This window comes from Cherax quadricarinatus, chromosome 62 (genome assembly GCF_038502225.1).
Source record: "Cherax quadricarinatus isolate ZL_2023a chromosome 62, ASM3850222v1, whole genome shotgun sequence".
NCBI lineage: Eukaryota > Metazoa > Arthropoda > Malacostraca > Decapoda > Parastacidae > Cherax > Cherax quadricarinatus.
Window position 1 is genome coordinate 6,209,528 of NC_091353.1, and position 127,438 is coordinate 6,336,965.

A 127,438-nucleotide genomic window follows, 5' to 3' on the forward strand; every position below is an offset into this window, starting at 1 on the left:
TTCTTTTTGTTTTTAAGAAAAAAAAGAAAGAAGAAAAGAAAATAAAAATAAAAAAAAGAATAAAAAAAGGGTGGACCGGGGAGGGATAGTTCCTAGGAGGGCCAGAAATCTCCCTCCGCGCCCAACAGGACCTCAGCACCGCAAGTAGCGCAGATGCAGCATGGAACCCGTGCCATACCCTACCCATTATGCCAGTAAACCGGCAATCCAGGATAGCAACCTCACATCTGCCGAGCTACCTCGGTGGACAAGAGAAAGGGCGGCCGGAAATCCACCACAAAGCATACCTCCTTCGGCCACCACCCCCGGAATCTGAAAGGTGGCTTCCAGAGATACACCTGTCGCCTGAGAGACACCCAAAGCCACCCTCCGGGATACCGGAGAGGGATCGGGACATCCCCAGGCAATCCAGATTCCACTGCAAACTACGCCACCACCAAGAACCTCAACGGAATGGGATGGACCCCGGTACCCTTTCCCCTACCTAGGAACTAGCATGCCTGTGGAGAAAAAAAAAAAAAAAAAAAAAAAAAAAAAACCAACGGCCAAAAAGGAAGGGCAAAAGGGAGGGGTGGGGAGGAGGAGGAGGAAAGGAAAAAGGGGAGGATGGGATAGGGAATGGGGGATTGGGGGGTAATTAGGTTTGGTCTGAGGAAGGAGTCCAGCAGGTCTAATTCCTCAGACCAAGAGCCTCTTCACCACACCAAGGAGCCCCCCTTGAAGAGGACAAAGACATTGAGAATCCTCTGTATTGTGATTATTATTATGTTATTACTGGGTATATTATTATTATACACAATACGAAAGGTCCCAAACGTGTTCGTAAGTTGAAGATTTCCAGTACATGTATTATGAACATAAACCATACCCCCGGCCGGGATTGAACCCGCGGTCATAGAGTCTCAAAACTCCAGCCCGTCGCGTTAGCCACTCATAGAGTCTCAAAACTCCAGCCCGTCGCGTCGCGACGGGCTGGAGTTTTGAGACTCTATGACCGCGGGTTCAATCCCGGCCGGGGGTATGGTTTATTTGCAATCGTGTCATTACGATTTCTCGAGTCATTATGAACATTATGTATGGTATAGGAGGTAGGTTACTAAAAGCAGTGAAGAGTTTTTACGAGGATAGTGAGGCTCAAGTTAGAGTAGGTAGGAAAGAGGGAGATTATTTCCCAGTAAAAGTAGGCCTTAGACAAGGATGTGTGATGTCACCAGGGCCGGATTACCACATAGGCAAACTAGGCATTTGCCTAGGGCCCCGCGCATCCAAGACTGCGCACATGGTGCAAGTGCAAAGGGGTCCCTACCTAAAAAGTTCAAGTGTTTGGAGAATAAAATTGATTTTTAAAAATTAATCAAAACAAAAATAATGAAATAAAATAAAATAAAAATAAATAAACCTAACCATAGATGGCAACACTCAACACGCCTTTGTTTACATCAGAACAGCTGTGTTTTCCCGCTAATGGGCGAGTATGGGAGATTCCTCTCCAATTTTCTGACAGCTACATACTTCGTCATTCTGGATTCACTGATTACAGAATTTGTGAAAAGAAAAGAAATCTACCAGAATCTCAATGACAAGTTTGGATTTCTGTTCAAAATTACTACTATGCCAGATGCAGAATTGAGAGAAGCTGTATTAAAGTTGCAACAACACCTTTCAGCAGATGTTCAGGACACATTTGTTGAAGAAATAGTTTATTTTTCTGGGTATATGAATCAGATTAAAGCTCCACCTGAAAAATGTGCGCCCTCAGCTGCTTTGAAACATTTAAGAAATGCAGGTATCTCAGAAACCTTCCCTAATGTTGACAGAGTGTATCGCCTTTACCTAACACTTCCAGCTACTAACTGTGAAGGAGAACGTCCATTTTCTGTTTTGAAAAGAGTGAAAAACCAGCTCCGTTCAACAATGAGCCAAGACAAATTGTGTAACCTAGCCTTGTTGACCATTGAGTCTGATCTAACAAGAAATATTGATTTTCAGAATATAATTGATGATTTTGCCAATATGAAATCCAGAAAAAAGTTTATTTAAGAAGTGCCTGTGAATATAAACAATTCTTTACTTTCTTGAGTTTATATGATTTGATAGTGTTATGCATGATGCAATGATAACAATAATGGTCAGTGATTTATAAAGGGAATAATAGTGCTGTAGTGGTTATGCTGAATATAATAGGTACATGATGTCACTACTTTAATAGCCTAATCTAGTAATACTATGCTGTCTTAAGTTTATTCTCTTTAAAATGCATGATTTAACAAGATAGTTATAATGGCTGTTGGTAAATGGTTTTGGTTGTCTTGATGTACTTTCCCTATTAAATTTAATCTAAATAGCCAGAATGTATTTAATTAGACCTTAAACAGGCTCACACCGACCCCCCCCCCCCCACCCCCAAGCTGGAAGGGGTCGCTTCACTTACCCGTAACTCAAAGGGGCCCCGCCAATCTGAATATCCTAGGGCCCGGAGACTTCTTAATCCGGCCCTGGATGTCATCATGGTTGTTCAATATATTTATAGATGGGGTTGTAAGAGAAGTAAATGCGAGGGTCTTGGCAAGAGGTGTGGAGTTAAAAGATAAAGAATCACACAAAGTGGGAGTTGTCACAGTTGCTCTTTGCTGATGACACTGTGCTCTTGGGTGATTCTGAAGTGAAGTTGCAGAGGTTGGTGGATGAATTTGGTAGGGTATGTAAAAGAAGAAAATTGAAAGTGAATACAGGAAAGAGTAAGGTTATGAGGATAACAAAAAGATTAGGTGATGAAAGATTGGATATCAGATTGGAGGGAGAGAGTATGGAGGAGGTAAATGTATTCAGATATTTGGGAGTGGACATGTCAGCGGATGGGTCTATGAAAGATGAGGTGAATCATAGAATTGATGAGGGGAAAAGGGTGAGCGGTGCACTTAGGAATCTGTGGAGACAAAGAACTTTGTCCTTGGAAGCAAAGAGGGGAATGTATGAGAGTATAGTTTTACCAACGCTCTTGTATGGGTGTGAAGCATGGGTGATGAATGTTGCAGCGAGGAGAAGGCTGGAGACAGTGGAGATGTCATGTCTGAGGGCAATGTGTGGTGTGAATATAATGCAGAAAATTCGTAGTTTGGAAGTTAGGAGGAGGTGCAGGATTGCCAAAACTGTTGTCCAGAGGGCTGAAGAGGGGTTGTTGAGGTGATTCGGACATGTAGAGAGAATGGAGCGAAACAGAATGACTCGAGAGTGTATCAGTCTGTAGTGGAAGGAAGGCGGGGTAGGGGTCGGCCTAGGAAAGGTTGGAGGGAGGGGGTAAAGGAGGTTTTGTGTGCAAGGGGCTTGGACTTCCAGCGGGCATGCATGAGCATGTTTGATAGGAGTGAATGGAGACAAGTGGTTTTTAATACTTGATGTGCTGTTGGAGTGTGAGCAAAGTAACATTTATGAAGGGATTCAGGGAAACTGGCAGGCCGGACTTGAATCCTAGAGATGCGAAGTACAGTGCCTGCACTCTGAAGGAGGGGTGTTAATGTTGCAGTTTAAAAACTGTAGTGTAAAGCACCCTTCTGGCAAGACAGTGATGAGTGAATGATGGTGAAAGTTTTTCTTTTTTGGGCCACCCTGCCTTGGTGGGAATCGGCCAGTGTGTTAATAAAAAATAATAATAACACAATTCAGGAGGTCTTCAATGTGTTTGTAAGTCAAGGATTTACTGAACACATATATATATATTATCCCATCGACGAGTGTCACAAGAGATGCCTCAGCGGGAGGAAGCCGGTGTGTTCAAAGAAAATCTTGTATGTTCTGCAGGTTTCCATCATTTTTTTGCAAATTCGTTATTATGCACTGCCCCATTTCTCTCAGCAATTCTCTATCTGCAATATACATTCACTATGTGATTGGTGCAGTTCACAAAGAGTACTGTAAAGTCTTATTATGTGGAATTAAGTGTTGATGTCTGGCTTAGTACAGCTGCCATGGTGTACAACACATGAACTGCAGAAAGTGAGAGACACCCGTACAAACGTAGATCTACGTTTATGTGCGTAGCGCTCCGACCTTTATTTTCTCCATTTGAAAGCACATAAAAAACTGTAGATCTACGTTCAGAGCGCTACGCATGTAAACGTAGATCTACGTTTGGACAGTTTAAGGGTTAATGAGAAAGTAGAAATTGCATGGTGCATAAGTACAGTGCCTGCACTCTGAAGGAGGACTAAAGGTGTAGGAAAACTCTCAAAACCAATCAAGAGTATATTAAAGGTATAAAAGAGGGGCAGGAAATGTTGCAGTTCAGGGGGATCATTTTAACTATGGTCTCATACTTAAAAATCAAGAACCATCAGAAAGAAGTTAATACGACACCATACACACCAATATCACTTTATAGAACTGCTAGTGACACAAGGGTACCACAAACATTCTCCTGTCCTGCCAAACACATCAATATACAGATGCTTCTTGCCATGTTGGCTGGCAAGACTTGCTGACAAATACATAAAAAACACTATATGGAGAGCAAAACTTTATTGGAAGGTGATTTTTCAATAAAGTTCAAATGTAAAACATCGTGTGAATAAAGGATCATTCTGCACATGCAACTGTGTTGCATTTCCAAAAGTTTGCAGCCAATGTAATTCCTTCCTCCTCATATAGTTACATTCTCAAAACGTGTGAAGTTTTAGTTCGTAAAACTTACTTTGTATCTATATATTAAAAACTATACGGTACCATGTCACTATTATGTTTATAAACTGATGCCATTTATAAGTATAATAAGTATAAGTATAGTATTAGCTATTAATAAAATCTGGTAACATTTGATACCATTGAACTGATGACCAAATTTATAATTCTTCTTCTTTCAACAAATCGGCTGTATCCCACTGAGGCAGGGTGGCCCAAAAAGAAAAACAGAAGTTTCTCTTTTTAAATTTAGTAATTTATACAGGAGAAGGGGTTTCTAGCCCCTTGCTCCTGGCATTTTAGTTGCCTCTTACAACACGCATGGCATACGGAGGAAAAATTCTGTTCCACTTCCCCATGGAGATAAAAGGAAAGAAACAAGAACAAGAAATAGAACTAGAAAGAAAATAGAAGAAAAACCAGAGGGGTGTGTATATATATGCTTGTACATGTATGTGTAGTGTGACCTAAGTGTAAGTAGAAGTAGCAAGACGTACCTGAAATCTTGCATGTTTATGAGACAGACAAAAGACACCAGCAATCCTACCACCATGTAAAACAATTACAGGCTTTCGTTTTACACTCATTTATAATTATGACTTAAATTATTCAGGTGAATCACTAAACCCATGTGGGTCATTCGAGACGTGACAGAGCCTTGATTCTCTGTCCGCCGAGTGCAAGACAGACACACTTCCTATGTGCACTTGCTGTGCTAAGATGTGACCAGGAAGTCCATCTCGCTGTGTAAGAAGTGACCAAGAAGTCCACCAGGTTACGAGTGCAGCTCACAAAGTCATGTCCATCTCCAGCTCCTCCATGATCTGGTCAGTAAAGTCAGTTGGGTTTTTCTTGTACTGGAAGGCAGCATCAATAGCATCCTTGAACAACTGTTGAAAACAAGGCTATCAGAATCAGTATATTCATACAAAAGAAAAAAAATAGCATAAGTGACAATAATTATAAAACCATGTACAGGAGGGCTCCACTTATACAGTAGATTAGGTTCCAGGCTACTGCTGTACAGGAGGGCCCCACTTATACAACAGGTTAAGTTCTGGGCTACTGTTATACAGGAGGGCCCCACTTATACAACAGGTTAAGTTCTGGGCTACTGTTATACAGGAGGGCCCCACTTATACAACAGGTTAAGTTCTGGGCTACTGTTATACAGGAGGGCCCCACTTATACAACAGGTTAAGTTCTGGGCTACTGCTGTACAGGAGGGCCCCACTTATACAACAGGTTAAGTTCTGGGCTACTACTGTACAGGAGAGCCCCACTTATACAACAGGTTAAGTTCTGGGCTACTACTGTACAGGAGAGCCCCACTTATACAACAGGTTAAGTTCTGGGCTACTACTGTACAGGAGAGCCCCACTTATACAACAGGTTAAGTTCTGGGCTACTACTGTACAGGAGAGCCCCACTTATACAACAGGTTAAGTTCTGGGCTACTACTGTACAGGAGAGCCCCACTTATACAACAGGTTAAGTTCTGGGCTACTACTGTACAGGAGAGCCCCACTTATACAACAGGTTAAGTTCTGGGCTACTACTGTACAGGAGAGCCCCACTTATACAACAGGTTAAGTTCTGGGCTACTACTGTACAGGAGAGCCCCACTTATACAACAGGTTAAGTTCTGGGCTACTACTGTACAGGAGAGCCCCACTTATACAACAGGTTAAGTTCTGGGCTACTACTGTACAGGAGAGCCCCACTTATACAACAGGTTAAGTTCTGGGCTACTACTGTACAGGAGGGCCCCACTTATACAACAGGTTAAGTTCTGGGCTACTGCTGTACAGGAGAGCCCCACTTATACAACAGGTTAAGTTCTGGGCTACTGCTGTACAGGAGAGCCCCACTTATACAACAGGTTAAGTTCTGGGCTACTGCTGTACAGGAGAGCCCCACTTATACAACAGGTTAAGTTCTGGGCTACTGTTGTACAGGAGAGCCCCACTTATACAACAGGTTAAGTTCTGGGCTACTGCTGTACAGGAGAGCCCCACTTATACAGCAAGTTAGGTTCCAAGCTACTACTGTAAGGCAAAAATTGCTGTAAAATGAAACATAGCCTTTTTTTTCACTTTCAAATGCATGTAAAAGCCTGATAACACACTTGCACTATCATGTATTAAGTGAGCAATAGAGCTAGGTCTAAAAACTATGTATACAGTACACACATTACTTGAAATATTTTCATCCATTAGCTTATGGTAAGTGGTGAATATATTTATTGTAGGAAGTCTGAATATATGAAGAATGGGTATAACTGAAAACCGCTGCATTAGTGAAATGCCATAAAGCAAAATGTTGTAAAGAGAGGCCCTCCTATATAGTGATTAGATAGCTAACCATAAGCTATAGATACATAAACTTGGAGATGGAAAGTACCGTGCCTGCACTCTAAAGGAGGGGTAGGGATACATGCAGTTTTGAACCACATATATCTCACTTTTTGGGTCACCCTATCTCGGTGGGAGATGGCCAATTTGTTAAAAAAAAAAAAAAAAAAAATGTATCATATTACTGATGCTACACAGCCTACTGGGCAGGCAAAATATTTTGGCAACACATACCCCTGAAGGGAGGTTCCTTAACGCTGGTGAGAGGCTCTTGATCTAGGGAACTGGATCCGTCCTCCAGTTCCCTGAATCGAGTGTAACTTCTATCCCCCCCTACATGCACTGTATAATCCTATGGGTTTAGTGCTCCCCCATGATTATAATAATGGCAACACATACCAAAGTATTACACATGTCTTATTCAACAAATCAAATACAGTACGCCCTCGACTTACAAACACACTGGGGGCTTCCTGAATTATGTATTATATAATATTACCTACGTAGTAGGTTGGTAGACAGCAACTGCACAGGGAGGTACTACCCTTCTGCCAATTGAGCGTAAAACGGAAACCTGTAATTGTTTTACATGATGGTAGGATTGCTGGTGTCTTTTTCTGTCTCATAAACATGCAAGATTTCACGTACGTCTTGCTACTTCTTACACTTAGGTCACACTACACATACATGTACAAGCGTATATATACATACCCCTCTGGGTTTTCTTCTATTTTCTTTCTAGTTCTTGTTCTTGTTTATTTCCTCTTATCTCCATGGGGAAGTGGAACAGAATTCTTCCTCCGTAGGCCATGCGTGTTGTAAGAGGCGACTAAAATGCCGGGAGCAAGGGGCTAGTAACCCCTTCTCCTGTATATATTACTAAATTTGAAAGGAGTAACTTTGGTTTTTTTCTTTTGGGCCACCCCGCCTCAGTGGGATACGGCCGGTGTGTTGAAAGAAAGAAAGAATATATATATATATACACACCTCTCTGGGTTTTCTTCTATTTTCTTACTAGTTCTTGTTCTTGTTTATTTCTTGTTATCTCCATGGGGAAGTGGATCAGAATTCTTCCTCCGTAAGCCACTAAAATGCTGGGAGCAAGGGGCTAGTAACCCCTTCTGTATATATTACTAAATGTAAAAGGAGAAACTTTCATTTTTTCTTTTGGGCCACCCCATCTCAGTGGGATACGGCCGATGTGTTGAAAGAAAGAATAATATTATACACAATACAGAAGATTCTGAACATGTTTATAAGTTAAGGACTTACTGTACATCCCTACATCACACACAAACACAGAGACCTGAACCCACCTTCACAACATTGGTGCCGTTGGATGCTGACACATAGTACATGGGGATGTTGTTCTTCTCTGGAAAAGCAAAGGCCTTCCCAGCAATATCTTCATTTTCTGAAATACAAGATCACTTGGGTTACTCTGAATACCTAACTACTGGAGGTATTTACTGCAAGATCCATAAGACCATTCTTATATGACTAAGAACTTAATTCTAATTCTGGAAATAGCCAAAACATTTTTGGCCATAAAATTAAAAATTAATGATCACCATTTGTCAACTTTCATTTCATTCTTTGATCAATAAATTTCAGTTATCCCTTTGATCAATAAATTTAGCATAGTAACAAATCAGTAAAGTCACATGAAAAGAAGTTTATTGGGTACTGCACATCAGTTAATAATGGCATACACCAATCACAAAAAAAGGTAAAAAAAAAAAAAAATCCCATGAGAGAAAGACTACTTAACAGTAACTTTAGTAAAGTTGTTATCATTCTAGATTAAGTCTTTTAATAATTAATACTATTATATAGGCTAGATTAAGTCTCTTAATAATTAAACACTATTGTACAGGTGCTCCACTTCGTACGATGGAGTTACGTTCTGTAGAAAAACCCATTGTAAGTTGAAAATACTCTAAGTCGAAAATGAATGTATGATAAATAAGTATATAAATAACTGTCACTGACTAGATAAATAAATAAATAATTACTGTAAGTAAATGCCAGTAGTGAAAATTAAATAAATGAATACAGGTTTATTCAGTCAATAAATGTGCAGTACTGTACTGTACAGCATCGCTATCGCACCATCGTAAAGTCCAAATATCGTAAATCAAACCAATGTAAAGCGAGGAGCATGTGTATAGGCTAGGTTAAGTCTTTTAATAATTAATATTATTTTTTTTAAAACATCGGCCATTTCCCATCAAGGCAGGGTGGCGCGAAAAAGAAAACCTTTCATAATCATTCACTCCATCACTGTCTTGCCAGAGGTGTGCTTACACTACAGTTATAAAACTGCAGCATTAGCACCCCTCCTTCAAAGTGCAGACACTGTACTTCCCATCTCCAGGAATCAAGTCCAGCCTGCCAGTTTCCCTGAATCCCTTCATAAATGTTACCTTGCTTACACTCCAACAGCATGTCAAGTCCTAAAAACCATCTGTCTTCATTTGCTCCTATCTAACATGCTCACGCACGCTTGCTGGAGGTTCAAGCCCCTCACACACAAAACCTCCTTTATCCCCTGCCTCCAACCTTTCCTAGGCCAACCTCTACCCCGTCTTCCCTTTGCTACAGATTTATACACTCTCGAAGTCATTCTATTTCATTCCATCATCTCTATAGGCTAGATTAAGTCTTAAAAATTAACAATACAGTGGACCCTCAACCAGCGATATTAATCCATTCCTGAGAGCTCATCGTTAATCGAAATAATCGTTAGTCAAGTTAATTTTCCCCATAAGAAATAATGGAAATCAAATTAATGGGTGCAAGACACCCCAAAGTATGAAAAAAAAATTTTACCACATGAAATATTAATTTTAATACACACAAACTGAATTAGACATGCACAGTTACATGACACTTACCTTTATTGAAGATCTGGTGATGATTGATGGGATGGGAGGAGGGGAGACCGTTGATCTTGTTAGTGTTTAGAAGGTAAATCCCCTTCCATTAGCACTTGAGGTAGCAAGTCTTTTTCTGGGGTTACTTCCCTTGTTCTTTTAATGCCACTAGGACCAGCTTCAGAGTCACTGGACTTCTGTCGCACAACATATCTGTCCATAGAGGCCTGTACCTCTCATTCCTTTATCCTAAAGTGTTTCACAACATTGTCAGTGTAATAGTCACCAGCACGGCTTGCAATAGCTGTGCGAGGCTCATTTTCATCAAAAAAGGTTTGCACTTTAAGCCACATTGCACACATTTCCTTAATCTTTGAAGTAGGCAACTTCTTCAATTTCTCTCTCCCCTCCTCCGAAGCAGTTTCCTCAGGTGTGGCCTCTTACTATTGAAGATGATCTAGCAGCTCATCAGTGGTTTGTTCTTCATTGTCCTCCTCTACCAACTCTTCCACATCCTCCCCACTAGCCTCACCAATATGAGCACTAGTTCCAGGCATTTTTTCCTGTTCACCTGGGTGTTAGTCAACTGTTGTGGGTCGCATCCTGGGGGACAAGATTAAGGACCCCCAATGGAAATAAGTTAGTCAGTCCTCGATGATGCACTGACTTTCTTGGGTTATCCTGGGTGGCTAACCCTCCGGGGTTAATTGTTTCTCGGTAATTGTTTCACGTTAAGCCACACCAACAACACTCTCTTCACATCTTCGAGTAATACAGCTGATGGTGGTGCAGCAACAACAGCAGCTGACTGTGGTGCAGCAGCAGCTGCACCTTTGGCAAGAACAGCTTCCTTGATTGCCGTTTTCTTACCCACAATAGTAGCAATGGTTGCTTGGGGTTTATTATACAACCTGACCAGCTCAGAGACACACACTCCACTTTCATACTTAGCAATGATCTCTTTCTTCATCTCCATAGTAATTCTCACCGTGGCTAACACGACGGGCTGGAGTTTTGAGACTCTCTGACCGCGGGTTCAATCCCGCCCAGGGTATGGTTTCTCACCCTTTTTGCTGTAGGGTTGGCACTAGAAGCTTTCTTGGGGCCCATGGTGACTTATTTTGCAGGTGCAATCACTACAAAGGCTGTGATAATATGAAATGTTCTAGTTGTATGTTTGGAAGCGACCACGGTGGCTGGCTAGCTTGTAAACACTGGCACCCACGGGACAAGTGAAGTGCGCTCAGGCCAAAGTGGACGCGTCTCGTATGGACCGAATAGTGCTGGTCGGGTTTTTAAGCGCTAGTTGAGGCAAAATTTTTGCGTTAAAATGTATCGCTAGTCAGATTTATCGTTAATCGATGCCATCGCTGGTTAAGGGTCCACTGTATTAATAATATTATACGTATTATTAGTTTCATATGTTCTTTTACCTATAATGTGCAGAATTGTTTGGTTTCTATTATTTTTTTTGTTCAGTGTGAATATGAGCTTTATTTAAAAAAAAAAAAAATTATTATTTTTCATTAAATTACAAACCTAAAATGGTTTAAGATGAAATTAGTAAATTATTAAAAGATTATTGATTATTAAAAGACTTAACCTAGCTTGATAGTAGTGTTAATCATTAAAAGACTTAACCAGGCCTATTTTTTTTTTTTTTTTTTATTATCACACTGGCCGATTCCCAACAAGGCAGGGTGGCCCAAAAAAAGAAAAACTTCCACCATCACTCACTCCATCACTGTCCTGCCAGAAGGGTGCTTTACACTACAGTTGCAGTTTAAAAACTGTAGTGTAAAGCACCCTTCTGGCAGGACAGTGATGGAGTGAGTGATGGTGGAAGCTTTTCTTTTTTGGGCCACCCTGCCTTGGTGGGAATTGGCCAGTGTGATGATAAAAAAAAAATAGGCCTGGTTAAGTTTTTTAATGATTAACACTACTATCAAGCTAGGTTAAGTCTTTTAATAATCAATAATCTTTTAATAATTTACTAATTTCATCTTAAACCATTTTAGGTTTGTAATTTAATGAAAAATCATTTTTTTTTTTAAATAAAGTTCGTATTCACACTGAACAAAAAAAAATAATAGAAACCAAACAATTCTGCACATTATAGGTAAAAGAACATATGAAACTAATGCGATAATTTATTGTGGCAATGTTTTACTTGACAAAACTCCTGGAGAGCAAAACATTGCCACAATAAAATGTTGCATAAGTCGCACTTGACCTTTTACCTAAAAGATTATCGTTAATGCTACCAACATTATTACAATTTCGTACATACCATCTATTTTATTGACGGCACAGAAGCAAGGGATCTCCGGTCTATTTTGCCGCAACTCCTTATACCAGTTCGGCAAGTTCTTATAGGTTACTTTGCGAGTACCGTCAAATACCAGGATGGCAGCGTGAGCCTGAAAAGTAAAAATCCCATTTACTCACAATAGCCAGGCAAGCCAACAAATAAAGAAGCATTCTTTACCTAATAGTAATAACAAATCTTTATTTCTACAAGAACATGATATAACTTATACTGTACAGACCAAAGCTGACATGAATGACATACTAGGTAGAAAGCTCCTTGTTATGCAGAGCATTTCAGGCAAATTGGGTTAATTTTGCCCCAGGATATGATCTATACCAGTCGGCTAACACCCAGGTACCTATTTACTGCTAAGTGAATAAGGATAGCAGGTTTCTTAAGGAAACACACTCCAATGTCTCAGCCCGTACCGGGGATCAAGCCACTGGCGTCAATGTATGAGCTGAGGGCGCTACATCAAACATTTCATTTATAAAAACAACTAAACTGCCGGGAGCAAGGGGCTAGTAGCCCTTTCTCCTATATAAATTACTACAGGTCACCCTGCCTCGGTGGGAGACGGCAGGTACATTAAAAAAAAAAATGCTTATAAATTGGATGACACTAGTCAGGAAATCAATGATGGAGATGACATTAACTCTGCAGAGGAAAGTACTACTTCACAAGTTTCAATGAACTTATAAGAAATTATTATATCCATATGGAAGTGGTAAATCTATAAATCAAGTTCCTGAATTAAATGTCATCTAGTGTACAAAATAATACCCATCATGTCAGCTAATATAAAAGATAGTACCTAAAAATTTACTAGACTATAACCCAACTAATTACTTTTTATAATCACATATAATATGTCCTTGTAGTATATCCCAGGTACGGGTGGAAACATTAGGGCGTGTTTCCTGAAGACACCTGCTGTCCCTGTTCACCTAGCAATAAGCAGGTACCTGGGTGTTAGCCGACTGGTGTGGGGTTGCATCCTGGGGACAAAATTAACCTAGTTTGCCCAAAATGCTTTGCATAACTATGGGATTTCATCATTTACTCAAGTGTCGCCCATTTGTGTACAGCCTCTCCTCACTTAGTGACATACTCGTTTACCCTCGACTCGGACTTACAATGGGCTCTGACCAGTATGCATACCTAAATAATATATATTAGAGTTAATTTCCTCTATTCTGTTTATTACAATATACAGTACACTGCTGTATAAACATTTAAAAATATACCATAAATGTTATAAATGGTGCAAAGGTGACATTAAAACAATATCAAAGATGGTTGACACAAACCCAGTACCATTATAGTATGCTTCTCTCTTAACGGTGAATTTGTTTACCGACATGGTCTTAGGAACAGAACTCCGCTGTTAAGTGAGGGGAGGCTGTATATGTAATGTATCATGCTGAGATAAACCTGTACAGTATTGTATACAGCACCTGGGGAATGGGAGGTAATCAGGATTAATTTGAGGAAGGGAAAGGTACTTCCAATTCCTCAGAGCAAAAGCCTTTTGCCAGCATCAAAGCACTTCTCTCGAGTGAAAAAAATACAGTGGACCCCCGGTTAACGAACTTTTTTCATTCCAGTAGTATGTTCAGGTGCCAGTACTGACCGAATTTTTTCCCATAAGGAATATTGTGAAGTAGATTAGTCCATTTCAGACCCCCAAACATACACGTACAAACGCACTTACATAAATACACTTACATAATTGGTCGCATTTGGAGGTGATCGTTAAGCGGGGGTCCACTGTAATATGTTTGCAGTAAAATCTTTTCACTACCTATCAGCTAAGACAGACAGTCCTTGATGAAACACTTGATTTTCTTGGGTTATCCTGGGTGACTAACCCTCTAGACTAGGGTCAAAAATCCCAAGAAACTCTTAACCCCATCATCCATCCACCTCTCTTGAAGGGTAAACCATAAGAAAATCTTTTATTTTCAGCAACAGTACATGTATTTATAAATATAAATTGTTATGCCTGAGTTTTTAGTTGAGAAAGAGGAAATACAGCCTGTCCTCACTATGCTCCTCACTTAGCAACAAATTCGTCGATAAATGACGAGCATACTATAATGGTACTGGGTTTGTGTTACCTATCTTTGATATTGTTTTAATGTCACCTTTGTACCATTTATAACATTTATGGTATATTTTTAAATGTTTATACAGTAGTGTACTGTATATGGTAATAAAAAGAATAAAGGAAATCAGCTCTAATATACATCATTTAGGTATGCATACTGGTCAGAGAGCCCGTCATAAGTCTGAGTCGTCGGTAAATGAGTATGTCGCTAAGTGAGGAGAGGCTGTAGTAATAATAGCAGAGCAAGTGAAGTTCATACATACCTGGTGATAGTATGATGGATGCATTGTCTGAAACCTCTCTTGTCCTGCTGTATCCCAAAAATCTGTAAGAATTATGTATATCATATTTATTGAAAAACTAGTATTGGCTACACATTAAAAGTTCCTAGGCAAGCTAGAGGCATCTGTAAAGACGACAGTGTGAATGATGGTGAAAGTGTTTTTTTGGGTTCACCCAGCCTCAGTGAGAGATGGCCATCGTGTTGAAAGAAAGACCAGTGTTTTAACTCAAGAACAAGTGGCTTAAACCCAGAACACTGATTCTGTAAGGTTCTAAGTTATGCCAAGTTTCAAAGACCAGAAAAACATTAAAGGCCAAAGTACATAATACACTGCCAGAGTACAGGTGCTCCTCAATTTAGGATATTTCAGCTTTATGATGATGCAAAAGCAATTACAGTGGACCCCCGAATTACGCTGTCGTCGGATTTCGTAATATTCGGAATAGGTAACGTTTTTTTCGTCAAAATATTGGTTCGGTGATCGTCACTGAACTCGGCATTAGTCATTTGTCCCGAATGTGTCCGCGTGGTCTGAACGGCCCGACACACCATTTACAGACAGTGTGCCATTGGTTATCAGCCAGTGAGGATGATCCCATGTGTTCATACGATACATTTTGTACTATTCCATTCTTTTTAGTGCTTGTAACTGCTAAATAAGCCATCATGGGCCCAAAGAAAGCTTCTAGTGCCAGCCCTTTGGTAAAGAGGATGAGAAACACTATGGAATTCAAGTAAGACATTATTGCAAAATACGAAAGTGGAGTGCGCGTCGCCAAGCTGGCCAGGTTGTATAACAAACTCCATACAACCATCGCAGTCAAGAGAAAGAAAGCTGGTCAGGTCAAGGAAGCTGTTGTTGTGAAAGGTGCAAATATATTTACAAAACAGAGATCACAAATTCTGGAAGATGTGGAGACTTTGTTGTTGGTGTGGATCAATGAGAAACAATTATTAGAAGATAGTGTTATGCAGTCAATAATTTGTGAAAAGGCAAGGCATTTGCATGATGATTTCATAAAGAAAATGCCTGGAACTAGTACAGTGGACCCCCGGTTTACGATATTATTTCATTCCAGAAGTATGTTCACGTGCCATTACTGAACGAATTTGTTCCCATAAGAAATATTGTGAATTATAGATTAGTCCATTTCAGATCCCCAAACATACACGTACAAATGCACTTACATAAATACACTTACATAATTGGTCGCATTGGGAGCCGATCGTAAACCGGGGGTCCACTGTACTGATATTGGCGAGTTAAAGGCCAGCGAAGGCTGGTTTGAGAGATTTAAGAAGTGTAGTGACATACACAGTGTGATAAGGCATAGTGAGGCTGCCAGTTCTGGCAAAAAAGTGGCTGAAAAATATGTTCAGGAATTGAAGGGGTACATAGAGGCTGAAAAATTCAAACCCCAACAAGTGTTCAATTGTGACAAAACAGGCTTCTTTTGGAAGAAAATGCCAAAGAGGACTTACATTACTCAGGAGGAAAAGGCACTCCCAGGACACAAGCCTATGAAAGACAGGCTAACACTCATGTTTTGTAGTAATGCCAGTGGGGATTTCAAAGTGAAGCCTTTACTGGTGTATCACTCTGAAAATCCCAGTGTGTTCAAGAAAAACAGTGTTGCCAAAAAATAGTACACCTCCATCCTCTCCCCTCCTCCAGTCTCATCACTCATCAATAAGTCTTCAATAAAGGTAAGTGTCATTTCAGTATTGTTTTATTCTGCATGTCTCACTTTTTTCTGTGTAGGGAAATGTATGTTTCATGTAAAAAAAATTATTTTTTTTAATACTTTTGGGCGTCTGGAACGGATTAATTGGATTTCCATTATTTCTTATGGGGAAAATTAATTCTTAAATCGTCAGATTCGGGTTTAGTCACTCTCTCTGGAACAGATTAATTACGAAAACCGGGGGTCCACTGTACTTTGGAGGTGAAACTTAAGATAATTTCCCAGCATGAAGGCAGCAAGTCTGTAACTTGGATTCATTTATTTACTTTTCAATGCTGGTACAGTGGTACCCTGAGTTTCATACACCTCCCAACTCAAACAATTATGTAAGTGTAGTATTGTAAGTGCTTTTGTAAGCGTATTTTAGGGGGTCTGAAGCAGACTAATCTAATTTACATTATTCCTTATGGGAAAAAATTCAATCAGTAACAGCACTCGATCAGTCTTCTGGAACGAATTATGGCCGAAACTCGGGATACCACTGTACGTATTTAGTTTATGATGGGTTCGTCAGAACATAACTGTCATAAGACGAGGGCCATGTGTATTGTAAAAAGGGCAAAAAATTTTAAGACCTCTTATATCATGAGGGCCTAAGACACAGCTTAATTATCTTGTTTGTATATCCGGCCCAGTTTCTAACCCAAAACTTATAAACTTGTAGAAAATGAAGCACACACACATCATAGGTGTGGTTCATTATAACTTGAAAGTTCATAAGTCAGGGTCCTACTGTATGCCTAATGTGTAGTCTTTTATAACAATATTTTCACTGTGGTATTCTTTATATATCTGCAATCATACGATTACTGTGATTTCTTCTATAAAGTCTTATGCAATAAACTAAAAATAAAGCATATTGTATATAAATGCCAAATTTTAATGGTACTAAGGGGTGAGGTAATTACCCCCACAACCCTGTCACTGATCTGTCCCAACCTTTAACAGAATTTATAAAAAGACTCATATTAAGACTGGAAAGCCTCTAGTCTAATACATTATTCCACAAATTTTACCAACCTACTAATACATCCGTGTCATCCACCTTGGTGCGATATCTGTACAGCGTCAGTGCGAACGTTGACAGCTGCTGGTGCTGGTAGCCATCCATCAAGAAACGCTCCACAAGCCTATAATTATAATGATAAAATATAATGCATTACTGTATTTTTCTTACACTACTGTACACTATGGCATTTTTATTATTTTGGTGCAATACAGTATTTGTATAGAAACTGTGCAAACATTGATGAGAGCTGCTGATTCTGGTAGCCATCCACCAAAAATGCTCCCGCTTCACACGCTGAGGGTAGGAGCTTGATTTCCAGCAGGGGTGGAAACACTGGACGCGTTTCTTTACACTTGTTGTCCTGTTCACCCAGCAAGTAGGTACCTGGGTGTTAGTGGACTGGTGTGGGTGGCATCCTGGGGGACAAGATTGACGACCTAATGGAAATAAGACAGACAGTCCCTCAATGACGCACTGCCTTCTTGAGTTATCCTGGGTGGCTAACCCTCTGGGGTTAAAAATCCAATCAAAATCTTATCTTAATAATATAATACACTACCATACTTTTTTTAAAATTAATTTGCATGGTTGTGTAAGTGAATAAGTTAAAACATCTGGAGTTTTCCATAGCTCATATAACTTGACAATTCTATTAATTTTAAAAATCTTAAATTTTAGAGAATGTGTGGGATGAGAAACATTTACACTGTATATAAAAAGCCTTATAGGTAGTAGGTTGGTAGACAGCAACCACCCAGGGAGGTACTACCGTCCTGCCAAGTGAGTGTAAAACGAAGCCTGTGATTGTTTTACATGATGGTAGGATTGCTGATGTCTTTTGTCTGTCTCATAAATATGCAAGATTACAGGCATGTCTTGCTACTTCTACTTACACTTAGGTCACACTACACATACATGTACACATTTATTTATACACACTCATCTGAGTTTTCTTTGATTTTATCTTAATAGTTCTTGGTCTTATTAATTTTCCTTTTATATCCATGGGGAAGTGGAATAAGAATCTTTCCTCCGTAAGCCATGCGTGTTGTAAAAGTCAACTAAAATGCCGGGAACAATGGGCTAGTAACCCCTTTTCCTGTAAAGATTACTAAAAAGAATAAGAAGAAGAAAATTGTCAAAGTGGGAAGTCTGAATGTGCGTGGATGTTGTGCAGATGATAAGAAAGAGATGATTGTGGATGTTATGAATGAGAAGAAGCTGGATGTCCTGGCTTTAAGTGAAACAAAGCTGAAGGGGGTGGGAGAGTTTCAGCGGAGAGGAATAAATGGGATTAGGTCAGGGGTTTCAAATAGAGTTAGAGCTAAAGAAGGAGTAGCAATAATGTTGAAGGATAAGCTATGGCAGGAAAAGAGGGACTATAAATGTATTAATTCAAGGATTATGTGGAGTAAAATAAAGATTGGATGTGAAAAGTGGGTTATAATAAGCGTGTATGCACCTGGAGAAGAGAGAAGTGTAGAGGAGAGAGAGAGATTTTGGGAAATGTTGAGTGAATGCGTGGGGAGTTTTGAATCAAGTGTGAGAGTAATGGTGGTTGGGGATTTAAATGCTAAAGTGGGTAAAAATGTTATGGAAGGAGTAGTAGGTAAATTTGGGGTGCCAGGGGTAAATGTAAATGGGGAGCCTTTAATTGAGCTATGTGTAGAAAGAAATTTGGTAATAAGTAATACATATTTTATGAAAAAGAGGATAAATAAATATACAAGGTATGATGTAGCACGTAATGAAAGTAGTTTATTAGATTATGTATTGGTGGATAAAAGGTTGATGGGTAGGCTCCAGGATGTACATGTTTATAGAGGGGCAACTGATATATCGGATCATTATTTAGTTGTAGCTACAGTTAGAGTAAGAGGTAGATGGGAAAAGAGGAAAGTGGCAACAACAAGTAAGAGGGAGGTGAAAGTGTATAAACTAAGGGAGGAGGAAGTTCGGGTGAGATATAAGCGACTATTGGCAGAAAGGTGGGCTAGTGCAAAGATGAGTAGTGGGGGGGTTGAAGAGGGTTGGAATAGTTTTAAAAATGCAGTATTAGAATGTGGGGCAGAAGTTTGTGGTTATAGGAGGGTGGGGGCAGGAGGAAAGAGGAGTGATTGGTGGAATGATGAAGTAAAGGGTGTGATAAAAGAGAAAAAGGTAGCTTATGAGAGGTTTTTACAAAGCAGAAGTGTTATAAGAAGAGCAGAGTATATGGAGAGTAAAAGAAAGGTAAAGAGAGTGGTGAGAGAGTGCAAAAGGAGAGCAGATGATAGAGTGGGAGAGGCACTGTCAAGAAATTTTAATGAAAATAAGAAAAAATTTTGGAGTGAGTTAAACAAGTTAAGAAAGCCTAGGGAAAATATGGATTTGTCAGTTAAAAACAGAGTAGGGGAGTTAGTAGATGGGGAGATGGAGGTATTGGGTAGATGGCGAGAATATTTTGAGGAACTTTTAAATGTTAAGGAAGAAACAGAGGCAGTAATTTCATGCACTGGTCAGGGAGGTATACCATCTTTTAGGAGTGAAGAAGAGCAGAATGTAAGTGTGGGGGAGGTACGTGAGGCATTACGTAAAATGAAAGGGGGTAAAGCAGCTGGAACTGATGGGATCATGACAGAAATGTTAAAAGCAGGGGGGGATATAGTGTTGGAGTGGTTGGTACTTTTGTTTAATAAATGTATGAAAGAGGGGAAGGTACCTAGGGATTGGCAGAGAGCATGTATAGTCCCTTTATATAAAGGGAAAGGGGACAAAAGAGACTGTAAAAATTATAGAGGAATAAGCTTACTGAGTATACCAGGAAAAGTGTACGGTAGGGTTATAATTGAAAGAATTAGATGTAAGACAGAATGTAGGATTGCGGATGAACAAGGAGGTTTTAGAGTGGGTAGGGGATGTGTAGATCAGGTGTTTACATTGAAGCATATATGTGAACAGTATTTAGATAAAGATAGGGAAGTTTTTATTGCATTTATGGATTTAGAAAAGGCATATGATAGAGTGGATAGAGGAGCAATGTGGCAGATGTTGCAAGTATATGGGATAGGTGGTAAGTTATTAAATGCTGTAAAGAGTTTTTATGAGGATAGTGAGGCTCAGGTTAGGGTGTGTAGAAGAGAGGGAGACTACTTCCCGGTAAAAGTAGGTCTTAGACAGGGATGTGTAATGTCACCATGGTTGTTTAATATATTTATAGATGGGGTTGTAAAGGAAGTAAATGCTAGGGTGTTTGGGAGAGGGGTGGGATTAAATTATGGGGAATCAAATTCAAAATGGGAATTGACACAGTTACTTTTTGCTGATGATACTGTGCTTATGGGAGATTCTAAAGAAAAATTGCAAAGGTTAGTGGATGAGTTTGGGAATGTGTGTAAAGGTAGAAAGTTGAAAGTGAACATAGAAAAGAGTAAGGTGATGAGGGTGTCAAATGATTTAGATAAAGAAAAATTGGATATCAAATTGGGGAGGAGGAATATGGAAGAAGTGAATGTTTTCAGATACTTGGGAGTTGACGTGTCGGCGGATGGATTTATGAAGGATGAGGTTAATCATAGAATTGATGAGGGAAAAAAGGTGAGTGGTGCGTTGAGGTATATGTGGAGTCAAAAAACGTTATCTATGGAGGCAAAGAAGGGAATGTATGAAAGTATAGTAGTACCAACACTCTTATATGGGTGTGAAGCTTGGGTGGTAAATGCAGCAGCGAGGAGATGGTTGGAGGCAGTGGAGATGTCCTGTTTAAGGGCAATGTGTGGTGTAAATATTATGCAGAAAATTCAGAGTGTGGAAATTAGGAGAAGGTGTGGAATTAATAAAAGTATTAGTCAGAGGGCAGAAGAGGGGTTGTTGAGGTGGTTTGGTCATTTAGAGAGAATGGATCAAAGTAGAATGACATGGAAAGCATATAAATCTATAGGGGAAGGAAGGCGGGGTAGGGGTCGTCCTCAAAAGGGTTGGAGAGAGGGGGTAAAGGAGGTTTTGTGGGTAAGGGGCTTGGACTTCCAGCAAGCGTGCGTGAGCGTGTTAGATAGGAGTGAATGGAGACGAATGGTACTTGGGACCTGATGATCTGTTGGAGTGTGAGCAGGGTAATATTTAGTGAAGGGATTCAGGGAAACCGGTTATTTTCATATAGTCGGACTTGAGTCCTGGAAATGGGAAGTACAATGCCTGCACTTTAAAGGAGGGGTTTGGGATATTGGCAGTTTGGAGGGATATGTTGTGTATCTTTATATGTGTATGCTTCTAGACTGTTGTATTCTGAGCACCTCTGCAAAAACAGTGATAATGTGCGAGTGTGGTGAAAGTGTTGAATGATGATGAAAGTATTTTCTTTTTGGGGATTTTCTTTCTTTTTTGGGTCACCCTGCCTCGGTGGGAGACGGCCGACTTGTTGAAAAAAAAATAAATAAATAAAAAGCCTTACAAAATGTATGTCTAGAAATAAACTCAAAATACAACCAACCTATGTGATACATAACGTATGTAGATCTCATCTTAGTTAGCGATTTTAAGGGGCACGTAAGTTCCCCCGCCTTCTAATAACACGTTCGTTTTTCCACAATAATCTACGAACGAAGGTAGATTATAGTGGAAAAACAAAGGTAGATTATAGTGGAAAAACAAAGGTAGATTATAGTGGAAAAAAGAGCGAAGGTAGATTATAGTGGAAAAAAGAGCGAAGGGAGATTATAGTGGAAAAAAGAGCAAAGGGAGATTATAGTGGAAAAAAGAGCAAAGGGAGATTATAGTGGAAAAAAGAGCAAAGGGAGATTATAGTGGAAAAAAGAGCAAAGGGAGATTATAGTGGAAAAAAGAGCAAAGGGAGATTATAGTGGAAAAAAGAGCAAAGGGAGATTATAGTGGAAAAAAGAGCAAAGGGAGATTATAGTGGAAAAAAGAGCAAAGGGAGATTATAGTGGAAAAAAGAGCAAAGGGAGATTATAGTGGAAAAAAGAGCAAAGGGAGATTATAGTGGAAAAAAGAGCAAAGGGAGATTATAGTGGAAAAAAGAGCAAAGGGAGATTATAGTGGAAAAAAGAGCAAAGGGAGATTATAGTGGAAAAAAGAGCAAAGGGAGATTATAGTGGAAAAACAAAGGTAGATTATAGTGGAAAAACAAAGGTAGATTATAGTGGAAAAACAAAGGTAGATTATAGTGGAAAAAAGAGCGAAGGTAGATTATAGTGGAAAAAAGAGCAAAGGGAGATTATAGTGGAAAAAAGAGCAAAGGGAGATTATAGTGGAAAAAAGAGCAAAGGGAGATTATAGTGGAAAAAAGAGCAAAGGGAGATTATAGTGGAAAAAAGAGCAAAGGGAGATTATAGTGGAAAAAAGAGCAAAGGGAGATTATAGTGGAAAAAAGAGCAAAGGGAGATTATAGTGGAAAAAAGAGCAAAGGGAGATTATAGTGGAAAAAAGAGCAAAGGGAGATTATAGTGGAAAAAAGAGCAAAGGGAGATTATAGTGGAAAAAAGAGCAAAGGGAGATTATAGTGGAAAAAAGAGCAAAGGTAGATTATAGTGGAAAAAAGAGCAAAGGGAGATTATAGTGGAAAAAAGAGTGAAGGTAGATTATAGTGGAAAAAAGTGAAGGTAGATTATAGTGGAAAAAAGAGCAAAGGTAGATTATAGTGGAAAAAAGAACGTGTTATTAGAAGACGGGGAAACTTAGGTGCCTCTTAATTATGGTACGAAATATATTATAAAAAATATTTTGTAACAAAGTACTACATAAATATTTAAATATATTATAATTACATTATTATTAACATTATAGAGAATTATCCTAGGTTAAGTCATCATACATTACCAGTGCATAACATTGATTTTTTAATACATATGGGTGGAGTGTTAAACCCACATGGGCATTATCATTACTACAACCATCAGAACCGGGCACTAAACCCACAGGGGCATTATCATTACTACAACCATCAGAACCGGGCACTAAACCCACAGGGGCCCCACACATAAAAGCTGTGACTCGACCCCTGCAACCACAACCAGGCGAGCACACACTCTGGGGGAGGGGGGTTACATCACAGCGACCAGGGCTCTAAACCCACAAGGAACCCCCAAACTTCATTAAAAAAAACAAATCCAAAAAGGTTTACTAACTTAGACTTGCCAACAGCACTGTCCCCCAGACATATAACTTTAACAGCTAATTCTCCCTTGGTGGTCGTCTTATCGTAGTCTATCTTGGTGTCTTCACCCTGGGCGTCCTTCCCGCCCTCCTCCTCAGACATATTTACCTCACTTATAACGCTAAAATGGAGGAAAAATGGTGGTAAAAGTGAGTGTTTGGGGATGTGTGTGTGAGAGGTGGTGACGGCTGTAAGGTCGTTGTTGCTGTGTTATTGTATAGCAACGTCGACCTTACTGACCACGCTCACACATACCAGGGAATACTACGCTATTCTTTAATAATTTATTAAGTAATAATGATAATTATGATGGTAATAATAATAACAACAATAATAACAATATTAATAATAATAAAAAGAAGAATTATAATAACTATAATAATAAGAAAAAGAATTATAATAATAATAATAATAATAATAATAATAATAATAATAATAATAATAATAATAATAATAATAATAATAATAATAATAATAATAATAATAATAATGATAATAATTCAAGTATTATTGGTGTAAGATTATGCTGCCTTAACACTACATATTTATTAATAAAACATAAAAATAATATTTTACTTACCCCCAAAAAGTTGACAAAAGTCAAAACTTAATTAAAAAAGTTCACACAATATACAATACGCCATTTTTTGTCCACTTGTATATTTATACACAAACACAAAAGCATATACGGTTTTTATTTTCTTTAGATCCTGGTCTAAGCTGGTTGATGATTTCTGCTTTAAAATATTTAATATTAGGCAGGTTGTGCGAGTGAACCTTACTCCACCAGGGTTAGATGTGGGAATGGCGTTTTTGTTTACGTCGAGTTCTAGCTCCAGTCCCTGCCTATCAACTTGACACTTCCCAAATTCATTCCTAACCTCGGGGGCCTTATTTTATTTTTTTTTATTATTTGTATTTCTACCTGTTCTTAAAACTATGTATGAAGTCTGCCTCCACCACTTCTTCAAGATCATTCCGTTTCCTGACTACCCTGAGACTGAAGAAATACTTCCTAACATCAAGCCTGGTCACAGACCGGGCCGCGGGGGCATTGACCCCTCCCCCCCGAAACCCTCTCCAGGTATCCCTGTGGATCATCTGTGTGTCTTTAACTACCAGCTGTGCCCCTTAGTACCTGTTTCCCGCCTCTCAAACATCCTATACCTCTTTACCTATCAATTCATCTGAGTATATTGTATATTTTTATATTGTATAATATAGTTGTCCTGTCCTAAAACGTCATTAGTCATACCCCTTAATTCCGGGAGGGCTGAGTCCCTTAAGTCCCTCAGAGGGCTGAAGGGGGCTGGAGAATTTTCTCCTTAACTTTGGACCTAGTCTTGTTGCATACGTCTGCACTTTCTCCACTTTTTTAACATATTTTTTTCAGGTGATGGATGCAAGATGGTCCTGACATACGGGGTTGAACTCAAGCAGCATCTTATTTCGCCCATCTTGCTGCAGTCTCCCCGGATCCATTTGCAATCTTTTCCCCAGTCCTCGTCTCCTCTTATTTTCCTCTTTATCTGGACATCACCGACAAACAAGAACACATATGACTCGGTCCCTTCCAGTATGTTATTCACATAATTATTGTAATAGATGATTTTTAACTCCACAATGGAAATAAGTCACTTTGTCTGACTTTTTTTGGGGGGGATTATCCTGGTGGGTAATTTACACTATGTATGATAACTATACTCATGTGTACTTCCGCCTAAATAAACTTGCTTAAAACGTCGCATTAATTGCACATGTAACACTGTACCTAACAAACCAGAAAGAGTAATGATTGCAAAACTGATCCCTGAGGAACGCCGCCTCTTAGTCTTCCTCCCAAAATCTCTTCTGGACAGTCCCTTTTTTCATCTGTGTATCTGTAAGTTTGACACTATTTCCCGCTATTGAGGTGGGATAGAATTTGGTTCATTTAGTTTTGAATACACACATCAACATGCTACACAAACAGGATAGAAGGAAAAGTTTCGGTGTTACCTAGTAGGCTGGAATGAGAGTGGGAAATCCCCATCTGAGGGATCGCTACACATGGACACACCTCAGGTCACTGTGGTCCCTAGATACATTACATCACGTTGACACAGGTCTTTGTGGTCCCAAGATACATTACATCACGTTGACACAGGTCTTTGTGGTCCCAAGATACATTACATCACGTTGACACAGGTCACTGTGGTCCCAAGATACATTACATCACGTTGACACAGGTCACTGTGGTCCCAAGATACATTACATCACGTTGACACAGGTCACTGTGGTCCCAAGATACATTACATCACGTTGACACAGGTCACTGTGGTCCCAAGATACATTACATCACGTTGACACAGGTCACTATGGTCCCAAGATACATTACATCACGTTGACACAGGTCACTGTGGTCCCAAGATACATTACATCACGTTGACACAGGTCACTATGGTCCTTGTGGAAAATTACATTTATCTGAATGTAACTAATTATGTACATAACAGTAAATGATAACAAAGATAATTATTATTTATCAATCCATACCCCCGGCCGCGATTGAACCCGCGGTCATAGAGTCTCAAAACTCCAGCCCGTCGCGGGTTCAATCCCGGCCGGGGGTATGGTTTGTTTGCAATCGTGTCATTACGATTTCTTAAGTCATTATTTATCAATGTTACATAGACAAGTAGGAATTTGGGACACCTAGGTCGCAAAAAAGTCCCCCTTCGATACCTACCACTGTCATTGTGGAAAATTGCATTTATCTGTATGTAACTCATTATGTACATAACAGTAAATAACAAAGATAATTATTATTTATCAATGTTAATAGACAAGTAGGAATTTGGGACACCTAGGTCGCAAAAAATGTCCCCCTTCGATACCTACCAATGTCATATCCACAAGTTGCTCTGGACCTATTAATTATTAATTAAATATACATACACCAAGAATGCTGGTAAATATATAAATTTGTGGACTGGTCACAGACCGGGCCGCGGGGGCGTTGACCCCCGAAACTCTCTCCAGGTAAACTCTCTCCAGGTATACACACATTTATATAACAGAAGGAGAATATATCTTAATCATAACACCCCAATTTGACTGGAGATTAATGTGTATCATATTCAGAAAACCTCACTGTCTATCTATGAAAATAACACTGGCCAGGTTACAACATAAGACTTATCTGAGGTTCCTGGAGTTGTCCTGTCCTGTCGCCTGATATCTCAAGTTATGCAGGAATGCATATCCACCAATTTCGCCTCCTATTTGAGAGGTGCCAATACAATTTTAACCTCTAGAGCACGAAAAATTCTTCCCCATTACACTAACGTTGTATACAATTCAAAACCAAGATGGCGAGTCCCCTTCTATGCAGACTCAGGCTTTCCGTTTTCTATGACATAAATATTATTAAATACAGTATGGCCATCTATTTACATATAAATACTGAATTTCTGGAAAATATATACATTATTTTCCACTGTCATAACCACAAGTTGCTCTGGACCTATTAATTAAATGAAATATAGATACACCAGGAATACTGGTAAATATATAAATTTGTGGACTGTATATTAAAAATAATAAATGGTTATATATATATAGACAATTACATAACAGAAGGAAAATATATCTTAATATCACTCACCAATTTGACTGGAGATTAATGTGTATCATATTCAGAAAACCTCACTCTAACTAAATCTATGAAAATAATGCTGGCCAGAATTACATACAAATCTAGAGAGCTTATCTGAGGTTCCTGGAGAGGTCCTGTCCTGTCGCCTGATATCTCAAGTTATGCAGGAATGCACATCCAACAATTTTGCCTCCTATTTGAGAGGTGTCAGCACAATTTTAACCTCTAGAGCACGAAAAATTCTTCCCATTACACCAACGTTTCTAATACAAATTAAAAAAAATGGCGACTCACCCCCCCCCATCAGCCGCAGGTTTCCCATTTTCGATAACATACTTCTTTTAAAAATACAATATAGGGCATCTATTTACCCATAAATTACAGTATTTCCGGAAAATATATACAGTATTTTCCACAGTCCTAAGTTACATTACATCACGTTGACACAGGTCACTGTGGTCCTGAGATACATTACATCACGTTGACACAGGTCACTGTGGTCCTGAGATACATTACATCACGTTGACAGGTCACTGTGGTCCTGAGATACATTACATCACGTTGACACAGGTCACTGTGGTCCTGAGATACATTACATCACGTTGACACAGGTCACTGTGGTCCTGAGATACTTTACATCACGTTGACACAGGTCACTGTGACTCTGAGACACATTACATCACACTGACACAGGTCACTGTGGCCCTGAGACATATTACATCACATTGACACAGGTCACTGTGGCTCTGAGACACATTACATCACATTGACACAGGTCACTGTGGCCCTGAGACATATTACATCACACTGACACAGGTCACTGTGGCCCTGAGACATATTACATCACACTGACACAGGTCAATGTGGCCCAGAGATACGTTACATCATATTGACATAGGTCACTGTGGTTCTGAGACACATTACATCACATTGGCATAGGTCACTGTGGTCCTGAGACACATTAAATAACACTGACACAGGTCACTGTGGCCCTGAGACACGTACCTTAATGCTCAATAATTACCAACATGGAGACAGAAGGGGGTCGAACTATACAAATCAAAATGAATCTCCTATCCAAATCCCTAATACATCGACTGATAACTTACTCTCCTCTAGCTCTCTCTCTTGCAGCTAAAACAAACTTAAACTGTAGCGTGTCCAGAACAAGGCGCTGCGCTGGGTGCTTGATGTCAGATGGGATGACTTCGCCACAAGCGAGTCTCTCAATGCCCAATTAGACATCCCTGCGCTGAATCTGTACTGGAAGAAGCTAAGTGACAGACAGACAGACAAACTTGAGACACGACATGACTACTGGACCTCTCTCATTGACGAAGACATTCGCAGACCCACAAACCAACACAATCTTTTCTACTCCTTGTATGATCCTGCTCCTAACCCTATTTACAAATAACCTTGGATTCTCTGACAGGTACCATTCTCTGACCCACGTTCGCCTTAGCTTTTGGGTTAAGACATGGTTCAATTCTACACTCCTCTCTAGCGCTAATCTTTGCCTGTCCCGTCCTCCCCGCTCACCCCACCGGAGTCCCAACAGAAGTGCCTGAATTTCTGTTCTCAGTGTCTGCCCCACGATCGCCTTCGCTGCTGGGTTAAGCCCTGGCTCTATTTCTTCGACTAAGAACACTCCTATCCAGCACTATTCTTCGTCTGTCCCGTCTTCCCCGCTCATCCCATTTGGAATCTTACCTGAACCTGTTCGTTCGTTCGTTCATCTCCTATGTGTCCGTCTCCACAAGGGTCATTACTGAGCACTGACACTTAGTTACTCAGTGCCAACAGTAACAGCCTGGTTGATCAGGCCCTGTTCCACCACGAGGCCTGGCCATGGACCGGGCCGCCGGGGCGTTGACCCCCAAAAACACCCTCCAGGTACACTACACTGTTACGTCAGAAAGACAAGAGCCCCAGTGAAGATGTCACTGACTTTTCTGAATTATCCTACGTAATTTACACTATGTATGATTCGTCCCTGATGGGCAAAACGACTTCCCAGTAAATACCCTAAACTGCATATCGTGTCCCATTCACATACTTGTCTTAAGAGCAGTGACATCACACCTCAGCTGTGTCCCTGAGTGCCGCTTCATACACAACCCACCACACCTTTCCTGGTGTACCTGTGTCTTCCTCTTCCGTGTACACACACGGTACCTACTCTCTCTTTCCTGCTTCCTGGTCATTTCCGCTAAATCTGTGTGATAGGCTATCCAGAAAGATAATTCCATTGCAAAAATTAGGGTAACTCTGGGTTTGTTGCAAGGAATATTGCAACAAATAACTGTTTTAATTTTTAAGGCTAAGTCATGACTGTTTTCTACTGTAACTTAGATCTATGCTTGAAATATTAATATACTACAAGGACCCTCAATGGAAATCTTAATTTGCCTGACCTTTCCATGATGTATCCTGGCGTCCCGTGGCCTGGTAGACAACACTCTCGCCTCACACCCTGAGTGTCCGTGGTTCGATCCCCGGCAAGGGTGGAAATATTCAGCGTGTTTCCTTACACCTGATGTCCCCGTTCACCTAGCAAGTAGGTACCTGGGTGTTAGTGGACTGGTGTGGGTGGCATCCTGGAGGATAAGACAGAGTCCTGGATGGCTAACCCTCCAGGGTTAAAAATCCCTACAAAATCTTATCTCTTATAATTACACTTTACAATTAATGTCTTGACAGGAACCCTGTGTAGTGTACCTGGAGGGTGTTCCGGGGGTCAACGCCCCCGCGGCCCGGTCCATGACTAGGCTTCTTGGTGGATCAGGACCTGATCAGCCAAGCTGTTGATGTTGGCCGCAAATAGTGGAGTGTGTCAAGGAAAGCATCCTACTGTACTTAATTATACCCTCTCATACTCCATCACAGGATGATTTTATATATATATATATATATATATATATATATATATATATATATATATATATATATATATATATATATATATATATATATACAAAAAAAAGTTCCAGTTGATGATTTATTAAGTTTCTTATCTGAAGAACTTGTTACTCACAATTTACCATTGCCAGTTCCTACTATTATTAAACTTACTAAACTTGGCATTGCTGATGCAAAATTTATATTTAATGATAAGATTTTATGTACTCAGAAGTTTGGTATGACAATGGGAAATCCTCTTTCACCTGTTCTAAGTAACCTATACATGGAATTTTTTTTTTAACAGGAGGTCTGGTCACAGACCGGGCCGCGGGGGCGTTGACCCCCGGAACTCTCTCCAGGTAAACTCCAGGTTGCTTAACACAATCCTCCCTAACAGAGCTAAATGGTTCAGATATGTTGATGATATTTTGTGTCTTATGCCCAAGAATGTAGATATACACCATTTCCTTGGAAAATTAAATAGCTTAGCCCATTCTATAAACTTTACTGTTGAGTTTGAGGAAAATAACTCATTGCCTTTTCCATGTGTTTTAATTATTAAGGGTAACAATGACTTCAAATTTAAAATTTACAGAAAACCCACAAATAACTGTTCCTATGTCCACTATTATTCTTCCCATTAAGATAGAGTCAAACTGTCTGTTTTCTCATCAATGTTTTCGAGAGTTTTACGAATTTGTAGTCCAGAGTTCATAGATGAAGAAATATCCAAAATTTATGAAATAGCTAATGATTTAAAATACTCAAGAAACGTAATTGATAAATCTTTTAAAGTTGCCAGAAATACTTTTCACAATCCAAAAAGGGACAACCAGCCTTATTCAACTAAAAATATGTTGGTTCTCCCTTACCATGAAAACTTGGTTGATATGCCTTCTCTTCTTAAGACTTTTAATATTAAAGTTGTATTCAAAAATCTTGATACAGTAAAAAAAACTTTTGATAAAGAATTCCCCCCAAAATGCTGATGGATGTGTCTATAAGATTCCTTGTAAAATTTGCGATAAAGTTTATTACGGTCAAACTGGTAAAAATCTCGAACTAAGATTAAAACAACATAAATATAGCATTAGAACTGGACAAGATTCCAATGCTCTATTTATTCATGTAAGAGATTTTAACCATCCAATTGATTTTCAAAAAGTTGAGAAAGTAGTATTAAGTAAGTCCATGGTCGACAGGAATATAATTGAATCTTGTTTCATAAAAAGCAGTTTTACCTGGAGTTTACCTGGAGAGAGTTCCGGGGGTCAACGCCCCCGCGGCCCGGTCTGTGACCAGGCCTCCTGGTGGATCAGAGCCTGATCAACCAGACAATAATATGAATATTTCCTTTGGTTTATATAAGTTAGATCCATTTATAATTAATAGAATTTGGGAAGAATTTAATATAATACATTAGACAAATAGTAAATCTTAATTCTTGGGTGGAGTACTTGGGTTGGACAAATATATTGTTAGTGGGATGTCGTGAAGGACCTGTCTAGCTGGGGCCAGCGGGCCTTACCTGGAGTTTACCTGGAGAGAGTTCCGGGGGTCAACGCCCCCGCGGCCCGGTCTGAGACCAGGCCTCCTGGTGGATCAGAGCCTGATCAACCAGGCTGTTGCTGCTGGCTGCACGCAAACCAACATATGAGCTACAGCCCGGCTGATCGGGAACTGACTTTAGGTGCTTGTCCAGTGCCAGCTTGAAGACTGCCAGGGGTCTGTTGGTAATCCCCCTTATGTGTGCTGGGAGGCAGTTGAACAGTCTCGGGCCCCTGACACTTATTGTATGGTCTCTTAACGTGCTAGTGACACCCCTGCTTTTCATTGGGGGGATGGTGCATCGTCTGCCAAGTCTTTTGCTTTCGTAGTGAGTGATTTTCGTGTGCAAGTTCGGTACTAGTCCTTCTAGGATTTTCCAGGTGTATATAATCATGTATCTCTCCCTCCTGCGTTCCAGGGAATACAGGTTTAGGAACCTCAAGCGCTCCCAATAATTGAGGTGTTTTATCTCCGTTATGCGCGCCGTGAAAGTTCTCTGTACATTTTCTAGGTCGGCAATTTCACCTGCCTTGAAAGGTGCTGTTAGTGTGCAGCAATATTCCAGCCTAGATAGAACAAGTGACCTGAAGAGTGTCATCATGGGCTTGGCCTCCCTAGTTTTGAAGGTTCTCATTATCCATCCTGTCATTTTTCTAGCAGATGCGATTGATACAATGTTATGGTCCTTGAAGGTGAGATCCTCCGACATGATCACTCCCAGGTCTTTGACGTTGGTGTTTCGCTCTATTTTGTGGCCAGAATTTGTTTTGTACTCTGATGAAGATTTAATTTCCTCATGTTTACCATATCTGAGTAATTGAAATTTCTCATCGTTGAACTTCATATTGTTTTCTGCAGCCCACTGAAAGATTTGGTTGATGTCTGCCTGGAGCTTTGCAGTGTCTGCAATGGAAGACACTGTCATGCAGATTCGGGTGTCATCTGCAAAGGAAGACACGGTGCTGTGGCTGACATCCTTGTCTATGTCGGATATAAGGATGAGGAACAAGATGGGAGCGAGTACTGTGCCTTGTGGAACAGAGCTTTTCACCGTAGCTGCCTCGGACTTTACTCTGTTGACGACTACTCTCTGTGTTCTGTTAGTGAGGAAATTATAGATCCATCGACCGACTTTTCCTGTTATTCCTTTAGCACGCATTTTGTGCGCTATTACGCCATGGTCACACTTGTCGAAGGCTTTTGCAAAGTCTGTATATATTACATCTGCATTCTTTTTGTCTTCTAGTGCATTTAGGACCTTGTCGTAGTGGTTCAATAGTTGAGACAGACAGGAGCGACCTGTTCTAAACCCATGTTGCCCTGGGTTGTGTAACTGATGGGTTTCTAGATGCGTGGTGATCTTGCTTCTTAGGACCCTTTCAAAGATTTTTATGATATGGGATGTTAGTGCTATTGGTCTGTAGTTCTTTGCTGTTGCTTTACTGCCCCCTTTGTGGAGTGGGGCTATGTCTGTTGTTTTTAGTAACTGTGGGACGACCCCCGTGTCCATGCTCCCTCTCCATAGGATGGAAAAGGCTCGTGATAGGGGCTTCTTGCAGTTCTTGATGAACACAGAGTTCCATGAGTCTGGCCCTGGGGCAGAGTGCATGGGCATGTCATTTATCGCCTGTTCGAAGTCATTTGGCGTTAGGATAACATCGGATAGGCTTGTGTTAATCAAATTTTGTGGCTCTCTCATAAAAAATTCATTTTGATCTTCGACTCTCAGTCTGGTTAGCGGCTTGCTAAAAACTGAGTCATATTGGGACTTGAGTAGCTCACTCATTTCCTTGCTGTCATCTGTGTAGGACCCATCTTGTTTAAGTAGGGGCCCAATACTGGACGTTGTTCTCGATTTTGATTTGGCATAGGAGAAGAAATACTTTGGGTTTCTTTCGATTTCATTTATGGCTTTTAGTTCTTCCCGCGATTCCTGACTCCTAAAGGATTCTTTTAGCTTAAGTTCGATGCTTGCTATTTCTCTGACCAGTGTCTCCCTACGCATTTCAGATATATTGACCTCTTTTAGCCGCTCTGTTATTCTTTTCCGTCGCCTGTAAAGGGAGCGCCTGTCTCTTTCTGTTTTACATCTACTCCTCCTTTTTCTTAGAGGAATAAGCCTTGTGCATACATCGAGTGCCACCGAGTTAATCTGTTCTAGGCATAAGTTGGGGTCTGTGTTGCTTAGTATATCTTCCTAGCTTATATCGGTTAGGACTTGGTTTACTTGGTCCCACTTTATGTTTTTGTTATTGAAGTTGAAATTGGTGAATGCTCCCTCGTGACTAATCTCATTATGTCGGTCTGGGGCTCTGCGCATACATGACTGAACCTCAATTATGTTGTGATCTGAGTATATTGTTTTTGATATGGTGATATTTCTTATCAGATCATCATTGTTAGTGAAGATGAGGTCTAGTGTATTCTCCAGTCTAGTAGGCTCTATTATTTGCTGGTTTAAATTGAATTTTGTGCAGAGATTTAAAAGCTCGCGTGAGTGTGAGTTTTCATCAGAGCTGCCTCCTGGTGTTATTACTGCAACAATATTATTTGCTATATTCCTCCATTTTAGGTGCCTTAAGTTGAAATCCCCCAGGAGCAAGATGTTGGGTGCAGGAGCTGGAAGGTTTTCCAGACAGTGGTCAATTTTTAACAGCTGTTCCTGGAATTGCTGGGATGTTGCATCCGGAGGCTTGTAGACTATCACAATGACTAGGTTTTGGTTCTCGACCTTTACTGCTAAAACTTCCACTACATCATTTGAGGCATTTAGCAGTTCTGTGCAAACAAGTGACTCTGCAATGTACAGGCCAACCCCCCCCTTTTGCCTGTTCACTCTGTCACATCTGTATAGGTTGTAACCTGGGATCCATATTTCGTTGTCCAAGTGATCCTTTATGTGGGTCTCAGTGAAAGCCGCGAACATTGCCTTTGCCTCTGCAAGCAGTCCACGGATGAAAGGTATTTTGTTGTTTGTTGCTGGCTTTAGACCCTGTATATTTGCAAAGAAGAATGTTATCGGACTGGTGGTATTGTTGGTACTGGGGGGGGATTTTTTTTCCGGCATTAGTATCTGCTGCAGTGTTCCTCCTTTCTTATGAGTCGTGTGTCGTCGCGCGTCAGGTGTTGCTTTGTTGTGGGATGTGATGGTGAGGCGTGATCTTGACCCTTTATATGCCTTCCTATGATGCATTGTCTTTATAGTTCCTTGATAATGTGAGAAGTCACGAAAGCAATTAGAATTTCACTGTTCTTTCACAGTGGTTGTTTTTCATATTTTGATATCACCTGTTTACTGTGATCTTATTGCATATATATATATATATATATATATATATATATATATATATATATATATATATATATATATATATATATATATATATATATATATATATATATATATACATAGAGAGAAAATAGATATATACATATATAGATACATAGGTAGATAGATATATATTGATAGATACGTACATAAGTACATATATAGGTACAGAAAATTTAAATATAATCACGTGGCTGCCCAGCGCGCCAAGCCTTTGTGTCGTCTGCTGGAGTATTATAATCTTGCCATACACACAGACACATGCACATTATTTCTCCAGTGTCATGACCCTGGTGAGGACACACCAGAGAGACACATAATTAGGTCAGAGAGAGAGAGACACATATAACCTGGCTGGCCTGTGTCCACTAACATTCACTGATGACGCAACCATTTCCAACCACAATACGAACTGCCGCCCTTGATTATATCCAATTTAGTCCCTTTTCCACTCGTTTTTCCCAGCCTGTGGATTAGATGCTACAGCGAAAAGGGTCATTGGTGGTGCTCAGGGATACATTTGTTGTTTTTTTGGGGTGTAAGTGGGTTAATAATGGTAAAATAGAGTGTGGCCTTGTCTTCAACCTTGGGAATGTCGTCATTGATTACACCACCCGATACGATAATTACTATCAGAGTTAACGTTTTTTCCATATAATTACTTATTTCACCGAAGTAATCGATGCCTAAATCGCTTCACAGTTATCTTACATATATAACTATATAGTTTTCACTTATTAAAATGAGTCCACTATACAAATATACCAGATTTTCAGATAGCAAATATGGCATTGTTATATGCTTAATGTATACATTTAAACTAGTTAGTTATATACAGGAGAGGGAGGATTGCATGTATGGTGTATGCGGTAATTATTTAAAATGAATGTTTATGGGTAAAATTGGTAGAAAATGGTTGAAATAGGTGTAAACGAGGGCAATGAGGGAGGTGTACGAGGGTTGTGGCGGCCATGTCGTGGATCTCAGGATCAGTCGAGCCAGAGAACACGATGCGTATGGTTTTGCAGCTACAGTACCTTTCATTCTTCTCCCAGGCGATATATTGGTGTTGTTTTAGAAATCCCAAGACTCTGCCTTCGTGAAGTGGTGTTGAGTGGAGTGAAGTAGCGTGTGTGTGCGCCCAGGAAGATGCCCAGAGAGAAGAAGGTGTCGAGGAAGGCAGCAGCGGCAGCAGCAGCAGCAGCAGCTGCTGTGGTACCTACTGCTGCTGTCCATGGTCAGCACTAACCTAATCTACCTACATAATAACCTAATATACATGTTAAACATCAGGACTAAGTGTCCTCAACACCCGCTAGCCTCGGGGACTGATAACCTCGACTGTCCTCCATACTCGTATCGGTCTTTATATTTACCACAGATTGACAAGCTACAGTCCTGCCTTTTTATAACATTTCTCTTTCCCATGAATACAGGTAAAATAATGAATGAGGCTTAATTTGATAACCTCGTGGGTTCCTACCCCATATCTGGGGTAATATGCACCCCAGAGGTGCATGTCTGGGGTAATATGTACCCCAGAGGTGCATGTCTAGGGGCAATTTGTACCCCAGAGGTGCTTGTCTGGGGTAATATGTACCCCAGAGGTGCATGTCTAGGGGCAATTTGTACCTCAGAGGTGCTTGTCTGGGGTAATATGCACCCCAGAGGTGCATGTCTGGGGTAATATGTACCCCAGAGGTGCTTGTCTGGGGTAATATGTACCCCAGAGGTGCATGTCTAGGGGCAATTTGTACCTCAGAGGTGCTTGTCTGGGGTAATATGCACCCCAGAGGTGCATGTCTGGGGTAATATGTACCCCAGAGGTGCATGTCTGGGGTAATATGTACCCCAGAGGTGCATGTCTAGGGGCAATATGTACCCCAGAGGTGCTTGTCTGGGGTAATATGTACCCCAGAGGTGAATGTCTAGGGGCAATTTGTACCCCATAGGTGCTTGTCTGGGGTAATATGTACCCCAGAGGTGCATGTCTGGGGCAATATGTACCCCAGAGGTGCATGTCTGGGGGCAATATGTACCCCAGAGGTGCATGTCTGGGGGCAATATGTACCCCAGAGGTGCATGTCTGGGGGCAATATGTACCCCAGAGGTGCATGTCTGGGGGCAATATGTACCCCAGAGGTGCATGTCTGGGGTAATATGTACCCTAGAGGTGCATGTCTGGGGCAATATGCACCCCAGAGGTGCATGTCTGGGGTAATATGTACCCCAGAGGTGCATGTCTGGGGTAATATGTACCCCAGAGGTGCATGTCTGGGGTAATATGTACCCTAGAGGTGCATGTCTGGGGCAATATGCACCCCAGAGGTGCATGTCTGGGGGCAATATGTACCCCAGAGGTGCATGTCTGGGGTAATATGTACCCTAGAGGTGCATGTCTGGGGTAATATGTACCCCAGAGGTGCATGTCTAGGGGCAATATGTACCCCAGAGGTGCATGTCTGGGGGCAATGTACCCCAGAGGTGCATGTCTGGGGGTAATGTACCCCAGAGGTGCATGTCTGGGGGCAATATGTACCCCAGAGGTGCATGCCTGGGGGCAATATGTACCCCAGAGGTGCATGTCTGGGGGCAATATGTACCCCAGAGGTGCATGTCTGGGGGCAATATGTACCCCAGAGGTGCATGTCTGGGGGCAATATGTACCCCAGAGGTGCATGTCTGGGGGCAATATGTACCCCAGAGGTGCATGTCTGGGGGCAATATGTACCCCAGAGGTGCATGTCTGGGGCAATATGTACCCCAGAGGTGCATGTCTGGGGCAATATGTACCCCAGAGGTGCATGTCTTGGGGCAATATGTACCCCAGAGGTGCATGTCTAGGGGCAATATGTACCCCAGAGGTGCATGTCTGGGGTAATATGTACCCCAGAGGTGCATGTCTGGGGGCAATATGTACCCCAGAGGTGCATGTCTGGGGTAATATGCACCCCAAAGGTGCATGTCTGGGGGCAATATGTACCCCAGAGGTGCATGTCTGGGGCAATATGTACCCCAGAGGTGCATGTCTGGGGTAATATGTACCCCAGAGGTGCATGTCTGGTGTAATATGTACCCCAGAGGTGCATGTCTGGTGTAATGTGTACCCCAGAGGTGCATGTCTGGTGTAATGTGTACCCCAGAGGTGCATGTCTGGGGTAATATGCACCCCAGAGGTGCATGTCTGGGGCAATATGTACCCCAGAGGTGCATGTCTGGGGTAATATGTACCCCAGAGGTGCATGTCTGGGGTAATATGTACCCCAGAGGTGCATGTCTGGGGCAATATGTACCCCAGAGGTGCATGTCTGGTGTAATATGTACCCCAGAGGTGCATGTCTGGTGTAATATGTACCCCAGAGGTGCATGTCTGGGGAATGTGTATCCCAGGGGTGCATGTCTGGGGAATGTGTATCCCAGGGGTGCATGTCTGGGGCAATGTGTATCCCAGGGGTGCATGTCTGGGGCAATGTGTACCCCAGGGGTGCATGTCTATGGCAATGTGTACCCCAGGGGTGCATGTCTGGGGCAATGTGTACCCCAGGGGTGCATGTCTGGGGCAATGTGTACCCCAGGGGTGCATGTCTGGGGCAATGTGTACCCCAGGGGTGCATGTCTGGGGCAATGTGTACCCCAGGGGTGCATGTCTGGGGCAATGTGTACCCCAGGGGTGCATGTCTGGGGCAATGTGTACCCCAGGGGTGCATGTCTGGGGCAATGTGTACCCCAGGGGTGCATGTCTGGGGCAATGTGTACCCCAGGGGTGCATGTCTGGGGCAATGTGTACCCCAGGGGTGCATGTCTGGGGCAATGTGTACCCCAGAGGTGTATGTCTGGGGCAATATGTACCCCAGAGGTTCATGTCTGGGGCAATATGTACCCCAGAGGTTCATGTCTGGGGCAATATGTACCCGAGAGGTGCATCTCTGGGGCAATATGTACCCGAGAGGTGCATCTCTGGGGCAATATGTACCCGAGAGGTGCATCTCTGGGGCAATATGTACCCGAGAGGTGCATGTTTGGGGCAATATGTACCCCAGAGGTGCATGTCTGGGGCAATATGTACCCCAGAGGGGGTTGAAGTTAGACAAATTTAGGTTTAGCAAGGGTATGGGAAACCACTGGTATAACAATACAGTACAGTAGCATCATTGAAGCAAGACCTTGGGTAGCTTTAAAAATAGGTTGATCATGTATACGAGAGGATGTGCGAGAGTTAAACCTGCTCAATATGGGTTAGTAGTCTTGCTGCAGGGCTCCTTTCTTATGTTCGTATGTTCATGTAATGATCAGTCCATGCAGGTTCAGCTCGTTATATTATTGTATAATGAAGATTACTTGAATAAAGTTTATGTACTGTCAGCCTTGGCCTTAGCTTAAAAGGCTCCAGTAGACCCTCTATTTAAGAGTTGGGATGTAAGGGGCAAAATTTGCCGGGTCACGACTGCAAACAAACGATACCATGGGCGGGGATAGAACCAGCAATCAGTCATAAAACTCCATAATGGTCTGGAGTTTTATGACTGATCGCTGGTTCTATCCCCGCCTGTGGCATGGTTTGCTGGGTCAGTCGATTCCCAAACCAGACAGTCCATTGATTATAGAATTCAGTTATTGTTGCATTTGTGGGGGAAAAAATCTCTCCAGCATAATCTACATTACCAGTTAACTGCAATCCCTCCCTTATTAATTTGCTAAATGCAGTGTTTACTGTATAGTGCTGTGTATCCAGGAAGGATCTCTGCCTGTTCTTCATTGATGCCATGTTTGTCTGTATGCTAATATAACATCAATTTCCAATCAAGATGGAATAGATGGGACTTCTGCGCCATCCTTCGTCGGGTGTGAACGTCTCTCTCGCCTGTGTATCAGTGACAAATTTCCCTCGTTCTCACTGGGACACTTGTCCTCATCTATTTTGCTCACTGGGCACTACAGGAGGGGCACCTGGTCATCAGCTTACTTTTAGCCAGCTCCATTTTTTCCGCACTGCGGATAATTCTTTATCGGTCTTTGGTGGGAAGCCGGTTACTGAACTCGGGTGGGAGTGTAGGCTTCCCTCTCTGATGGGGCTTGGCAAGGGGGTTCACCGGATCTAATTGGAATCTTCAAGTTTCTATCTCTGTTTACAAAGGAACTTTTGTTCCTTTTCTCTCATCACCCAGCCTTGGGCAACAATTTTTCCTTGTACCATCGAGAAGCCGGGCTTGATACTTGTGCTGTCAGTGGCCCTGATAAACCCAACAAAGAAAGATGGAATAGATTTGTGCCTGGGGATCAACAACTAACTACCAAGCTGATTACTGCATCACAAGAAAAGTTAACAGTTAGAACGAACGATGAACAAACAACTGACTTACAGCAACACACCACCACTCGTAATATTATACTGTAAAAATAATTTATTCATATCTCTTCCATTATAATTGTTTACATACAGGGGTCTGCAATTTACTTGCTATGGACAACAATAATAATGGTATAAAATAATAACTCTGTCATCAACGTGTCTTTCATTCATGATTTTTTACATTGTATAACCACGAGTTGCCAAACAAAATAATTTAGGTTAGGGTATGCTATTGTTCTATTAAGTTAATGCTTACTGATAGTTTTGCTATATTTATATACAGTATGCAAGGACTTTTCACTAGTAGGAAAATATTGTAGGTTTCTGACCAATTGATGATTTAAGAGCATTGGTGAGATTGCTTGTACATACAGCCTCTCCTTACTTAGCGATGTACTTCTTTACCGATGACTCGGACTTATGACAGGCTCTCTGACTAGTATGCATTTCTAAATGTATAATAGAGCTGATTTCCTATACATATTCTGTTTATTACAGTATGCAGTACACTAATGTACAGTGGACTCCCGGTATTCGATATTAATCTGTTCCTGAGAGCTCATCAAATACCGAAAATATCGAAAAGCGAATCAATTTTCCCCATAAGAAATAATGGAAATCAAATTAATCCATGCAAGACACCCAAAAGTATGAAAAAAAAATTTTTACCACATGAAATATTAAGTTTAATGCAATAGAATAATTACAATAACAACAATAACAATAGAATAATAACAATAGAATAATTGACACTTACCTTTAATGAAGATCTGGCGGTGATTGATGGGATGGGAGGAGGGGAGAGTGTCGAAGTTGTTACTGTTTAGAAGGGGAATCCCCTTCCGTTAGGACTTGAGGTAGCAAGTCCTTTTCCGGGGTTACTTCCCTTCTTTTAATGCCACTAGGACCAGCTTGAGTCGCTGGACTTCTGTCGCACAACATATCTGTCCATAGAGGCCTGTACCTCTCGTTCCTTTATGACTTTCCTAAAGTGGTTCACAACATTGTCAGTGTACAGGTTGCCAACACAGCTTGCAGTAGCTGTGTGAGGGTGATTTTCATCAAAAAAGGTTTGCACTTCAAGCCACTTTGCACACACTTCCTTAATCTTTGAAGTAGGGAACTTCTTCAATTTCTCTATCCCCTCCTCCGAAGCAGTTTCCTCAGGTCTGGCCTCTTGCTGATGAAGATGATCTAGCAGCTCATCAGTGGTTAGTTCGTCATTGTCCTCCTCCACCAACTCTTCCACATCCTCCCCACTAACCTCCAACCCCAAGGACTTCCCCAATGCCACAATGGATTCCTCAACTGGCATAAGATTCCCCGGGTTAGCCTCAAACCCTTCAAAATCCCTTTTGTCTACACATTCTGGCCACAGTTTTTTCTAAGCAGAGTTCAAGGTCCTCTTAGTCACTCCCTCCCAAGCCATACCTATAAGGTTTATACAATTGAGGATATTGAAGTGATCCTTCCAAAACTCTTTTAGAGTCAGTTGAGTTTCTGTGGTCACTACAAAGCACATTTGAAACATAGCTTTTGTGTACAGTTTCTTGAAGTTGGAAATGACCTGCTGGTCCATGGGCTGCAGGAGAGGAGTGGTATTAGGAGGCAAAAACTTGACCTTAATGAAGCTCGTGTCCCCAGAAAGTTGCTCTGCCAAGTCTGAAGGATGACCAGGGGCATTGTCTAATACCAGGAGGCACTTAAGGTCTAATTTCTTTTCAATTAGGTAATTTTTCACAATGGGGGCAAATGCATGGTGTAACCAGTCATAGAAAAAGTCCATAGTGACCCATGCCTTACTGTTTGCCCTCCACAGCACACACAAATTAGCCTTGAGGACATTGTTTTTCCTGAACACTCTGGGAGTTTTAGTGTGATACACCAATAAAGGCTTCACTTTGCAATCACCACTAGCATTAGCACACATCAACAGAGTAAGCCTGTCTTTCATAGGCTTATGTCCTGGGAGTGCCTTTTCCTCCTGAGTAATGTAGGTCCTGCTTGGTATTTTCTTCCAAAACAGGCCTGTTTCGTCACAATTAAACACTTGCTCAGGTTTAAATTCTTCACTGTCTATGTAATCCTTGAATTCCTTCACATGTTTTCAGCTGCTTTTTGGTCCAAACTGGCAGCCTCACCATGCCTAATCACACTATGTATGCCGCTACGATTCTTAAATCTTTCAAACCAGCCTTTGCTGGCCTTAAATTCACTCGCATCAGCACTTGTTGCAGGCAATTTCTTTACCAAATCGTCATGCAACTGCCTAGCCTTTTCACAAATGATCGCTTGAGAGATGCTATCTCCTGCTATCTGTTTTTCATTTATCCACACCAATAAGTCTCTCAACATCTTCTAAGACTTGCGGTCGCTGTTTCGTAATCACAGTTGCACCTTTTGAAAGAACAGCCGTTTTCCTGGTCACTATAGTAGAGATGATTGATTGGGGTTTACTATACAACCTGGCCAGCTCCGATACACGCACTCCACTTTCGTACTTTGCAATTATCTCTTTCTTCATTTCAATAGTCATTAGCACCTTTTTTCTCGAAGGGTTGGCACTAGAAGCTTTCTTGGGGCCCATGGTGACTTATTTTGCAGAAACAAGCACCAAAAAGTGATAATATGGAATGTACCGAATGTATCCTTAGATGCGTGCACACTGCCTGGCTTGTAAACACTGGCACACACGGGGCAGTTCAGGCCACACGTGGACACGTCTCGTATGAATCGCATTGAATACCGATGCGAAATTTTTGTGTTAAAATGCATCGAATACCGGATTTATCGGATACCGATGCCATTGAATACCGGGGGTCCACTGTATAAACATTTAAAAATACTATACCAGAAATGTTATAAATAGTGCAAAGGTGACATTCAAACAATATCAGAGATGGTTGACATAAACCCACTACCATTATAGTATGCTCCTCACTTAGTGATGAATTCATTTACCATTGTGGTTTTAGGAACACAACTCCGTCATTAAGTGAGGAGAGGCTGTATTCATGTGATTTGATAAGTTTGAGCACACTAATAAATTATCTATTAATGATTTTTGGTAACTACCTAGCCAGAATTGATCCTTAGGGGTTGGAAAGTATAATGGTATGTGAATATTTACGTTTGTTGGGTCAACATTGGACTGTGTTGTGTAAGACCTGGGAAAGAATCTGGAGAGAAAATGAAACTGAATGCTTTTTTTTTTTGGGTATTTTTTTTTTTTTGTGCCTTGGTAGAAAACTGCTGATGAACCAAGAATATTTATTTATATTCTAGTCAATACAGTACAAATGGTAGTCATTAGTAGTAAAGGTCATTTTTTTTTTCTAAAGTACGGTATCTCTTATCATATCACCTGATGCTCGTGACAGTTATTTCTCAGCCTTGTCACTTGGTTGATGTTTTTTCCTTCTTAATTGAGAAGCTGCTGGGCATGAAATATGAAGAGAGGCTCTTTAATTTACAGTATAGTAGCTTCATAGCTGCCACTTTTAAAACATAGTGTTCTACATTTTTTTTTAATTATATTCCTTGAAACCCTTAATTAATGATTTAAGTGAGCAGATGGCCCTGCCTTTGACTTACGACCACTTTTTTATTTTGTCAGCAACTGCTTTACTATCCGAACTTTGACACACAGCCCCTAGCGTCCCTTCCAGCCCTTTTCTCCCTTCGTCTCTGATCCCCTCTCTACCTAGCTGTTTATAGCCCTGGTTTAGTGCTTTATTTGATTATTAAAATAATTGAAGTGAAATATGAACATAGAATTACACCCACATAAAAATTTAAGTGGTTGAAATTGAGTTATTAGAAAATAGATAGATAGAAATGCAGATGTATACGTACATGGATTTTCTGAAAGCTTGACAGGAGTGATTGTTCATGACATGAAGTCCAGAATTGAAGTATATTGTAGCTGAATTTGGTCTCGCAGGCAAGGTCTGGGCAAGCTCCTGCTCTTGACTCGAGCAGAGGCGTGGATAGTGATTATATTCATTGGGAAGTATTAAAACTTATAAGGTTTAGGAACTAGAGCTTAGTAGAGCTACATTTATGCTCAAAGCAGAAGAGAAGCCTTTGCCAGTCTGGCAAGCAGAGAGTTCTGTTTATTTGGTGACCTGAAGCGATTTTATGTCCAGAAGAGAGATTTCCTTTGAAAAAGTTTATGGTCTGTTTTTTGTAATACATTTACTTTTGTAACTGTTGCTCCCTCAGTGCTGGCCAAGTAAATTCTTTAAGTAAACTTCCAGTCAGGAAGTGTTGTAATTTTCCCAATAAGCTTTGTACCTTTTAAAGTGAACTTTTTCATTAGTATGTTCAGTGCAGCTTTTATCTCGCTACCTGTTCTTTCCTTTGTCCCTTGTCTCGTCTTGCTCTCTTACTTTTTTTTTTTTTTTTTGGTCACAGTATAATGCAGTGATGTATATCTGTGATACGTCTAGGTGAATACAAGTAGGAAATGCGTCTTGCATACTCAGCAGACTGAGGATCAAGCCTACACCATGCCTTGTGCTGAAAGACTGTGCTTTTTGATGTATGGTTTTATAGTGAGAGGAAATTTTTAATACAAAGTGCCATGTTGATGTCTTTTAAATGAATAATGCACTTTAAAAAGTTAACATTAGGTGTGACATAAGGGAGGTGGCAATGCTCAAAGTGAAGAAAGTGTCATAAGTAGTTTTATTTTTTTAAGGCACAGATACACAGAAGTACAGTTATCATGCCTAGTGTAAATTACCCCACCAGGATAACCCAAAAAAGTCAGTGACCTATTTCCATTAAGATGTCATGAAGGCATCAGTCTCTTCATCTAGGATGGAGGCTGTGAGCACTTATTACAATAACACATGGTTCACTCTGATGCATAGTGAATGATGAGCTTCTGCTGCTGCACCTAAGTGTGAGGGGTACCTGAGGCTTTCACTCTGCATGATGGTATTTGCATTGTCTTTACCCTCCACCACTACTACCATTGCTATATGCAGTACTAGTCATTGTTTAAATATGCACTACAGGTAGTCTTTCCTTTGCAAAGTACTTTTTTAAGACTAGAAAACTGGTATAAATTACCAAAGATGTAGGTGCAACAGCTACAATATTGTATATGTTGGGCATGCAGTGTATTGTCACTTTGTAGCATCATTTGCACTGGCTGGTGCAAATGAACAGCTAGAATGAACAATGTGTACATGAATGTGATGGTATTAGGTACAAGCCATGTCAAAAGAATTTGTAATTACTGTACTACCATTTTAATTGTGGGGTCGCCGCATGGAAAAGATCCGGCCCAGGACCCATGCTGGTGAATCTACCTGTGCCACTTTAATGCTACTTCCCAGCCTAATGAGCATTTTTATCAGAGGTGAAGTTACTCAAATATCAGAAGAGACAAGTGCAGGATCACACTTGCAAATGTAATACTGTACAGATACATATTAAATTTATAGGCCCTAGTCAGAGCCAGCAATGATCCTAGTGTCGGTTGCATCCCTACCTCTGGGGCCACTAGTTGCTACTACAAGAAACATGGTTAATTGTGTTGCTGGTAGTGGTTGTGGTTCTGCTGGCAGGGATGCTGCTGCTATTTTAAGACATAATAAGATTGTGATAGCACTGAGGGAGGGTAAGATTACTGTGGGCTCAAAGATCATCATTGTGCAGTTTCAACTTCGATGGCTGCTGACCTTTATTATGCCAGGTGGAAGGCCATGGGATGCTGAGGATCAGGCAGAAGATTTCACTGTGGCCATTGTGTGTGTGCAAATCAAACACCATGAAAAATAGTGAAAATCTAAGCGCTTTCATGATTTCTCAAATTAGCCAGGACATTGATAATATGAGAAATCACGAAAGTGCTTGGAATTTCACTGTTTTTTCACAGTGGTTTTTTGCATATTGTGATACCGCCTGTCTACTCTGATCTTATTGCACTATTGTGTATGTAAAAAAGGCCCTGAAGACATGGTACTGTTGCCAAGGACAAAAAGCTAGGTGAACGCCAGTAACCAGTTCACACAGCTGCTAGTACAGGTTGACCATCACTAATCTGGCAGTCATTTATTCGGTTCCACCAGTAATCCGGCACTAATTTCATTTAGCATTATTTCAAATTTCATCATTATACTCCTCTTCAAGGGGGGCTCCTTGGCGTGGTGAAGAGGCTCTTGGTCTGAGGAATTAGACCTATCGGTCTTCTTCCTCAGACCGAACCTAATTACCCCCCAATCTCCCCTCCCCTATCCCATCCTCCCCATCCTCCCCTTTTTCCTTTCCTCCTCCTCCTCCCCACTCCTCCCTTTTGCCCTTCCTCTTTTTGTCCTTTGGGATTGCTCCCACAGGCGCGCTAGTTCCTAGGTAGGGGAAAGGACACCGGGGTCCATCCCATTCCGTTGAGGTTTCTTGGCGGTGGCGTAGTTTGCCGTGGAATCTGGATTGCCTAGGGATGTCCCGATCCCTCTCCGGTATCCCGGAGTAGCTTTGGGTGTCTTTTGGGCGACGGGTGTATCTCTGGAAGCCACCTTTCGGATTCCGGGGGTGGTGGCTGAAGGAGGTATGCTTTGTGGCGGATTTCCGGCCGCCCTCTCTTTTGTCCACCGAGGTAGCTCGGCAGATGTGAGGTTGCTATCCCAGATTGCTGGTTTACTGGCATGAAGGGTAAGGTATGGCACGGGTTCCATGCTGCATCTGCGCTACTAGCGGTGTCGAGTCCTCTTGGGCGCGGAGGGAGATTTCTGGCCCTTTCATTCCTCCTAGGAACTATCCCTCCCCGGTCCCCCCTTTTTTTTTCTTTTTTTTATTTTTATTTTCTTTTCTTCTTTCTTTTTTTTTCTTAAAAACAAAAAGAAAGAAGTAACCTAACCATGGCAGCCCTAGTCCATGAACCTGGTACCCCCGGGCCCCTTCTTGATACCGCACCCCGTTCTGACCCCGCCTCGTCTTTGGACCACTCTTCAGACATTCCTCATGCCTCTGTACCTATTGCCGGTGCTGTTTCCTCACCCGCTTCAGGTACTGAGGCCTCGACTGACTCCTTCGATTTATCAGACCTTCGCTCTCCTCTGACTATGCTTCCGGCCTCTCCCTCTACGGTGCGGCAATTTTCAAATCGCCGACCCGTTCCACGTCGGACCAACTCTGGTCCCACGCCTAAACGTCAACGACAATTACCTGCTGATGATACTTCTCCACCTTCACCTTCTCGTTCTTCTCAGAAACGATCGACACGTCCTTCACTACCTTTCCACGCTCAGTTTCAGACTGAACAGTGGACTAAATTCTTCACTTTACGACCAACTTCCTCTACTGCCTATCTTTCTGACCATAGTATTGGCAAGGCACTCCTACGCCATGTTGGTAAAGATATTTCTTTTCATGCTCTTAAGAGCGGTACGCGCATCATTACCGTACAGAATGCTACCCAGGCTCGTGAGCTCTCTCGTCTTTCCCATATAGATTCTGTTCCTGTCACCCTTGAAAAACATCATTCCCTCAATTCTTGTAGTGGTACCGTTATTCTGCCCCATACCATAGTTCAACAAAATTTCCAGACATGTGGCACCGACATTCTAGAACAGCTGGAACTCCAAGATCTCCCAATCCTCAAGGTAGACACTTACGTTCTTCCTGCCCGTGGGCGGAGACGATACCCTAGCAATGTGGCTCGTTTAACTTTTGACAGCCGAGAACTCCCATCCTCCGTTTATATAGCAGGACATCGGTTACAAGTTCGAAAGGTGATCCCTACACCACAACAGTGTAGAAATTGCTGGCGATTTGGCCATCCAGCGAAATATTGCAGATCTATCACCGAATGCCCAGTCTGTGGTGCCGATGACCATTCTAACACGTCTTGCAATCGATCTCCCTCTTGCCTTAACTGTCATGAGGCTCACCCTTCGTACTCTCGCCGTTGTCAGGTCTATTTAAACGAGCGGGAAATCCGTTACCTCAAAGAGACAGAAGGTCTCCCTTATGCCATGGCAGTTTCTCATCTCCGCCTCCAAGGGAGACTCCCACGTGTTTCTTATTCCCGTGTTTCAAAACGTCCCCCCACTTCTGGTATCCCATCTTCTACACCCACCTCTGTGGTTACCTCTCCCATAATCACTCCTGTATCTAATCCTTTTGCTGTCCTCGGCTCAGACGTCCCTACTTCAACGCCTCAGTCTAATCTCACTTCTTCGACTTCTCTCTTACAAGCCTCAGTATCGACGAGACCTCGTACGACACCTCTTCCCAATCGTCCCTCTACTTCTCAAAAGTCAAAAAAAGGTCCGGTAACACCTCCTACCCATCTTCCACCTCCTCATTTTACCCTCCCTGTCTCTGTCCCTAGTTCTTCCCCTCTCACTGGCTCAGTTACAAGTGCAGAGGTTCACCCTCCTCCTCGTAATGTACCTTCCTCCCCTGTTCCCTCCCAAGTTTCTTCCTCTTCTGCCACCTCCCAGGTTCCTGTCTCTTCTGTCCCCTGCCACGCTTCTCCAGTTCCCTCCACCCTTTCGCCCCCCCTACCTTGGTACAGTCCAATACAGTTCCAATCTTTACTCATCCTCCCCCTACCATTCCCAATATTGTCTCCCATACGACATCTCTGAATTCCGAAACACTTGAAGCAATCTCTGAATATATTGCAGAGACCAAACCATCAATGGACACTGATCCACCTTCCGCTCTTTCTCTCTCCTCTGCTCCATCTGCGCAACTCCTTTCTTCACAGCGCACCGTTCCTTCGCTGCTTGAACATTTTCCACTGCCTCCGCATGTGGACTTTTCTAACCCTTCTAGTCCGTAGGAACCCTTACCTGCGGATTTCAAGTATCTTCATCATTGCCAATCATGGCCTTCTTACAGTGGAATATACGCGGCCTCAGGGGTAATCGGGGTGAGCTTCAGATGTTACTCTCCCAGTTTGCCCCTGTTGGTGTTTGCTTACAGGAACCAAAATTACACTCTGCTGTTATTTCTCACATCTCAGGCTATAATTTATTGTATTCTTCAGATCCTTTTCCTGATGGGACCTTTAATGAAAGTGCCCTTCTTCTCCGCACTGATATTCCGTACCATCAGCTATTTATTCATACTTCGCTGCATTACACAGCAGCCCGTATCCACTTACATAGGTGGTATACGCTCTGTTCTTTATATCTCTCTCCTTCTCGGGCATTATCTATTCCAGATTTTGCCTTCCTTGTTTCGTCATTACCGCCACCGATTCTGTTACTTGGTGATTTTAATGCCCACCATTTCCTCTGGGGAGGGTCTCACTGTGATTCCCGTGGAATTCAGTTAGAGGCTTTTCTTGCCACCCACCCCCTCCATGTTTTAAATACAGGTACTCGCACCCATTTTGATCCTCGGACTCATACTCTCTCTTGCATCGATCTCTCAGTTTGCTCTTCCTCCGCCGCATTAGACTTTACTTGGTCTGTTCTCCCGGACTTACATGACAGTGATCATTTCCCAATCATTCTTACTTCCCCTTCATATTCGCCACCTCTTCGCACCCCACGCTGGCAATTTAATCGGGCAAATTGGAACCTTTACTCACACCTAACTGTTTTTAAAGAGGTTCCTTCTTCGTCCTCCATCGATGAGCTTTTACACCTCTTCTCGTCCTCCGTTTTCACTGCAGCTTCTCATTCTATACCCCAAACTTCGGGCAGGCATTCTCAGAAATGCGTGCCTTGGTGGTCTCCTGCTTGTGCTTGTGCAGTACGTTTGAAACGCGCTGCATGGGGCAGGTACCGGTACAATAGAACCACAGAGCGACTCCTTGATTTTAAACAGAAGCGTGCGATCGCTCGCCGTGTCATCCGTGACGCTAAACGCACTTGCTGGCGAGATTATGTCTCCACCATCACCTCTGCTTCCTCTATGAGTGCAGTCTGGAAAAAAGTACGAAAACTGAGTGGTAAATATTCTCCTGACCCGGCTCCTGTTCTGCGGGTTGCCGGTGTTGATATAGCAAACCCACTAGATGTTGCCAATGAAATTGGCAATCATCTGGTCCGTATTTCTCAGGGACTCCATCTATGCCCCTCATTTCTTTCCTCAAAGTCTGCCAGAGAGTTAGCACCCTTGGACTTTTCTTCTCTCAGAGAAGAACAGTATAATGTGCCTTTTACACTTCAAGAACTGGAGGCAACACTCTCAGCTTGTCGATCATCGGCAGCTGGGCCCGACGACATTCATATTCGTATGCTACAACATTTACATCAGTCAGCCCTTGCAGTCCTATTACGCCTTTACAATCTTATTTGGTCACAAGGAGTTCTTCCACAGCTGTGGAAATCCGCCATTGTTCTCCCTTTCCGCAAACCAGGCACTACGGGACATGAAACCTCCCACTATCGTCCCATTGCTCTTACCAGTGCAGTTTGCAAAGTAATGGAACGTCTAGTAAATAGACGTTTAGTGTGGTATTTAGAGACACACAACAGTCTCTCCACTCGTCAATATGGCTTTCGTAAGGGACGTTCTACCATAGACCCCTTACTGCGCTTGGATACGTATGTTCGTAATGCCTTTGCGAATAACCACTCAGTTATTGCCATATTTTTTGACCTTGAGAAGGCATATGACACAACTTGGAGGTATAATATTTTAGCCCAAGCCCACTCCTTAGGCCTTCGAGGCAATCTACCATCCTTCCTTAAGAACTTTTTAACTGACAGGCATTTCCGTGTTCGGGTTAATAATGTGCTCTCCCCGGACTTTATCCAAGCTGAAGGTGTCCCCCAGGGATGTGTTCTGAGCACAACACTTTTTCTCCTTGCTATTAATGATTTGGCCTCTAGTCTTCCATCAAATATTTGGTCATCACTCTATGTTGATGACTTCGCTATTGCCTGTGCAGGCGCTGACTGTCACCTCCTTACAGTTTCTCTCCAGCATGCAGTCGACCGTGTTTCCAATTGGGCCACCACACATGGGTTTAAATTTTCCAGCACTAAAACCCACCAAATCACTTTCACTAGACGCTCTGTCATCTCTAATCATCCTTTGTACCTCTATGGCTCACGTATCCCTGAACGTGATACAGTCAAGTTTCTGGGCCTCCTCTTTGATCGTAGGTTATCCTGGAAACCTCACATTACCTCTCTGAAGGCAACTTGTCACAGCCGGCTGAACCTTCTTAAAACCCTTGCTCATCTTTCGTGGGGAGCTGATCGTCGAACCCTCCTTCACCTACATTCCACCCTTATTTTATCGAAACTTGATTATGGTGACCAGATCTATTCAGCGGCATCTCCTGCTACTCTCTCTAGCCTTAACCCCATTCATCACCAAGGATTACGTTTATGCCTTGGTGCTTTTCGCTCTTCCCCTGTCGAAAGCCTCTATGCAGAAGCGAACGTTCCATCCTTATCCGATCGCCGTGATGCCCATTGCCTGCGCTACTATGTACGCTCTCATGATCTCCGCAATCCTTCCATTTATAGAATGGTCACTGATATTAGTAGACATTCTTTATTTGTTCGCCGCCCCTGCTTACTCCGTCCCTTCTCTCTTCGCCTTTATTCGCTCTTGTCTTCTCTTCAACTACCACCTTTCTATGTACATGTAGCATCTCACTTTTCCCTACCCCCCTGGGAAGTTCCAGCTGTTCGAGTCTGTTCTTTCTCCCTCCCTTGCTCGAAAGCCCAACTGTCTACGGTCGCTTCCCGCTCTCTTTTTCTTGACCACTTTCACTCTCATTCTCATGCCATTGCTGTGTACACAGATGGCTCTAAGTCTTCTGACGGCGTAGGATTCGCAGCAGTGTTTCCGGACAGCGTCGTACAAGGGCATTTACTATCTTCAGCTAGTATTTTTACTGCTGAATTATATGCCATCCTTACAGCACTTATCCGTATTGCATCTATGCCTGTGTCATCATTTGTGGTTGTCTCAGACTCCCTTAGTGCTTTACAGGCTATACAAAAATTTGATACACCTCACCCCTTAGTCCTCCGTATCCAACTTTGGCTACGCCGCATCTTTACTAAGCATAAAGATATTGTTTTTTGTTGGGTCCCTGGTCATGTTGACGTACAGGGCAATGAACAGGCAGACACTGCTGCGCGGTCAGCAGTACATGACCTACCAGTTTCTTATAGAGGTATTCCATGTACGGACTATTTTGCTGTAATATCTTCCCACCTTCACACCCGTTGGCAACAACGTTGGTCTACTATGCTCGGCAACAAACTTCAGTCTATTAAACCGAGTATAGGTTACTGGCCGTCTTCTTATCACCAGTGTCGAGGTTGGGAGACTACTCTCTCCCGTCTTCGCATTGGCCATACTCGTCTTACTCATGGATATCTCATGGAGAGGCGTCTTGCTCCTCTCTGTGAGAATTGCCAAGCTCCATTATCAGTCAGCCACATTCTGTTGGACTGCCCACTTTATCAACGAGCACGCAGAATTTACCTCTGTCGTCGTCGTCTTCGCCCCGCTGCTCTCTCTTCACCTTCCCTTCTCGCTGATGGACCCACCTTTCATCCGGACTCTCTCATTGACTTTTTGACAACGACTGACTTACTTCACAAATTCTGATACTTTCAGCCCTTTCTACTTGTATCTCTTGCTACCCTCTACCCCCGTACTATCCCCTGCCCCGCTGTTTTCTGTAACCTGCTGATCATCCCCCCTCCCTTCTGCCATCCAATTCCCTTGCTTCCTTCCCTACCCTGCAGCGCTGTATAGCCCTTGTGGCTTAGCGCTTCTTTTTGATTATAATAATAATAATTCATCATTATACTGACTCAGAAATTGTGAAGATGGTTGTAAATTTACAGCAGCAAGCCAGTGGAGGAGAAAGCAGTGATGAAAATGAGGAAGATGTAGCAGAAATAGTCTCTATTGATAAGTTAATTAAGTGTATTCTAACCTAACCACTCTGTAATCCGGCAAACTCGCTAATCTGGCACACTACAGGTCGCAACAATGCCGGATTAGTGATGGCCAACCTGCATAACACTTAAACCCCACTTCTGGCTCAGTCACATTTTAATGAATGAGCAGTGGCTACACAGGAATTAATTCAAAATATATTTTTGATCAAGCCAATACTTTAAAATGGCAGCACAAATCCATAATTTCTTTTTTATAGTTCAATAGAGAAAATTAATTGTTGCACTTTTGAAAAACAATAATTTGTAATGCATACTTTAATCATTGCGTGCAGTTTTAATCAAGGAACCTTTCATTGCTGCCATAATTTGTATTAGATTGGTTGTAAGCATTTCATAACAAATTTTACTACAGGATGTATAATTTAGTAAAGCTCTTCAGAGAGTAACTTGTTTAATTTCAGCATGTATGTAGCTGTATCAGTATGACAGTTACAGTACATTATTAATTATACTGCACTATCTTCTTGACAGTGGCTGTTGGTGAAGATGAGGACACTGTGAGTCTTGGTAGTGACCGTACAGACTCCACTGCTCAGCTTACTGATGGCAAGTCATAATTCTGTATACTCGTGTAATTATTACGTGATTGCAGACAAACCAGGGAACGGGTGAAGTTAGTGGATTTCCAGTAAGAATTTGATCAGAGTATTATAGTAGGTCTGTCTTAAAAGGTTCTGCTTGTATGACACTGGCACTTTGGAACCACTTAATGACTTACAACTATGTACAGGTACTTGCCGACTTACGCTGGGGTTATGATCCGATGGCTCCATCGTATCATGTCGAATATGATATGTTAAATAAGTAAATAAATTATACTGTCGTTGAGTAAGGAAATAATTACTGTAACCAAATGCTGTTATTAAAAAGTAAATGGATAAATGAATACAAGTTTATCCCTGTAGCATTAACCCTTTGACTGTCGCGGCCGTATATATACGTTTGCGAGGTACCGTGTTTGACGTATATATACTCATAAATTCTAGCGGCTTCAAATCAGGCAGGAGAAAGCTAGTAGGCCCACATGTGAGAGAATGGGTCTGTGTGGTCAGTGTGCACCACATAAAAAAAATCCTGGAGCACGCAGTGCATAATGAGAAAAAAAAAACTCCGACCGTTTTTTTTAATTAAAATGCCGACTTTGTGGTCTATTTTCGTATAGTATTTGTGGTTGTATTCTCGTTTTCTTGGTCTCATTTGATAGAATGGAAACTATATTATAGAAATGGAGGTGATTTTGATTAATTTTACTATAAAAAGAACCTGGAAATGGAGCACAAAGTACAGGAAATGTTTGATTTTTGCCGATGTTCAAAAGTGAACAAATGATGTCATTGTCCAATAAATGTCCAAATAGCCATTCTAATACGCAGTTATGAATGGGTTGATGTAATTTTTACAATTATTACAGTATTGCAGTAGTCTGCATAACAGTAAATCTTCTATTTTTTGTTTGAATAAAATTTCAAAATAAAAAGCAAGAGTAATATCACAGGGACCTGGAGACATGACTGATGAACAAAGAAAATGTTATTTTAGAGCCAGGAATGTCTGCATTGTTCATTCTGGACCTTATTTTGAAATTGTCGTATTTTTTAATTTTCGTGAAATTGGCCAAATTGCAAATTTCTGACCATGTTATTGGGTAGTTGAAATCGGTAAATGGGCAGTTTCTTGTACTCAATCGATAGAAAAAATAGAGTTCTGAAGAAATAGTTATGAGTTTGGTTGACTGGAATAACGGAATTAGCCGAAAATAGGGCTCAAAGTGGGCGAAATTGCCGATTTTTAAATATCGCCGAAGTCGCTAACTTCGCGAGAGCGTAATTCCGTCAGTTTTCCATCAAATTTCGTTTTTTTGGTGTCTTTACAATCGGGAAAAGATTCTCTATCATTTCATAAGAAAAAATAATTTTTTTTTTTCGAATATTTTGCGACACCAGAAGCAACTTCAGGATTTGGCCCTTCGACAGTCAAAGGGTTAAGGAGGTTGAAATCTTTTCAAAATCTTTGGCGCACTTGGCTGCTTTCGCACCATCGTAAAGTCAAAATACCGTAAACTGAACCATTGTAAAGCAAGGGGCATCTTTACTTGTTATTTGTTTAAGAGTACCTGCTGCTGTGAGTGGAAGACGAGGTAGTGAAAAATGGTTCTGCAACTGTCGGTAAACATCACTGCAGTGTATGGTTCACTATTGCCTTCTCAATCTCACTGTTATTTAGCTTTATTTTAAATGTCACTAAACTGGTTTACAATATACTGATATTCATGATAAAAAATGACCAGAAGAAAGAGTTGGTTATGGTAAATCCAGTGAAAGTATTTTGAACATCCTGCAGTCTTCAATTTGTCTTGTAAATGAGAAACTAGACATCAGCCAGACGAAGTCTGATTGAATTTGGGATTTTTTTTTTTCCTTGGTTTTGCATGCTATATTGTATACTTTAAAGTGCTTATTACTACAGTATTTATAAATGGAAAATGAACAGGACTGAATGTAAAATGCGTATTGGGTAAATTTTCTTAGTAAAACAAATTAATGAAATATGGTATAGAATATTTAATCTCTGATAATAATGTTGATGTCTGTGGTAAAATAAGCTCCAAATTCCGAATAACCAACTTGCCGACAATTGTGAGGAATACATACATTAATACCAAATAGATCAGTTACTGCCTCTTTAAGGTCAAAGGAATGTCCTGTAAGGGCAAGAGACTAGGGAACATAAAAACTGTTGATCAAGACTGGATTTTGTCCAATTGCCTTTCAGGTTCATGTGATCCTTTTGGATTTAGAGCTTCCCAGCAATGCAGTAACAGATTAATTTGATCTGAAATTAGCTTTATTTACAGTACAAAGGGATTTTTTTTTTTTTTTCAAAATGATGAATTTGCACACTCAAGTTAAATGTAATTTTTTAGTAAATTGGAAGCTGCAAATCTCCCATAACTGGATGACTTACTTTGATTTGGTTAGCTGAATGCAGGTTAATGGGAGCTAAGTTAAGAGTTGAGACACTTTACAGTTTATTGCAGCTTGTACTTGGGATGAGTACTACTGGTAAATACATAAATAACCCACATACACAAGAAATGTGTGATTTGGTTAGACTTGGAGTATTAACTTGTCATATTAACTAGTAGCTAGTTAATAGTGCAGGTCAGACCGAAATGTCTTGAGTTATTTGTGTCTTGCGGGTTATTCGTGTATTGTTCCAGGCATGATATTGTGCCCTTCTGTTCTTTTCTAACATTAAAGCTCTGTGATAACAGATGAAGGAATATCAGAGCTGGAGACCTACGAACAGAAGGTGCGGGAGGCTATGGACCTGGCCTTGGAGAAGTCGGTACACACCCGCACCAATGCTTTGACATCCCTTACTACTGCTTTTCAGAAGAGGTTTGTCACTGTTTTCTCCTCTTCATTTTAACTTCTTGTATGATTAAAGTATTTAGTTGATGTTTACCTGGAGTATACCTGGAGGGAATTATGGGGGTCTGTGCCCCCATGGCCCGGCCCATGACCAGGTCTAGATACTAGTTAAAGTTAGGGTAACATTTCAGTAGTTTGGGTAAGATTAAGTTAAATTGTTAATTTTAGCAAGTTTACATTTGTATTGGTCCTGGAGGTGGGAAGTACAGTGCCTGTACCCTCATAGAGGGGTTGGGATGTTCGTAAATTTTCAACTGTAGTATCAGTGCACCTCTGGTAAGAGAGTGATGGAGTGAGTGTTGGTGAAAGTGTTTCTTCTGTTTTGGGTCACCCTACCTTGGTAGGAGATGGCCAGTAATCATGAAAAGTTTTCCAAATTTATTTTTTAGAAGAGATGGGATTCTTTGACAGACTATGCCTTAATTAACAGCACAGCATGTCCATTATAATAAGTTCAAAACCAATTTAGCACTATTAAATAAATAAATATTAAATTTGATTTGGTACTTTGCATGTAGATGTAATTTTCTACTTGGTCCAGAGTGTTGACACCATTCCTGCTGGATCACCACCAGACCATCTGTGACTTGGTTGAGCGATCACTCAGGAAAGGTCGAGGACCAGAGCAGGTGGCTGCTGCAAGACTAGCATCCCTTCTCATCCTCAGCTTGTCACAAGTAAACGAGGCAGAAGCGGTAAGACGTTCCCTACAAGACTAGGGTCGAATTTGTCTAGATAAGTGATATGTAACCTGTTCGGCAGTGTCACCCCTTAACACTTTCAGGGTCGACAGGCTCTCTCCCAGACTTGTTCTCAGGGTCGAAAAATATTGGGAAAAAAAAAATTATTTTTTCTTATGAAAAGATAGTGTTTTCTAAACTTTATAGGCTAAAAAAAATTTTTTGCCATCAATACTTACCGAGATATGGAGGCGTGAAGTTGACAGAAAGTGAACTGCATACAGCAACATCGCCGACTGCCGGTCACCCGGTAATCGTTTATTTTGTATTTTCTGCTTTTTTCTGTTATTTTTTTAATATTTTTTTCTTTTCAAGTAACTTCTATGGCCTGTGAGACCAATATGAGCACTATTTTGTAAATTTTTACTCTTTCTGTACTACACAATAACTGCACAAACACACTTGTCATTATATTGTTTACAAAACTTGTTTACACAAATGAACAATATAAAATGTTTGTCACTATTTTTGTGTATTTTATATACACACATACAGTCACTGGACATGCTTCTAGAAGTTCTGCAGCCTGTGGAAGTCTTTGAAACATGGTGTCATGCACAGTGGTGTTTTACACTCCTCACACATAAAACGAGTATCTCTGTGTTGTGGGCATTTTTTTTGTATGTGCACAGACATAATACCTCTTCTGAGCCTTTTTCTTGAAAGCAGTAGCAGGCAGTTTAATTAGGAAGTGATCACCATGCCTCAGAGGAGAAGGTAGTTGTGGATAATTTAGTGGGCAGTTTTCTAATGCAGGTGTTGTTCCTTGGTACTTTAATACTATTTGTCTGATGACAGACAAACAAAATTTGCCATATGGTGGTTTGTTTCTGGTCCTCATCTTATACATATTATAAGCATTGAGCATGGAAATGTCCAGAATATGTAAAAAGAGTTTTATGTACCACTTATAACTCGTGCCAACACAATCAGCAAATCCAGTCTGCATGTCACATTTGCCCACTGAGTGCATATTGAGGGTGTAGTCCATCACAGCTGCAGGTTTCAGAATGGGTTCATTGGTCTCTCTATTCTGCCTGCCAGTGTTTGTCATTTCATTAGAGTGAACTGATGACAACAGTGTGACATCTCGTTTGTCATGCCACCAAAATGCCATGATGTCATTGGCAGCAAATTCCTGCACCTCACCTCTACGAGTGCCATCGTCAAACCTGGGCATATGCTTACGATTTCCATGCACTGTGCCACACACATCTGTCATGTTCACTTGCAAAATATCACTGAGTGAGGGGCTTGTGTACCAGTTGTCAGTATATAATATATGCCCCTTGCCAAGATATGGTTCCATCATTGTTCTAACCACATCACCGGAGATGCCCAGTAACTTCCTGGTGTTTTGCAATGTATTACTTTCAGTGTACACAATAATATCCAGTACAAGACCACTGTAGCAGCCACAAAGCACAAACAACTTATACCAAAGCGTTTCCTCTTGCTTGGTATGTACTACGTGAACGACAGTCTTCCTTTGAACAGAATCAAAGACTCCTCAATAACAAGCTTCCTGAGGGGATAAAATTACATACTGAATTTGTTTCAGATACACAAACACATTCCTAATCTTATATAACCTGTCATTTCTGTCAGGCCTGGTTTTGTCTGAGAAGTGAAGCATATGTAATAGTAGCACAAATCGATTCACTCGCATTATATCACTGAAACCTGGGGTTGCAATCGGGTGGTCTGTTGACCAGTATGATTTGACACTGTGCTTATACATGTGTGGCATAAGCATTATTGTGACAAAGAAAAGATACATCTCAGCCACAGTTGTCTCCTTCCACTGGTGTAGGCATGATTTTGGTGAAAGTATTGTTTGCCATGGTGTAATCGAAATACAGTGGTCCCTCGACCAACGATGGCATCGCATAATGTTAAATCCGACTAGCGGTACATTTTAATGCAAAAATTTTGCCTCGACTAGCGCTAAAAAACTCGACCAACGCGATTCGTTCCGTTCGAGACTCGTCCACATGTGGCCTGAGCGCGCCTCACTTGTCACATGGGTGCCAGTGTTTACAAGCCAGCCACCGCTGTCACATCCAAACATACAATCGGAACATTTTGTATTATCACAGCGTTTTTAGTGATTGCACCTGCAAAATAAGTCACCATGGGCCCCAAGAAAGCTTCTAGTGCCAACCCTACCGCAAAAAGGGTGAGAATCACTATGGATATGAAGAAAGAGATCATTGCTAAGTATGAAAGTGGAGTGCGTGTCTCCGAGCTGGCCAGGTTGTACACAAAACCCCAATCAACCATCGCTACTATTGTGGCCAAGAAAACGGCAATCAAGGAAGCTGTTCTTGCCAAAGGTGCAACTATGTTTTCGAAAGACAGGCTTACTCTGTTAATGTGTGCCAGTGCTAGTGGTGATTGCAAAGTGAAGCCTTTATTGGTGTATCACTCTGAAACTCCCAGAGCGTTCAGGCAAAAGAATGTCCTCAAGGCTAATTTGTGTGTGCTGTGGAGGGCAAACAGTAAGGCATGGGTCACTAGGGACTTTTTCTATGACTGGTTACACCATGCATTTGCCCCCACTGTGAAAAATTACCTCCTGGAAAATAAATTGGACCTTAAGTGCCTCCTGGTATTAGACAATGCTCCTGGTCATCCTTCAGACTTGGCAGAGCGACTTTCTGGGGACACAAGCTTCATCAAGGTCAAGTTTTTGCCTCCTAATACCACTCCTCTCTTGCAGCCCATGGACCAGCAGGTCATTGCAAACTTCAAAAAACTCGACACAAAAGCTATGTTTGAAAGGTGCTTTGTAGTGACCTCAGAAACTCGATTGACTAAGAGTTTTGGAAAGATCACTTTAGCATCCTCAATTGTGTAAACATTATAGGTAAGGCTTGGGAGGAAGTGACTAAGAGGACCTTGAACTCTGCTTGGAAGAAACTGTGGCCAGAATGTGTAGACAAAAGGGATTTTGAAGGATTTGAGGCTAACCCTGGGAATCTTATGCCAGTTGTGGAATCAATTGTGGCATTGGGGAAGTCCTTGGGGTTGGAGGTTAGTGGGGAGGATGTGGAAGAGATGGTGGAGGAGGACAGTGAAGAACTAACCACTGATGATCTTCAACAGCAAGAGGCCAGACCTGAGGAAACTGCTCCGGAGGAATAACTAAGTTTATTCAGGTATACACAAATACAGTTACATAGAATTATCATACATAGCAGCATATGTGTAGAGAACCTAGGATAACCCAAAAAAATCAGACAGAGTGACTTATTTCCATTGGGGATAGAGAAATTGAAGTTGTCTACTTCAAAGATTAGATTAAGGAAATGTGTACAATGTGGCTTAAAGTGCAAACCTTTTTTGATGAAAATGACCCTCGCACAGCTATTGCAAGCCGTGCTGGTGACTGTTACACTGACAATGTTGTGAAACACTTTAGGACTGCCATAAAAGAACGGGAGGTACAGGCCTCTATTGACAGGTATGTTGTGCTACAGAAGTCCACTGACTCTCAAGCTGGTCCTAGTAGCATTAAAAGAAGGGAAGTAACCACGGAAAAGGACTTGCCACCTCAAGTCCTAATGGAAGGGGATTCCCCTTCTAAACACAAACACCATCAACACTCCCCTCCTCCCATCCCATCAATCATCACCAGATCTTCAATAAAGGTAAGTGTCATGTAATTTTGCATGTCTTCTTTATTTTGTGTGTATTAAAATTAATATTTCATGTGATAAATTCTTTTTTCAATACTTTGGGGTGTCAGGATCGGATTAATTTGATTTCCATTATTTCTTATGGGGAAAATTAACTCGACTAACAATTATTTCGACTAACGATGAGCTCTCAGGAACGGGTTAATACCGTTGGTCGAGGGTCCACTGTATCTGTTGCTTTTCCTGACATTTTCCATCAGGGGTTCGTCAAAGAATAACTCGAAACATTCTAATTCAGTGGCATTGTTCCCAAGTGTACAAGATGGCCGTATTCCACTTTGACTTTCATCAAAGTGATGGGGATTGGGAACAAAATTGTCAGCTTCCTGCCAATCCCAGGTGCGGTCTGCTGGTGGGTACTGGATATTGACAGGTGGTTGTGGTTGTGGAGGCTGGTGTGGTGGGTGGGTGGGGGATGGTGGCCTTTGTTGTAGTTCAGCTGAGGCAGCGGCATGGGTGGCAGCATGGCTCGCTGCTGGTGCCTCACGGCTGGCACCACCACTACCACCACCAGATGCATGCACATTTTCCATCCCAGTTGCAACACTATCATCTTCATTTTCACTATCTGTTCCTGTTGTACAGCCACGGGATGTACTCCGAGATGTACTCCTTCCCCTTGGAATAGCATATGGCACACTACCAGAGCGCATATACCGTCGTATATACTGACGCTTCACTGGAGAATATTCTACTTCACTATCACTACTGGAACTGTTTTCAAGAGCTTGTAGTTCATATTCACTATCACTATCATCACCATTGCTAACATCTAAGTCCTGGATATGGAAAAATACGAGTTTCCTCTTTCGTTCTGGTACAACTGAACGTGAACAAAATGGCCCAGCACCAGAGGAGGAAGGTTGAGGGTCATCTGGATTTTCCTCACTATTACAGCTATTATGGTCATTAGTTTCAGTCACAACCTCATCAAAACCTTGAAACTCATCTTCACTGGCATTACCATCTGTATTAGACCAGTCACTGAGGAACAAAAGTGTCCCAATTTTCCGAGGAGTGAGGAGTTTCTTACCGCGAGGCATTGTGAACAAGGTGTACTAGAATGGCGTTCCCACAACGCACCACTGGGTGTCCAAATTTTTTCCTACAATGCACACTGACCACGCAGACCCATTCTCTCGCATCTAGGCCTACCAGCCTTTTCCCGCTTGATATGAAGGCGCTAGAATTTATGCGTACTAGTACGTTGATAACCCTGGCGTGTAAGCCGTACTAGTACGTCTGAAACCCTGAAAGGGGTAAACCTGGAGTATACCTGGAGGGTGTTCCAGGGATCAATGCCCCCGCAGCCCGGTCCATGACCAGACCTTGTGGTGGATCAGTGCTTGATCAACCAGGCTGTTACTGCCAGTTGCATGTAGTCAAACATAAACCACTGCCCCTTGGGTAGCTAACAAAATCATAATTACCCCTTCCCCTTTCCCTTCATAACACACACAATAATATACTGTAACAATCAGGGCCACCACTTAGTTAACCTCCAAGAAAGGTGACAGTATCCCCACATTCCTGTAAGTATACCTGGAGGGTGTCCTGGGGGCCAGTGCCCCCACAGCTCAGTCCATGACCTGGGTAATTAACCCATGGTAAATAGCAGTGATATTGATTCTTGTGGACGGTAATAGTCTTAGTGAGATCTTTAATAAATGTGTACCATAAATGTATGTCATTTTTTCTTTCAAACTAAAAGTCAAAACTGAAATCTGTATGATACCTAGAATCAGCTTAATTGTTGATTTGATGAATTTCAAAAAAACAAAATGAACTATTGAGATAATAATTTTTGCAAGTTGGCCTAATATGTGCTTGGAAATGATGCTTTTATGAATACAGTATTTATAATGTAAATTAAAAAGCAGTTTTATTGCATCACTTCATTATACTATACAGGTGCTCCTTGACTTAGTGAGGTTACGTTCCGACGACCCCATCAGAAGCAGGAAATGTTGCAAGTCAGATGTGAATATATTCTAAACACCATATTTCGCTGCTTTTAAGACTTTTTTAGTTTCACTGGCTATCATTGGACATAACTGAGACAGCTACAGCCCACCCCACACCCCAAGCTTATAGCTCCCGTCACTGACCTTCAGTTTATAGGACGCAGGTTGGTGTTTGGAGACATTTTATGGAAAAAAATGTGTCTAATAAGCTGCAAAATACAGTCAGTAAGTAATTGTCACTGAATAAGGAAATAAACAAGTAATTGCTGTAACTAAATACCAGCATTGAAAGTAAATACGTAAATGAATACAAGTTGCAATCACCATAGGGAAGTGGAACAGAATTCGTCCTCCATAAGCCATGCGTGTCATAAGAGGTGACTAAAATGCCAGGAGCAAGGGGCTAGTAACCCCTTCTCCTGTATACTCTACCCTGCCTCGGTGGGATATGGCCAGTTTGTTGAAAAAAAAAAAATTCGACTTGCTGCCTTCATGCTGGGTAATTATCTCGAGTTTCATCTTCAAAGTAATGGCTTTTGCACCATCATAATGTTGAACTATCTCAGGTCGAGGAGCACCTGTATATCAAAGTTAATACAGTAGTGTAATACTGTATTGGGTTACAGGTGTACAAGATGCTGGAGCCTGTGCTGACTGTAGCTTTGACCGACCCATCCGGTCCACTAGCTGGGCGGCAAGAGTGTGCATACACTTTAGCATTATCTGCTTTCTTGGCCTGTCATGATTTAGCTGATGTGACTTCTGCCATGAATACACTCCATTCAGTTTTTAGTGGCTCTTTGCCAAAGGTATTAAATGTGTTGTCTTTGTATAACTTATCAGACACCAAATTTAACTGGCTTCAGAATAAAGTCCTCTTAATTTTTAGGGTTATGTATATACTTTTGATAACATGTTGCATAATAAATGTACAAAAAACACATGCAAACATTTTGTTAAAATTAAATATAAATTCTGTATTAAATGACCACTGTTTTCTTTAGGGTAATGGGGAATTGCCTAATCATCCACCTGCAGTAACGGCTCTACATACAGCAGCTCTCAATGGCTTTTGTCTTCTTTTGTGTCTCATCTCTCCCACCTCCATCTACACCATGGCCAACAAGTACGTTTTATCTTGGTAATCATTCATCCCATCACTTGCAAGAGAGAACGGGTAAGTACTTAACTTCCTATTTGTACACGTATGTTTGTGGTTGCAGGGGTCGATTTTCAGATAGTGGCCCTGCCTCCTTACTTGCCACTCTTCAAATTCACTTCCTCTTAGCCTCGTGGTCCCCATCATACCTACTCTTAAGACTGTGTGGAGCCTTCCTCTACCACTACCTGACCAGCATCATTTCACTTCCTGACCACTCTGAGACTGAAGAAATGCAAACATTCCTCTGGCTTATTTGTGACTCAACTTTCAGTGGTGTCCCCAAGTTCACATTTAAATACTTTTATATTCTTCTTTCTATATATATATATATATATATATATATATATATATATATATATATATATATATATATATATATATATATATATATATATATATATATATATATATATATATATATATATATATATATATATATATATATATATATATATATATATATATATATATATATATATATATATATATATATATATATATATATATATATATATATATATATATATATATATATATATATATATATATATATATATATATATATATATATATATATATATATATATATATATATATATATATATATATATATATATATATATATATACACACACACACACACATACACACACACAGTGGACCCCCGCTTAACGATCACCTCCAAATGCGACCAATTATGTAAGTATATTTATGTAAGTGCATTTGTACGTGTATGTTTGGGGGTCTGAAATGGACTAATCTACTTCACAATATTCCTTATGGGAAAAAATTCGGTCAGTACTGGCACCTGAACATACTACTGGAATGAAAATAGTTCGTTAACCGGGGGTCGACTGTATATACATTCCTTACTTCGAATGATAAAAATAAGGAAAGGGAGTGAGGAAGGGAGGTATAGTCCCTTCCTCTCTCTTTTCTTGTTTCTTTCCTCGAAGATGAGAAAAAATGATAAAAAATTATGTAAATATTACTGACAGTTTCCACCCAGCCTCATACATATAGTTATTTAGGCATAAAATATGAATATAATCGAACTAATGCATGATGTACATACAGTTTCACATAGGAAGAAGCAGAGGAAATTATACATTTACTGGCCACTTAATTAGGTACACTCTTCTAGTACTGTGTAGTGCAACTCCTTTGCTCCCAGAACAACCTAAATTCTTTGTGACAGAGATTTAACAAGGTGTTTGAAACATTCCTTAGAGATTCTTGTCCATGCTGACATGATAGCATCATGCGGTGATGCAGGGAAGGGAAGTTCCAGTTCTTGGGATCAAGGGCCTCTCCAATGTTCTCAAGGCATTTCCCCCAAGCCCCCCCCCCCCACTTCTTGAAGGGATGAACCATGGAGAATCTTATGCAGATACAACAGTTAGTAAGCAATAATAAATTCGTGATTATGTTTAACTTTGAGACACTTGAGTTAAGAGTAACATTTACTCATACAACCTAGGTTAATAAGGCACATGTTGAATGTTTTTTAATATTTTATGCTCCATATTTCATCTTTTGATGTTTGGTTACTGTTCTTGTGGATGCGATGCAAGGGCAAGATGCCAACAGGATGGAATAAAATACATGAATAAGCTTTTATTGTGGTGTTTTTACTTTGTGAGAAGACTATACAGGTGCTGCTTGACTTGCAATGGGGTTATGTTCCGACCAACCCAACATAAATAAAAAATGTCGTAAGTTCAACATGAATGTGATTTTTTTTTTTTTTTAACAAGTCGGCCATCTCCCACCGAGGCAGGGTGACTCAAAACGAAAGAAAATACTTTCATCATCATTCAACACTCACCTCACTCACACATGATCACTGTTTTTGCAGAGGTGCTCAGAACACAACAGTTTAGAAGCATATACGTATAAAGATACACATATCCCTCCAAACTGCTAATATCCCGAACCCCTCCTTTAGAGTGCAGGCATTGTACTTCCCATTTCCAGGACTCAAGTCCAGCTATACAAAAATATGATCTTTCTTTCAACACACATAGTCCTTGTGGCTTAGCGCTTCTTTTTGATTATAATAATAATTTCTTTCAACACACCAGCCGTATCCCACTGAGGCGGGGTGGCCCAAAAGAAAAAACGAAAGTGTCTCCTTTTACATTTAGTAACATATACAGGAGAAGAGGTTACTAGCCCCTTGCTCCCGGCATTTTAGTCGCCTCTTACAACACGCATGGCTTATGGAGGAAGAATTCTGTTCCACTTCCCCATGGAGACAAAAATATGATTATTTTTTTTTTTTTTCAACAAGTCGGCCATCTCCCACCAAGGCAGGGTGACCCAAAAAAGAAAGAAAATCCCCAAAAAGAAAATACTTTCATCATCATTCAACACTTTCACCACACTCACAAATTATCACTGTTTTTGCAGAGGTGCTCAGAATACAACAGTTTAGAAGCATATACGTATAAAGATACACAACATATCCCTCCAAACTGCCAATATCCCAAACCCCTCCTTTAAAGTGCAGGCATTGTACTTCCCATTTCCAGGACTCAAGTCCTACTATATGAAAATAACCGGTTTCCCTGAATCCCTTCACTAAATATTACCCTGCTCACACTCCAACAGATCGTCAGGTCCCAAGTATCATTCGTCTCCATTCACTCCTATCTAACACGCTCATGCACGCTTGCTGGAAGTCCAAGCCCCTTGCCCACAAAACTTCCTTTACCCACTCTTTCCAACCCTTTCGAGGACGACCCCTACCCCTCTTTCCTTCCCCTATAGATTTATGTGCTTTCCATGTCATTCTACTTTGATCCATTCTCTCTAAATGACCAAACCACCTCAACAACCCCTCTTCTGCCCTCTGACTAATGCTTTTATTAACTCCACCCCTTCTCCTAATTTCCACACTCCGAATTTTCTGCATAATATTTACACCACACATTGCCCTTAGACAGGACATCTCCACTGCCTCCAACCGTCTCCTCGCTGCTGCATTTACCACCCAAGCTTCACACCCATATAAGAGTGTTGATACTTTCATACATTCCCTTCTTTGCCTCCATAGATAACGTTTTTTGACTCCACATATACCTCAATGCACCACTCACCTTTTTTCCCTCATCAATTCTATGATTAACCTCATCCTTCATAAATCCATCTGCCGACACTTCAACTCCCAAGTATCTGAAAACATTCTCTTCTTCCATACTCTCCTCCCCAATTTGATATCCAATTTTTCTTTATCTGAATCATTTGATACCCTCATCACCTTACTCTTTTCTATGTTCACTTTCAACTTTCTACCTTTACACACATTCTCAAACTCATCCACTAACCTTTGCAATTTTTCTTTAGAATCTCCCATAAGCACAGTATCATCAGCAAAAAGTAACTGTGTCAATTCCCATTTTGAATTTGATTCCCCATAATTTAATCCCACCCCTTCTCCCGAACACCCTAGCATTTACTTCTTTTACAACCCCATCTATAAATATATTAAACAACCATGGTGACATTACACATCCCTGTCTAAGACCTACTTTTACCGGGAAGTATTCCCCCTCTCTTCTACACACTCTAACCTGAGCCTCACTATCCTCATTTACAGCATTTAGTAACTTACCACCTATTCCATATACTTGCAACATCTGCCACATTGCTCCTCTATCCACTCTATCATATTTATTTTTTTATTATTATCACACTGGCCGATTCCCACCAAGGCAGGGTGGCCCGAAAAAGAAAAACTTTCACCATCATTCACTCCATCACTGTCTTGCCAGAAGGGTGCTTTACACTACAGTTTTTAAACTGCAACATTAACACCCCTCCTTCAGAGTGCAGGCACTGTACTTCCCATCTCCAGGACTCAAGTCCGGCCTGCCGGTTTCCCTGAATCCCTTCATAAATGTTACTTTGCTCACACTCCAACAGCACGTCAAGTATTAAAAACCATTTGTCTCCATTCACTCCTATCAAACACGCTCACGCATGCCTGCTGGAAGTCCAAGCCCCTCGCACACAAAACCTCCTTTACCCCCTCCCTCCAACCCTTCCTAGGCCGACCCCTACCCCGCCTTCCTTCCACTACAGACTGATACACTCTTGAAGTTATTCTGTTTCGCTCCATTCTCTCTACATGTCCGAACCACCTCAACAACCCTTCCTCAGCCCTCTGGACAACAGTTTTGGTAATCCCGCACCTCCTCCTAACTTCCAAACTACGAATTCTCTGCATTATATTCACACCACACATTGCCCTCAGACATGACATCTCCACTGCCTCCAGCCTTCTCCTCGCTGCAACATTCATCACCCATGCTTCACACCCATATAAGAGCGTTGGTAAAACTATACTCTCATACATTCCCCTCTTTGCCTCCAAGGACAAAGTTCTCTGTCTCCACAGACTCCTAAGTGCACCACTCACTCTTTTTCCCTCATCAATTCTATGATTCACCTCATCTTTCATAGACCCATCCGCTGACACGTCCACTCCCAAATATCTGAATACGTTCACCTCCTCCATACTCTCTCCCTCCAATCTGATATTCAATCTTTCATCACCTAATCTTTTTGTTATCCTCATAACCTTACTCTTTCCTGTATTCACCTTTAATTTTCTTCTTTTGCACACCCTACCAAATTCATCCACCAATCTCTGCAGCTTCTCTTCAGAATCTCCCAAGAGCACAGTGTCATCAGCAAAGAGCAGCTGTGACAACTCCCACCCTGTGTGTGATTCTTTATCTTTTAACTCCACGCCTCTTGCCAAGACCCTCGCATTTACTTCTCTTACAACCCCATCTATAAATATATTAAACAACCACGGTGACATCACACATCCTTGTCTAAGGCCTACTTTTACTGGGAAAAAATTTCCCTCTTTTCTACATACTCTAACTTGAGCCTCACTATCCTCGTAAAAACTCTTCACTGCTTTCAGTAACCTACCTCCTACACCATACACTTGCAACATCTGCCACATTGCCCCCCTATCCACCCTGTCATACGCCTTTTCCAAATCCATAAATGCCACAAAGACCTCTTTAGCCTTATCTAAATACTGTTCACTTATATGTTTCACTGTAAACACCTGGTCCACACACCCCCTACCTTTCCTAAAGCCTCCTTGTTCATCTGCTATCCTATTCTCCGTCTTACTCTTAATTCTTTCAATTATAACTCTACCATACACTTTACCAGGTACACTCAACAGACTTATCCCCCTATAATTTTTGCACTCTCTTTTATCCCCTTTGCCTTTATACAAAGGAACTATGCATGCTCTCTGCCAATCCCTAGGTACCTTACCCTCTTCCATACATTTATTAAATAATTGCACCAACCACTCCAAAACTATATCCCCACCTGCTTTTAACATTTCTATCTTTATCCCATCAATCCCGGCTGCCTTACCCCCTTTCATTTTACCTACTGCCTCACGAACTTCCCCCACACTCACAACTGGCTCTTCCTCACTCCTACAAGATGTTATTCCTCCTTGCCCTATACACGAAATCACAGCTTCCCTATCTTCATCAACATTTAACAATTCCTCAAAATATTCCCTCCATCTTCCCAATACCTCTAACTCTCCATTTAATAACTCTCCTCTCCTATTTTTAACTGACAAATCCATTTGTTCTCTAGGCTTCCTTAACTTGTTAATCTCACTCCAAAACTTTTTCTTATTTTCAACAAAATTTGTTGATAACAGCTCACCCACTCTCTCATTTGCTCTCTTTTTACATTGCTTCACCACTCTCTTAACCTCTCTCTTTTTCTCCATATACTCTTCCCTCCTTGCATCACTTCTACTTTGTAAAAACTTCTCATATGCTAACTTTTTCTCCCTTACTACTCTCTTTACATCATCATTCCACCAATCGCTCCTCTTCCCTCCTGCACCCACTTTCCTGTAACCACAAACTTCTGCTGAACACTCTAACACTACATTTTTAAACCTACCCCATTCCTCTTCGACCCCATTGTCTATGCTCTCATTAGCCCATCTATCCTCCAATAGCTGTTTATATCTTACCCTAACTGCCTCCTCTTTTAGTTTATAAACCTTCACCTCTCTCTTCCCTGATGCTTCTATTCTCCTTGTATCCCATCTACCTTTTACTCTCAGTGTAGCTACAACTAGAAAGTGATCTGATATATCTGTGGCCCCTCGATAAACATGTACATCCTGAAGTCTACTAAACAGTCTTTTATCTACTAATACATAATCCAACAAACTACTGTCATTTCGCCCTACATCATATCGTGTATACTTATTTATCCTCTTTTTCTTAAAATATGTATTACCTATAACTAAACCCCTTTCTATACAAAGTTCAATCAAAGGGCTCCCATTATCATTTACACCTGGCACCCCAAACTTACCTACCACACCCTCTCTAAAAGTTTCTCCTACTTTAGCATTCAGGTCCCCTACCACAATTACTCTCTCACTTGGTTCAAAGGCTCCTATACATTCACTTAACATCTCCCAAAATCTCTCTCTCTCCTCTGCATTCCTCTCTTCTCCAGGTGCATACACGCTTATTATGACCCACTTCTCGCATCCAACCTTTACTTTAATCCACATAATTCTCGAATTTACACATTCATATTCTCTTTTCTCCTTCCATAACTGATCATTTAACATTACTGCTACCCCTTCCTTTGCTCTAACTCTCTCAGATACTCCAGATTTAATCCCATTTATTTCCCCCCACTGAAACTCTCCTACCCCCTTCAGCTTTGTTTCGCTTAGAGCCAGGACATCCAACTTCTTTTCATTCATAACATCAGCAATCATCTGTTTCTTGTCATCCGCACTACATCCACGCACATTTAAACAACCCAGTTTTATAATACTATGAGACAGAAAAAGAAAACCAGCAATCCTACCATCATGCAAAACAGTTACAGGTTTTTGTTTCACAGTCATCTGGCAGGACGGTAGTACTTCCCTGGGTGGTTGCTGTCTACCAACCTACTACCTACTGCCTTTTCTAAATCCATAAATGCAATAAAAACTTCCCTACCTTTATCTAAATACTGTTCACATATATGCTTCAATGTAAACACTTGATCTACACATCCCCTACCCACTCTGAAGCCTCCTTGCTCATCCGCAATCCTACATTCTGTCTTACCTCTAATTCTTTCAATTATAACCCTACCGTATACTTTTCCTGGTATACTCTGTAAACTTATTCCTCTATAATTTTTACAATCTCTTTTGTCCCCCTTCCCTTTATATAAAGGGACTATACATGCTCTCCGCCAATCCCTAGGTACCTTCCCCTCTTTCATACATTTATTAAACAAAAGTACCAACCACTCCAACACTATATCCCCCCCTACTTTTAACATTTCTGTCATGATCCCATCAGTTCCAGCATGCTTTACCCCCTTTCATTCTACGTAATGCCTCACGTACCTCCACCACACTTACATTCTGCTCTTCTTCACTCCTAAAAGATGGTATACCTCCCTGGCCAGTGCATGAAATTACTGCCTCCCTTTCTTCCTCAACATTTAAAAGTTCCTCAAAATATTCTCGCCATCTACCTAATACCTCCCTCTCACCATCTACTAAGTCCCCTACTCTGTTTTTAACTGACAAATCCATACTTTCCCTAGGCTTTCTTAACTTGTTTAACTCACTCCAAAATTTTTTCTTATTTTCATTAAAATTTCTTGACAGTGCCTCTCCAACTCTTTCATCTGCTCTCCTTTTGCACTCTCTCACCACTCTCTTCACCTTTTTTTTACTCTCCATATACTCTGCTCTTCTTATAACACTTCTGCTTTGTAAAAACCTCTCTTAAGCTACCTTTTTCTCTTTTATCACACCCTTTACTTCATCATTCCACCAATCACTCCTCTTTCCTCCTGCCCCCACCCTCCTATAACCACAAACTTCTGCCCCACATTCTAATACTGCAATTTTAAAACTATTCCAACCCTCTTCAACCCCCCCCACTACTCATCTTTGCACTAGCCCACCTTTCTGCCAATAGTCGCTTATATCTCACCCGAACTTCCTCCTCCCTTAGTTTATACACTTTCACCTCCCTCTTACTTGTTGTTGCCACCTTCCTCTTTTCCCATCTACCTCTTACTCTAACTGTAGCTACAACTAAATAATGATCCGATATATCAGTTGCCCCTCTATAAACATGTACATCCTGGAGCCTACCCATCAACCTTTTATCCACCAATACATAATCTAACAAACTACTTTCATTACGTGCTACATCATACCTTGTATATTTATTTATCCTCTTTTTCATAAAATATGTATTACTTATTACCAAATTTCTTTCTACACATAGCTCAATTAAAGGCTCCTCATTTACATTTTCCTAAATAAATAAATACTGTTACTGAATAATTAAACAAATAATTACAGTAACTAAATACCAGTATTGAAAAGTAAATAAATGATTAAAAGCTATGGAGGTTATGGCCTTCATGCTGGGTAATTATCAAGTTTCATCTCCACATAGTCCATCATAGTCAAAATATTGTACGGCGAACCATTGCAAGTTAAGGAACACCTGTATATATCTTTTCACAAAGGAAAGCTGTTGCAATATAAGCTTGCTTGGCGCGTGTTTTTTTCCCTCCGCACTTGCCTTACTTGCAAGTAAAACTCGTTCATTTGTAAGCGTTAAAGTAGTGTTTGCTCTGCATTAGTTTATAAATAAATGGGGGGAATTTATAAATGTGGAGTTCATAAGAAATCTTCCAACAGATTACTGAGAGAGATGTTTGATCTTCTGGGCTGCAGCGATGTTGAGCTTCGTATTCAAGCTGGAGAAGGAGTGGCTCTCCTGTACGAGGGTGCTCGCACCCACGATGATGATTACTTTTGGAATAGGGAAGGAGAACTCTGCTCTGCGTTGAAAGGTCAGTGAGGCCATCCTTCCCTCCAGTGCTGACTATTCTTCTGTAAAGTAAGCTCTTACAGAGAATTTTTATTAAATTGTGATTAAAAAGTACATTACACAAATAACCCGCACGTAGGAGAGCAAAGCTTATGACAATGTTTCGATCCGACTTGGACCATTTACAAGTCACACTAACTTGTAAAGGGTCCAAGTAAGACCAAAGTGTCATCATAAGGTTCTCTCCTGTGTGTGGGTTTTTATATTGTTCCAGTCATGGTAGTGTGCCTTTTTGTTCTTTAAAAAAAGTATATCTAGAATTGAATAACACATTCAGTGGAGGCCTTTTCACCTGCTATTAAATTTTTGGCCGGATTTTCAATCACATTTACCAAAAATCACTACATAGAGCTTTATAAGAACCTACTATAGTTTTGTGCAACATTTCTGCAACCTTTCTAGTGTCTTGCACCATGGAAGCCCAGCCTGAACCCAGGCTTCACTGTTGATTGCCTGTTCAACCAGGCTGTTACTGTTAGCAGCCTGCTAGGCCATATATCCATCACAACCTGGTTAATTTGGCACTTTGCAGAGGTAGTGAAAAGTAATGTTGATCTCATTTTCTTGCTCCCTTATTTTTGATCAACCTGTACCATTCTGCAAACCTAATTAACATCGTACCCTTGAAGTTATATTATTATTAAATTATTTTGAAGGAGGGATGTTAATGTTGCAGTTTAAAAACTGTAGTGTAAAGCACCCTTCTGGCAAGACGGTGATGGAGTGAATGATGGTGAAAGTTTTTCTTTTTCGGGCCACCCTGCCTTGGTGGGAATCGGCCAGTGTTAATAAAAAAAAAAAATATTTTGATAAAGTTTGTGTTGAGATTTTATAATTGTTACAGTGATGTACGGAAGGGTGGTGGAGTGGCGATGTATGTCAGAGAAAAATTTAAATTGTTGTCTTAGACATGATATAAGATTAGAAACATCGAACACAGAATCTGTTTGGCTACAGTTTCTCGAGGGATGTGACAGATTAATTTTGGGTGTGATTTATAGACCCCCAAACCTTGATAGCGAGTGCAGTAAGCTGTTATGGGATGAAATTCATAAGACATCTAGATATGAAAATGTTGTGATAATGGGAGATTTTAACTTTAGACAAATTGATTGGAACAGTATGACAGGAAATCTTGAGTTGAGTGACTTTCTTGATACAGTTCAAGATTGCTTTGTAGAACAGGCTGTGACAGAACCAACTAGAGGAAACAATCTGCTTGACTTGGTTCTTGCCAACAAAGATTCACTAATTAATAATCTTGAGGTTAATGATGAGTTTGGGGAAAGTAATCACAAATCACTTGGTTTCAATATATCATGGAATTACCCAGATAACTGCAATCAAATCTCTATCCCAGATTTTCGCTTGGCCGACTTCATGGGACTGAAAAATTACCTGGGTGGGCTAAATTGGGATGTCCTAACTATGGGTCAGGTAGGTGATCTTGGTTGCCAATATGACGTTTTTCAGAGCATAGTTCTAGCTGCCCAGCCAACTTTTGTTCCGAGTAGGGAAATTAGATCTAACAAAAATGGTCCCAAATGGATGAACAATAGATTAAAACATCTCATTGGTCAAAAGAGAGGCATATATAGGGGTATCAAAAGAGGGGATGGGCAGTTAAGAAATCAATATATACAATTAAAGAGATAAAAAAAAAAGGAATAAGAAAAGCAAAAAGGGATTATGAGGCTAAGGTCGCAAGGGATTCAAAGACTAACCCAAAAGGGTTCTTTCAGGTATACAGAAGTAAGATTAGGTCAGATCACTGACAGTGACAAGGATATGTGTGAAATTCTCAGTACCTACTTCCTCTCAGTTTTCACCCAGGAAAATACTAGCAATATTCCTGAAATAATAGATTATGTAGAACAGGATGATGATAAACTATGTACGATTGCTGTAACTAGTGACATGGTCCTCAGACAAATAGAGAAACTAAAACCTAACAAATTGCCAGGCCCTGATGAACTGTTTGCAAGGGTGTTAAAGGAATGTAAAGAGGAACTTAGCATACCTTTGGCTAATCTTTTAACATATCACTACAAACTGGCATAGTGCCTGATAAGTGGAAAATGGCAAATGTAATACCTATTTACAAGGCAGGTGACAGGTCCTTGGCTTCGAACTATAGACCAATAAGCCTTACCTCCATAGTGGGAAAATTTATGGAATCAATAATTGCCGAAGCAATTCATAGCCATCTTGATAGGCACAGATTGATTAATGAATCTCAACACGGTTTTACAAAGGGGCGTTCCTGTCTTACGAATTTACTAACTTTTTTCACTAAGGTGTTTGAGGAGTTAGATCATGGTAATGAATATAACATTGTGTATCTGGACTTCAGTAAGACTTTCGATAGTTCCACACCAGAGGCTATTGAGGAAACTTAAGGCACACGGAATAGGAGGAGAAATTTTTTCCTGGGTAGAGGCATGGCTGACAAATTGGCAGCAGAGAGTTTGCATAAATGGGGAGAAATCACATTGGGGGCACGTCACAAGCAGTATTCCTCAGGGGTCGGTGTTGGACCCATTGTTGTTCCCAATTTACATAAATGACTTCGATGAGGGAATAAATAGTGACATGAGCAAATTTGCTGATGACACCAAAATAGGCCGTCCAATTCATTCTAATGAGGACACTAGAGCACTCCAGGATGATTTGAAAAGACTGATGCAATGGTCGGAGAAGTGGCAGATGCAGTTTAATATTGACAAATGCAAAGTTCTAAAGGTTGGACAGTTAAATAACCATGCCACACATAAACTAAATAATGTAGATCTTAATACTACTGATTTGCGAAAAGGATTTAGGAGTTCTGGTTAGCAGTAATCTAAAACCAAGACAACAGTGCATTAGTGTTCGCAATAAAGCTAACAGAACTCTTGGCTTCATATCTAGAAGTATAAATAATAGAAGTCCTCAGGTTGTTCTTCAACTCTATATATCCTTGGTTAGGCCTCATTTAGACTATGCTGCTCAGTTCTGGTCACCGTATTACAGAATGGATATAAATGCTCTGGAAAACGTACAGAGGAGGATGACAAAGATGATCCCATGTATTAGAAATCTTCCCTATGAGGATAGACTGAGGGCCCTGAATCTGCACTCTCTCGATAGGCATAGAATTAGGGGGGGATATGATCGAGGTGTATAAATGGAAAACAGGAATAAATAAAGGGGATGTAAATAGAGTGCTGAAAACTTCCAGCCAAGACAGGACTCGCAGCAATGGTTTCAAGTTGGAAAAATTCAGATTCAGGAAGGATATAGGAAAGCATTGGTTTGGTAATGGTCGTGGATGAGTGGAACAAACTCCCGAGTACAGTTATTCAGGCTAAAACGTTGTGTAGTTTTAAAATTGTGTTAGATAAATACATGAGTAGGTGTGGGTGGGTGTGAGTTGGACCTGATTAGCTTGTGCTGCTGGGTCTGGTGCCATGCTCCATCCTTGAGTGGAGGTGACCAGACTGGGTGGGTCATTGGGCTAATCCAGGGGGGGGGACATGGACCTGCTCTGCATGGGTCAGTAGGCCTGTTGCAGTGTTCCTTCTTTCTTATGTTCTTGTGCAAATTATTTATATACATGTATGTAGGTTCTTGCTGACTTGCACAGTAAAATATAACTGATGTCAGTTCTATGTACACTACCAGTCTCGTTTATTTTTTGGCTGAAGTAGCATCAGATTTATTTTTGGTGAAATTGCATGAACCTGACTTAAATGATTCTTATAATTATAAGTAAATGCTAAACACAAAAGGGCCATACAGTGCTGCTGGGTAGTTGTGTGCTAAACGTGTAATATGTTTGATCAGAGACTTAAATAAAAGTCATTCTTCACCTCAAGACTTTTTTTGGTTCGTGATATTATTGGCATTGTTTGGCCAGCACAAGTTTAGAGCTTGCTTTTTTAATGTTAAGATTTGATTCACTTTTTTTCAGAATTGGCAACAGATTCCCACAAATTCAGAGCCAAGAAAGACCGAAAACAACAGCGAGCTTCATTCCGAGATGTAGTTCGCACGGTGGAGGAGGGAGAGTTACCGTGCGAAACAGTGTCAGTGGGGCCACAACACCAGAGACAAGAGTTACTGTTAGACACTTGGTCACTTAAGCTGCAATACTCGTCTTTGTGCCGTGCACTCGCCCAAGGACTTAGCACCCATATCACCTTCAATGTTGGGGTAAGTAGAATGAGCTGTTTGTGATAAGCAAAGTTTTTTTTTTTCCATTAAAGATGCATGTGCACGAAATTTGTTGTACAGTTGTTAACGCCTAGGTTCTGTTCTTGCCTCTTGACATCTTTTTTGCCTTTGGAGTTTTCTAATTTTTGGAGAATGGCCCAACAGAATCCATCGTAGTTATTTTGAAGAATTTGGTAGTATTTTTTATTACACTGATGGCCCAAGGTAAACTAAAAATCTTGATCACATTACCTTAAAATCTGCCTTTATAGAAGGGCTCAGATTTAGTGATTCAGTGTTCTCTTGAACTGCATTTCCCCACCTTACCCCACTTTCAATTTCAAGATGCTGTAATTCCAAGTTTCTGTAACTGAAATTTGATAAGCTGATTTCTGTGAATTTAGCTGAGCAGTTTCCATAAGCTCCTTTATGAAGATAATCTAACTTTCAGTCCAGCAACATCTCAAATTACAACCTCCCAACAACATCTCAAATTACAACCTCCTAGCAACATCTCAATTTACAACCTCCCAGCAACATCTCAATTTACAACCTCCCAGCAACATCTCAGTTTACAACCTCCCAGCAACATCTCAGTTTACAACCTCCTAGCAACATCTCAGTTTACAACCTCCCAGCAACATCTCAGTTTACAACCTCCCAGCAACATGCCAGTTTACAACCTCCCAGCAACATGCCAGTTTACAACCTCCCAGGAACATGCCAGTTTACAACCTCCCAGCAACATGCCAGTTTACAACCTCCCAGCAACATGCCAGTTTACAACCTCCCAGCAACATGCCAGTTTACAACCTCCCAGCAACATGCCAGTTTACAACCTCCCAGCAACATGCCAGTTTACAACCTCCCAGCAACATGCCAGTTTACAACCTCCCAGCAACATGCCAGTTTACAACCTCCCAGCAACATGCCAGTTTACAACCTCCCAGCAACATGCCAGTTTACAACCTCCCAGCAACATGCCAGTTTACAACCTCCCAGCAACATGCCAGTTTACAACCTCCCAGCAACATGCCAGTTTACAACCTCCCAGCAACATGCCAGTTTACAACCTCCCAGCAACATGCCAGTTTACAACCTCCTAGGGAGGTGTGGCTGCTCTGCCATTGTGATACGGGAAGCCTGCTAAATATTTCTCACTGGCAGTATTGGTGGTCTTTTCTAACTTACTATTGTGCAAAATGACTTAAATTTCGCAAACTTCATCTTGTATACAGTATATACTTTCCTGTGTTTGAGTTCCTCAATCCTATACTATTTCCTTTCTATTTTAGGAGGCCTTGTGTAAGACCAGGTGACAGTTGTAATTCTTAAACCATTAATGGACACAACACACTCCCTCTAGGCTCACTCATCTATTGTTCATTTGTGAATAACTGAGTATCTTAGAGTAAATATGAAAGTAGGAAAGGAAGACCAAGAAGATATTGTGAGGAAATGTCTAATAAATTTTCAGTTTATTAGAAGCTTCCTCGCTACAACTAATAAACATTTAATAAACTTTCAGTTTATTAAATGTTTATTAAACATTTAATAAATTTTCAGTTTATTAGATGTTTATTAGTTGTAGTGAGGAAGCTTCTAATAAATTGAAAGTTTATTAGATGTTTCCTCATACAATGTCTTCTTGGTCTTCCTTTGCTACTTTCATATTTACTTGACTGATGCATTGCATTAAATAATTTTTTTTTTCAACAAGTCAGCCATCTGCCACCAAGGCAGGGTTACCAAAAAAGAAAGAATATCCCCAGAAAGAAAATACTTTCATCATCATCCAACACTTTAACCTCACTCACACATAATCACTCTTTGCAGAGGCACTCAGATACGACAGTTTAGAAGTCCCTCCAAACTGTCAATATCCCAAACCCCTCCTTCAAAGTGCAGGCATTGTACTTCCTATTTCCAGGACTCCAGTCCAGCTAACCAGTTTCCTTGAATCCCTTCACTAAATATTACCCTGCTCACACTCCATCAGCTTGTCAGGTCCCAAAATCCATTCGTCTCCATTCAGTCCTATCTAACACACTTACACGTGCTTGCTGGAAGTCCAAGCCTCTCTCCCACTAAAGCTTACCCCCTCCCTCCAACCTTTTCAAGGACGACCCCTACCCTGCCTTCCGTCCCCTACAGATTTATACACTCTCCAAGTCATTCTACTTTGATTCATTGTCTCTAAATGATCAAACCACCTCAATAACCCCTCTTCAGCCCTCTGACTAATACTTTTAGTAACTCCACACCACCTAATTTCCACGCTTCGAATTCTCTGCGTAATATTTACACCACACGTTGCCCTTAGACAGGACATATCCAGCTGCCTCCTTGCTGCAGCATTTACAACCCAAGTTTCACACCCATATAAGAGTGTTGGTACCACTATACTTTCATACATTCCCTACTTTGCCATTGATAACATTTCTTGTCTCCACAAGATACCTGAATGCACCACTCTCCGTTTTTCCTTCACCAGTTCTATGGTTAACCTCATCCTTCATAAACCCATCCGCTGACAAGTCAACTCCCAAATATCTGAAAACATTCACTTCTTCCATACTCCCTCTCTCCAGTGTGATATCCAATTTTTCTTCAACTCATTTGATACCCTCATCACCTTATCTCTGCTTACTTTCAACTTTCTACCTTTACACACCCTCGCAAACTCGTCCATTAACCTTTGCAACTTTCCTTTAGAATCTCCCATAAGTACAGTATCATCAGCAAAAAGTAACTGTCGGCTCCCATTTTGTACTTGATTCCCCATAATTTAATTCCACCCCACTCTCCAGCACCTTTGCATTTACTTCTTTTACAACCCCATCTATAAATATATAAACAACCATAGTGACATTACACATCCCTTTCTAAGACCTACTTTTACTGGGAAGTATTCTTCCCTCTCCTACACACCCTAACCTGAGCCTCGCTATCCTCATTAAAATTCTTTACAACATTTAGTAACTTACTGCCTATTCCATACACTTGCAACATCTGCCACATTACTCTCTTATCCACTCTATCATATGCCTTTTCTAAATAATATTTTTTGTTAACGTATATTCATTATCTATTCAAGTGGTTAAAGAATACCGTTGAGGAGTTCTGAGAGTTTTTCTACACCTTGGCTGGCCTTAGACCAAGCATTGTTACATAATTGATTGGGCAATACAAGAATTCCTTGTATTTAAATGTTTTGTTTTACAAATAAGTATGGTAGTAGGTTGGTAGACAGCAACCACCCAGGGAGGTACTACCGTCCTGCCAAGTGAGTGTAAAATGAAAGCCTGTAATTGTTTTACATATTGGTAGTATTGCTGGTGTCTTTTTTGTTTGTCTCATACACATGCAAGATTTCAGGTATATCTTGCTACTTCTACTTGCACTTAGGTCACACTGCACATACATGTACAAGCATATATATATATACACACACCCTTCTGGGTTCTCTTCTATTTTCTTTTTAATTCTTGTTCTTGTTTATTTCCACTTGTCTCCATGGGGAAGTTGAACAGAATTCTTCCTCCGTAAGCCATGCTTGTTGTAAGAGGTGACTAAAATGCCGGGAGCAAGGGGCTATTAACCCTTTCTCCTGTATAAATTACTAAATTTAACCCTTAAACTGTCCAAACATAGATCTACATTTTTTCAACATTTGAAAGTATGTTAAAAAACGTAGATCTTTTTTTTTTTTTTTTTTTTTTTTTTTTTTTTTTTTTTTTTTTTACATTTGAAAACGTGTAAAAAAACTTCGATCTGTGTTTTTTTTTTTTTAAATATGTAAAAAACCGAAGATCTACTTTTGGAGCACTACGAATGTGAGCGTAAATCTGTTTGGACAGTTCAAGGGTTAAAAAGAGAAACTTTCGTTTTTCTTTTTGGGCCACCCTGCCTTGGTGGGATACGGCCGGTTTGTTGAAAGTACAGTGGACCCTCGACCAACGATGGCATCGTCTAACGTTAAATTCGACTAGCGATACATTTTAACGCAAAAATTTTGCCTCGACTAGCGCTAAAAAACTCGACCAACGCGATTCGTTCCGTCTGAGACACGTCCACTTGTGGCCAGTGTTTACAAGCCAGCCAGCCAGCCACCGCGGTCCCATCCAAATATACAATCGGAACATTTCATATTATCACAGCGTTTTTAGTGATTGCACCTGCAAAATAAGTCACCATGGGCCCCAAGAAAGCTTCTAGTGCCAACCCTACAGCAAAAAGGGTGAGAATTACTATGGATATGAAGAAAGAGATCATTGCTAAGTATGAAAGTGGAGTGCATGTCTCTGAGCTGGCCAGGTTGTACACAAAACCCCAATCAACCATCGTTACTATTGTGGCCAAGAAAACGGCAATCAAGGAAGCTGTTCTTGCCAAAGGTGCAACTATGTTTTCGAAACTGAGATCGCAAGTGATAGAAGATGTTGACAGACTGTTATTGGTGTGGATAAATGAAAAACATATAGCAGGAGATAGCATCTCTCAAGCGATCATATGTGAAAAGGCTAGGAAGCTGCATGAGGATTTAATTAGAAAAATGCCAGCAACTGGTGGTGATATGAATGAATTTAAGGCCAGCAAAGGTTGGTTTGAGAGATTTAAGAATCGTAGTGGCATACATAGTGTGATAAAGCATGGTGAGGCTGCCAGTTTGGACCAAAAAGCAGCTGAAAAATATGTGCAGGAATTCAAGGAGTACGTAGACAGTGAAGAATTGAAACCTGAACAAGTGTTTAATTGTGACACTGACAATGTTGTGAAACACTTTAGGAATGTCATAAAGGAACGGGAGGTACAGGCCTCTATGGACAGATATGTTGTGCGACAGAGGTCCAGTGACTCTCAAGCTAGTCCTAGTGGCATTAAAAGAAGGGAAGTAACCCCGGAAAAGGACTTGACACTTCAAGTCCTAATGGAAGGGGATTCCCCTTCTAAACACTAACACCATCCACACACTCCCCTCCTCCCATCCCATCAATCATCACCAGATCTTTAATAAAGGTAAGTGTCATGTAATTGTACATGTCTCCTTCAGTTTGTGTGTATTAAAATTAATATTTCATGTGGTAAAATTTTTTTTTTTCAATACTTTTGGGTGTCTTGCATGGATTAATTTGATTTCCATTATTTCTTATGGGGAAAATTAACTCGACTAACGATAATTTCGATTAACGATGAGCTCTCAGGAACGGATTAATATCGTTGGTCGAGGGTCCACTGTAGTAGTAGTTTATATATACACTCATCTGAGTTTTCTTTGATTTTATCTTAATAGTTCTTGTTCTTATTGCTTTTCCTTTTATATCCATGGGGAAGTGGAATAAGAATCATTCCTCCGTAAGCCATGCATGTTGTAAAAGTCGACTAAAATGCCGGGAACAGTGGGCTAGTAACCTCTTTTCCTGTATAGCCTACGTAAAAGAAAAAGAAGAAAACCATCAGAGTGGGATGTTTGAATGTGTGTGGATGTTGTGACTTTGTAAATGGTTCAAGTCGGACCGAAATGTCGTCATAAGCTCCTCTCTCGTTTGTGCGGGTTATAATAAAAAAAAATTGTGTATCGTTCCAGTCACTGCATTGTGCCTTTTTTTGTCAGTGATGTGCGAATGATAAGAAAGAGATAATTGTGGATGTTATGAATGAGAAGAAGCTGGATGTCCTGGCTTTAAGTGAAACAAAGCTGAAGGGGGTGGGAGAGTTTCAGTGGGGAGAAATAAATTGGATTAGGTCAGGGGTTTCAAATAGTTAGAGCTGAAGGAGTAGCAATAATGTTGAAGGATAAGTTATGGCAGGAAAAGAGGGAATATAAATGTATTAATTCAAGGATTATGTGGAGTAAAATAAGGGTTGGATGTGAAAAGTGGGTTATAGTAAGCATTTATGCACCTGGAGAAGAGAGAAGTGTAGAGGAGAGAGAGATTTTGGGAAGTGTGGAGTGAATGCATGGGGAGTTTTGAACCAAGTGTGAGAGTAATGGTGGTTGGGGATTTCAATGCTAAAGTGGGTAAAAATGTTCTGGAGGGAGTAGTAGGTAAGTTTGGGGTGCCAGGGGTAAATGAAGATGGGGAGCCTTTAATTGAGCTATGTGTAGAAAGAGGTTTGGTAATAAGTAATACAGTGGACCCTCGGGTAATGGCTGCATCGGCTAACGCCAAAATTGGATAGCGGCACGTTTTTGCGTCGGCTCAGCTAACGCCCAAGAACTCGGTTAAGGGCATTCGTCCTGAACGTGTTGGCGCAGCCTGAGCCCATGTAAAGTCAGTGTGCCATTATCTACAAGCCAGGGAAGACAATTCCTCACGTACATGCGATATATTTTGTATTATTCCATTGTTTTTAGTGCTTGTAACTGCTAAATAAGTCAGCTTGGACCCAAAGAAAGCTTCTAGTGCCAACCCTGTGGTAAAGAAAGAAAGAAATAATAGAATTCAAGAAAAAACTTGTAGCAAAGTACAAAAGTGGAGGATTAAGAGAGTGGGGTGAATGTGCCTTCTGCAGTGATTCAGTGATTATACGATATGTATGATACTAAAGCAGCAGGTATCGATAAAGGCTATAGTGCCAGCCAGCGATAAAGTGTATAATTAACCCTTAGATTGTTTCGGTCATATATATACGTCTTACGAGCCACCAGCCACCGTAGCACAAATTCTAGCGGCTTCAAATCAAGCAGGAGAAAGCTGGTAGGCCCACATGTTAGAGAATGGATCTCCATGGTCAGTGTTTACCTGGAGAGAGTTCCGGGGGTCAACACCCCCGCGGCCCGGTCTGTGACCAGGCCTCCTGGTGGATCAGAGCCTGATCAACCAGGCTGTTACTGCTGGCTGCACGCAAACCAAAGTACGAGCCACAGCCCGGCTGGTCAGGAACCGACTTTAGGTGCTTGTCCAGTGCCAGCTTGAAGACTGCCAGGGGTCTGTTGGTAATCCCCCTTATGTATGCTGGGAGGCAGTTGAACAGTCTCAGGCCCCTGACAATTATTGTATGGTCTCTTAACGTGCTAGTGACACCCCTGCTTTTCATTGGGGGGGATGTTGCATCGTCTGCCAAGTCTTTTGCTTGGTAGCGAGTGATTTTCGTGTGCAAGTTCGGTACTGTTCCCTCTAGGATTTTCCAGGTGTATATAATCATGTATCTCTCCCGCCTGCGTTCCAGGGAATACAGGTTTAGGAACCTCAAGCGCTCCCAGTAATTGAGGTGTTTTATCTTCGTTATGCACGCCGTGAAGGTTCTCTGTACATTTTCTAGGTCAGCAATTTCACCTGCCTTGAAAGGTGCTGTTAGTGTGCAGCAATATTCCAGCCTAGATAGAACAAGTGACCTGAAGAGTGTCATCATGGGCTTGGCCTCCCTAGTTTTGAAGGTTCTCATTATCCATCCTGTCATTTTTCTAGCAGATGCGATTGATACAATGTTATGGTCCTTGAAGGTGAGATCCTCCGACATGATCACTCCCAGGTCTTTGACGTTGGTGTTTTGCTCTATTTTGTGGCCAGAATTTGTTTTGTACTCTGATGAAGATTTAATTTCCTCGTGTTTACCATATCTGAGTAATTGAAATTTCTCATCGTTGAACTTCATATTGTTTTCTGCAGCCCACTGAAAGATTTGGTTGATGTCCGCCTGGAGCCTTGCAGTGTCTGCAATGGAAGACACTGTCATGCAGATTCGGGTGTCATCTGCAAAGGAAGACACGGTGCTGTGGCTGACACCCTTGTCTATGTCAGATATGAGGATGAGGAACAAGATGGGAGCGAGTACTGTGCCTTGTGGAACAGAGCTTTTCACTGTAGCTGCCTCGGACTTTACTCTGTTGACTACTACTCTGTGTTCTGTTAGTGAGGAAATTATAGATCCATCGACCGACTTTTTCTGTTATTCCTTTAGCACGCATTTTGTGCGCTATTACGCCATGGTCACACTTGTCGAAGGCTTTTGCAAAGTCTGTATATATTCCATCTGCTTTCTTTTTGTCTTCTAGTGCATCTAGGACCTTGTTGTAGTGATCCAATAGTTGAGACAGACAGGAGCGACCTGTTCTAAACCCATGTTGCCCTGGGTTGTGTAACTTGTGGGTTTTTAGATGGGTGGTGATCTTGCTTCTTAGGACCCTTTCAAAGATTATGATATGGGATGTTAGTGCTATCGGTCTGTAGTTCTTTGCTGTTGCTTTACTGCCCCCTTTGTGGAGTGGGGCTATGTCTGTTGTTTTTAGTAACTGTGGGATGACCCCCGTGTCCATGCTCCCTCTCCATAGGATGGTAATGGCTCGTGATAGGGGCTTCTTGCAGTTCTTGATGAACACGGAGTTCCGTGAGTCTGGCCCTGGGGCAGAGTGCATGGGCATGTCATTTATCGCTTGTTCGAAGTCATTTGGCGTCAGAATAACATCGGAGAGGATAACATCGGGGAGCAAGTGGTGCATTGTGGGAATGCCATTTCAGTAGTCCTTGTTCAGCAGGCCTAGCGGTAAGAAATATGTGACCCCCGCAAATCTGGGACTACTCTTCCTAAGCGATGCTCTAACACAGATGGGAGTGTCAGTGAAGATCAATTTCATGGCTTTGAGGAGTTTGTGACCAAAAGCAATGCCAAGGATACCAGAAGAATGAAGGAGAATGAGAGAGAAAGATAATTAGATAGTAGGATGGAGGGGAACCAAGCATCTGACCCAATTGTTTTGACAGGCAGTAGGGGGAGTGAGTAATGAGACAATGTCATTTTGACAGCTGACGACCCTGACTCAGAACAATTAGAAGTCCACACACAACACAAGCTTGAAGATAATAGCAGTTACATGAAAGTATCCAGTGACTATATATGTGTATATATATTACAGAAACCAGAAGTAAGGAAGGACGAGATGAAAGGAAGGAAAGGAGGAGGGAAGGAAGGTAGGAAAGGAATGCAGGAAGGTAGGAAGGAAGGAATGATGACGCACGACCATTTACCTAGGATAACTGCCATGGGGAAGTGGAATAAGAATCTTTCCTCCATAAGCCATGCGTGTTGTAAAAGTCGACTAAAATGCTGGGAACAATGGGCTAGTAACCCCTTTTCCTGTAATAATTACTAAAAAGAATAAGAAGAAAATTGTCAAAGTGGAAAGTCTGAATGTGCGTGGATGTTGTGCAAATGATAAGAAAGAGATGATTGTGGATGTTATGAATGAGAAGAAGCTGGATGTCATGGCTTTAAGTAAAACAAAGCTGAAAGGGGTGGGAGAGTTTCAGTGGAGAGGAATAAATGGGATTAGGTCAGGGATTTCAAATAGAGCTAAAGAAGGAGTAGCAATAATGTTGAAGGATAAGTTATGGCAGGAAAAGAGGGACTATAAATGTATTAATTCAAGGATTATGTGGAGTAAAATAAAGGTTGGATGTGAAAAATGGGTTATAGTAAACGTATATGCACCTGGAGAAGAGAAAAGTGTAGAGGAGAGAGAGATTTTGGGAAATGTTGAGTGAATGTGTGGGGAGTTTTGAACCAAGTGTGAGCGTAATGGTGGTTGGGGATTTCAAGGCTAAAGTGGGCAAAAATGTTGTGGAGGGAGTAGTAGGTAAATTTGGGGTGCCAGGGGTAAATGAAAATGGGGAGCCTTTAATTAATTGAGGTATGTGTAGAAAGAGGTTTGGTAATAAGTAATACATATTTTATGAAGAAGAGGATAAATAAATATACAAGGTATGATATAGCACATAATGAAAGTAGTTTGTTAGATTATGTATTGGTGGATAAAAGGTTGATGGGTAGGCTCCAGGATGTACATGTTTATAGAGGGGCAACTGATATATCGGATCATTATCTAGTTGTAGCTACAGTTAGAGTAAGAGGTAGATGGGAAAAGAGGAAAATGGCAACAACAAGCAAGAGGGAGGTAAAAGTGTATAAACTAAGGGAGGAGGAAGTTCGGGTGAGATGTAAGCAACTATTGGCAGAAAGGTGGGCTGGTGCAAATACGAGTAGTGGGGGGGGGGGGGGTTGAAGAGGGTTGGAATAGTTTTAAAAATGCAGTATTTGAATGGGGGGCAGAAGTTTATGGTTATAGGACAGTGGGTGCAGGAGGAAAGAGGAATGATTGGTGGAATGAAGAAGTAAAGGGTCTGATAAAAGAGAAGAAGTTAGCTTATGAGAGGTTTTTACAAAGCAGAAGTGTTGTAAGAAGAGTAGAGTATATGGAGAGTAAAAGAAAGATGAAGAGAGTGATGAGAGAGTGCAAAAGGAGAGCAGATGATAGAGTGGCAGAGGTACTGTCAAGAAATTTTAATGAAAATAAGAAAAAATTCTAGAGTTAAAAAAGTTAAGAATGCCTAGGGAACAAATGGATTTGTCAGTTAAAAACAGAGTAGGGGAATTAGTAGAGGGGGAGATGGAGGTTTTGAGTAGATGGCGAGAATGTTTTGAGGAACTTTTAATTGTCGACGAAGAAAGGGAAGCAGTAATTTCATGCATTGGCCAGGGAGGTATACCATCTTTTAGGAGTGAAGAACAGGATATGAGTGGCGGAGGTGCGTGAGGCATTACTTAGAATGAAAGGGGGTAAAGCAGCTGGAACTGATGGGATCATGACAGAAATGTTAAAAGCAGGGGGGATAAAGTGTTGGATTTGTTGGTATTTTTGCTTAATAAATGTATGAAAGAGGGGAAGGTACCTAGGGATTGGCAGAGAGCATGTATAGTCTTTATATAAAGGGAAAGGGGACAAAAGGGATTGTAAAAAATTATAGAGGAATAAGTTTACTGAGTATACCAGGAAAAGTGTACAGTAGGGATATTATTGAAAGAATTTGAGGCAAGGCATAATGTAGGATTGCGGATAAGCAAGAAGGTTTCAGAGTGGGTAGGGGATGTGTAGATCAAGTGTTTACATTGAAGCATATATGTGAACAGTATTTAGATAAAGGTAGGGAAGTTCTTATTGCATTTATGGATTTAGAAAAGGCATATGATAGTGGATAGGGGAGCAATGTGGCAGATGTTGCAAGTATATGGAATAGGTAGTAAGTTACTAAATGCTGTAAAGAGTTTTTATGAGGATAGTGAGGCTCAGGTTAGGGTGTGTAGAAGAGAGGGAGACTACTTCCCAGTAAAAGTAGGTCTCAAACAGGGATGTGTAATGTCACCATGGTTGTTTAATATATTTATAGATGGGGTTGTAAAAGAAGTAAATGCTAGGGTGTTTGGGAGAGGGGTGAGATTAAATTATGGGGAATCAAATACTAAATGGGAATTGACACAGTTGCTTTTGCTGATGATACTGTGCTTATGGGAGATTCTAAAGAAAAATTGCAAAGGTTAGTGGATGAGTTTGGAGTGTGTGTAAAGTTAGAAAGTTGAAAGTGAACATAGAAAAGAGTAAGGTGATGAGGGTATCAAATGATTTAAATAAAGAAAAATTGGATATCAAATTGGGGAGGAGTATGGAAGAAGTGAATGTTTTCAGATACTTGGGAGTTGACGTGTCGGCGGATGGATTTATGAAGGATGAGGTTAATCATAGAATTGATGAGGGGAAAAAAGGTGACTGGTGCATTGAGGTATATGTGGAGACAAGAAAACATTATCTATGGAAGTAAAGAAGGGAATGTATAAAAGTATAGTAGTACCAACACTCTTATATGGGTGTGAAGCTTGGGGTGTGAATGCAGCAGCGAGGAGGCGGTTGGAGGCAGTGGAGATGTCCTGTCTAAGGGCAATGTGTGATGTAAATATTATGCAGAAAATTCGGAGTGTGGAAATTAGGAGGTGTGGAGTTAATAAAAGTATTAGTCAGAGGGCTGAAGAGGGGTTGTTGAGGTGGTTTGGTCATTTAGAGAGAATGGATCAAAGTAGAATGACATGGAGAGCATTTAAATCTGTAGGGGAAGGAAGGCGGGGTAGGGGTCGTCCTCGAAGAGGTTGGAAGGAAGGGGTAAGGGAGGTTTTGTGGGCGAGGGGCTTGGACTTCCAGCAGGCGTGCATGAGCGTGTTCGATAGGAGTGAATGGAGACGAATGGTATTTGGGACCTGACGATCTGTTGGAGTGTGAGCAGGGTAATATTTAGTGAAGGGATTCAGGGAAAACCAGTTATTTTTATATAGCTGGACTTGAGTTCTGGAAATGGGAAGTACAATGCCTGCACTCTAAAGGAGGGGTTTCGGGATATTAGCAGTTTGGAGGGATATGTTGTGTCTCTTTATACGTATACGCTTCTAAACTGTTGTGTTCTGAGCACCTCTGCAAAAAGTGATTGTATGAGTCAGGTGAAAGTGTTGAACGATTAAAGTATTTTCTTTTTGGGGATTTTCTTTCTTTTTGGGTCACCCTGCCTCTGTGGGAGACGGCCGACTTGTTAAAAAAAAAAAAAAAAAAAAAACTTTGAAGAAAACTGCTCAGATAAGTTTTGTCTTTGCACTTAAAAAAAAAAAACCCACAAAAATGCAAACACACTCGTTTTATGTGTGAGGAATGTAAAACACCATTGTGTATGAAACATGTTTCAAAGAGTTCTGCAAGCTGCAGAACTTCTAGGAACATGTCCAGTGACTGTACATACGTATATACAGTGGAACCTCAAATATCTAACTTTCTTCAGTCCAGAAGGCTGTTTGAGTGCCTTTACCGAATGAATTTATTCCCATCAGGAATAATGTAAATTAGATTAGTCCATTTCAGACTCTCAAAAATACACTTATATGTACATTGTACCTTTGGACTCGCAGGCCACATAAGTTACCTGAAAAAATAAAATAGTGAAAAAACAAGAAACCTTGGAATGCAAGTAAACCAAAGTTTACCGGGTGAGCGGCACTTGCTGCTGTTGCCATACACGACTCATTTTCTGACAACTTTATGCCTCTGTATCTCGGTAGGTACTGATCACAAAGAAGTTTTTTTGGGGCTTAAAACAATCAGAAAATTAATCTTAACATTTTTATAAGATTTTTTTTTTTTTTTTTGTAAATTCTTCGACACCAGGAGACACTTCAGGATTTGGGGTTGCGACAGTCAAAGGGTTAACAGTGTAACAAATAAGTTAAGCGAGTAAGCGATAGAAAAATGACATGAAAGTAACTCTCCAGTGTTGTTAGATGTGTATTGGGCCTCTGAACATACACCAGCCTGTTATCTTCCACCACCCTGCACCTCTGCCGGCATCTCCTCCATCAAACTAATTAAACTAGCATCTCCTCCAAGGTAAGTGTAAATATAAAAGTGTAAGTATAAGAGTAAATATAAGTGTAAATATAAAAGGACCCCAGTGGAAATATGCAAGTCACTCTGACTTTTTTGGGTTATCCTAGGTACTTTACACATATGCTGCTATGTATGATAATCTATGTACGTAACTGTATTTGTGTATACCTGAATAAAGTTGCTTACTTATTTATAAATTAAAATGTAAATCTTTCTTATTTATAAATTAAAATGTAAATATTTCTTATTTATAAATTACATACATTGTTCCAGTGTGATAGTGTTGGTGGGTTCTGCTGGTGCCTCCACCTCCACTATGTACGGCTTCTCTCAGTGGCCCTTATAAGCCCATCAACAACACTTACACCCCTTTACTCCTCTCGTACATTATGACATACTTTATTCATTCTAGAGTATATGTCATGTTTCTATGCTATTAACATTGTTTATTATGTCATATTAGATGAATTGTGATAGATAAATAAGCTGTAGAGATATTAGCATCATATTGAAGCATAATAAACTTGTCTCCCTCTTGCCTCCTACTTGTCTTCCATACACCAACAAGAGTCAATAAAGGTAACTGTGATGTTGAGTGTTCATTTATCTATTTTATTAGTGCTTTATATTTATTTGTCATTGTCTTCTGTATGTATATGTTTTTTTTTTTTTTCAACAAGTCGGCCGTCTCCCACCGAGGCAGGGTGACCCAAAAAGAAAGAAAACCCCCAAAAAGAAAATACTTTCATCATTCAACGCTTTCACCTCGCTCACACATAATCACTGTTTTTGCAGAGGTGCCCAGAAAACAACAGTTTAGAAGTATATACATATAAAAATACACAATATATCCCTCCAAACTGCCAATATCCCAAACCCAAACTGATTAATTGGATTTCCATTACTTCTTATGGGGAAAATTAATTCAGCTTAAGGCAAAATCGGTAAAATGCAAGCCCTCTGGAATGGATTAATGCCATTACCCGAGGGTCCACTGTACGTATTTTACGAAAAACAGGATAAATGAGTGTACACGGTATGATAGAGCACATAATGAAAGTTTGTTAGATTATATATTGGTGGATAAAAGGTTGATGGATTGGCTTCAGGATGTACATGTTTATAAAGGGGCAACTGATATATAGGATGATTATTTGTAGCTACAGTTAGAGTAAGAGGTAGATGGGACGAAAGGAAAATGGAAACAAGAAGTAAGAGGGAAGTGAAAGTGTATAAACTTAGGGAGGAGAAAGTTAGGGTGAGATATAAGCACCTATTGGCAGAAAGGTGGGCTAGTGCAAGTATGAGTGGTGGGGGGGATTGAAGAGGGTTGGAATAGTTTTAAAAATGCAGCATTAGAATGTGGGGCAGAAGTTTGTGGCTATAGGAGGGTGGGTGCAGGAGGAAAGAGGAGTGACTGGTGGAATGATGAAGTAAAGGGTGTGATATAAGAGAAAAAGTTAGCTTATGAGAGGTTTTTACAAAGCAGAAGTGTTATAAGAAGAGTAGAGTATATGGAGAGTAAAAGAAAGGTGAAGAGAGTGGTGAGAGAGTACAAAAGGAGGGCAGATAATAGTGGGAGAGGCACTGTCAAGAAATTTTAAAGAAAACAAGAAAAACTTTTGGAGTGAGATGAACAAGTTAAGAAAGCCTAGGGAACGAATGGATTTGTCAGTTAAAAACAGAAGTTACTAGATGGGGAGCTGGAGGTATTGGGTAGATGGCGGAAATATTTTGAGGAACTTTTAAATGTCGACAAAGAAAGGGAGGCAGTCATTTCATGCACTGGCCAGGGAGGTATAGCATCTTTTAGGAGTGAACAAGAGCAGAAGCATGTGTATAAAGATACACAACGTATCCCTCCAAACGGCCAGTATCCCAAACCCCTCCTTTAAAGTGCAGGCATTGTACTTCCCATTTCCAGGACTCCAGTCCAGCTGTATAAAAATAACCGGTTTCCCTGAATCCCTTCACTAAATATTACCCTGCTCACACTCCAACAGCTCGTCAAGTCCCAGATACCATTCGTCTCCCTTCACTCCTATCTAACACGCTCACACATGTTTACTGGAAGTCCACGCCCCTTGCCCACAAAACTTCCTTTACCCCCTTACTTAAACCTTTTCGAGGACGACCCCTACCCTGCCTTCCTTCCCTTACAGATTTATATGCTATCCATGTCATTCTACTTTGATTCATTCTCTCTAAATGACGAAACCACCTCTTCAGCCCTCTGACTAATACTTTATTAACTCCACATCTCCTAATTTCCACACTCCGAATTTTCTGCATAATATTTACACCACACATTGCCCTTAGACAGGACATCTCCACTGCCTCCAACTGCCTCCTCGCTGCAGCATTTACAATCCTAGCTTCACACCTATATAAGAGTATTGGTACTGCTATACTTTCGTACATTCCCTTCTTTGCCTCCATAGATAACGTTTTTTGTCTCCACATATACCTCAACGTACCACTCTCCTTTTTTCCTCCATCAATTCTATAATTAACCTCAACCTTCATAAATCCATCCGCTGACACATCAACTCCCAAATATCTGAAAACATTCACGTCTTCCATACTCCTCCTCTTCAATTTGATATCCAATTTTTCTTTATCTCAGTCATATGATACTCTCATCGCCTTACTCTTTTCTGTGTTCACTTTCAACTTTCTACCTTTGCACACACTCCCAAACTTGTCCACTAACCTTTGCAATTTTTCTTTAGAATCTCCCATAAGCACAGTATCATCAGCAAAAAGCAACTGTGTCAATTCCCATTTTGTATTCAATTCCCCATAATTTAATCCCACCCCTCTCTCGAACACCCTAGCATTTACTTCTTTTACAACCCCATCTATAAATGTATTAAACAACCATGGTGACATTACACATCTCTGTCTAAGACCTACCTTTAGCGGGAAGTAATCTCCCTCTCTTCTACACATCCCCTACCCAATCTAAAACCTCCTTGCTCATCTGCAATCCTACATTCTGTCTTGCCTCAAATTCTTTCAATAATAACCCTACCATACACTTTCCCTGGTATACTCGGTAAACTTCTTCCTCTATAATTTTTGCAGTCTCTCTTGTCCCCCTTCCCTTTATATAAAGGGAGTATACATGCTCTCTGCCAATTCCTAGGTACCTTCCAACAGACTTATTCCCCTATGATTTTTGCACTTTTGTCTCCTTTGCCTTTATAAAAACGAACTATGCTTGCTCTCTGCCAGTCCCTAGGTACCTTACCCTCTTCCGTACATTTATTAAAAGCACTAACCACTCGAAAACTATATCCCCACCTGCTTTTAACATTTCTATTTTTATCCCATCAATCTCAGCTGCCTTACCCCCTTTCATTCTACTTTCATTTCCGACAAACCAGCCTTATTCCACCAAGGTAGGGTGGCCCAAAAAGAAAAACGAAGGTTTCTCTTTTTAAATTTAGTAATTTATACCAGAGAAGGGGTTACTAGCCCCTTGCCCCCAGCATTTTAGTCACCTCTTACAACACGCATGGTTTACAGAGGAAGAATTCTGTTCCACTTCCCCATGGAGATAAGAGGAAATACACAAGAACAGGAACCAGAAAAAAAGCAGAAAACCCAGAGGGGTGTGTATATATATGCTTGTACATGTATGTGTAGTGTGACCTCAGTGCAAGTGGAAGTAGCTAGATGTACCTGAGACAGAAAAAAAGGACACCAGCAATCCTACCATCATGTAAAACAATTACAGGCTTTCGTTTTACACTCACTTGGCAGGACGGTAGTACCTCCCTTGGTGGTTGCTGTTTACCAACCTACTACCTAAAACTCAGTAAACTTATTCCTCTATAATTTTTACAAAAATCTCTTTTGTCTCCCTTCCCTTTATATAAAGGGGCTATACATGCTCTCTGCCAATCCCTAGGTCTTCTTTTCTTTCAACACATCGGCCATATCCCACCGAGGCAGGGTGGCCCAAAAAGTAAAACGAAAGTTTCTCCTTTTACATTTAGTAATATATACAGGAGAAGAGGTTACTAGCCCCTTGCTCCCGGCATTTTAGTCGCCTCTTACAACACGCATGGCTTACGGAGGAAGAATTCTGTTCCACTTCCCCATGGAGATAAGAGGAAATAAAAAAGAAATAGAACTAGAAAGATAATAAAAGAAAACCCAGAGGGGTGTGTGTATATATATATGCTTTTACATGTATGTGTAGTGTGACCTAAGTGTAAGTAGAAGTAGCAAGATGTACCTGAAATCTTGCATGTTTATGAGACAGAAAAAAGGACACCAGCAATCCTACCATCATGTAAAACAATTACAGGCTTTCGTTTTACACTCGCTTGGCAGGACGGTAGTACCTCCCTGGGCGGTTGCTGTCTACCAACCTACTACCTAAAACTCAGTAAACTTATTCCTCTTTAATTTTTACAATCTCTTTTGTCCCCCTTCCCTTTATATAAAGGGGCTATACATGCTCTCTGCCAATCCCTAGGTACCTTCCCCTATTTCATACATTTATTAAACAAAAATACCAACCACTCCAACACTGTATCCTCCCCTGCTTTTAATAATTCTGTCATAATCCCGTTAATTCCAGCTGCTTTACCCCCTTTAATTCTACATAATGCCTCGCTCGCCTCCCCCACACTCGCATCCTGTTCTTCTTCACTCCTAAAAGATGGTATACCTCCCTGGCCAGTGCATGAAATTACCGCTTCCCTTTCTTCATCGACATTACTCTCCATATATACTCTACTCTTATAACACTTCTGCTTTGTAAAAACCTCTCATAAGCTACCTTTTTCTCTTTTATCACACCCTTTACTTCATTTCACCAATCATTCCTCTTTCCTCCTGCACCCATCCTCCTATAACCACAAACCTCTGCCCCACATTCTAATCCTGCATTTTTAACCCTTTGACTGTCGCAACCCCCAATCCTGAGGTGTCTCCTGGTGTCGCAAAATTAAAAAAAAAAAAAAAAATATGAAATGATAGAGAATCTTTTCCCGATTGTAATGACACAAAAAAAAAAAAACGAAATTTGATGGAAAACTGACGGAATTATGCTCTTGCGAAGTTAGCGACCTCGGCAATATTTACAAATCGGCGATTTCGCCCACTTTGAGCCCTATTTTCGGCTAATTCTATTGTTCCAGTCGACCAAACTCATAGCTATTTCTTTAGAACTCCATTTTTTCTATCGATTGAGTACAAGAAACTGCCCATTTACTGATTTCAACTACCCAATAATGTGGTCAGAAAACTGCAATTTGGCCAATTTCACGAAAATTAAAAAATATGACAATTTCAAAATAAGGTCCAGAATGAACAATGCAGACATTCCTGGCTCTAAAATAACATTTTCTTTGTTCATCAGTCATGCCTCCAGGCCCCTCTGATATTACTCTTGCTTTCTATTTTGAATTTTTATTCAAACAAAAAATAGAAGACTTACTATTATGCAGACTACTGCAATACTGTAATAATTGTATAAATAACATCAACCCATTCATGACTGCATATTAGAATGGCTAGTTGGACATTTATTGGACAATGACATCATTTGTTTACTTTTGAACATTGGCAAAAATCAAACATTTCCCCTACTTTGAGCTCCATTTCCAGGTTCTTTTTATAGTAAAATCAATCAAAATCACCTCAATTTCTATAATATGTTTTCCATTCTATCAAATGAGACCAAGAAAACGAGAATACAACCATAAATACTATACGAAAATAGACCACAAAGTCGGCATTTTAATTAAAAAAAAAACGGTCGGAGTTTTTTTTCTCATTATGCACTGCGTGCTCCAGGATTTTTTTATATGGTGCACACTGACCACACAGACCCATTCTTTCATATGTTGGCCTAGCAGCTTTCTCCTGCTTGATCTGAAGCCGCTAGAATTTGAGTATATATACGTCAAACACGGTACCTCGTAAGACCTATATATACGGCCGCGACAGTCAAAGGGTTAAAACTATTCCAACCCTCTTCAACGCCCCCCCCCCTCCCCCATTACTCATACTTGCACCAGCCCACCTTTCTGCCAATAGTTGCTTATATCTTGCCCAAACTTCCTCCTTAGTTTATACACTTTCACCTCCCTCTTACTTGTTGCCATTTTCCTCTTGTCCCATCTATATCTGGAGACAAAAATACATTGTCAATGGAGGCAAAGAAGGGAATATATGAAAGTATAGTGGTACCAACTCTCTTATATGGGTGTGAAGCTTGGGTTGTAAATGCTGCAGCAAGGAGGCAGTGGAGATGTCCTGTTTAAAGCCAGTGTGTGGTGTAAATATTATGCAGAGAATTCGAAGTGTGGAAATCAGGAGGTGTGGAGTTAATAAGAGTATTAGTCAGAGAGCTGAAGAGGGGTTGTTGAGGTGGTTTGGTCATTCAGAGAGGATGGATCAAAGTAGAATGACATGGAGAGTGCATAAATCTGTAGGGGAAGGAAGGTGGGGTAGGGGTCGTCCTTGAAGAGGTTGGAGGGAGGGAGGGAGGGAGTGAGTAAAGGAGGTTTTGTGGGCGAGTGGCCAGGACTTCCAGCAAGCGTGCATGAGCGTGTTAGATAGGAGTGAATGGAGACGAATGGTTTTTGGGACCTGATGAGCTGTTGGAGTGTGAGCAGGGTAATATTTAGTGAAGGGATTCAGGTAGTAGGTTGGTAGACAGCAACCACCCAGGGAAGTACTACCATCCTGCCAGATGACTGTGAAACAGAAACCTGTAACTGTTTTGCATGATGGTAGGATTGCTGGTTTCTTTTTCTGTCTCATAAACACGCTAGATAACAGGGATATCTTGCTACTCCTACTTACACTTTGGTCACACTTGACAGACACGTACATGCATATATATATATACATACATCTAGGTTTTTCTCCTTTTTCTAAATAGCTCTTGTTCTTCTGTATTTCTTCTATTGTCCATGGGGAAGTGGAAAAGAATCTTTCCTCCGTAAGCCATGCGTGTCGTATGAGGCGACTAAAATGCCGGGAGCAATGGGCTAGTAACCCCTTCTCCTGTAGAAACTTACTAAAAAAGAGAAGAAGAAAAACTTTATAAAACTGGGATGCTTAAATGTGCGTGGATGTAGTGCGGATGACAAGAAACAGATGATTGCTGATGTTATGAATGAAAAGAAGTTGGATGTCCTGGCCCTAAGCGAAACAAAGCTGAAGGGGGTAGGAGAGTTTCAGTGGGGGGAAATAAATGGGATTAAATCTGGAGTATCTGAGAGAGTTAGAGCAAAGGAAGGGGTAGCAGTAATGTTAAATGATCAGTTATGGAAGGAGAAAAGAGAATATGAATGTGTAAATTCAAGAATTATGTGGATTAAAGTAAAGGTTGGATGCGAGAAGTGGGTCATAATAAGCGTGTATGCACCTGGAGAAGAGAGGAATGCAGAGGAGAGAGAGAGATTTTGGGAGATGTTAAGTGAATGTATAGGAGCCTTTGAACCAAATGAGAGAGTAATTGTGGTAGGGGACCTGAATGCTAAAGTGGGAGAAACTTTTAGAGAGGGTGTGGTAGGTAAGTTTGGGGTGCCAGGTGTAAATGATAATGGGAGCCCTTTGATTGAACTTTGTATAGAAAGGGGTTTAGTTATAGGTAATACATATTTTAAGAAAAAGAGGATAAATAAGTATACAAGGTATGATGTAGGGCGAAATGACAGTAGTTTGTTGGATTATGTAGCCCTTGTGGCTTAGTGCTTCTTTTTGATTATAATAATAATAATAATAATGTTGGATTATGTATTAGTAGATAAAAGACTGTTGAGTAGACTTCAGGATGTACATGTTTATAGAGGGGCCACAGATATATCAGATCACTTTCTAGTTGTAGCTACACTGAGAGTAAAAGGTAGATGGGATACAAGGAGAATAGAAGCATCAGGGAAGAGAGAGGTGAAGGTTTATAAACTAAAAGAGGAGGCAGTTAGGGTAAGATATAAACAGCTATTGGAGGATAGATGGGCTAATGAGAGCATAGGCAATGGGGTCGAAGAGGTATGGGGAAGGTTTAAAAATGTAGTGTTAGTGTTCAGCAGAAGTTTGTGGTTACAGGAAAGTGGGTGCGGGAGGGAAGAGGAGCGATTGGTGGAATGATGATGTAAAGAGAGTAGTAAGGGAGAAAAAGTTAGCATATGAGAAGTTTTTACAAAGTAGAAGTGATGCAAGGAGGGAAGAGTATATGGAGAAAAAAGAGAGAGGTTAAGAGAGTGGTGAAGCAATGTAAAAAGAGAGCAAATGAAAGAGTGGGTGAGATGTTATCAACAAATTTTGTTGAAAATAAGAATAAGTTTTGGAGTGAGATTAACAAGTTAAGAAAGCCTAGAGAACAAATGGATTTGTCAGTTAAAAATAGGAGAGGAGAGTTATTAAATGGAGAGTTAGAGGTATTGGGAAGATGGAGGGAATATTTTGAGGAATTGTTAAATGTTGATGAAGATAGGGAAGCTGTGATTTCGTGTATAGGACAAGGAGGAATAACATCTTGTAGGAGTGAGGAAGAGCCAGTTGTGAGTTGGGGAAGTTCGTGAGGCAGTAGGTAAAATGAAAGGGGGTAAGGCAGCCGGGATTGATGGGATAAAGATAGAAATGTTAAAAGCAGGTGGGGATATAGTTTTGGAGTGGTTGGTGCAATTATTTAATAAATGTATGGAAGAGGGTAAGGTACCTAGGGATTGGCAAAGAGCATGCATAGTTCCTTTGTATAAAGGCAAAGGGGATAAAAGAGAGTGCAAAAATTATAGGGGGATAAGTCTGCTGAGTATACCTGGTAAAGTGTATGGTAGAATTATTATTGAAAGAATTAAGAGTAAGACGGAGAATAGGATAGCAGATGAACAAGGAGGCTTTAGGAAAGGTAGGGGGTGTGTGGACCAGGTGTTTACAGTGAAACATACAAGTGAACAGTATTTAGATAAGGCTAAAGAGGTCTTTGTGGCATTTATGGATTTGGAAAAGGCGTATGACAGGGTGGATAGGGGGGCAATGTGGCAGATGTTGCAAGTGTATGGTGTAGGAGGTAGGTTACTGAAAGCAGTGAAGAGTTTTTACGAGGATAGTGAGGCTCAAGTTAGAGTATGTAGGAAAGAGGGAAATTATTTCCCAGTAAAAGTAGGCCTTAGACAAGGATGTGTGATGTCACCGTGGTTGTTTAATATATTTATAGATGGGGTTGTAAGAGAAGTAAATGCGAGGGTCTTGACAAGAGGCGTGGAGTTAAAAGATAAAGAATCACACACAAAGTGGGAGTTGTCACAGCTGCTCTTTGCTGATGACACTGTGCTCTTGGGAGATTCTGAAGAGAAGTTGCAGAGATTGGTGGATGAATTTGGTAGGGTGTGCAAAAGAAGAAAATTAAAGGTTAATACAGGAAAGAGTAAGGTTATGAGGATAACAAAAAGATTAGGTGATGAAAGATTGAATATCAGATTGGAGGGAGAGAGTATGGAGGAGGTGAATGTATTCAGATATTTGGGAGTGGACGTGTCAGCGGATGGGTCTATGAAAGATGAGGTGAATTATAGAATTGATGAGGGAAAAAGAGTGAGTGGTGCACTTAGGAGTCTGTGGAGACTTTGTCCTTGGAGGCAAAGAGGGGAATGTATGAGAGTATAGTTTTACCAACGCTCTTATATGGGTGTGAAGCATGGGTGATGAATGTTGCAGCGAGGAGAAGGCTGGAGGCAGTGGAGATGTCATGTCTGAGGGCAATGTGTGGTGTGAATATAATGCAGAGAATTCGTAGTTTGGAAGTTAGGAGGAGGTGCGGGATTACCAAAACTGTTATCCAGAGGGCTGAGGAGGGGTTGTTGAGGTGGTTCGGACATGTGGAGAGAATGGAGCGAAACAGAATAACTTCAAGAGTGTATCAGTCTGTAGTGGAAGGAAGGCGGGGTAGGGGTCGGCCTAGGAAAGGTTGGAGGGAGGGGGTAAAGGAGGTTTTGTGTGCGAGGGGCTTGGACTTCCAGCAGGCATGCGTGAGCGTGTTTGATTGGAGTGAATGGAGACAAATGGTTTTTAATACATGACGTGCTGTTGGAGTGTGAGCAAAGTAACATTTATGAAGGGGTTCAGGGAAACCGGCAGGCCGGACTTGAGTCCTGGAGATGGGAAGTACAGTGCCTGCACTCTGAAGGAGGGGTGTTAATGTTGCAGTTTAAAAACTGTAGTGTAAAACACCCTTCTGGCAAGACAGTGATGGAGTGAATGATGGTGAAAGTTTTTCTTTTTCGGGCCACCCTGCCTTGGTGGGAATCGGCCAGTGTGATAATAAAAAAAAAAAATTCAGGGAAACCGGTTATTTTTATATAACCGGACTCGAGTTCTGGAAATGGGAAGTACAATGCTTGCACTCTAAAGGAGGGGTTTGGGATATTGGCAGTTTTGTGGGATGTTTAATAGGACAGTATATATATAATTGGTGCCAGATATTGTAATTATTTCAGGTCCTTTTTATATTGTATCTTTATATATGCCTGTAAACTGTTGTATCTGGGCACCTCTGCAGAAACAGTGATTATGTATGAGTGAAATGAAAGTGTTGAATGCTGATGAAAGTATTTTCGTTTTCGGGATTCTCTTTCCTTTTGGGTCACCCTGCCTCGGTGGGAGATGGCGACTTGTTAAAAAAAAAAAAAAATGGTCTTTCGGTTTTTAAAAGTTTATATTTTTGTTTCCATCAGGTACGTGACGTGTTCAGCCTTGGTCCCCCACCTATGCAGTTGGATCGCAATATGGCAGCTTTAGCACGCCGTGGCCAGAAGAAACCTAACCGTGAATCTCCAGCTAGTAAAGCCAGACAGATGGCCCGCAACAAGAACCGCGACAATAGAGCTGCTGCAAAAACCTACGATGATTGATATTAATTCAGGTTCCTTATGAACCTTTGCAGCCTACTAACCCCAAAAGCCTATCATCATAACACTATTTTACTGAAATTTTCTAATTTCTCCAGATAATTATCTTTTATTTTATGTATAAATTGGTCTTATATTCATTATAATGCTTAATGCTTAAACTGTCAAAATGTAGATCTATGTTCATGTGCGTAGCGCTCCGACCTTGATTTCCCCATTTGAAAGCATGTAAAAAAAAAAAAAAAAAAGTAGATCTACGTTCGGAGCCCTCTGCACCTGGACGTAGATCTACATTTGGACAGTTTAAGGGTTAAAGATAGTTTGCCATATATCTGAGAAAAATTGACCCCTTTCCCTTTTCACTAGGAGCGTATTTTGATAACTTGTAAACAGTGATGTAAATAATTCCGATAGAGGGAAATTTTAGATAAGTTTTCTAAATATTAAAATGCTTCGTTAAGCAGAAGACGTACAACTGGAAGCCATATTCCTCTTATCTTTTACCAGTCGTGGCATTTGTTCCCATATTCAGGTGTTGATCTCTCTCGGCCCTTTATTAAATACTTTTAAGCTCGTTTGTTATAATTTAAGGTTTTGCAGAATTCTATTTTAAAAATCATTTTATCTCTTACAATAGGACTCTAGTTTTGACTAGCTTTGCTGAAAAGTGGGAGGATTTGTTGTTAAAATGTTCTTAAATTTTTGGTCTTTGGGTGACATGTTGACCATTATTAATATAATATTGTGTGTGTGTGTGCAAATTTGGTTTAAATTGTCCTTGATATTTATGGGAGTGGGTTTTTAAATACACTTGCCATTTTCCCGAGGAAACACATTCGTGCTTGTTGTCCACTTACTGACTCGTGTCCTGGATGTGGGGGCACAGTGTCTGCACTTGGGGGGGGGGGAGATGCTGCAGATCAGTGGGTCACGTCGAACTGTTATATCAGTACGCTCCATGGAAGAGTGATTGAATAATTGACAGTGAAAAATGTTTCCTCTTTTTTGGGTCTCCCTGCTTTTGTGGGAAACTGGCAGTGTGTTGATTATTATTACAATCATAACTGAGTGCTAAACCTACAAGCCAATGTGTTGAAAAGAACATTTGTATGATGTGATGTCAATGAGCATTCACAGATTTTGTAAAAAAAAAAATATTTTGAGGTAAAGTGCTAAATAAAAATAATAAAGAACTAAACCAGTAGGTGATCATATAACACTTGGACTGGGAGATAATCAGGTTTGGTGATCATATAACACTTGGACTGGGAGATAATCAGGTTTGATTCAAAGAAGTAAACGATGTTTTAACGTGGTATTAATAAAACACTTCAAGTATACTGTATTTGCCTGCCTTCTGCAATATCTTCGAGATCTTACACTTGGCCTTTGACGAGGCTGACCCTGTAGTGGTGGTTCGCAATAAGATGTATTATGAGGACAGTGCTGCATGACCCTTGTGGGTTTAATGCTTAGTTGTTATTATGAGGAAGTTACCCATAAAAAGTGCTGTATGATCCTAATTATGAGGTTACCCCATAATCAGCGCTGTATGACCTTTGTGGGTTTAACGCTTAGTTGTGATTATAATACCCATAATGATCATACATTGTTTTGAGAATAGGATGTAAAGTTTGAGCCAAGGAAGTGGAGGGTAGCAGCAGCTGCTTGAAGGGAAGCACATATAATACAGCCTTTCCTCACTTAGCGACGTACTCGTTTACGGATGACTTGGACTTACGATGAGCTCTCTGACCAGTATTCATACCTAAATAATGTATATTTTGTTTATACAGCAGTGTACTGTATATTGTAATAAACATTTAAAAATATACCAGAAATGTTATAAATGGTGCAAAGGTGACATTAAAGCGATATCAAAGATGGTTGACACGAGCCCACTACCATTATAGTATTCTCCTCGCTTAACGACGCATTCGTTTACCGATGTGGTCTTAGGAATGAAACTCAGTCATTAAGTAAGGAGAGGCTGTATATTGATCTGCTATATACAGTAGTCTCTGCATCAGGCTACACCCTTCAAGGGAGGTTACTTGATGCTGGCAAGGGGCTCTTGATCTGGGGAATTGGATCTGTGCTCCAGTTCCCTGAATTAAGCTTGAATACCTTCTATCCCCCACCCCCCAGGTGCCGTATAATCCCTGTGGGTTTAACTCTCCCCCATAATAGACTACAGACAGGAAGTAATCTTGTAAAATATAGCCAAGACTGTTTCATAAGTGCTAAACTCATAGGGATCATGCAGTACCTGGGAAATGGTAGGCGGAGGGTAACTCCAGTTCATTAGATCAAGAATCCTATACCAGCTACACAGAATGATACATTCTGATAAAGCTCTACACAGGTATACGTGGATGAGTCGAGAGTCTGGATTGTAGAGCCTAGAGTATGAAGCCTAGTGTATAGAGCCTAGAGTTAAGTAAAGTTTGCTCCAGGTGCTGTATTCCTTAGTCCTTCAGTGCTGTTATGACCCTTGTAGGTCTAGTGCTTTGTTTATTATAATCTAATCGTTCAGTATATGGCATATCCTGTGGAATAATATTGAAATTTAGATCAGTAACTGCCTTTATATTTGACGAACATTCGTAATAACCTCCACAAGTGTTAGAGAATTGCTATACTAAATCTTTCCAACAAATTGTACTTCGAAAAAATTCTAACAGTATTTATAAATGTATACCTGGAGAGGGTTTTGGGGGCCAATGTCCCCACAGACATTAAATGCTGTGCATAACCAGGTACAGACCCTGGTGGGTTTAACACTTTTTGATTAATATTTTGGTACGGGGGCGCTGACCCCCGGAACACCCTTCAGTTGCGTTAATTTCTTAGGTTAACCCCCAGAAAGGTCAGGTGAAGTGATATTATGTTTATATTATGATATCTAATTGGATATTATGGATATCAAATTGGAGGGGAGTATGGAAGAAGTAAATGTTTTCAGATATTTGGGAGTTGACGTGTCAGCGGATGGATTTATGAAGGATGAGGTTAATCATAGAATTGATGAGGGAAAAAAGGCGAGTGGTGCATTGAGGTATATGTGGAAACAAAAAACATTATCTATGGAGGCAAAGAAGGGAATGTATGAAAGTACAGTAGACCCCCGGCTTATGATATTATTTCATTCCAGAATTATGTTCAGGTGCCATTACTGAACGAATTTCTTCCCATAAGGAATATTGTGAATTAGGTTAGTCCATTTCAGACCCCCAAACATACACGTACAAACGGACTTACATAATTGGTCGCATTGGGAGCTGATCGTAAAGCGGGGGTCCACTGTATAGTGGTACCAACACTTTTATATGGGTATGAAGCTTGGGTTGTAAATGCTGCAGTTAGGAGGCAGTAGAGATTTCCTGTCTAAGGGAAATGTGTGGTGTAAATATTATGCAGGGAATTCGGAGTGTGGAAATTAGGAGGTGTAGAGTTAATAAAAGTAGTATTAGTGTTGAAGAGGGGTTGTTAAGGTGGTTTGGTCATTTAGAGAGAATGGATCAAAGTAGAATGACATGGAGAGCATATAAATCTGTAGGGGAAGGAAGGCAGGGTAGGGGTTGTCTTCGAAAAGGTTGGAGGGAGGGAGTAAAGGAGGTTTTGTGGGCGAGGGGCTTGGACTTCCAGCAAGCATGCGTGAGCATGTTAGATAGTGAATGGTATTTGGGACCTGACGAGCTGTTGGAGTTTGAGCAGGGTAATATTTAGTGAAGGGATTCAGGAAAGCCGGTTATTTTTATATAGCCGGATTTGAGTACTGGAAATGGGAAGTACAATGCCTGCACTTTAAAGGGGGGGGGGGGATATTGGCAGTTTGCAGGGATATGTTGTATATCTTTATATGTATATGCTTCTGAACTGTTGTGTTCTGGGTACCTCTGCAAAAACAGTGATTATGTATGAGCAAGGTGAAAGTGCTGAATGATGATGAAAGTATTTTCTTTTTTGGGATTTTCTTTCTTATTGGGTCACCCTGCCTCGGTGGGAGATGGCCGATTTGTTAAAAAAAAAAAATTATGGTATCACATTTTGAAAGTTAATTGTAAATCATATTTGTAGAAATAGTAAGTTTACACAGGAACACGTACAGGGGTACATGTACAGGGGTATACATACAGTTACATAAATTATCATACATAGCAGCATATGTGTACATTACCCTCCAGGATAACACACAAAAGGTCAGACAATGTGACTCATTTCCATATTTTCACATAGTGTAATTTTACTAGGAAGTGATAAGATAGTTTTTATGAAGGCTCTACGGCAGATAACAGTTTATCTTAACTAATGTCTCTCTGGGTCATGATAAAAGAAGAACAAGTTACAATAAGTCACCTTGACTTTTCTGGCTGGGTTATCCTAGTGGTGGGTAATTTAGACTATGTATGATAATTGTCCTTGTGTACCTGTGTCGGTTTAAGTGCTGCATATTCATATATGACACTGAGACTAATATACGTAAGGGAGATAAGACCATAGCCAGAACTTAAAAGCTTAAGCTGCCTTAGTTGACCTAACACACACTTCCCCTCTTACTGTTACAATGACGCTACAGTGAAAAAATCACATGGAAAGAAATTGTATTCTCACAAACAAGGTGGCACTCTTCCTGGGGTTTATAACTGGATAGAAAACTGTGTCTGGAAACACTTGTCCTGTTTCCTGACAAACCTTACCTAACCTAACCTGAAGACCAGTACATATCAGGAAATGTTTGTCAAGAAACCTAACCTAACCTAACTTTTCCCTGGTAGGCAAAGCTCTCATTTCACACAGTGAGGGTCCGTGTTCAGTTCCCAGCAAAGGGGTGGAAACATTGGGCGTGTTTCCTTACACCGGTTGTCCATGTTCACCCATCAGTAATAATGGGTACCTAATTTGCAGGAAATGCTCTGCATAACAAGCAGTTTCTATATAGTAGTATGTTATTAATATCAGCTATGGTCTGTATACCTTGTACATGCTGTAGAAATAAAGATATTATTATTATTATTATTATTATTATTATTATTATTATTATTATAAGCATACATTCTGAGCACAGTGCATTAGCCCCTCAGATGAACTACAAACTCTACCATAAGCAAGTTTATTTGGGTGCACGTACCCCTCAAGGAAGGTTCCTTGATGTTGGTGAGGGGCTCTTGATTTAGGGAATTGGATCTGTGGTCCAGTTCCCCGAATTAAGCCTGAATGCCTTCCACATTCCCCCCCCAGGCGCTGTATAATCCTCCGGGTTTAGCACTTCCCCCTTGATTATAATAATGGGTGCACGTATGTACAATTACCAATAACGTGTTAATTACTCTCCAGGATAACCCAAAATAAAGGTCAGACAAAGTGACTTATTTCCACTGGGGGTCCTATTTATTTCCATTGGGGTATACCTGGAGAGGGTTTTGGGGGTCAATGCCCCCGTGGTCCAGTGTGAGACCAGGCTTTGTGGTGGATCCCCTCAAGGAAGGTTCCTTGATGTTGGTGAGGGGCTCTTGATTTAGGGAATTGGATCTGTGCTCCAGTTCCCTGAATTAAACCTGAATGCCTTCCACATCCCACCCAGGCGCTGTATAATCCTCCGGGTTTAGCGCTTCCCCCTTGATTATAATAATTTGTGGTGGATCACGGTCTGATTAATCAGGCTGTTATTGTTGGCCGCACATAAACCGATGTACGAGCCACAGCTCGGCTGATCAGATTCTGACGTTAGACCCTATCATCTATCTCTGATGTTGGTGAGGGGCTCTTGATTTAGGGAATTGGATCTGTGCTCCAGTTCCCCGAATTAAGCCTGAATGCCTTCCACATCCCCCCCCCCCACCAGGCGCTGTATAATCCTCCGGGTTTAGTGCTTCCTCCTTGATTATAATAATAATAAAAATCTCAAAAAAAAAAAAATCGAAGAATTAACCTGAGTTATTCATATAGAAAAATAGCTTAACTCGGACAAAACAATGGTACAAGAATCAATGTTTTACGATGTTTCTACAAGAAATTATCCCCTCAAGGAAGGTTCCTTGATGTTGGTGAGGGGCTCTTGATTTAGGGAATTGGATCTGTGCTCCAGTTCCCCGAATTAACCCCCTCAAGGAAGGTTCCTTGATGTTGGTGAGGGGCTCTTGATTTAGGGAATTGGATCTGTGCTCCAGTTCCCCGAATTAAGCCTGAATGCCTTCCACATATCCCCCCCCAGGCGCTGTATAATCCTCCGGGTTTAGCGCTTCCCCCTTGATTATAATAATAATAATAATCCCCGAATTAAGCCTGAATGCCTTCCACATCCCCCCCCCCAGGCGCTGTATAATCCTCCGGGTTTAGCGCGTCCCCTTGATTATAATAATAATAATTTGGTTTTCAGTGATAGAAAACGGCATTTAGAAGAGGATAACTGCACCAGAACATCAGTTTACTAAGAAAACCACCGAAACAAACGCGATTTTCGCTATTTTTTTTTTTTTTTTTTCGAGACGGCGGGCCGGCCGGCGCTCCAGGCCAATATCTCGGAAGTAACTTATTCACTTATTTTGCTAAGGTACGCCTTTATTATTTAATTAAGTGGAATAATATTCACGGAAATTGTAAAATAATGATTTCTCTAATTTCTGACGGTACATTTTTGGAAATATTCCAAATATTTGGGCCCCTCAAGGAAGGTTCCTTGATGTTGGTGAGGGGCTCTTGATTTAGGGAATTGGATCTGTGCTCCAGTTCCCCGAATTAAGCCTGAATGCCTTCCACATCCCCCCCCCCAGGCGCTGTATAATCCTCCGGGTTTAGCGCTTCCCCCTTGATTATAATAATAATAATCCAAATATTTGGGGATTTATGTGGGAGTAAAGGGCAGATTTTTTTGCAAAATTCCAAGAAGTAACAAACTTTATTTCTTTTTGTGAAATAAATTTAAAATATTTAGAGGAAAGGAAATCATGACAAATTCGTATAAGCATTGTTCTCTCGGCACCAAGTGTCCAAACAACCTTACGTCGTCCCATATATTCAATTCAGTTAAATTCAAAGTTTATTCTCTATAAGGATTACAATGCTGAGTTTACAGAATTTGGTTATTGTGTGGTTTATAACTGTAGTAAAATACTAATTACAGGTTTTGGGTATTGTGAAAATTTGTGTGGACTGCCTCCAAGTGAGTCGCCTACCCTGGCAAACTCTGTTGACACCGAGCTCTGAGGTGGATACCTCAGCCTCACAAGTGGCTTATAGGACAGATTTTCACAAATGATTGATGTTGCAAGAAACTCGCCTGCATGAACATATAAAGGACTAACTTACTTGGTGTTGCAGCATATATCCTGATCTTCAACTTCCCTAAGCTTAGCCTTAGCCCCCTTGGACTTCCCCTCAGAAACCATGTGCAACCGGGAGCCTTAATTCCTGCAATATTCAATCGTTATTAGTGTCCTGCCTGCACCTCAGAAATTCCTATATCCAAGAGGGTATGTATCCCCTAGTATAACTATGCAGACACGGACACTAGCTTCCAGACTGCCTTGAAACACTGGTACTTACTGGGCATGCTCTGCCTGTTGCACACCGGGCCCACAGATAAAACTCACAATCTCCCCAGACACTGGCCAGAAATCTACGAGATAAAGTGGAGGTCTTGTCTTACTGTATGGGCCTGAAGGAGGTCATCTACGGTACATCGAGGTGCCTCTACCAGATTTCCCCAGGTCTCAAATGTGAAGACACGCGGGGGGCGCCGTCTGCTGATCACGGCACGTCTTGCCCAGTTGGTGTCTGTCTTAAGAAGAAGGAGCTGGTCTCTCTTCCAGATCCTCGTCTCGTCGTTCAAACTAGGGCTGCCAGTTCTCCCTAGCTAACTTATCCTAGTGTTTGCCTACATTATCGGCCTATTACTACCTATGTTAAGATCTTAGGTCTACATTATTATTATCTACAGTTGCCTTAGTAAACCTAATATTAATATACTAACAGTAAAACTACCTACTCCTTCCCTGAAGGGTAAATCTATAAATAAATAAGTGCCTACCATCAATCGCCAACCCGGGGAGAGAAATGTGTTTATGTTCGGGGAGAACGCTTTTTGTTTGAGTGAGTTTAAGGGCTAGCCAGCTCAGCCATTCCATTATGGCCATGCCGGATCTGTCCTGTGGAACTTTAGGGACCAAATAAATTTCCACATCCTCCCGCCGGCGAAAGTAGGCGCTAAGTCTAGATCAAGTCTGCCTCCCGCAGGCCCTCCCAGTGGGACCTGGACTTGAGCGCCATTCGACGGGTCATCCGGCCGCTCAGCTCGGTCAGCCTCTGGTCTAATTTCTCATGTCCAGGTCCCACCGTGTGGACCTCAAGAGGTAAAAGCCTGTTGATGGGTCTTATAGTCTCGACACCATTCATTCTCACCTTCACCATTCTCAACCGCCCAGCCTTGTCTGGGTGGGTCGACACTACCAGGCCAAGAGGCCAGTATGCCCTGGGTGCCTCGGATTCTACTAGCACCAGGTCCCCTTCACTTAGCATCATCTTATTTGCCTAAGGGGTCGGCACCATAGAAATGTTCCCGCAAGGTTGTCAAGTAATCCCTGCGCCACACCTAGTTCCATTTGTCCAGGATGTTCACCAGTCTGTTGTGACTCCTGTGCAGTTCTTCATTGATGGGGGGACCATCTGGCCCATAATGATCCAGCTCCTTGGAAGACTGACTCAAAATTGCGGGGAAGGGCTCAATCCTCCTTCCAAACAGCATGTGATTGGGGGTGAGAGCTTCCTGCTCGTCAATCCCATTTTGTACGTAGGTCAGAGGCCTGTTATTGACTCTTGCCTCTATCTCAACTAACACTGTCCTCAGTTCATCAAAGCTCACTCTCCTGCCGTGCAAGACCTTCCAAATGCACCTTTTGACTGTGCCCACCATGCGTTCATAGAATCCCCCTTGCCAAGGCGCCCTGGGAGCTATGAACCTCCACTCGCACTCTATTCTCTTCAGGTGTTCTCGTACTTCTCCGTTGTCCCTAAGATTCCTGAAAACCTTATCAGCCGCCCTAAAGCTTGTGCCATTGTCCGAGATAATCAATCGCGGGCACGAGAATCTGGCTGTAAACCTCCTGAACAACTTCACAAAAGTCTCTGTTGACATATCTTCTGCCAACTCCAAATGCACAGCTCGAGTAGTGGCACAAGTAAACAGGCAGACATATACTTTCTGAGGGCCCACCCTATCGTCTCCTGGGTTCTTCAATGTGATAGCCCCAGTATAGTCTATTCCCACAGTCTCAAAGGGCCTGTCACTTATGTACCCACTCCTGAGGCAGCGGTGGTGGACCTGGGTATGGTAGGGTCCTCCCATCGTACCGCCGGCAGACCGTGCAACTCTTTAGCACCCTTTTGACGGCAGCTCGACCCTTCAGTACCCAGTAATTCTGATGTAGGCAGGTGAGGGTATCTCCAAACCCCCCATGTAAGGTCCTCTGATGGGCATCTTGTATCAATAGCTCTGACGCCCATCCCTCCTTTCCAAGTAGCACGGGATGTTTGGCCCCATAGCTGAGCTCAGAGTTTTGTATTCTTCCCCTGCATCTTATTAGCCCTGCATGATCTAGGAACAATCCCAATGAGTGAACCAATTTATTGTTCCCTGAGTCGTCGTTATACACGCGTCCTGACGCCATAACCTGCTGCCTGGTCGCCAGTACTTCCAGCACTCCTGGAAACCTCTCCCTTTGGTACTGCCTTATCCAATATTCTCTGGGACCCACGAGAGATAACTGTCGACCTTGGCATACCTTGTCATGCAGCTTCCTCACAAATCAAAATACCATTTCCATGACTCCTATAAGTTTCCTCCAAGAGGAGTAGCTCCTGGGGTCAAATAGTTCAGTGTTGGGTTCCCCCGCAAAGTGTACTATGCTGCTGGTTGTCTCCCCGAATTGCAAAGTGTACTATGCTGCTGGTTGTCTCCCCGAATTTTTGCTCCGGCCAGCAATCCCTTGCCGGTAACCAGTCTGGGCCTTTGAACCAAATCTTGCTTTTACTCAGCTTTTTGTGTGTCACCCCTCGGCTTATCAGGTCCGCTGGGTTTTGATCTGTAGGCACGTACAGAATTGTTGACGTTGACTGTAGTTCCCGTATCTCCTTTACCCGATTCCTGACATAGGGGAGCTTAGACCTGTCGTTCTGGACCCACTGTAAGGCCACCTCCGAGTCTGTCCATACATAGGTGTGTGTCACCCTCAGATTACTCAACACCTCCTCTACGTACTTACCCAGTCTTGCTCCCAGCAACATCGCCGTGAGCTCTAGCTTTGGGATTGAGCAATCCTTCAGGGGTGTCACCCGCGCACGACTGGTGGCCAGACTGACCTGGTCCCCGGCCAAATATGCTACTGCCCCATAGGCCCTGGAGGAGGCATCACAGAAGACATGCAAGTCATAGTCCCGCCCGGTGCACCCGATGGACCTGGGGAATGTGAACTCATGCAATTCTGCTAACCAGATCCCACTCCTGGCAGACTGTTTCTGGCAGTGGGTCGTCCCAACCTAGGTTCAGCTCCCAGGTCTGTTGCACTAGCATCCTCCCTCGAATGGTGATGGGTGTCAACAAACCCAAAGGATCGAAGGCAGTCTGCACTTTGCTCAGCAAAGACCCCCTGGTCAGCTTCTTTTCCCCATCAGGTTTCCTCTTTAGCCTAAGTCTGTCTTCCTTGATTTCCCACTCCAATCCCAACACCGATGTTACCTCAGGTACTGAGTAGCCAGCATAGTCACGTTCCACCATGCCCCGCAACGTTGGATTGTTTGTCACCCATTCTCTCAGTGGCATGTTAGCCAAGAGCATCTCCTGATTAGACTCTCGGTAAATGTCCATCAACAGCCTTTCATCTGAGGTAGTACCTTGCATGTTGTCTACATAAAATAGGGTCTTCAGTAATTCTTTAAGCGGGCTATTACAGTTCACAAGGTGGTAGTCTATGGTAGCCTGTAATAAGAATGGTGAACTAGTGGCACCAAACAACACTGCCCTGAATCTGTAGGTATCATACCCTTGCTTGAGCACCTCCCTGTCAGTCAACCACAAGAACCTTGTGTAGTCCCTGTCTTGTGGCTGCAACCCAATACGTAGGAAGGCTTTGCTAATGTCTGCCGCATAGGCGCACTGTTCTGTCCTGAATCTCAACAACACATCTGCTAATTTCTGCATCAGGGAGGGCCCTGTGAGCAGACAGTTGTTCAACGATGGCTCTCAGTGGCTCGCCTGCGAGCTGCAGTTGAAGACTACTCTGATGGGAGTGGTTACCGACTCCTTGGTGACTGCCATGTGTGGAAGATAATGGGTGTTTTTCCCAGGGCTGGCATTGGGCACTTTCTCAATGAACCCAAGGGCCAGCTGTTCCTTAATAATATCATCATATTTCCCCACCAGACCCTTCTTGGTCAGGCTGTTCACCAATGAATTCAACTGACCCCGTGCCTTCTTGAAATTAGTGGGCAGCGTTGGGTGTCCCAGCTTCCATGGGAGTCGCACCCAGTACTGCCCATCCCTGAACTGCACATGGTTCAAGTAATCTCGATACGTCTCTTCGTGTTCGGGGGGCGGCTGGTCACCCTTAATCCCTACTACATCCAGGTCCCATAGTTTATGGACCGGCTCACTGTCGGATGTGCCAACTTGCGTCTCTGACAGACCTTCATGCACCCCAATCCGCATCACCAGTACAGCCTCAGTCGCCTTCTACGATGTACCCCGCTGGAGTCCTGTACAGGCCAACACCCTCCTTGATAATCCTTCTCGTAGACACGAACTCGTCTATGTAATCTCCTCCTACCAAGATTCCCACATTACTAACGTTGTCTGTAGCAATGTCTGGTTCCGCTAGCTTCACACCTAACTCCCTCAAATGTTTGACTGCTGCTGCCAGTCCCTTAGTGGTAGTAATGATATTGGGCAGCTTCTTCACTATCAAGGCTGAAATTTCCCGTCAATGCCCGGCTAACCTGACCATCACATTGACTACTGGATAAGACCTGCGTGGGACTTCCCCACCAAACCCTTTGTTGTGATAGAAACACAGGCCTTATCTCTAGGCTTTATTGAACATAGAATCTTCATAGTACTTCTGCAACAACAAAATATAATGACTAGTACATCTAATAATGGCTTCTACAGGGATGGTGATGTCTTGCATATGTCAAGAGAAAAGTTATAACTACAGGCCACATTTAAACTCACCATGTAATCTGCATCGCTGATAAATGGATAAAGTAGGAGAGAATCACACACCATGTGTTGGTGCCCATGACACACACCAAACTGTTGTTGTTGTTAAGGGCCCCTAGAGGTGGTGCAGTATTATCCTGCTGCTGCTCCCCACAGGACCAGTATCACTACAATCTCCCCCTTCTAAAATATCAGAGACAGTAATCTCCCAAACTGTTAGGTGGGCGACGTACACGTCCCGACCTTCGTAGCCCTTGAGCCTCTTCACCAGGTTCGATATTTTCCAGCGGGGTTTGATTAACTGCTGGAGCAGAATCCTCTATTTCCATAGGGGTAGTCTCAAGGGGCTTTCCAGGAGAAAACGAAGCATCTTTCACATCTATTGGTGTATCTTGAGATTCCACACTAATAGGGATTTCAACTGGGGCTAAATGTCTTGTAGATACTGTAGTCTCTTCACCATTTTGGTAGCGAATGTGGGCGTAATGTGGATTAGCTTGCAGGAGCTCTACCTCTTCCACTAAAGGATCCGTCTTGTTCATCCTACGGTGACTCTTCAGGAGAACGGGTCCAGGATGACATAACCAAGTGGGCACGGAGGCTCCCGTAGAGGAACGACGTGAATAGTTGAGGAGTCTTTCATGAGGGGTTGCATTAGTAGCTGTGCACAGCAGTGATCTAATAGAGTGAAGAGCATCAGGTAGGACAGTTTGCCAGTGTTGAACAGGTAGATTGCGCGACTTTAATGTCATTGTAACTGCCTTCCATATAGTACCATTGAACCGCTCCACTTGACCATTGCCTTGAGGGTTGTAGCTTGTTGTTCTGCTGCAGGCAATACCTTTGCTAGCCAAAAACTCCTGAAGTTCGTTACTCATGAACGAGGATCCCCTGTCTGAATGGATATAAGCTGGCATACCAAAAATAGAGAACAACTGTGAAAGACAACTAATAACAGTTGAAGCAGCCATATTTGCACAGGGGAATACAAAGGGAAACCTTGAATATTCATCTACTATGTTAAGGAAATACCTATTCTGATTTGTGCTTGGTAGAGGTCCTTTGAAACCTATATTCAATCTTTCGAAAGGCTGGGTGGATTTTATGAGATGAGTCTTCTCTGGCTGATGAAAGTTTGGCTTGCACTCTGCACATACTCTGCATGCTCTGATCACTTGTCGCACATCTTCCACTGAGTAGGGCATGTTCTTTGATTTGACAAAATGGTACAGGCGTGTAACTCCTGGGTGACACAAAGCCTTGTGGAGAGCTGAGAGTGATTGCAAATCATGACATGCTGCTCCACAGTGGGACCTAGAGAATGCATCAGGTGAGATGTTCTCTTGACCCGGTCGGTACAGAATATCAAAGTCATAACACGATAGTTCCATCCTCCAGCGTAATATCTTGTCATTCTTTATCCTACTTTTGTGCCTCTTGTCGAACATATACATCACGGACCGTTGGTCAGTCCTTATGGTGAAATGTCTACCAGTTAAATAATGCCTCCAGTGGCGAACTGCTTCTATGATGGCCTGGGCTTCCTTTTCTACAGCAGCATAACATTTCTCTGATCCTTGAAAAGTTCTCGAAAAGAAGGCTACTGGTCGTCCTGCCTGAGATAAGACTGCAGCAATGGCAATGTCAGATGCATCCGTTTCCACTTCGAATGGTAGGGACTCATCAATGGCTTGAACTACTGAGTTTTCAATGTCCTGTTTGAGAGTATGGAAAGCGGCTTCTGCTTCCTTTGTCACAGGAAATGTGGTAGCACTCAATGGGCGGACTTTACTTGAATAGTTGTAGATCCATTGTGAGTAATAAGCAAAGAGACCAAGAGTTCTTCGGAGTGATTTTTTGTCTTGAGGCATTGGAAGTTCCCGTAGAGGTCGTAGTCGTTCAGGGTCTGGGAATATTGAACCTCCTTCCACTACATAACCAAGGATGCTAAGCCTTTTAGTTGAAAAAGTGCACTTTTCCTCATTGTAACTGATATTTTTCTTCTTGGCGGCTTCCAAAAACTTATCAAGGTTTGCATCATGTTCCTCCTGGGTCTTGCCACAAATGGTAACATTATCTAAATACGCGTAGGTTCCCATGAGTTGCTCTTCCTGAATGAGTGAATCCATAATTCGTTGGAAGCAGGCTACCCCATTGGTGACTCCAAAAGGGACTCTGGTAAACTGATACAGGCCATCACTAGCCTGAAATGCTGTGTATGGTTTATCTTCATTCCTTATAGGGACTTGATGATAGGCACTCTGCAGATCAATTGTGCTAAACACGTAGTACTGAGCAATTTTGTTCACTGTATCGTCAATTCGAGGTAGAGGGTACCCATCAAGAAGTGTAAGTTTGTTGATTGTCTCAGAGTAATCGATAGCCAGTCTCCGTTTCCTATAACCATCTTTAACAACAACAACCTGTGCACGCCAAGGGGAATCACTCGGTTCTATAATACCCTCCTTCAGCAGCCTCTGAGTTTCTTTCTCAATGAACATCCGATCCTCATAAGAATAGCGGCGTGACTTAGCTGATATAGGATGGCAATCCGCGGTAAGATTTGCAAACAGCTTTGGTGGGTCTACCCTTAAAGTGCTAAGTCCACAGACAACAAGAGGAGGCAGTTCACCTCCATATGTTAAGGTGACACTACCATGCAGCTTCTGAAAGTCCTGACCAAGGATAACATCAGAGCACAGTTGTGGCAGAATAGCTAAATGTACATCTTGATAATCCTTTCCATTAACTCTGAGATTTACCTTACAAAACCCTAAGGTCTGAATAGAGAGAGATGTTGATGCCATGGAAACGGTACCTGATGAGTGATGTAGAGTCAAGGAGAGCCGTTTAACTAAGTCAAGGTTGATGAAACTCTCTGAGCTGCCACTATCAATAAGACCATCTACTTCTGTTCCTTTGATGAATACTTTCACAACTGCCTTTGACAGTGAATTTGGAGTAGCCGCAGAAGTCACTGTTGCTAGAGTCGCATGATCACTGGAATGTGTGGAGGCACTAGCTCTTGTTGATGCATTAGCACGACATACTTTAGCAAAGTGACCTTTCTTGTGGCATTTATGGCACATTGCTTCACGAGCAGGACACTTTGGACGTGGATGTCTTGAAAAACCACAAAAGAAACACACCGTACCTGCTGCTGTTGTCACTGAGGCAGGTTCCCCAGTAACTTCATTGCAAGAGTCTTGGTCAGGAATTGCAGCACTTACCACTCGAGAAGGCTGAGTGGTACTGTATACTTCAGAATTCTTCTGGGCTGAATCTAGAGCTCTTGCCTGGTCAAAGGCAGCGGCTAAGTCGAGAGTTTTATTCTCCAATAAACGCTGCCTTATTATTGGTGATTGCAGGCCACTGATAAAAGCATCCCTGATGGACTCTTCACAATACTGAGCAGCTGTCACTGCTTGGAAGTGACAGTCCTTACCTAAAATTTTCAGTGCTTGAAAGTATTCCTCTAAGGACTCATCAATCTGCTGGCGGCGAGTTGCAAGGCGATAGCGTGCAAAGATTTCATTTGTAGGTTTAATATACTGAGACTTGAGGGTTTTGATAGCATCTTCGTAGGTATTACACTCAGAAATAGCCTCATATATCTTAGGTGACACAAAATTGATGAGCAGACTTAGTTTATCTAGATCTTCTTTAGGAAGGGCTCCCAAGAAGTTTTCGAAAGTCTTAAACCAGTGCTTCCATTCCTGAGCAGCCGTTGATAAGCTGGGGTCACAGTCTAGCCTCTCAGGTTTCAGTAAACGCTCCATGTTGTGATGTAGTCTAGCGCAGGATCACCACCAGGTAGCCCAGGATTCTATGTTCAATAAATTGTTGTGATAGAAACACAGGCCTTATCTCTAGGCTTTATTGAACATAGAATCTTCATAGTACTTCTGCAACAACAAAATATAATGACTAGTACATCTAATAATGGCTTCTACAGGGATGGTGATGTCTTGCATATGTCAAGAGAAAAGTTATAACTACAGGCCACATTTAAACTCACCATGTAATCTGCATCGCTGATAAATGGATAAAGTAGGAGAGAATCACACACCATGTGTTGGTGCCCATGACACACACCAAACTGTTGTTGTTGTTAAGGGCCCCTAGAGGTGGTGCAGTATTATCCTGCTGCTGCTCCCCACAGGACCAGTATCACTACACCCTTCCACCTTCATGTCAACATTACCACCTGTCTTCAGCTTCAACCTAATCGCTAGACTCTCTGTTATGAAGGATCTCTGTGCCCCACTGTCGAAGAACAAACGGGTCGTTTCAGACTTCTTCCCATTCGTAACCACTGCCATTATGGTGGGCAAGGCCACCGAACCTTGAAACTGCTCCCCAGAACAAATTCCCGGTGCTGCACTCACCACACTCATCACTTCTTCCGACTCGTCCTTGCTCTCCGCCCTTTCTTGCGGTTTGCTCTCCTTAGCTTGTGGTGATCTGGTGTCATTAGGACACAGTGCACTGTGGTGCCTACCTTTCCAGCAGCCCCGACACTCATTGAGTTGGGCGCTACAGTCCCTAGCAAAATGTTCTCCACAACACTTGAAACAAAGTCTCAACTCCCTTAGTCGCTGAACCCTTTTGTTATAGGTGGTGAAGCTCGGACACCCTGAACTAGCGTGTTCTTCTTCACAAAACACGCACCGTCTCTTACTGGCCACTTTAGTGGCTTCTCCCTTGGCCCTGTGGGTGGAGGACTCGCCCTGGGCATAATACGTGCCGACCCTAGTAGGAGGTGGTTTAGGTCTATCTCTCGAATGTCTGGGGAAGTTGACCGACTTCTCCTTGGTAGGTAATTTCTCCCCCTGACCTATGCTCAGGTGAGATATGAGATCCCCTAACCCTTCAATAATTTGTTTTATCGTGAACCTATTCGTCCGATATTTTAAGTGCAACTCATGCACTGTAGTGCTAGCCAGTTTCCTCTGAATCACCTGGCTAAGGACCCATTCTGAATCATCCTCATCATGCAAATCTCTGAAACTATTTGTCAAGCTCATAACTTCAATACGGAACTTCTCTAGGCTTTGACGGTCATGTTGGCAAGCCTCTAGATCCAACAACCGATAAAGTATAGCTACCTATATCTCCTCAGTGTTGCCAAACATGTCTTCTAATTGGTCTTTGGCATGTTGGTAATTAGTGTCAGTAATCTGGTAGTGCCGGACCAGGTCTAAGGCTTTAGCCTTGAGCTGCGACCGCAAATACTGCAATTTGACGGCATCTGACAAATCGTTCCTGTCATCTATCTGGGCTTTTAACTGATCCCAGAAAGCAATGTACTCAGTTAGGGTTCCGTCAAATGTCGGTAAATTCAACTGGGGCAACCTGGGCAACATATTGACAGGTGTGTGGCTGTTTGGGGTACCTGCGGTGTTCAACACCACCCTTGGAATACTAGCCTTTAATGTACTTAACTTATCTTTGTACATATTCATCTCCTGATGACAGTCTACATCATCCTTAGTGAATTCGTCCAGAGCCTGCTGAAGACTACCATGGGATTCATTATCCTCAATAGCCTGTTGCTCATATGCTGAGAATGCTTGTTCATAGGCTTCCCATTTTTTCCCCAAACTCTTCAAGCAGTCTAGCAAATCATTGCAGTCTACGTTACTGCGTTGGCAAGTAGCCTTGCACCTGTTACGCGTTCTGTTCAGATGCCCTTTGTATGCCGCTACTGATCGTTTTAATTTTGCTAACACTGAACCAGACTCTCCTGAACTCCCATCTGCCATTGTCGAAGTTTAATGAGGAGTGTGACACTAACTGTACTTTACCCAGTCCACCCCACAGCACGTCACGGTGTTAGGTAAGAATGAACGAGTCTCAAGGCTTCTCAACAAGCTTAACAATTCCCTTTGTTATATTGACTCTACTCTGACTTAAAATGTACACTGTTAGCTCTCAAATCCCAATCAAAATGTGTATCGATGTGAAAGCTTAACCTAGCACTTTCCTGTACAATGCCAGCAAATAATTACAAGACTTAACCTAGTCTCAGGTACAATTCACAAATCCCACATTAACATGAATCAAAGACAATGAAAATCACACAATAAAAAGTGCAGTATACAAATTAAAATCACTTGGTTAACACAAATAAATTCAACAATTCAACTTGTGAAACAGTAAATGAATAATGTATGTAAACAGCTTGGCCTATTGGCCTAACTGCCCAGTTTACTCTGTCTAGCGTGGATGGTTGGATAAGGTAAATCCTAACCTAACTAGTGTGCTATAACTTAAACCTGGCTTTATAACTCCCTGTAAATAATATCTAGGTTAAATCTGTCCTAGCTACTATAACTGTTGTAAATATTGCACAAGCCTAGCCTAACTGTGGCTACCTTGCAAATCCACTGTAAGTAATTAACACACAAGTCTCCTACTCTGGATTACTTGTAATCACTGTAAATAATTAAATTCACAAGCTTCTCTAGCCTACCTGGCCTGCCTGTAAATTACTGCAAATAACAACTGTGTATTGTCAGCTTGGCCTAGCCTCTGTGTAACTCGGGGCCTAGGTGTGCTAACTTAACCTAACTTTGTTAAACTGGTTCCTAACTGTGGCCTAGCTATGATAGCTTAACCTAGCTATTCCACATCATGGTTTTCGAAGGACCACTTTTTGTGAAAATTTGTGTGGACTGCCTCCAAGTGAGTTGCCTACCCTGGCAAACTCTGTTGACACCGAGCTCTGAGGTGGATACCTCAGCCTCACAAGTGGCTTATAGGACAGATTTTCACAAATGATTGATGTTGCAAGAAACTCGCCTGCATGCACATATAAAGGACTAACTTACTTGGTGTTGCAGCATACGTATATCCTGATCTTCAACTTCCCTTGGACTTCCCCTCAGAAACCACGTGCAACCGGGAGCCTTAATTCCTGCAATATTCAATCGTTATTAGTGTCCTGCCTGCACCTCAGAAATTCCTATATCCAAGAGGGTATGTATCCCCTAGTATAACTATGCAGACACGGACACTAGCTTCCAGACTGCCTTGAGACACTGGTACTTACTGGGCATGCTCTGCCTGTTGCACACCGGGCCCACAGATAAAACTCACTCACAATCTCCCCAGACACTGGCCAGAAATCTGTGAGATAAAGTGGAGGTCTTGTCTTATTGTATGGGCCTGACGGAGATCATCTACGGTACATCGAGGTAGCTCTACCAGATTTCCCCACGTCTCAAATGTGAAGACACGCGGGGGGCGCCGTCTGCTGATCACGGCACGTCTTGTCCAGTTGGTGTCTGTCTTAAGAAGAAGGAGCTGGTCTCTCTTCCAGATCCTCATCTCGTTGTTCAAACTAGGGCTGCCAGTTCTCCCTAGCTAGCTTATCCTAGTGTTTGTCTACATTATCGGCCTATTACTACCTATGTTAAGATCTTAGGTCTACATTATTATTATCTACAGTTGCCTTAGTAAACCTAATATTAATATACTAACAGTAAAACTACCTACTCCTTCCCTGAAGGGTAAATCTATAAATAAATAAGTGCCTACCATCAATCGCCAACCTGGGGAGAGAAATGTGTTTATGTTCAGGGAGAACGCTTTTTGTTTGGGTGAATTTAAGGGCCACCCAGCTCAGCCATTCCATTACGGCCATGCCGGATCTGTCCTGTGGAACTTTAGGGACCAAATAAATAATTACAGAGTGTACCACTAGAACACCTAGCATGGCTAGGCATTTCGGGCAGACTTAGATTAATTCTTAACTTACAAATTATGAGGTAAGTTAGTATTATGGCTAAGTGACTAAATACTAGTTTGTGAGTTTAGCAATGTGAATACTTTTGTTTTGGCACTATACATAGTTTCAGTATTGGAGTATCACAGGCCAACTTATGACTAGTTAGGATTCATTATTTTAAGATTAAGATTGATATTTCTGTTTATGGTCAAATGGGTGAGTGAGTGTAAGTGTGAACCACCAGGTGGTATTCATGTAATTAGTTGATGGGGTGTATCAGGGAGATAAGATGTTTTCTGATGGTAGTTTTGAAGGTGATGAATGTGTCTGCAGTTCTAGAGTTTTCAGGTAGGGTGTTCCAGATTTTAGGGCCTTTGACATACATTGAATTTTTGTAAAGGTTTAGTCGGACACGGGGAATGTCATAGAGATGTTTGTGTCTGGTGTTATGCCTGTGGATCCTGTCACAACTATCAGGAAAGCGTTTTAGGTCAAGGTTTGTGGAAAATACTGTATATTTTCCGGAAATACGGTAATTTATAGGTAAATAGATGTCCTATATTGTATATATTAAAAATTATGTTATCGAAAATGGGAAGCCTGCGCCTGCGCAGAGGGAACTTGCCATTGGGTTTTGAATGAGCCGAGAAAACGTTAGTGATAATGGGAAGAATTTTTTCGTGCTCTAGAGGTAAAATTGGGCTGACACCTCTCAAATAGGAGGCGAAATTATTGGATGTGCATTCCTGCATAAATTGAGATATCAGCCGACTGGACAAGACAGCTAAAGGAACCTCAGATAAGCTATCTAGATTTGCGTTATCATTCTGGCCAGTATTTTCTCATCAAATTAATATTATACAAATTAATATAAATCCTTGCCAGAATTTGGCATAGCAAAATTAATATTATACACATTAATATAATCTTTAGTCATACTTGACTTGGCTTATCCAAATTAATATTGTAATAATTATAATCCACTACACATTAAGTAAATTTTTGAACTTAACATCCACCTCCTGTCATTTCACATATAATTATTAAGTAATTAACTAATTAATGACTTCACTAATTACATCTGGTTCGAAGGACCAATGGGCAAATTAAATGTGGAAAATTACATTTATCTGAATGTATCATTATGTACATAACAGTAAATGAACAAAGATAATTATTATTTATCAGTTAGACAAGTAGGAATTTGGGACACCTAGGTTGCAAAAAATGTCCCCCTTCGATACCTACAACTGTCATATCCACAAGTTGCTCTGGACCTATTAATTACAAATGAAATATGTATCACCAGGAATGCTGGTAAATATATAAATTTGTGGACTGTATATTAAAATTAAAAAAAGGATTATATATATACACATATACATAACAGATGGAGAATATCTTAAAATCACTCACCAATTTGACTGGAGATTAAGGTGTATCATACTCAGAAAACCTCACTTATTAAATTTATGAAAATACTGGCCAGAATGATAACACAAATCTAGATAGCTTATCTGAGGTTCCTTGAGCTGTCTTGTCCAGTCGTCTGATATCCCAATTTATGCAGAAATGCACATCCAACAATTTCTCCTCCTATTTGAGAGGTGTCAGCCCAATTTTACCTCTAGAGCACGAAAAATTCTTCCCATTATCACTAACGTTTTCTCGGCTCATTCAAAACGCAATGGCGAGTCCCCTCTGTGCAGGCACAGGCTTCCCATTTTCGCTAACATAATTTTTTATTATATACAATATAGGACATCTATTTACCTATAAATTACCATATTTCCAGAAAATATACAGTATTTTCCACAAGGTTAATATTGGAATTTAAGGTCCTGTAGATGTAGATTGCACAGGAATAAGTGTGGATGTACTGAACAGGGAGTAAGTTTAGATCTATGAATTGTTTGGGGGTGATGTTGCCTGGGATGGGATTTAGTGATTATTCTTACTGCAGCTTTTTGTTGGGTTATTATTGGCTTTAGGTGTGTTGCTGCAGTTGATCCCAAAGCACAAATAGCATAGGTGAGGTATGGATAAATAAGTGAGTGGTATAGTGTGAGAAGGGCATTTTGCGGCACGTAGTATCGTATCTTGGAGAGGATCCCAACCGTTTTGAATACTTTTTTGGTTATGTGTTGAATATGGGCACTGAAATTCAGGTTGTTGTCGAGGTATAGGCCTAGGAATTTGCCCTCATTATGTCTGGCAATTAGAGTGTTGTCGATCTTAATGTTAATTTGCGCAACTCCTGCTCTGCTACCAAACATAATATAGTAGGTTTTGTCAGTGTTAAGTGTAAGTTTATTGGCTGTCATCCAAGTCGATATTTTGATCAGCTCTTCGTTAACAATGGTGTTGAGGGTGGCAAGATTAGGGTGAGAGATGACATAAGTCGTGTCGTCAGCAAAGAGAATGGGGTTCAGGTGTTGGGATACGTTTGGAAGATCAATGATGTATATGAGGAAGAGCAGGGGACCAAGGACACTTCCCTGCAGAATTCCAGTATCAAGTGGCCGTGTTGTTGATGCTGTGTCTTTAATGGCGACATACTGATACCTATTAGTAAGGTAAGATTTGAAATATGCAAGCGCATGGCCTCTTATACCATAATGGTCAAGTTTGTGGAGTAGGATGCCGTGGTCTACTGTGTCAAAAGCTTTTCTTAGGTCAATAAAAATTCCTAGTGGGAGGAAGGGTCACCTTCCTGCCAAAGGGCATTTTCAATAAATCAGTCCTTTCTCAGTCTTTTCTCAGTTGTTGTTTGAGGTATCTTATTGACAAATATTTAAAGGAACTAGAGAAAATACTTCGTCTTGTCCACCAAAACTAAAGGCAATCTGACGGTAAACAAAAAAGCAAAAATTAATTGGCCGGAAAAAAAATCCCCCCCCAGTACCAACAATACCACCAGTCCGATAACATTCTTCTTTGCAAATATACAGGGTCTAAAGCCAGCAACAAACAACAAAATACCTTTCATCCGTGGACTGCTTGCAGAGGCAAAGGCAATGTTCGCGGCTTTCACTGAGACCCACATAAAGGATCACTTGGACAACGAAATATGGATCCCAGGTTACAACCTATACAGATGTGACAGAGTGAACAGGCAAAAGGGGGGGGTTGGCCTGTACATTGCAGAGTCACTTGTTTGCACAGAACTGCTTAATGCCTCAAATGACGTAGTGGAAGTTTTAGCAGTAAAGGTCGAGAACCAAAACCTAGTCATTGTGGTAGTCTACAAGCCTCCGGATGCAACATCCCAGCAATTCCAGGAACAGCTGTTAAAAATTGACCACTGTCTGGAAAATCTTCCAGCTCCTGCAATCAACATCTTGCTCCTGGGGGATTTCAACTTAAGGCACCTAAAATGGAGGAATATAGCAAATAATATTGTTGCAGTAATAACACCAGGAGGCAGCTCTGATGAAAACTCACACTCACACGAGCTTTTAAATCTCTGCACAAAATTCAATTTAAACCAGCAAATAATAGAGCCTACTAGACTGGAGAATACACTAGACCTCATCTTCACTAACAATGATGATCTGATAAGAAATGTCACCATATCAAAAACAATATACTCAGATCACAACATAATTGAGGTTCAGACATGTATGCGTGGAGCCCCAGACCGACAAATTGAGACTAGTCACGAGGGAGCATTCACCAAATTCAACTTCAATAACAAAAACATAAAGTGGGACCAAGTAAACCAAGTCCTAACCGATATAAGCTGGGAAGATATACTAAGCAACACAGACCCAAACTTATGCCTAGAACAGATTAACTCGGTGGCACTCGATGTATGCGCAAGGCTTATTCCTCTAAGAAAAAGGAGGAGTAGATGTAAAATAGAAAGAGACAGGCGCTCCCTTTACAGGCGACGGAAAAGAATAACAGAGCGGCTAAAAGAGGTCAATATATCTGAAATGCGCAGGGAGACACTGGTCAGAGAAATAGCAAGCATCGAACTTAAGCTAAAAGAATCCTTTAGGAGTCAGGAATCGCGGGAAGAACTAAAAGCCATAAATGAAATCGAAAGAAACCCAAAGTATTTCTTCTCCTATGCCAAATCAAAATCGAGAACAACGTCCAGTATTGGGCCCCTACTTAAACAAGATGGGTCCTACACAGATGACAGCAAGGAAATGAGTGAGCTACTCAAGTCCCAATATGACTCAGTTTTTAGCAAGCCGCTAACCAGACTGAGAGTCGAAGATCAAAATGAATTTTTTATGAGAGAGCCACAAAATTTGATTAACACAAGCCTATCCGATGTTATCCTGACGCCAAATGACTTCGAACAGGCGATAAATGACATGCCCATGCACTCTGCCCCAGGGCCAGACTCATGGAACTCTGTGTTCATCAAGAACTGCAAGAAGCCCCTATCACGAGCCTTTTCCATCCTATGGAGAGGGAGCATGGACACGGGGGTCGTCCCTCAGTTACTAAAAACAACAGACATAGCCCCACTCCACAAAGGGGGCAGTAAAGCAACAGCAAAGAACTACAGACCAATAGCACTAACATCCCATATCATAAAAATCTTTGAAAGGGTCCTAAGAAGCAAGATCACCACCCATCTAGAAACCCATCAGTTACACAACCCAGGGCAACATGGGTTTAGAACAGGTCGCTCCTGTCTGTCTCAACTACTGGATCACTACGACAAGGTCCTAAATGCACTAGAAGACAAAAAGAATGCAGATGTAATATATACAGACTTTGCAAAAGCCTTCGACAAGTGTGACCATGGCGTAATAGCGCACAAAATGCGCGCTAAAGGAATAACAGGAAAAGTCGGTCGATGGATCTATAATTTCCTCACTAACAGAACACAGAGAGTAGTCGTCAACAGAGTAAAGTCCGAGGCAGCTACGGTGAAAAGCTCTGTTCCACAAGGCACAGTACTAGCTCCCATCTTGTTCCTCATCCTCATATCCGACATAGACAAGGATGTCAGCCACAGCACCGTGTCTTCCTTTGCAGATGACACCCGAATCTGCATGACAGTGTCTTCCATTGCAGACACTGCAAGGCTCCAGGCGGACATCAACCAAATCTTTCAGTGGGCTGCAGAAAACAATATGAAGTTCAACGATGAGAAATTTCAATTACTCAGATATGGTAAACATGAGGAAATTAAATCTTCATCAGAATACAAAACAAATTCTGGCCACAAAATAGAGCGAAACACCAACGTCAAAGACCTGGGAGTGATTATGTCGGAGGATCTCAACTTCAAGGACCATAACATTGTATCAATCGCATCTGCTAGAAAAATGACAGGATGGATAATGAGAACCTTCAAAACTAGGGAGGCCAAGCCCATGATGACACTCTTCAGGTCACTTGTTCTATCTAGGCTGGAATATTGCTGCACTCTAACAGCACCTTTCAAGGCAGGTGAAATTGCCGACCTAGAAAATGTACAGAGAACCTTCACGGCGCGCATAACGGAGATAAAACACCTCAATTACTGGGAGCACTTGAGGTTTCTAAACCTGTATTCCCTGGAACGCAGGAGGGAGAGATACATGATTATATACACCTGGAAAATCCTAGAGGGACTAGTACCGAACTTGCACACGAAAATCACTCACTACGAAAGCAAAAGACTTGGCAGACGATGCACCATCCCCCCAATGAAAAGCAGGGGTGTCACTAGCACGTTAAGAGACCATACAATAAGTGTCAGGGGCCCGAGACTGTTCAACTGCCTCCCAGCACACATAAGGGGGATTACCAACAGACCCCTGGCAGTCTTCAAGCTGGCACTGGACAAGCACCTAAAGTCAGTTCCTGATCAGCCGGGCTGTGGCTCGTACGTTGGTTTGCGTGCAGCCAGCAGCAACAGCCTGGTTGATCAGGCGCTGATCCACCAGGAGGCCTTGTCACAGACCGGGCCGCGGGGGCGTTGACCCCCGAAACTCTCTCCAGGTAAACTCCAGGTCCAGGCCAGGCCGGTAGGCCTTCTGGAAGACAGCCAGGGGTCTATTGGTAATATCCTTTATGTATGCTGGGGTCAGGACTCGCACTGATTGTTTGACTCAAAGCAAACTGTTGGTTAATGTATTGGA

At 41.4% G+C, this 127,438-nt stretch overlaps 2 protein-coding genes across 3 annotated transcripts; one reads left to right on the forward strand and one right to left on the reverse strand.

Annotated features, from left to right (window-relative positions):
- Positions 1 to 1,441: 1,441 nt before the first annotated feature.
- On the reverse strand, positions 1,442 to 23,763 carry LOC128687277 (rab-like protein 2A). Its single transcript, XM_053774645.2, has 6 exons — positions 23,485 to 23,763; positions 17,374 to 17,483; positions 14,589 to 14,650; positions 12,195 to 12,324; positions 8,345 to 8,442; positions 1,442 to 5,564 (listed from the first exon to the last, which is right to left on the reverse strand). Exons 1-6 carry the CDS (start codon positions 23,613 to 23,615, stop codon positions 5,463 to 5,465), a joined length of 633 nt encoding a protein of 210 aa, XP_053630620.1. The 5' UTR covers positions 23,616 to 23,763; the 3' UTR covers positions 1,442 to 5,462.
- Positions 23,764 to 35,895: 12,132 nt separating this feature from the next.
- On the forward strand, positions 35,896 to 101,698 carry Ifrd1 (Interferon-related developmental regulator 1). Of its 2 annotated transcripts, XM_070098354.1 has the most exons (9): positions 35,896 to 36,167; positions 53,660 to 53,734; positions 56,463 to 56,589; positions 57,164 to 57,317; positions 63,654 to 63,836; positions 64,032 to 64,153; positions 72,942 to 73,096; positions 77,087 to 77,328; positions 101,230 to 101,698. In XM_070098354.1, the coding sequence occupies exons 1-9, from the start codon at positions 36,080 to 36,082 to the stop codon at positions 101,404 to 101,406; spliced, it is 1,323 nt and encodes a 440-aa protein (XP_069954455.1). In that variant the 5' UTR covers positions 35,896 to 36,079; the 3' UTR covers positions 101,407 to 101,698. The 2 variants fall into 2 exon arrangements, with proteins under 2 accessions (XP_069954455.1, XP_069954456.1); XM_070098355.1 differs by lacking the exon at positions 63,654 to 63,836 and having other exon boundaries at positions 35,937 to 36,167; positions 101,230 to 101,555.
- Positions 101,699 to 127,438: the final 25,740 nt, after the last annotated feature.

Coding starts and splice junctions, on each gene's coding strand:
- LOC128687277 (XM_053774645.2), bottom strand. CDS start 23,615: ATGTCTGAGGAGGAGGGCGGGAAGGACGCCCAGGGTGAAGACACCAAG. Junction 14,651..17,373: donor TGACACGGATGTATTAGTAG/GTTGGTAAAATT, acceptor TAATTCTTACAG/ATTTTTGGGATACAGCAGGA. Junction 12,325..14,588: donor ATCCATCATACTATCACCAG/GTATGTATGAAC, acceptor TTTACTTTTCAG/GCTCACGCTGCCATCCTGGT.
- Ifrd1 (XM_070098354.1), top strand. CDS start 36,080: ATGCCCAGAGAGAAGAAGGTGTCGAGGAAGGCAGCAGCGGCAGCAGCA. Junction 36,168..53,659: donor ACCTACTGCTGCTGTCCATG/GTCAGCACTAAC, acceptor TCTTCTTGACAG/TGGCTGTTGGTGAAGATGAG. Junction 56,590..57,163: donor ACTACTGCTTTTCAGAAGAG/GTTTGTCACTGT, acceptor TACTTGGTCCAG/AGTGTTGACACCATTCCTGC.